This window comes from Oryx dammah, unplaced genomic scaffold, assembly GCF_014754425.2.
Source record: "Oryx dammah isolate SB20612 unplaced genomic scaffold, SCBI_Odam_1.1 HiC_scaffold_28, whole genome shotgun sequence".
Taxonomy (NCBI): domain Eukaryota; kingdom Metazoa; phylum Chordata; class Mammalia; order Artiodactyla; family Bovidae; genus Oryx; species Oryx dammah.
The window spans coordinates 18,078,384-18,204,444 of NW_024070212.1; the positions used below are offsets into that span (position 1 = coordinate 18,078,384).

Here is a 126,061-nt window from a genome sequence, read left to right on the forward strand (position 1 = left end):
AACGTAGATGGTGCAAGCTCCTTGTCTGGAACTTTATTGGCTTTCCATGTAAACCAAGTTATTCAGCCTCTTTTCTCCACTTAATTTTCCTACTACACTATTTCTTCCTAATCTAATCTTATATTTCTAATTAAATAAATAAGTTTTTCCTTGCCCACGCCATCCCCGCTTTGAATTACCCTGGATCCACCAGGGCTGGACCCCAGCACCAAAGCACCCCCTGCCCCCAAGGCCTGTCAGTAGTTCGTCCTGGGGACTAAAAAGGACTTGCCCTCATGGCACTCACCCCACCCTCACTCCTTCATGACTGAGCAGCTGGAGCGATACCCACCAGGGCCAAAGGACAGGATTCCATAACCATCTGATTATTCTGTGTGGACACACTCCAACCTAAGGATGCCCGTGGCCCTGAGGACAGGAGGCCTGGCACCTAGCAGCTGTTGGTGACGCCACCATCGCCTATACTCTGAGGGCCCATGAAACTGGCCCCTGGGTCAGTTCAACAGTTAGTGAAACCCTGTTTCAGAGTTTTCAGGGGAGAAAGGGCTCAGGTATCCCAGGAATGGGTGTTAGACATTTAACATACTTTTTAAAAGGAATGTGATCTTACTTTGTGCCCGAAGCTGGGAAAGCAGATGTGACTGTCCATTGGTTTTGAAAGAACCACCACTCAAGAAACTGTCTGGGTTTGGGAAAGAGGGGATTCCAGGTGCTGGCCTGGCCATGCCTCTGAGCCCACCCTGAGCATGAGCACACGCATGCACACACACGCCTGCAGGATTTGTCACTTTCTGAGCTTAGCGGTCCTGCCTCTCTCTGCCTCTTTGCATTTCGCAGCCCCAGCTGAGCAGCAAGGGGGAGCACTCACATTTCTGGGAGGAGTTTAGGTTCCCCTCCACTGGCCTAGTTCCCTGACCCTATACTCTTCCAGGACCCCCTCTTTCAGCCCAGGGACCATACCAGGCAGCAGCATTCGGAGCAAGGGCCTGCCGATCAGCTCACCTGGACACCAGGTCCCCAGCCACGGCCCTGCCTTACCTGTGTTATTCTTCTACCAGGAGGACATCCCACCAGCCCACCACCCTAGTTCCCTCTGGACAGAGGACTTAGCAACCACTGCTTTTACCTCCACCCAGGGCCCCAGGCTTGGGGAAAACAGGCTTTTCTCCTGTCTTGGCCAGTCTGAAGCTGACCTTCCCTGTAACACTTCGCACCCAGAGCAAAAACCAAGAACCTTAGAAACTGGATAAAGCAAAATCCTGAAGCAGCATAGAGCCAAATGACTCATCAGTTTCAATATGTAACAGTTATTTTCCTCTCCAAAGGGCCCACTGGGGGCACCAAGAGTATAAAATGAATCTCAGGAAGGCCCCTCTGAGAGGAAGCCAGGAAAAGATGGCTGACCTAGGAATACTCAGAGAGAAGAAAGCTGGAGCAGGCAAACAAGAAGCTTCTGGAAAAGCAAGGTAAGAAAGGCTCAGGAGTGAGCTTAGAATCAGATGGCATGATCAGCAGCCTGCAGGCCAAGATCCGATCAGAGATGTCAAGTTTGGCTCATGCAAATTTTTTTAAGATTTATTTATTTTTAATTGAAGGATAATTTGCTTTACAATATTGTGTTGGTTTCTGCCATACATCAATATGAATCAGCCATAGGTGAACATATGTCCCCTCCCTCTTGAACCTCCCTCCCACCTCCCACCCCATCCCACCCCTATAGATTGTCACAGTGGCTCCTGAAAAATTTTTATACATTCAGTTCAGTTCAGTCGCTCAGTCGTATCCAACTCTTTGTGACCCCATGAATCACAGCACACCAGGCCTCCCTGTCCATCACCACCTCCCGGAGTTCACTCAGACCCACGTCCGTCGAGTCAGAGATGCCATCCAGCCATCTCATCCTGGGTCGTCCCCTTCTCCTCCTGCCCCCAATCCCTCCCAGCATCAGAATCTTTTCTAATGAGTCAACTCTTTGCATGAGGTGGCCAAAGTACTGGAGTTTCAGCTTTAGCATCATTCCTTCCAAAGAAATCCCAGGGCTGATCTCCTTCAGAATGAACTGCTTGGATCTCCTTGCAGTCCAAGGGACTCTCAAGAGTCGTCTCCAACACCACAGTTCAAAAGCATCAATTCGTCGGCACTCAGCCTTTTATACATTAGTTGCAATATTCTAAGGTTTAATATAATAAAAGTCTGGATTTGCAGAATTTCCTGGTGGCACAACAGGCAAGAATTCGCCTGCCAATGCAGGGGATACAGGTTTGATCCCTGGTCTGGGAAGACTCCTCATGCTGCAGAGCAACTAAGCCCATGTGCCACAGCTACTGAGCCAACGTCCTAGAGCCCGAGAGCCACAACAGCTGAGACTGCGTGCCAGAACTCCTGCACCTGTGTGCTGCAACTCCTGAAGCCCACGCACCTACAGCCTGTGCTCAGCAGCAAGAGAAGCCACCGCAATGAGACGTCTGTGCACCACAACCAAGAGTAGCCCCCATTCGCCACAACTAGAGAAAGCCTGAGCAAAGCAACGAAGACCCAGGGCAGCCAAAACTAAATTAGTTTTCTAAAAGCTACTTAACAGGTCTGGATTTGTGCTGGCTTTTTGGGAAAATGTGAAAAGCTGGCAACTGGGCCTGGGTTCTATTATGCTGCTACTGATGCTAAGTTGCTTCAGTCATGTCCGACTCTGCGCGACTCCATAGATGGCAGCCCACCAGGCTCCCCCATCCCTGGGATTCTCCAGGCAAGAACACTGGAGTGGGTTGCCATTTCCTTCTCCAGTTCAGGAAAGTGAAGCGTTCTATTATGGCAACCCTTGAATGGAACATGGCCAGGGCAGCCCCCTCTAGGGTCTCTTGAGTTTGCCCATCACTTTTTGCTGTGCACAATGGTTCCTGCCCAGCCTGCCCCCTGAGGCTTAACTCATGAGAAGGTCAAGAAACCAACATCTCTGAGAGTTGGGCCAGCCTGGGAAGGAGTCTGGAGATTAACCATGAACTGATAGGGAGATGTGCAGCCCTCCAGGAGGTGCCCTGTGTGAGCCTACAGGGCCAAGTCTTCAGGAAGGATTTGAGTTCGCAGTGGACGAAATAGCAGTGGCATCTAGAAAGGCTGTTAGGGAAGTTCTTTCCTCATCTAGAAGGGCCAACAGAGGGTTATCTCAGACAGAACCCTTCCAAAGTGCTGGAAATCCCCCATCCTGGCAGGGAGCCCTGCGGGCTATCAGATGTCCACAGCCTGTCCCAAATGATCTGAGAAGGCTTCCAGTGCCCCTCAAGATGAGGCAGACTTTGTAAGACCTCTAGAAATGTTACAATTTTCCTCTTAAATATCTTGAAACAACACAAAAATCTTTAACAAACAAACAAATGAAAAAACATGTCCTATGAACTCGCTTGCCAGGCAGCAAGGAAGGCAGGCAGGCTGGGGAAATGAAGTACTACTGGTCTTTTGAGGGAAGGGAACTGGAAAAGAAGCCAGTGGTTGCAGATTTACATTTGGGAGGACCCAGGGCCAAGAAAGGATCTAATCAACCTACCTCAGACTTGGTTACCTGTGTTGCTTTACCTCAAGCCAAAGAAATTTCTGGTTCAGTGGTGTACTGGAGCCAGTGCTTACCAGCTTCTGAGAACCGACTGAGCACACCTTTTCCCAACTTCATAGTCAGGGTCAGTGGCCTCATGTTGGTAGCTTGCGATCAGCCACCATAGGAATATTTACACGTGACACGGCCCCTGAAGCATAGCCTGGGCCTGACCTGACACGGGGTGCACAGAAGAACCAACTGTGGTGTGCCAGTAAGCGGAAAGGGATCAACAACTCCCAGCAGAGAGTGTGTGAAAGTGTTAGTTGCTCAGTCACGTCTGACTCTTAGCAACCCCATGGACTGTAGCCCACCAGGCTCCTCTGTCCATGGGATTCTCCAGGCAAGAACACTGGAGTAGGTAGCCATTCCCTTCTCCATGGGATCTTTCCAACCCAGGGATTGAACCTGGGTCTCCTGCACTGCAGGCGGATTCTTTACCATCTGAGCCACCAGGGAAGCCCCCTAGCAGGGAGTTCAGTTCAGTCACTCAGTCGTGTCTGACTCTTTGCGACCCCATGGACTGCAGCACACCAGGCTTCCCTGTCCATCACCAACTCCTGGAGCCTGCTCAAATTCATGTCCATCAAGTCGGTGACGCCATCCAACCATCTCATCCTCTGTTGTCCCCTTCTCCTCCCACCTTCAATCTTTCCCAGCATCAGGGTCTTTTCCAGTGAGTCAGCTCTTCACATCAGGTGGCCAAAGTATTGGACCTTCAGCTTCAGCATCAGTCGTTCCAATGAATATTCAGGACTGATTTCTTTTAGAATGGACTGGTTAGATCTCCTTGCAGTCCAAGGGACTCTCAAGAGTCTTCTCCAACACCACAGTTCAGAAGCATCAATTCTTTGGCCCTCAGCTTTCATTATGGTTCAACTCTCATATCTATACATGATTACTGGAAAAACCATAGCCTTGACTAGATGACCCTTTGCTGGCAAAGTAATGTCTTTGCTTTTTAATATGCTATCTAGGTTCGTCATAGCTTTTGTTCCAAGGAGCAAGCGTCTTTTAATTTCATGGCTGCAATCACCATCTGCAGTGATTTTGGAGCCCCAAAAAAGAAAGTCTCCCACTGTTTCCATTGTCTCCCCCATCTATTTCCCATGAAGTGATAGGACCAGATGCCATGATCTTAGTTTTTTGAATGTTAAGGTTTAAGCCAGCTTTTTCACTCTCCTCTTTCACTTTCATCAAGAGGCTCTTCAGTTCCTCTTTGCTTACTGCCGTAAGAGTGGTGTCATCTGCATATCTGAGGTTACTGATATTGTGAGATGAATGCAATTGTGTGGTAGTTTGAACATTTTGGGGCATTGCCTTTCTTTGGGATTGGAGTGAAAACTGACCTTTTCCAGGCCTGTGGCCACTGCTGAGTTTTCCAAATGGGAGGGAGACTCTAATTGGTAGTATTTGCCAGTTTCATTTATACAAAGAAGCTGCTGCTAAGTCGCTTCAGTAATGTCCAACTCTGTGCCACCTCAGAGACAGCAACCCACCAGGCTCCCCCGTCCCTAGGATTCTCCAGGCAAGAACACTGGAATGGGTTGCCATTTCCTTCTCCAATGCATGAAAGTGAAAAGTGAAAGGGAAGTCGCTCAGTCGTTTCCAACTCTTAGCGACCCCACGGACTGCAGCCTACCAGGCTCCTCCATCCATGGGATTTTCCAGGCAAGAGTACTGGAGTGAGGTGCCATTGCCTTCTCCACAACAGAAACTAGCAATTCTAATTATAGTTCTCCTCTCTGCTATACTGTTCTTAGTCACTCAGTCATGTCCGACTTTTTACAACCCCATTGACTGTAGCCTGCTAGGCTCCTTTGTCCATGGGATTCTCCAGGCAAGAATACTGGAGTAGGTAGCCATTCCCTTCTCCAGGGGATCTTCACAACCCAGGGATCGAACCCAGGTCTCCCACATTGCAGGCAGATTCTGTACTGGCTGAGCCACCAGGGAAGCCCAAGAATACTGGAGTGGATAGCCATCCCCTTCTCCAGAGGAACTTTGAAACCCAGGGATCAAACTGGGGTCTCCTGTATTGCAGGCAGATTCTTTATCAGCTGAGCTACCCAGCAAGCCCCTCTCCTCCTTGCTGCTGCTGCTGGAAGAAAGGGGCTTGCTGGGTAGCTCAGCTGATAAAGAATCTGCCTGCAATACAGGAGACCCCAGTTTGATCCCTGGGTTTTGAAGTTCTTCTAAGAGGTGTTAATGCCTTACCACTTACTAGCACACCACAGCTGGTTCTTCTGTGCACAGGTCAGGCCTCCTCTATGCTTCTGGGGACATGTCATATCTCAGTCAGAAAAGCCCCCAAACTCAACATTCCCCTACAAGATCCCAACCAGGAAATGCAGGAGGCAGACAGCAAGCCAAATATGAATCCAACAGGAGTTCTGAATTATGCTGAACCTTCACTGACTTCCCTCTCTTTTCTAATTGCGTATCCTGATACTCCAGGTCTGGAGAAAAGCTTTTTCTCTGCACTGAGTGTCCTTTGTTCTCTGAGCCGAGTTCACACAAAAGGAGAAGGGCTGTGGCCAGACCCCACGTTCAAGGCACTAGTCAAGCACCTTTCCACCTCACTGGATAGCTGAATTCCCAGCCCACGTGTGGGAAGTGCTCTGCATAGCAGAAAGAATCCACAAGATGTATGAAATAGTGGGAAAGGAGTTCAAAGGGAGGAGAAGAGTGCTTTCTCCACAATCTTAATTTTTCTCTTCCTAGATGGCCTTGGACAACAACATCCTCCATCCTACACGAGCCATCAGAATTCAACACCCCATGTACAATTTTGCCATCACCATAGACATTCTCCTCAGATATCTTTCTTTCTAGTTACTCTCCCTCTGTCATACCCTTGATCTCATTATATCTTCTCTTAAATATCATAGCCATTGCCAGATCTTCATTTTTTAAAAAAATTTTCTCTCTCCTCCCTCTCAGCTGGGAAATGAAAGCTAAGCATCTCAACCACTGTCCTTCAAATTCCCTGTATTCCCCTGGACCACATTGTCTAGTTGAAACTTGGAAATTATCAATTCACAGAAAATAAAACTTATACAAGAAATAAAATGAAACTATAGCATATGGCAAGGCTGAGAACAAAATTTACATAATCATAGTGATGTCAGGTTTTGAAAGTTAATTTAATCAAAAGCTGCAAAACAACTAAAGTAGGAGGGTGCTTATAGGAAAATTTTCCTGTGTTTTCCCTTTGCTCTCACACATACTCCCCTTGCTCTCACACACACACTCTAATGTCCAATGTGTGGGGTTTTCCTCCTCACCAAGCAATTCTCTATGACACCAGATGGATGCTCCATAATTTAATTCTGACACTAACCAAAGTTAGCACAGACCCCATGGGTTAAAGGCTCAGTCCCACAAGACTGTGCCCCACCTCAAATGCCGGTCACCACATTACTCACAACTTCTGTCAGACTTGGCTACAAATCAGATCTTCCCATGACTGCTCCTCTCCTTAGGCTAGAACAGTTGATCAAATTCAGAAACAGTTTTACATTTATTTATTAAAAGGTATTATGAAAGATATACATGAACAGTCAGATGAAGAGATATGTAGAGCAAGATTTGGAAAGATCCTGCAAAGAGTCAGACACGGCTGAGCAACTGAACTGAACGGATCATAGAAGTTGGAGTGTGCCAACCTGGAAGCTCTCCAAACCCTACACTTCTGGGATTTTTATGGAGGCCTCTCAACTGGTAAAGAATACACCTGCAATGAGGGAGACCTGGGTTCGATCCCTGGGTTGGGAAGATCCCATGGAGAAGGGAAAAGCTACCCACTCTGGTATTGTGGCCTGGAGAATTCCATGGGCTGTATAGTCTATGGGGCCACAAAGAGTCTGACGCGACTGAGCAACTTTCACTTTCATGACGTAAGGATGATGAATCATTAAGTCACTCTCCAACCTCCTCCCCTTCCTGAAAGATGGGAGGTGAGACTGAAAATTCCAAGCTTCTAACCAAGGCTTGGTCTTTCCGGTAACCAGCCCCCATCTTGAGGCTCTCTGGAGCCCACTCAGAGTCACTCATCAAAACAAAAGATTCTCCTATCACCCAAGAAATTTCAAAGGATTTAGGAGCTCTGTGTCAGGAACCAGACAGTGAACCCAAGCAATGAAACAAGGATTTCCTTTCCCAGATTCAGCTACTGATGCTTCTTGGGACGACAGCCCCTGCCTTCTTCTCCCAGGGCAACCTTCCTGGGCTCAGCTCCCAGCCTCCAACACTGTCCCCCCCATGAATCCTTCTCCTCCTCGCTCCCTTTTCCTCTGCCTCCTCTTCAGTCTGTCTATGTTTGTTTTGTTTTGTTTTAAGTATTTATTTGGTTCCTCCAGGTCTTAGTTGCAGCATGTGGGATCTGGTTCCCTAACCAGGGATTGAACCCAGTCCCCCTGCATCAGGAGCAGAGTCCTAGCCATGGGGCACCAGGGAAGCCCCCCATCTACCCTTTCTAAGATTCCTCTTTTCTCTCCTGTCTCCTGCTCAAGTCTCATCTTCCAAATCAAGTATTGCACATACTTGCAAAGCTGCTGGCAGCTTTGATGGACCTTTGTTGGCAAAGTAATGTCTCTGCTTTTCAATATGCTGTCTAGGTTGGTCATTTTTCCTGTAGTCATGTATGGATGTGAGAGTTGGACCATAAAGAAAGCTGAGTGCAGAAGAATTGATGTTTTTGAACTGCGGTTTTGGAGAGGACTCTTGAGAGTCCCTTGAACTGCAGAGAGATAAAACCAGGCAATCTTGAAGGAAATCAACCTGAATATTCCTTGGAAGGACTGATGATGAAGCTGAAATTCCAATATTTTGACCACCTGATGCAAAGAACTGACTCATTGGAAAAGACCCAGATGCTGGGAAAGATTGAAGGCGGGAGGAGAAGGGGATGACAGAGGATAAAATGGTTGGATGGAATCATCGACTCAATGAACATGAGTTTGAGTAAGCTTTGGGAATTGGTGATGGACAGGGAAGCTTGGCATGCTGCAGTCCATGGGGGTCTCAAAGAGTCAGACACAGCTGAGTGACTGAACTGAACTGAACTGAACATAGAGACTGGCAGACAGAGTGAAGGAATGTTCAGGATCACCGAGGCCTGGGGCAAGCCAAAGGGCACACAGGAATGAAGATGCCCTGTTGCCATATCTTTCCACTTATCTGGAGGTCTGAGGCCTTCTGCTCCCTATGAAACTCCTTGTTTTTAAATATTGCCAACTAGTTCAAATATTTATGGTTAGACCCAGAAACTGAATCAGTCAAAAAACTGAGTTCCCCCAGTTCTTGAAGAAGTTTCATTTCAAACATTGACACGAGTGAGGAAAATACTTATATTCTAGTCTTCTAGGGCAGCTAACTACAGAAGGTGGGATAAAATCTTTAAATTTCCATGTTTATTCTGGTGAATTAAATTCTGGGACTTTTAGTTGAAAACTGGCACTTTTAATTCAGTAGAAGAAATACCACCACCAAAAAGAGTTCACACCCTAGCAGACTGAGCGTTTCTTCCCCACCCCCGCCCCCACCCAAAGCTGGCTCTTGCCTAGACTGGTCTTTGACAAAACTTCTGCTGCCCTCCTCCGCTTCTCACTCCCAAAACTGTCTGCTGCCAAAACTCCACCAACATACACAGATTTTCCATCAATAACCTCCAATCAAGGATCAGACCTCCCTTTCCTTTCTGGGATTATTATTGGGTTCTTCCCAGAAAAGCTCCAGGGCAACTCTCTGAAGTTTCATATACACTATACTATTTTCATTAAGTATTCTTTTGCTCCTTTAACAAATATTTCTGAACTGAGGCTAGTCCTGCTCTGCATTCATGCCCAGGCAGCACCTGCCTCTCCCCAAGGGCTGGATGGGGCTCTGCACCAGCTAGAAGCCCCAAGCACCTGTGGGTGTTGCATCAAATGAGCCCAGCCTTGCCTCGTCACCCGTGGTGGGAGCTTGCTAATAAAAGCCTGAGACAGGAGAGAGGCTCGTCTGAGAGGCAGTTGCACCAACAGCTCCAAGAAGCAGCTGGAAGGCTTTCACTGGCTTCGCTGGTACAGCCCTGCAGCTCAGCATTCAGCCATGCTACAGAGAGGCTTCCAGGTGGCAGTGACACTTGGCCACCATGGAACTCTTCCTGGTGCCACCCACCTCCTGCCCAGATTCAACCCTGTCTCAGCCTTCGGATCCTCCACGGAGTCCCTGGTGAGTGAGTTCTCAGTTCAACCAAATGCACAGCCCTTCTGGAGCCCAAGGATATATTTGTTGTTGTTGTTGTTGTTCTGTCGCTAAGTTGTGATTCTTTGTAACCCCATGGACTGTAGCCCACCAGGCTCCTCTGTCTATGGGACTCTTCAGGCAAGAAAACTGGAGCAAGCTGCCATTTCCTTCTCCAAGGATCTTCCCAACCCAAGGATCGAACCCAAGTCTTCTTCATTGCAGGTGGACTCTTGACCATGTGAGCCACTATGCGGGCCAACCCAAACCTCCTCTTCCTAGATCATGGCCAGGGCAGGTGAGCAGCTTGCTGGGAGCTATTTGATTTGGCAAAGGAAACCAAGTAGCTCAGATCCCAAACTAAGACCACCAGGTTACTTTCCTCCTGATCTGAATCTTGTGTGGCCACCAATCACTTTCCTCCTATGGGGCTCAGACTGTTGGGACATCCCCAGATGAAGGATGCTTTGTGTAGCCTTAGCAAACAGCTGGTGTGTTGCCCATGATTGCAGTTGGTGCTTGAGTATCTGGTGCCACAGAGGACTCCTCTTCATCCCATAGAAAGTACTGCACCACTGCAGGTGCCCAAAACATGTTTCAAAAGAGCCCCCACTCCCCACTTCCCCATTGTTACTCACTTCAGGGTGAGGACAGCTGTGGACAGAGCTGAAGTAGCCCCTGAGGTGAGTAACGATGGTCCTCACCTGTGGTCCCACTCCCGCCCCCACCCCTGAGGTAGACAGTTGTTCAGAATGAGCTCTGAGCTTCCCAGGTGGCATTAGTGGTGAAGAATCCACCCGCCATGCAGGAGACAAAAAAGACACAGGTTCGATCCCTGGGTTGGGAAGATCCCCTGGAGGACGGCACAGCAACCCACCCCAGTATTCTTGCCTGGAGAATTCCATGGACAGAGCAGCCTGGCGGGCTGTGGGCCATGGGGTCGCAAGAGCAGCCCTGGACACAACTGCAGCAACTTAGCACACACAGAAAGAGCTCTAGTCCAACCATCAGCTCACATGCTCATAAGTTTGACAACCTTAGCCATATTTCCTCAGTTTTCCCAGTGGGACTAATCCTAGCCATTCTCAGCCTCAAAGAACAGCTCCAGGTGGTTTCGGTTTTGTTCTTGTTTGGCTGCATTGGGTGTTAGTTGTGGCACATGGGATCCTCTTTGCGACATGCAGGATCTTTCATTCTGGCACTCCGACTCTCTAGTTGTGGCGCAGGCTCAGTACTGCGGCACACAGGCTTAGTTGCTCCTCAGCATGTGGGATTTTAGTTCCCTGACCAGGGATTCTCCATTGCAAGGTGGATTCTTAATCACTGGACCAGCAGGGAAGTCCCTTCTCAGGTTTTAAAACAGGGCAATTATACTGCACCATCACAGAGCTGCTGCCTCTAATTGTCAGCCCCGATGCCTTTCCTTCCCTTCCTTTGCACATTAGTGTCCCCTAGCCTGATAGCTCAGTTGGTAAAGAATCCACCTGCAATGCAGGAGACCCAGGTTCAATTCCTAGGTCGGGAAGATCCACTGGAGAAGGGATAGGCTACCCACTCCAGTATTCGTGGGCTTCCCTTGTGACTCAGCCAGTAAAGAATCCGCCTGCTATGTGGGAGACCTGAGTTTGATCCCTGAGTTGGGAAGATCCCCTGGAGAAAGGAAAGGTTACCCACTCCAGTATTCTGGCCTGGAGAATTCCATGGACATGGGGTCGCAAAGAGTCAGACATGACTGAGTGATTTTCACTTTTCCCTTTGACTGGTCACTCTGAGGAGTCCCCAAGGGCCATTTTCCTCAACACTGATAGAAGGGATTGAGAAACCCAAGAACCCAGGAGCTGGGTTACATTAGGTACAGGTCCTGCAGCCCAAACCACAGCCCACCTTCTAGAAAGCCATCTAGTCTCCCCAATCTTTCCTGCCCAGGTCTCAAGATTCTGTCAGGAGATGACAAAGAGTAAGAATTACGCCCTCCCCAATGCCAGCTGGAGTCCAGACATGCTGAGCCTGTATCATGAATTTCTGGAGAAGACCAAGACTGATGGCTGGGTCAGAATGCCTTCCTTCAGGTCCAACAGAGACCACATCCAGGGGTTCAAGCTCCCACTAGAGTTATCAGCTAACTCAGGTAAGGCCTGGCCTGAGAGCAGCCCTTGGCACACACTTGCCCCAGCCCACAGGTATCAGTTCAGCCAGCCCCTTTTCCTGTGGCCAGAGAGTTTTGGGGAGGAAATTAACAAGCTCTCTGCCAGTTCTCAGCCAGAAGTTCTTTCTGACAAGTCCACCCCTCACGATGCAGCCCTAGGCACATGGATGAGGAAAGCCTCCTCTCAGCCCCCACCCCCTACTCCCCTCCTTCTGGGGATGAGAGCACGCCCTACCAACCGCCTCTGCTCCCAGCCCAGAGTGCACCCACTGGAGAACCGCTGACTCAGCCCTCCACCCATCTGCCTTCTCACCAAGGATGCTTGCCTTACTGTCAAGCCTTATCCCAAGTCCTCCTCCCCACCCCACAAAGGTCTAAGGATTCCCCCTTGCCTACTGCAGACCTTCCACACCATCCCTGTTCTGCTAGGCTCAGAGACTCCTGAAATACCCACAGGTCAGAGCAATAGAGCTTTCCGCTTTGATCTCTCTGCGTGTGCATGGACTTGGACGGGTTAACATGTCTCTCTCACCAACATAAGTGTTCTTCCAACCAAGTGCCAACTGGATGGTCCATTCAGTTTATGGAAAAAACAAAGTTGCATCAGAAATTTTTGAAGACTTTGGTTTTCATCCAAGAAGGATATGGTTCTTATAGTTGCCTTGAGGGAAAAAAAAGTCAGAACTTTGGGGGATTCATATCCACTTATTTTTCTGTTCTGTATTTTTATTTTGAACTACATGTGAATTAAATGCCTTACATTTTAATTTTCAACGTTTAAGGTCTCTGACTTGTCTCTGACCCTACATCTACTCTCAGCCAGGGAACTATATGAGTGTTTCTTCCTCAAGATTCAGGGCTCCCAGAGGACAGAGCTGTGTCCCCTCAGACCGAAGACCTTGAGGACAGGTCGGTGCCTCATTCTCCAGTTGCAGAGTCGCCAAGAGCAGAGCCCACGTGTCCTCTGGTTCTCTCCTCAATGGTGTGCCAGAGGCCAGCTCCATCTCTGCTGCTGAATGACCGACCCTGCCTCCTGACTGGCCCCCCTGCCCTTACACACTCCCTCCGTCAGCTGTGTCACTGCTCATCTCTCCCCAGACAAGAGTGACTGGCGCCTCTTCACCAGGTGTATTGAAAGGGAGGGACAAGGCTACGAATATGTCATCTTTTTCCAACCATCTGAGAAGAAGTCCGTCTGTCTTTTCCAACCAGGCCCCTACTTGGAGGGGGTCCCAGGGTAAGATGACGGGCTAACCCAGGGAGGGACATCTTTGGCTGCTTCCTGGGCTTGGCCAAGGGGTGCATTAGGCTAGGCCAGCCTCTGGGCTCTATACCTCTCTCTAAGGAGTTGGGTGGAAAGTAGGAGGCGCTGGGCTTCAGTCTCGCAGTGTCAGATGTGGAAGGATATTCTGTCATCTGGTTCAGTCCCCACTGGGCAGATGAGAGACAGTCTCCTTATTCCAGGCCTGGGAATTTTTCAGTAAGAAGGGGCCTTAGAAGCCACTCTGAGAAGGGTGTAGTAGACTTAGAAGATGACAAGATCTGGAGTTAAGGGCCAGGCTTCCACTCCTGCTCTGCCACTGCTTGTATGAAAACCCCAAGCAAGCAATTTAACCTCTGTCTCCCAGAAAAGGCAATGGCAGCCCACTCCAGTACTCTTGCCTGGAAAATCCCATGGACAGAAGAGCCTGGTGGGCTACAGTCCATGGGATCACAAAGAGTTGGACACGACTGAAATGACTTAGCATGCATGCACTTCAGTCTCCTTACCTAAATCTTGGGGCAGTAATATCTACCTCCCAGAACAGCTAAGAGATAAGAAGGGCCTGTGTGTATGTACTCATAAACCATAAAGGACAATACAGCTATCAAGCTATCTCTTCAAACTTCATCTTTGCCCAGTGGGCAAACTGAGGCGCACAGAGGTAATTGATCTTGCCCAAGGTAGCACAGGCAGTTAAAGTCAGATCCAGGACTCTAACCCAGGAGGCGGGACTCCAAATCCATTGCTTCTTCTGTACTCCGCTGCCTACAAACTGGGAAAAGACCCAGGAAAGAACTCACACTGGACGTAAATACATTCATACTGGACATAAAAACACATTCAGACGGGCCCTGAGCCTCTTGCTTAAGGACACTGGGTCACCAGGTCCACGTTTGTCTGCCTTCTTGACCCCTGTTCCTGCTTTAGACAGTCACTGAAGGCTAACTGTGGAGTCAGAATTCTTGCAAGGGAGAGGAGAGAGGGGAGGGAAGGAGAAACGTAAGGGTCCCAAGACCTGAGAGAGACTGAGTTGCAGTTAAACAGAATTCAAAGAGATTATTAGATGTCAGCACCTCTGCAGGCCACAGATTCCGACTGCAGCCCTTTCGTCACCTTGGCCATCCTGAAGGTATCTTCAGGGGACTTCCACACGAGTGCATCCAGACACTGGGGGACTAGGTCAGAGCTCTACCCAGACCACGGGTCCCCTCCCTTATGAAGATGAAAACCCCCCAAAGAGGCAGGGATAGGGTGGAACGTGGGCCTTTTATTTAGGGGCTCGTGGAGGTGGGGCTGGAAAGGCAGAAGAGGACAACTCAACACTGAGGCTAGAAGATTGAGGGGATCCAAGAAGGGGTCAGCACTGAATTGGAAATACCCAGGTCAGTCTATCTCCTGCGTAAGGAAAAATCTTGTACTTCCTGCTGTCTTTCTTTCCTGTGAGCCTCCTTCACTTTCACACAAAACACTTCACTTCTGACACTTCAGTCACCAAGTGGCTGGAAGCTCCCCCAACACCAGGCAATTCTCTGTGACACCACTTGGGGAGGGAGGAGGTCCTACATTAGAACTCCATTCTGACACTGTCTACCTGGAGATAGTGTCAGGCCCCACAGGTTAAAGGCTCAGTCCCACGAGACTGCTTCCACACTTCTTTAGATGCCAATTGCAAGCGTGGGTGCACAGGTTACCCACAATATCTGACCTGGCAGTAACTGGTGGTTCCCAGTACCCTTTCCTCTGGTTGGATGAATTTACTAGAACCATTCACAGAACTCAAAGAAACACTTACTTATGTTTTCCAGTTTATTAAAGATATGGTAAAGGATGAACAGTCTTCCCTAGTAGCTCAGTCAGTAAAGAATCTGCCTGCAGTACAGGAGACCCAGCTTCAATCCCTGCGTAGGGAAGATCCCCTAGAGAAGGAAATGGCAATCCACGCCAGGATACTTGCCTGGAAAATCCTGTGGACAGAGGAGCCTGGCGGGCTACAGTCCATGGGGTCACAAAGAGTCAGACACAACTGAGCAACTAAACCACCACCAAAGGATGAACATCCAGATGGAAGAATTCTATAAGAGAAGGTCTGGGAACACATCCTGAGTGCAAGAGCTTCTGTCCTTGTGGACACCCTCCTAGTGTCGATGTGTTCACCTATCCATACTAACTGGAATTCTTATGGAGGCTTCAACATATAGGTATGATCCGTCATTAACTTCATTTTCAGCCCTTCTCCTTTCTCAACAGAACTAGAGGTTGTGGGGGCAGGACTGAAAATTCCAAGCTTCTAATCATGGCTTGGTCTTTCTGGTAAACAGCCCTCAACCAGGAGCCCACCCAGAGTCACCTTGTTAGAATAAGAGACGTTCCTATAACACAGGAAATTATGAGGGTTTCGGGAGCTCTGTGCCAGGACCCAGGGACAGAGACCAAGATCCCCTGGAGAAGGCATAGGCTACCCACTCCAGTATTCCTGGGCTTCCCTTAAAAGAATCTGCCTGCAAAGCAGTAGACCTGGGTTCAATCCTTGGGTTGGGAAGATCCCCTGGAGGAGGGCACAGCAACTCACTCCAGTATTCTTGCCTGGAGAATCCTCATGAACAGAGGAGCCTGGTGGGTTACAGTGCAAGGGGTCGCAAAGAGTCTGGCATGACTAAGCACAGCACAGCACAGCATACATACATATTATATTATCTTACAAGTACCCGTCTAGCCCCAAGGCAATGAGGCAGGGTAGAATAACTGACCCAGAGCTACCCTGAAGCATCCTCACACTTGCCACTGGGTCCTGGGCCCTGAACAAAGAGGGAAGAGCAGGCTTACTGTTCTTTGGCTACACCTCTTCCCCTATTTCAAGCCATGTGGGAAGCGAAGTGGCTAGAGGTGTATGTAAAGTTTTATAAACATTACCTCATTTGATTTGATGGGACACAAATTATTTTTATTCACAGTGAGAAAACTAAGACTCAGAAAGGTTTAGCAACTTGCACAAGATCAAACAGGTAGTGAAGGTGGAGCAAGGAGTCAAGCCAGGCGGGTGTGGTTGCATGGCCCCCAGTACTTTCCACCAAAGGGAGCAGAAGCAGGGGTGTGGGAAGCCCGCTGGTGGCAGGCACAGCAGGGTGACCCATGATAGCACAGCAGGGAAGCTGACCTGGTCTGTGGAGAATCGGGGTCACACTGTTGAAAGTCAGAAACTGGAATCTCTTTCGAGTTATCCGCTTTCTAAAACTCGTTTGCTTCTCTATTTCCCCCAACTTAACCAGCAATGGAGTTTTGGCATGAAGAAAGTCAGGTTACACAAGTGAGAACGAGAATTTGCACCCTTTAAATAAAGCAAGTGTTTGTAGCATCTGCTGAAGCTGGCTCTCAGCTTTCCACAGCAGCGCCGCTCAGGAGTCCATCTTGTCGTCACTGAATAGGTCCTAGGTCAAGTTTCATGTTACCGGTCTTGAAAATGTGGGCTCAACACTGGCCATAGTGACTAGTGAGGTGAGAGCTGCCCAAGGTCACAGTTTAGAGACTAAAGCCCAAAAGTTCAGGGATTTTTCCATCCCCTGAAGGAGTACACCTTTCCAAACTACAGTAATAGCTACCAGCAATTAGGTGATGAAAAAAAAAGCTTCTTCCATTCATTCTATCAGAAAAAAAATTTTTTCCCGGTGAAATACAATAATGGTATCAGTGGTTGCTAACACAGTCTGTAGTAACATGGAAGAAAAACCAGCTGATTTTGACTGGTTTGATCAGACAGGATCCAGATCTGTTTCCTTTCCTTTCCTGGGGAAAGCTGGAATGCGGGGAGCGGGGGGCGGGCAGGGTTTCTGTCCCTGGCCTTACTCCTTGCTTTCTCCCCCAGGTTTGCCCACGGAGGGTCCCTGGCAGCCTTGATAGATGAGACCTTTTCTAAAACTGCTTACCTGTCTGGAGAGGGGCTATTAACAGTAAATTTCAACATCAGGTTCAAAAAGTAAGTATGGGGTACTTCCCTGGCAATCCAGTGGTTAATACACCTCACTTCCAATGCAGAGGATGTGGGTTCAACCCCTGGTCAGAGAACTAAGACCCCACGTGCTACATGGTGTGGCCAAAAAATTAAACAAACAAAAAATCAGATTATTTTTTTTAAGTAAGTACAGATCTTTGGGGTGTTGGCCATTGAGGGGACAGTTGGGGTACAGAAGACCTGTCATGTTCCTTCCCAGCCACACAGTCCCCTGGTCCCCTGGCCAGGTCAGAATCTCTGCCATGCAACTCTGGTTGCTGGCAGATGGGCCCTGAGCCGGGAGCCACTCAAGTCCTTGGACAAGGTAAGATGAAGAGAAGTACGGGGGAGGACAGAGAGTTGAGGGGCAGGGCCCAGGGGCTTACATGAGCGGGGCTAAGCCACCTCCTCTCCCAGCTTGATTCCCCTGGGCTCTCTGGCTGTGCTGAACGTCAATGTGGAAAAGATCGAGGACCAGAAGATGTACCTGTCCTGTGTCACCCAGAGCAGAGATCAGCAGACAGTTTATGCTAAAGCCTCAGGTAAAGAGGACCTCAGCCCCAACCCCTGGCCCTGTCCTGCTGGCGCTATGCCCAGAACAAACAGAAGGGGGAATGCTAAGGATCCAATCACAAGGTGGGCTCCAGCTTTTTAGAGTGGGATTGGGACCTGCTGTACACACAGGCAAAGTGAGGAAAAACTGAATTAGGACTTTTTTATTTTCGGTATATGAGTGGCCCATCATGTCTCACAAAGACAAGACCCAGGTACTGAGTAACTGGGTACCAAAGCTTTGAGCACCCCATCAGCTCCTGCCATCCATGCTCTGGCCCCTGCCATTTGGCTCACCCTTCTCTTGCAGGCACTTTCCTTCAGATGCAGCTGGAAGAGGATTCATCTCAACAATAGACACAGTACCTTCAGGAGAGCCTACCAACCACCACCTTGCCTACCGGGGACCCACCGTGGAGCAGGGAGGGGTGCCCAAGAAGTAGCGGGTGAAGTGAGGGAGAGGGTGCTTTCCTCGCATAAATAAAGTCTCACAGCCCTGGTCTCAGTCCAAGACACTCCTATTGTTGAAACTCAAGATTCTCCCAGGGCCTCCCACATACCCACTTTCCCATTCAGCACCAAGAGAAGGGGTGTACTGAGGCCTGCCAGGCACTGGGTGAGGCGCCAGGTGCACAGTGATGAAAGACAAGGCCCTTGGTCTCAGCATGCACGGCGCAGGGCGGGGAGCAGAGCACCCCATCCACTCCTCCCACCCCGAGGCCCCAGTTATGACACAAAGGGAGGGGGGATTGCTCTAGGAAAGCAATCAGAGGTTTTCTAGAGGAAGCTGTGCTTGAACTGAGTCTCAAAAGTTAAGTGGTGTCCACCAGGCAGGCAGGGAATAGGAGGATATTCTGAACAGGTGGCTAGTCCGGGCAAAGGCACGGTGACTTTGGAGAACAGCAAGGTTGAGTGGGCAGGAGTTTAGGGAAAGAGAAAGGGGGCAGGGCAGGTGCAGGCCATGGAAGGTGCCTTAAACTGTGCAGTGGAACTTGAACTTTGTCTTGTAGGCAACAGGGATCCTTTAAAGGGTTTGGGCTGGGGCATGGCATAAAGTTTTATTTTTTGGAAAGATGACTCTGGTGCCAATAAGAGGTCAGCAAGACTGAAGGTGGGAGCACTGGTTAGGAGATCCCTATGCGGCTCCAAATAAGAGATAGTAAGGACCTAACATGGTTCAAAGCAATGAAGATGAGAAATATGAAAATGTTGCAAAGAGTACAATTTCTGGCTTGATGGTTCCAGGTGGCATCACTGGGCATACAGGGGAGCAGGCATGAGGTGGAGGGAGATACTGAGGTCAACTTCACACGAATTGAGCTTGAAGTACCCATGGAAACTCACCCATAGGGAGAGCGGCAGCAGGGGCCCTGGATATTATCATTTGGAACTCAAATGATTACATACTGACTCAATCAGTAAGTCATCAATATAAACTGACGTGGAATCCCACGCAGTGGATTATGCAGAATGAGAGTGAGGAGGAGCCAGAGAGCATGAGTGACAAGATGAGAGAGGAAGGAAGGACAGGGAAAAGGGTCAGTGACAGAACATGTGGCCACACTGAGGCTTAACGTGGGGACAGAGAATCAAACACCCACTAAGGAGGCCAAAAATAGGACAGGGGGGACCGTCGTTAGATCAGCAGTATCAAATGCTATAGAAAAAGCAGATAAGAATTAAAAAGAGGCCTTTGGACTTGGCAGTAAGGAAGGTGGTGGGCTTTTTTGCCAGGAGGTAGGAGCAAAATCTAGATTGTGGTAGATGAAAAAATGAATGGGAATGACAAAGTGAATCGAGATGAGTCTTTCTAGGAATGTTGTTGTTGTTATTATTTTATTTAAAGAAAGAGATTTAAGTGTATTGAGGAGAGAGGTGTCATCTCGCAGAATAGCCATCTGGTCTTAGAGCTAGATCAAGAGCACAAATGGTGGACTTCCTTGGAGGTCCAAGGGATTCTTAACCGAGAATCCACCTGCCAATGCAGGGGACATGGATTTAATCCCTGGTCCTGGAAGATCCCACATGCTGAGGGGCAACTGAGCCTGTGGGCCACAACTACTAAAACTGAAGTCCACAAGTGGACACAAGTGGAGGCAGAAGAACATCACCGTGACTCTGAGACCAAAAGGAAGGAGTTGGAGGGTGGTACAGAGAGGGACTAGAAGTTGACAGGAGCACCTCGATTTCCTCAGTGAGATAGGAGGCAAGGTCACCAGTGGAGAAAGAGGTCTGGAGGAAGGGCAATGATTTGCATAAGCCACAGTGAGGATCAGGAAAACACATGGACCAATACATGGGGGCTAAGGCATGCTGAAGGCCCAGCTACTGGTGAAAGGCAGGCCTCTGGAGTGGCACCAACCTGGAGTGAAAGGAAGGTGTGAAGCAGCCGGCAAAACCAAGGGGCCATGGCAGACACATCAGATGAGAACAATGGTAAAGGAGGAAAAAGACTGATATGGCTGGTGCACATTTCCAGGGAGGAAAGGTTTGATGTGAGAACAGCTATGTCATTGTTCAGTCGCTCATTGGTGTCCAACTCTTTGTGACCCCATGGACTGCAGCACGCCAGGCCTCCCTGTCCATCACCAACTCCCAGAGTTTGCTCAAACTCATGTCCATTGAGTTGGTGATGCCATCCAACTATCTCACTTTCTGTCATCCCCTTCTCCTCCTGCCTCCAATCTTTCCCAGCATCAGGGTCTTTTCCAATGAGTCAGCTCTTCGCATCAGGTGGCCAAAATATTGGAGCTTCAGCATCAGTTCTTCCAATGAATATCAGGGTTGATTTCCTTTAGGATGGACTGGTTGGATCTCCTTGCAGTCCAAAGGAATCTCAAGAGTCTTCTCCAACACCACAGTTCAAAAGCATCAATTCCTTGGCACTCAACTTTCTTTATAGTCCAACTCTCACATCCATACATGACTCCTGGAAAAACCACAGCTTTGACTATATGGACCTTTGTCGACAAAGTAATGTCTCGGCTTTTAAATATGCTGTCTAGTTTTGTCATTGCTTTTCTTTCAAGGAGCAAGTGTCTTTTAATTTTTTGGCTGTAGTCACTGTCCACAGTGACTTGGGACCCAAGAAAATAAAGTTGGTCATTGTTTCCATTGTTTCCCCATCTGTTTGCCACAAAGTGATGGGACTGGATGCCATGATCTTAGTTTTTTGAATGCTGAGTTTTAAGTCAGCTTTTTCACTCTCCTCTTTCACCTTCATCAAGAAGCCCTTTAATTCCTCTTTGCTTTCTGCCATAAGAGCGGTGTCATTTGCCTATTTGAGGTTATTGATATTTGTCCAATTAGTCATGTCCCACTCTTTGCAACCCCATGGACTATAGCCCACAAGGCTTCTCTGTGCATGGGATTTCCCAGGCAAGAATACTACAGTGGGTTGCCGTTTCCTTCTCCAGGGGCTCTTTCTGATCCAGGGATCAAAACCCGGTCTCCTGCATTGGCAGGCAGATCCTTACCACTGAGCCACCTGGGACACCCTTTATTAGGTATGGTGATGCCAAATGCTGAAACAGATAAAGCTTTGCACTCCATAGTCTAACCCTTTTTGTAAATAGACTAGTTTTCATTCAGGTTAGGTCTAGTGTTTGGTTTTTAGCAGTCATTCAGTAACCTGACTGACAAAAGCTCTGTCATCTTCAACATGCAATTTCCAAAGTCATCCTGGGTTGACGCCTAGTTGCCAAATGAAAGAAGAGAGAATCACAGGGAGGTTTTCAGAACCAAGCCTCAATGTGTTTCCTCAGTCACAAGACTCCGCCAAACTGAAAGGAAGGTTGGCTGGAAAATATGGTCTAACTCCATGTTGTGGAAGAAAGGGAAATGGGGTTGGTAAGTAGCTAGCCACCACTGCCTCAGTTTGAAAGGAGAATCAGCAGAGGAGGGTGAGTCTGTGTCCAAACTCTCATCCTGCCAAGTAAAGAATTCAAATTCAGGGGGTTCAGAGAAAATGAGGTTTTTGTGGCATGGAACAGGGCCAGAGAGTTGGACACAAATTCAGCAGTGGTGGGTGGATCAGACTCTCTTTCTAGTAACTAGACCACATACTTCCTAAGCCATCAGTCTTGAATGACAAGCAAAAGATCAGTTGACATGGATTTGAAGGGACTTGATCCAGTGCCTTCCAAAAACTGGAGATTTACTAGAAGCCACAGCCAGAAACCTTGTGGCAGCTATTCCTTCCCCCACATACTCACATAAAAATCCTTTCTCAAGGACTTCCTTAGCGGTCCGGGGTTAGGACTCTGCACTTCCAATGCAGGGGGCATGGATTTGATCCCCAGTCTGGGAACTGATATCCCACATGCTGCATGACACAGCAACAAACAAAACAAAAACACCTTTCTCTTGTGCTTTCACAGTTGCCTTTGAAAACCAATTAAACCCAGAGTCTAAATCAGTGTACACACAAAACCTATTGTCCTTTATCATGGTCAGTTGAGTTCAGTTCATTTCAATCGCTCAGTCATGTCTGACTTTTTGAGACCCCATGGACTGCAACATGCCAGGCCTTCCTGTCCATCACCAACTCCCGGAGTTTACCCAAACTCATGTCTATTGAGTCAGTGATGCCATCCAACCATCTAGGGCTAATCATTTATTTATTTAAATATAAATTTATTTATTTTAATTAGAGGCTAATTACTTTACAATATTGTATTGGTTTTGCCATACATCAACATAAATCTGCCACGGGTGTACACGTGTTCCCCATCCTGAACCCCCCTCCCACCTCCCTCCCCATACCATCCCTCTGGGTCATCCCAGTGCACCAGCCCCGAGCATCCTGTATGATGCATTGAACCTGGACTGGCGATTCGTTTCACATATGATAATATACATGTTTCAATACCATTCTCCCAAGTCATCCCACCCTCTCCCTCTCCCACAGAGTGTAAAAGACTATTCTATACATCTGTGTCTCTTTTGCTGTCTTGCATACAGGGTTATCGTTACCATCTTTCTAAATTCCATATATATGTGTTAGTATACTGTATTGGTGTTTTTTCTTTCTGGCTTACTTCACTCTGTATAATAGGCTCCAGTTTCATCCACCTCATTAGAACTGATTCAAATGTATTCTTTTTAATGGCTGAGTAATACTCCATTGTGTATTTGTTCCACAGCTTTCTTATCCATTCATCTGCTGATGGACATCTAGGTTGCTTCCATGTCCTGGCTATTATAAACAGTGCTGCGATGAACATTGGGGCACACATGTCTCTTTCAATTCTGGTTTCCTTGGTGTGTATGCCCAGCAGTGGGACTGCTGGGTTGTGTGGCAATTCTATTTCCAGTTTTTTAAGGACTCTCCACACTGTTCTCCATAGTGGCTGTACTAGTTTGCATTCCCACCAAGAGTATAAGAGGGTTCCCTTTTCTCCACACCCTCTCCAGCATTTATTGCTTGTAGACTTTTGGATCGTAGCCGTTCTGACTGGCATGAAACGGTACCTCATTGTGGTTTTGATTTGCATTTCTCTGATAATGAGTGATGTTGAGCATCTTTTCATGTGTTTGTTAGCCATCTGTATGTCTTTTCTGGAGAAATGTCTGTTTAGTTCTTTGGCCCATTTTTTGGTTGGGTCGTTTATTATTCTGGAATTGAGCTGCAGGAGTTACTTGTATATTTTTTGAGATTAATCCTTTGTCAGTTACTTCATTTGCTATTATTTTCTCTCATTCTGAGGGCTATCTTTTCACCTTGCTTATAGTTTCCTTTGTTGTGCAGAAGCTTTTAATCTTAATTAGGTCCCATTTGTTTATTTTTGCTTTTATTTCCAATATTCTGGGAGGTGGGTCATAGAGGATCCTGCTGTGATTTATGCCGGAGAGTGTTTTGCCTGTGTTCTCTTCTAGGAGTTTTATAGTTTCTGGTCTTATGTTTAGATCTTTAATCCATTTTGAGTTTGTGTATGGTATTAGAAAGTGTTCTAGTTTCATTCTTTTACAAGTGATTGACCAGTTTTCCCAGCACAACTTGTTGAAGAGATTGTCTTTTCTCCATTGTATATTCTTGCCTCCTTTGTCAAAGATAAGGTGTCCATAGGTGTGTGGATTTATCTCTGGACTTTCTATTTTGTTCCATTGTTCTGTCTTTGTGTCATTTAAACATTTCCAAGAGAAGAAGGAAAATATATTCCATCTTTCCCATACAGTCAAGAAAAAGAAGAAAACCAAAACAGTTGTATTTGGAAACTCAAATACAACTTGCTTCTTTCTTTTCTCACTTGGCAACTAGATGTCAACACTCAGGATGACTTTGGAAGCCAAGTGCTGAGGATGGCAGAGGTTCGATATACCCTGTCACTTCTCCACTGGGGCCAGTTTCTAGCAGAAAACAAGCATAAGCTGAAAAACATACAGAAGTAGGAGGGTCTCAGGCAAGACCCACAGCCAGGCTGGGAGTGACAGCCTTGATTGGAAAAGGCCTAGGGGGCAGGAAGGGATCTCCAGAATGGAAATAAGATCGCCAGCTGCTGGAATGCTTCTCTAGCATTAAGAGTGCTGACAGATGCCTCTTTTCTCACAGAGGGCCAAGTATTGCAGCTTTCTAGGCAGAAACAACAGGAGGTGTTACCTCCACACTTTAAAAGCCAATTCCATATGTAGTGCATTCATCTGGAATGCAACTACTACTCAGGTAGATTGGGTGGAATCCAACAGGCCATCCAGGCAAATATGATAGCTTATTTTGCTTGAAGCAAAGGATATGTGTTCTCCAAATATCTGAATCAAGGGCCAAGAGAAGCCAAAGAGTGAATAAAGCAATTATAAGACTAACCAGTTCAGAAAGCAAGGGCTATCAATAGTTCATATCAACTCCCCCTAAGGTCTTCCTGAAACTAAGATCAGAGAGTTAGGTCATTCATCAAGGGTCCTGGGTGAGGAGCTAGAGCTGCAAGACATAATATATCACCAATCCTATCACCTGCCAGTACCTGCAGTGGGCGCCGGTGGCCAAGTTATGCTGCCTGAGGCCACTGCTCAAGGACAACGGACAATTGAGCCCAAAAGCCCAGGGAGTCTAGTAGTTGTCTGCTGACCCGGAGGAAAAGTCTTTCCCCTCTGTGTCTCTTCTTCTGGCTTGAACCCAGGAAAGCACTCTGTCCTGCCCAGTCCTCTAAGTGTCCTTCTACAGCGGCACTGGAAGAAAAAGAAGGTCAAGGCCCCAGGTCACCTATAAAGTTCTTGAGTGGCAGCAATGGTGCTGGAAGTGGGGGGAAGCCACACTGTGGGTCCTCATTCAACGAAGAAGCTCTGCTTAATAATGAAGACCCCTGGAGTACAAGAAAGAACAGAGGTTCTTTAAGATAGAAGATCTGGGTTCTAGTCTCAACTCTGCTACTCTTTGGCACACCATTTCTTTTGAGGTCTGTTTCCTGCTCTATAAAAATGAAAGAGTAGATGAGGTGACCTCCAAGTTCCAGGTCTGATGTCTTATTGTTCTAATTAAGTCAGCTTGCAGCTCCCTGGTGTGCCGGTCATTTGAGTGATTGCTCTCAGATCCCCACCTTGTCCTACTCTGCCTCGGACTGCAGAGGCCCAGTGCCTGCAATCTACATTTCCCAGTCTCCTCTGTCATCAGCTTTGAAAGGCTCTGGTGGCAGACTGGAAAGTGGGAAGTCGGGAGATGTAAGGGTATTTCTCGCCCTTTTCTGTTTTGAGAGGCAACTCAAGTAGTGGCGCAGATCGTATGAGTAGTTTTGTAGATCCATGATTACAGATCCTACTAGACAGCCCTCACCTTCCTATTTTGCCATTTTTGTTCTTCCACCACCTTGGTGACAGGTTCCCTGTGATAAATGCCCTCTGTTGAACCACCTAACAACTGCTTGCAACCCCATGGACTGTAGCCTGCTGGGCTCCTCTGACCATGGGATTCTCCAGGCAAGAGTTCTGGAGTGTGTAGCCATTTCCTTCTCCAGGGGATCTTCCCAACCTAGGGACTGAACCCAGGTCTCCTGCATTGCAGGCAGATTCTTTACCATATGAGCCACAGGGATATAAAGTGGGCTCATAACACTGTCCAGCAATCACCCTGCAGTTTTGTAGGTCATTCACTCTCCTTACTCCATGGATTGCAGCATGCCAGGCTTCCCTGTCCTTCACCATTGCCCAGAGTTTGCTCAAACTCATGTCAGTGATGCCATCCAACCATCTCATCCTCTGTCATCCCCTTCTCCTCCCACCTTCAATCTTTCCCAGCACCAGGGTCTTTTCTAATGAGTCAGCTCTTCGCATCAGGTGGCCACAGTATTGAAGCTTCAGCTTCAGATCTAAAATTAAGCTCCTCATATTTTCCCCCTCAACGAATGGCAAACTCCATTCTTCCAACTGTTAGAGCCAAAAATCTTGGATAATTCTTTCTCTTTAGATAAGGATGGATCCATCATGAAATCCTGTTGATTCTGTCTTCAGAATACAACCAGAAACCGACTACTACAATGCTGATCCACGCCCCAATCAACTTGTACAAAGATGATCTCAATATCCTTTTATCTGTTTTCCCTACTTATGGCCTTATCCCTCTCATTCTACTCTCAGCACAGCCGCCAGCGCAACCCTTTTAATGCATAAGTCAAGTGGTATCACTCCTTAGCTCACCACAAGGAAAAGCTAAAATTGTTACAGTGGCTTCAAGCCCCATAAGATTCTGGCCTTACTGTCTCTCTAAGGTCATCTTCTCATCATTCGTTCTGTTCCAGCTACACTGGACTCTGCCTCCTTAAACACTCCAGGCATGTTTCTGCTTCAGGGACTTTGCATTTCAATTCCTTCTGCTTAGAATGCTTTCCTTTCTCCTTCCTTCATATCATTACTGAAATGTTACATTCTCAAGATGGCCATCCTTGACCCCACTATTTAAAACTGTATGCTCTCCTGACACCCTCTGTGATCCTCCCCTACTTTAATTTTCTCCCCAACACTGATTTTCATCTGACAAGCTGTATTTCTTACTAATTTATTTTTGTCTATGATCTTTCTTCTCCCACGAAAGTATAGATTCCATTTGGCCAGAAGATTTCTCTGTTTTCTCACTTCTATATCCTCAGAGTCTAGTACACAGTACCTGGCATGTGGTGGGTAGTCAATAACTATGGATGGTTGAATGAATGAAACTAAAGAATCAAACTTCCCTGAATCCTACCCTTCCTCTGGACTTCTAATCACAGAAGACAAAAATGTCCTTATTGTCAAGTAAGACTGAATTGGGGTTTCTGTTTTTGTGTACTTGTAGCAGAAGTCAGTCTAACTGATATGCAAGTGTGATCTTTTTCACTCTTTTGGTTGTTTTCTTTAATTTCTGGGTAATTCCCTGGGTCTTCGTTGCTATGCATGCACTTTCTCTAGTTGCAGCACATGGGGGCCCCTCGTCGCACTGTGCAGGCTTCTCGTTGCAGAGCACAGGCTTAGCTGCAACACAAGGGTTTGGCAGTTGTGGCACATGGGCTTAGCTGCCCCTATGCGTGTGGGCTCTTCCCGGACCAGGGATGGAACCCATGTCCCCTGCATCGGCCAGTGGATTCTTAACCACTGGACCACCAGGGAAACCTCTATGTATGATCTTAATCTTCATGCTAACTCTGCAGTTCAGATAGTTTCTCTCCATTTTTCAGATGGGAAAGCAGAACTCCCGAGAGATTAAGTTACATGCCAGAGGTCATGCAGTTAGGAAATCCCAGGGCTCAAATCCCCAGCCTGACGGATGCCACAGCTGTGAGTTCTTGGCTACAGCACTCCACACAGACCACTGTCCCCAGAAATGACACCAAGGCTGAGCTAAGTCAGAAGCCTTTGGATTGGAGGGTCTGGGTGCTGCCAGTCATCTCCATAAAGGAAACATTTGCTCCCTGAAGACTCTTAAGTATCAGATGTCAAAATAATAATCTTGTTCATTTCCTGAATTTCACAGTTTGCCTTGTTGCTGTCATTATTGTCTGTCTGCTTCCCCCTTCTATGTATCCCCAGCATTTAACACAATGAAGGATAAACGAACTAATTCAGATACAGTTCTGCTTGAAGTGAAAATGTTACTCAGTCTTGACTGATTCTTTGACCCCATGGACTGTAGCTCACCAGGCTCCTTGTCCATGGAATTCTCCAGGCAAGAATACTGAGATGGGGGACTTCCTTGGTGGTCCAGTGGTTAAGACTTCACCTTCCGATGCAAGGGGTGCAGGTTCAATCCCTGGCCAGGGAGCTAGGATCCCATATGCCTTGTGGCTGGAAAACCAAAAACATAAAAACAGAGAGAATATTCTAACAAATTCAATAAAGACTTTAAAAATGGTCCACATCAAAAAAAAAAAAAAAAATACTGGGATGGGTAGCCTTTCCCTTCTCCAGAGAATCTTCCCAACCCAGGGGTGGAACCCCGGTCTCCTGCATTGCAGGCAGAATCTTTACTGGCTGAGCCACCTGCTAAATATCATTCATTCATTCACAATCCTGATTAAGCATATGACTTGTTCTAAGCACTGTCTTTGTGATGCTTACAGCCTACTAAGAGAAGAGGATATTAAACAGTCACAGAAACAAATCACACACATACAAAAAGAAACTGTGAACAGGGCCATAAGGGAGAAGTATGGGGTACTATGAAATCAGACAACAGAACATCTTAATTTCAATGGGAAAATGTCAGTGAGGACCTCCAGATCTGAAGGGTGAAGGGGAAGTGGTCCTCGAAGACGAATGTCCTAAGGAGGGAATGAAGGATGGTGAGTGTTCCAGAAGTACAGCTGATGGTCTCATCTTGCTAGTGGTGGCCTGTGTTTCCTAGAATCTGCCTTCAAGGACAGGAAGGAAGGGGGAGACACTATATTTACAGTTTTAACACACATCTGGCAAGCCTGACCTCTACTCACTGATGGAAACAGCTGTGTCCTCAGTGTCTCTATGTCCAGATATATCCAGCTTGGTCACCTTTCCCTGGTCCAGTGTAATTCAAAGAACCAGTCACTGCAGTCACTGTGTTTGGGAGCAACTGGGATGTCTCCAGAACTAAACAATGGGGGTCAAGGCAGGATTCCAGCAGGGAGGGCTTTGCAGAAGTTACTGTTTGTGTGGTCAGGGCTGTGGAGGGTTGGGTGGGGCCCGGGTAGCATTAAGGGATGGAGGCCACTGCAAACGAATGGCTGTCTCCCTTTTCACAGCAGCCCTCCCCAACTCCCAGCAGAGAAGGCCCCAGGGCACAGGGCTGGCTTGCTGCTAGAAACCTGAAGGAAAGAGTTAAGAAGGCCGGGCTGATGGACTTAAAGACAGAGCTGTGTTTATCCAGGAAAAGAGGTCGTACGTAGGCAACGGGAGGCCCCTGCCAGCTCCTCCCAGGACTGGGCTGGGGGAGCAAGCTGGAGAGGAAGTTGTTCCCCTCCCGGCTTCGAACGGCTCCTGGCCCGAGGCCAGGACCCAGAGGCGGCCCACAGGTGAGGCCTGAACTCTGGACGCCAGGCCGAGCCCACTGCCTTGGAGCTCAGACTCCCAGACAGAAAGTCGGAACATCGCGCTCCCTGGGAGTGCGGCGAGCCGGTGCAGTTAGCGCGCTGCGGAGGGCCTCCCGGAATCAGGTCAGAAGGTGACGGAGAATCAATGCTGTCTTTGTGCTCAGCGGTTTCCTAGGGGAAAAAGGAGTGGAGAGTGGGAGGGGCGGCCCAACTACTCGGTCCGCTGCAGACTCGGGATGCGGTAGGACTGGGAGGTAGGGAGCCGGACAGCCAGGGCTTAAGTGGGGGGTGGCATTCTGTGCCCCCGAGAGGTGCTCTTCTTGAGCAGGCCGTGGGTGCTCTCGGGGCAGCAGTCAAATGTGCAGGCAGTTCGTTTCTGGCCTGGAACGGCCCCGGAAGGCGTGGGAGGAGCAAGAGGATACGAGTGGGGCGAGGGACGAAGGATGGCTCAGCCTGCAGAAACTTGCGCAGCCGCAGGGGACGGGAGCCAAGGGGTGGGGGTGGGGAGGGGAGTGGCGGGAGTCCCAAGCGGCGCCAGATCAGACCCTGGAGGAGCGCCCCAGTGTTCCGGAATGGGCATGGGAGAAGGGGGTGACCCCCCCTCCACCCCCCTCCCCGCCCCCCCACCCCCCGTCCCCTAGGGCCGCGGTGTCTCTTGAGGAGGAGAGTGAATATAAGGGCGTTTCAGCTCTGGGTCAGTGTTTTGACTACAGACCTTTTGATAATGCGGTGTTACTCGATTCTTCTAATAGGAGTCTAGGGTTCCAGTGGGTGTGTTAGGCCTTCTCACTCTGAAGTGGGTGTGAAAGCAGTGGGAGACTGTGTACTCGTATGTCCGAGGCCTGACTGCCAGCCCTGGACTCCATTTCTGTCCGGACCCTCAGACTTTGCCGCCCTTTGTTTTTGCCGCTCAAAAAGGGCCTGGTGCGCCGGTTGGGCCCCCAAAGAAGGGAGCGGCGGCAGGTCACCCGGTGTACGTTTGCAGCATCATTCATCTTGGGCTCCCCTTCTGCCCTTGCCCAGGCCTCCACGCTGGACTTGGATCCTCTCGGCCTCTGGAATTCGGACTTTCAGCACCCGCCCCCCACCGCCGCCGCCGCCGCCGCCGCCTCATGTGGCTCTTGGAGAAAGCTGGCTACCGGGTAGGGGCCGCGGAGCCCAGGGCCCGGTGGGCGCCCTCCAGTTTGTTTCCTAAGCGCCGCACCCCGTCTCGCCCCTGCCCCAACGTCCTCACCCCGGATCGCATCCCGCAGTTCTTCATCCCGCCTCGGCTCCGGGACCCAGGTGGCGCGCTGCCCCACAGCGGCGGGCGCGGCCTCCCCGCGACCTGTTCGCTGCCACACCTGGCGGGCCGCGAAGGCTGGGCCTTCCTGCCCGAGAGCCCGCACACGCGCCGGCGCGAGTCCCTGTTCCACTGGCCACCGCCCACCCCCGCCGGCGGGCTGCCCCCCGCGCCGTCCCGCCTGCACGTCTCCGCCCCGGACCTGCGCCTCTGCCGGGCCCCCGACAGCGACACGGCCTCGTCGCCGGATTCGTCGCCCTTCGGCTCGCCGCGGCCAGGCCCCGACCGGCCCCGGCCTCCCCGGCCGAGCTCGCTGTCCCGGGTGCAGGCGAGCTCGGCGGCCACCAGCCCGCACGCCTCGCGCAGCGCGGGACCGCCCACGCCGCCCCTCTTCCACCTCGACTTCTTGTGCTGCCAACTGCGGCCGACCCAGGAGAGCGTGCTGCACCTCGAGCCCCGGGGAGGGCAGCTGCGGCTCTCCGCCGAGTACCCGGTCGGGCCCGGGCGGCTGCGGCTGCGCCTGGTGAGCGCCGAGGGCCTGCCGCGGCCGCGGGCTGGCCCCGGGAGCGGCGGCGGTGGCTGCTGCGTGGTGCTGAGGCTGCGGCCGCGCTCCCGGCCGCGGGGCCAGCGGAGCCGAGTGGTCAAATGCAGCACCAACCCCATCTTCAATGAGGACTTTTTCTTCGATGGGCTCGGCCCGCCGGACCTGGCCGCCCACAGTCTGAGGGCCAAGGTGCTGGACAGGGGCGCAGGATTCCGCAGGGACGTGTTGCTGGGGGAGTGTGAGACGCCCCTAATTGCCCTGCTGCCGCCCTTGGGTGGTGGGCTATGTCCCGGGGCCTCCCTGGTGCCTGCCCATCTCAGCCTGTAGCCTGAGAGAAGGTCTCTTCCTCAGGAGAGCTCCACCGGGTCTACAGTCTCCATTCTTTCCATCTGCCCAGCATGTATTTATTTTTGCAAATAAAATATCTGTCTCCCCTTGTTTGCACATTGCGCTCTCAGATCTGCAGCCTGCCCTCCTCCCTCTGCCCTGGCCCTACAAGGGATGGAGGAAGCTCATTCAGGTTTTCTGATTTGGAGCAGACTTTAAGAAGTGGTTCTCAAACTTGAATTGAGTATCACAATTACCAGACATCAGAAATGCTGGATGAGCTCATTAAACATAGGGGAAGAATCCTGAGCTCTGTTCCTAAGAGACTCAGACACTAGTTCACTAGGTCTAAGCTGAGTGGGTCCGAAGTTCCCTGCTCAACACAGCGCCTATCCCTTCAGGGGGCCCTCCAATCACTGAAAAGCTCTGTGACTGAAGCCAGCATAACTCACCTTCCCCTGGGGGTTCCTGGGGGCTGCACAGGGGAAATCAACACTGCCCACCCATCTAGCACCCCACTCACACCCACATCTGATCTGAAGAAGTGAAGTGAATTCCTTCAGTCGTGTCCAACTCTTTGCGACCCCATGGACTTGTAGCCTACCAGGCTCCTCTGTCTATGGGATTTTCCAGGCAAGAGTACTGGAGTGGGTTGCCATTTCCTTCTCCAGGGGATCTTCCGGACCCAGGGATCGAACCTGGGTCTCTCTCATTGTAGGCAGATCTTTACCATCTGAGCCACCAGGGAAGTCCAACCTTCTGATCTGAAGAGAGAGATGAAATTTCTGGGTCTTGGGAATGAGTCAGAGGATGTCAGACTAGCACACTATGCCTTTAGGGATCCTCTCTCCTGCCTGTTCCTGCCATACCTAGGCCTCCCTGGGGAGTAAAGCAGCACTTGAGTGCTGAAAGACCAAGATATAAGGTCACAGGGATTGAGGTCCTAGGGGCAGAGGGGGTCCCACTGGACTGTGAGAGCTATTCTCATGGTTTTGCTCAGAAAAGGCTACCCAGGTGAGTAGGGGCAGAATGTGGAAGATGGATACATGTAGGTCACAGTGTATTTACCTCCTACCTGAATGTCCCTGACGTCAGCAGTGACCTTCTTCTCTCTCACCCCTCCTTCTCTGAAGCTGGTTCCTCTTGGCTCAGGGCAGGCTTGGAAGAGGAAAACAGGGAGGAGGAGAGGGAGGGAGGGAGGGAGGGAGGGAGACACTGTGCCAACCCAGCTTCTTTTTCCCACCCCCTTGGGCCATTTCTCATTTTGCCAAGTGGCCGTAACCAGGGCCAAGCCTTCGTTACCTAGATAAACCTCAGCATATATAATGCTAGCATTACACACACACACACACACACACACACACACCATGCTCCTCCATTCCTTCACACACACACACACCATGCTCCTCCATTCTTTCACACACACACACACACACCCATGCTCCTCCATTCCTTCTCCCTCCCCTGATTAGGTCCCTCTCCAATCCCCCAGGCCAGGGAAAATCTTGCTCCAGATGTCCACCAGGTGGTAGCATTGATCAACTAATATTAAGCACTAACAGCTACAAAAAATACGATCGCCATGAAATGGCAACCCACTCCAGTATTCTTGCCTGGAGAATCCTGTGGACAGAGGAGCCTGGTGGGCTGCCGTCTATGGGGTCGCACAGAGTCCGACACAACTGAAGCGACAGCAGCAGCAGCAGCAGCATGCAAGGAATCTTATCCAACAACTTGTCAGCAACTCCCATGAGAGTTAAGTACTATTGTTAATATTGTTATCCAGTGTGACCTCAAGTTTTACTAATCCAGTGAGGGATAGAACTAGGATTTAAACCACAGTCTGGTCTTAGAGTCTGAGCTCTCAGTCACCTCACTATAGTGGTGCTGGAGAAGACTCTTGAGAGTCCCTTGGACAGCAAGATCAAACCAGTCAATCCTACAGGAAATCAACCTTTAATATTCATTGCAGATGACACCATCTTATGGCAGAAAGCGAAGAGGAAATAGCCTCTTGGTGTAAGTTAAAGAGGAGAGTGATAAAGCTGGCTTAAAACTCAACATTCAAAAAAAGAAGATCATGGCATCTGGTCCATTGAGTTCAGTCACTCAGTCGTGTCCAACTCTTTTTGACCCCAAGGACTGCAGCACGCCAGGTTTCCCTGTCCATCAAAAACTCTGGAGCCTGCTCAAACTCATGTCCATCGAGCTGGTGATACCATCTGACCATCTCATCCTCTGTTGTCCACTTCTCCTCCTGCCTTCAATCTTTCCCAGCATCAGGGTCTTTTCCAATGAGTCATTTCTTCCCATCATGTGGCCAAAGTATTGGAGCTTCAGCCTCAGCATCAGTCCTTCCAATGAATATTCATGACTATTCAGGATTTCCTTTAGGATTGACTGATTTAATCTCCTTGCAGTCCAAGGGACTCTCAAGAGTCTTCTCCAACACTACAGTTCAAAAGTATCAGTTCTTCAGTGCTCAGCCTTCATTATGGTCCAACTCTCACATCCATACGTGACTACTGGCAAGTCCAGAGTTTAGTTTTGACTAGACCTTTGTTGGCAAAGTAATGTCTCTGCTTTTTAATATGCTGTCTAGGTTGGTCATAGCTTTTCTTCCAAGGAGCAAGTGTCTTTTAATTTCATGGTTACAGTCACCATCTGCAGTGATTTTGGAGCCCAAGAAAATAAAGTCTGTCACTGTTTCCATTGTTTCCCCACCTATTTGCTATGAAGTGATGGGAGGAAAAGGGGACAATAGAGGATGAGATGGTTGGATGGCATCACCGATGCGATGGACATGAATTTGAGTAGGCTCTGGGAGTGGGTGATGGACAGGGAAGCCTGGCTTGCTGCAGTCCATGGGGTCGCAAAGAGTCAGACACGACTAAGTGAACTGACTGACTGATGGGACCGGATGCCATGATTTTAGTTTTTTGACCAGTCCCATCACCTCATGGCAAATAGATGGGGAAACAATGGAAAGACTGATAGACTTTATTTTCTTGGGCTCCAAAACCACTGTAGATGATGACTGCAGCCATGAAATTAAAAGAGGCTTGCTCCTTTCATGACAAACCTAGACAGCATATTAAAAAGCAGAGACATTACTTTGCCAACAAAGGTCTAGTCCAAACTAAACTATGGGTTTTCCAGTAGTCACCTATGGACGTGAGAGTTGGACCATAAAGAAGGGTGAGTGCCAAAGAACTGATGCTTTTGAACTGTAGTGTTGGAGAAGACTCTTGAAAGTCCCTTGGACTGCAAGGAGATTCAACCAGTTAATCCTAAAAGAAATCAGTCCTGAATATTCATTGGAAAGACTGATGCTGAAGTTCCAACACTTTGGCCACCTGATGGGAAGGGCTGACTCATTAGAAAACACCCTGATGCTGGGAAAGATTGAAGGTAGGAGAAGGGGATGACAGAGGATGAGATAGTTGGATGGCATCACCGACTCGATGGACATGAGTTTGAGCAAGCTCCAGGAGTTGGTAATGGACAGGGAAGCCTGGAGTGCTGCAGTCCATGGGGTCGCAAAGAGTCAGACACCACTTGGTAACTGAACAACAACAACCAGCTGCCACCTCCCAATCAGGTCACTTCCTTCCCTAAGATGATAGCTCTCCAATCTTTTCAGCCTGTGAAGTCCACCCATAGGTCCAGTTCTATCCCTAGTACTGTCCTATTTCAACCCGAAATCCTCCCCTAACAACGTTTGGTGAACAGCTGTATTTGATGCCTCTTTCAAAGGAGAAAGAAAAGAAGAAGCCAGTCACCTTTCATTCCTGCAGTCCTTCAACAGACACTTAGGGAGGGCCAGCACGGGCTGCCCTGGTGGCTCAGTCAGTACAGAATCCGCCTGCAATGCAGGAGACCTGGGTTTGATTCCTGGGTCGGGAAGATCCCCTGGAGAAGGGCATGGCAACCCACTCCAGTATTCTTGCCTGGAGAATCCCATGGACAGAGGAGCCTGGCAGGCTGCAGTCCATGGGGTCGCGCAGAGTCAGACACGACTGAGTGACTTAGCACATACACACACGGCAGGTGCTGGGCTTTGGATACAGCAGTGATCAGAACAGAAACGGGAGCCTGTTACACAGAATGGAGTCAGTGCAAAAGAGAAAGATAAATATCGATATCAACACATATATATGGAATCCGGAAAAACGGTGGCAATGGACTTATTTGCAGGGCAGCAATAGAGACTCGGGGCTTCCCAGGTGGAGCTAGTGGTAAAGAACCCTAAAGAATCCCTTGGACAGAGGAGCCTTAGGGGCTACAGTCCATAGCATCATGAAGAGTCTAATGCAATTGAAGTGACTTAGCATGCAGGTGCGGAGAAGGCAATGGCACCCTGCTCCAGTACTCTTGCCTGGAAAATCCCATGGACGGAGGAGCCTGGTGGGCTGCAGTCCATGGGGGTCGCGAAGAGTCGGGCACGACTGAGCGACTTCACTTTCACTTTTCACTTTCCTGCATTGGAAAAGGAAATGGCAACCCACTCCAGCGTTCTTGCCTGGAGAATCCTAGGGACGGGGGAGCCTGGTGGGCTGCCATCTATGGGGCCGCACAGAGTCGGACACGGCTGAAGTGACTCAGCAGTAGCAGTAGCAGCATGCAGGTGGGGTCGAACAGAGTCAGACACGACTGAAGCGACTTAGCAGCCGCAGCAGCATGCAGGCACAATAGAAACACAGCATAAAGGACAAGCTTGTGGACGCAGGGAAGGAAAGGAGAGGGTGCGGTGAATTGAGAGGGTAGCATTGAAACATACACATTACCACATGTAAAATAGCTAGCTAATGGGTAGTTGCTATATGACACAGAGGGCTGAACCTGCGCTCTGTGACAACCTAGAGGGGTGGGAGGGAGGTTTAAGAGGGAGGGGACATATGTATACCTATGGCTGATTCATGTTGATGTATAGCAGAAACCAACCCAATATTGAAAGCAATTATGCTCCAATTAATAAATAAACACTGAAAAAAAACACACAGAAATGGGAATCAGACAAGTTATGAAATGAATAAGCAAAATGTAAAAATGTTACTCGGTAATCTGTTTTAGAGAAAATTGAAGCAGGAAAGGGGCAAAGGAAGGAAGTCAGACAGAGAGAGAAGAAGGGAGGAATGGAAAGAGAGAGAGAGAGAGAGAGAGACTGAAACATTTCTTTTTAACCGCAGTACTTTGTACCCGTAGGTCCTGTGTTTTACTCATGATGCCAGTTAATCATTGCAACCACTCAGCAAGGTGGGTTCTGTCCCCATTTGACCCAGCCGATAGATCGGAGAGGTTAAGTAAGCCTGCCTGAGGAGCCGCCCTGGCTGCAGGGAAACGTCAGGACTGTGCCTTCCTCCACACCTCCTACTGCTGCTCAGAGGTGGCTGAGAGGGGAGAATTCAAGTCCACTCCAGTCAGCAGCAGTTCACTCAGTGTCCACAGCTGCGACCTTCCCCTCCCCACACCATGGGGACCACAGTGTCTCAGGAGGAACTTCCTGGCGAGCTAAAGCCACAAAAGCATGCCCTGGGGCTGATAAGGTCAGAAGAATCCCTCCAGTGTGCAGACTGCTCTGGCCTCAAAGTATGTTCAGACACAAGTCTGGACTGATATTATTGTCCCTCTTTTATTTTCTTTAATTAATTTATTTTAATTGGAGGCTAATTACTTTATAATATTGCAGCGGTTTTTGCCATACATTGACATGAATCAGCCATGGGTGACCATGTGTCCTCCATCCTGAACCTATTGTCCCCCTTTTAATGATGTGGTAATTGAGGCCTGACAATAGTAGGCTGCATTTTTATCTGTCTTTTGGCTCCAAAAATCAGAGCTCCTGCTTTTCAACGCTCCTTGCTGCATCCAAGCCTGCTGCGGCTGCTGCTAAGTCGCTTCAGTCGTGTCTGACTCTGTGCGACCCCATAGACAGCAGCCCACCAGGCTCCCCTGTCCCTGGGATTCTCCAGGCAAGAACACTGGAGTGGGTTGCCATTTCCTACTCCAATGCAGGAAAGTGAAAAGTGAAAGTGAAGTCGCTCAGTCGTGTCTGACTCTTAGCGACCCCATGGATTGCAGCCTACCAGGCTCCTCCGTCCATGGGATTTTCCAGGCAAGAGTACTGGAGTGGGGTGCCATTGCCTTCTCCCCATCCAAGCTTAAATGACCACAAATGTTAACTGACAGACAGGGGGACATGGAATGTTCAGGGCCAGGAACTAGGGTCAAATTTCTACTGTCCCTCCACCCACAGTGGCCTTTGTGACAGGAAAGGGGAGAGCTGGTGACTGAGGTGTTTATAGAAGTGGGATGTCTTTTCTTTCATGGTTGAGGGGCCTGGGCCCCCTTCCCGAGTCACTCCAGTGGGTTGAGGTCTCCCCAGGCATGGACCTCTTAGGGAGGACCTAAAGGAAAGTGTTCCTAATCTCTGGGTCAGGCTTCCCAGAGCGGATGGGCCTCGAAGAATGGAGCTGAGGTAGTATGTGGCATGCAGGCTGCCCAGGTCCCCGTACTTTCCACCTTTCCACCCCAGGCCTCCCCAGGAGGGCAGGCCTGCCCTGAGCTTTAAGTGGTTTCTGTGGTTTAGGGGTGGGGAAGAAGGGAAAGAGAAGTTGGTGACTGTTCCCCAGTTCCAAGCCACCACCACCACCCTCCACCCCCTCTAGGCTGCTTGCCCCTCACTTTCAGATTCCCCTGATAAGGGAACTTGGGCACGTGGGGGGTGAAATGATTCTCTGATCCCTATCAGCCTCTTCCTTGCATAAAAATGTGAGGAGGAAATAACCAATGCCCTGCTCTGAAAGGACTGATTCCTCCAGAAAGGGGGCTATGGTTGGAGCAGAAGAGAGGAAGAGTAGGCAGGAGGGGACTTCCCAAAAGGATGAGTTACCTTCTTGCCCCAGGGAGAACACCAGCCATCCATGCTTAGGGCAAGGAAGGGGTAGAAATGTCCAGGAAGTGTGTAACTGGCTTAGGTCTAGGAGGACCCTGTCTTCCCAACCACCAGTCACTTCCTCCCCCACCTTACACAGTGACCCGAAGTGGCGGGGCTGAGAGAGGCAACCAGACCTGTGGTATCTGGGGCAGGCAGGGCTGCCTGGCACCATGCTGGGGCCAAGTGTCCATTGCCAGGCGCTCTGCATGGCCTCTGCTCTGTGCCCAGGCTTGGGAGGTCAGGAAGGATCCTGAGAGACCCAGAGTCACAGAGGAAGGGAGGGTTAAAGAGAAGAAAAGAAAGAGATGAGGCACAAAAAACAGAAGAGCCAAAGGCATGGGGGGTTGGCAGGGGGAAACACAGAGACAGGGTCCTGAGTGGAAGCAAAGCCAACTGTGGGAGAGGGGCTAGCAGAGCAGCACTCCCGGTGGCCCTGCCCCCCTGCCTCTCACTGGCTCTATTGATCTGCCTGGGGGTTCTTCAGAGAGCTTTGCTTACTGAAGCCTGCCCAAGGGGCTGCACCCCAAAACAGACCAACATCCTGTTCTGTGCAGAGAAGTGTACATAGATGCGTGGGCCATGCATTTACCAAAAGGACACGGGGATAATCAGAGTCTCAGAGACACAGACACACGCCCTCAGACTCTCGGTACGAGAAGGTCCCCAAAAGTTTCCACTTCACTCTTCCTCACTCCCTACCCCCTTGTCAACCATCCTGGGAGCTGGAAAGTCCTTCTCTACTTCTAACCTCTGTCCTGTAAGCTGCAGCCCTAGGAGACTCTGGGAGCCACCTGGGAATGGAGGTGCCGCTGGGAGCTGAGTGTGAAGCTCCAGGGTGGGGCACGAGTGGAGGATGGCAAGATGGGAGGGCAGGCCCGGGAGGGGACAGCTACCCGCCTCTCCACGCCAGGTGCCACGTGCACCACGTTGGGGGGAGTGGGCTGAAGTCACGAGGCTGAGGCGTGTCTGGCTCCTGCTCTGCTGTTTACCAGCTGGGAGTGAGAGCAGGAGGAGGTGCCAGGGAGCCTCCCCACTGCAGCCTGGCTCCTGGCCAGCCGGCCTGTTGGGTAACCAGGAGAGCCAGGCCCAGCTAATCAAACTCTGGGCCGAGGCTGTGCAGGAGATCAGTGGCACCCAGGATCCTCAGAAGCTGTATCCTGTGGCCTCCCCAGAGCCCTTCCTCCGTGGGAGCTGCCAGACTGGGGCGGGGGAGGGGGGTCTCCTTCCTGTGACTACTGCATGAAGCATGTCTCCTCTACACTCCTCTCCCGTTGCTCCTCTGCCTCACCACACACCTCCAGGCCTGCCCCCAGCACCCAGCAGACCAGGAGGCTGTGAAGGCATCAGGGAGCCGGGGAGTTCTAGGGAAGGTCAGCAAAGTGCAGAGGCTAAGTAGGCAGAGGCCTCAAGGAAACCAAGAACTGCTGGGATGAACCCGACCTCACCCTGTAGAGGAGGCACCATCCCCCAAATATGCCATCCCATCTTCGTCTCTCTCCTCCTCACCTCCCCTTCATCGGTTACCTGTCTTGGTGGCTCAGTGGTAAAGAATCTGCCTGCTAATGCAGGAGACACAGGTTGGATCCCTGGGTTAGGAAGTTCCCCTGGAGGAGGAAATGGCAATCCACTCCAGTCTTCTTCCCAAGAAAAGCCCAGTGACAGTGGAGTCTGACAGGCTGCGGTCTGTGGGGCTGCAAAAAGTCAGACACGACTGAGTGAGCACACATGTCTTGGTCAAATAGAAAGCACATGATTCTAGAGTCACAAAGACCTGGGTTCAAATCGCAGCTCAACCACTTACTGTCCTTGTACAATCCCTGGGCAAGTTGTGACTATCTTCGAGCATCATCTAGCTTTGAGCACCACACAGGTATCTGAAGCAACTATGCTTGCTCCATGGTGGACATTGGGAGGATTGGAGAAAATCACGGATTTACAGAAAGTGACTGGCAAAGGACCCAGCACACAGTAGGTGATGCAGAAAGGCCAGTGCCCTTCCCGTCACCTATCCTGTCTCTCCTCAAGGCCCCAGACTCTGTTCCTCCCATCTCTCCCTGTGTCCCCTCCTGATGCCGGGACGCTCTGCCAGCCACTCCTTTCCCCTGCCTGCTGTCGGGCCAGGTGCTCCCTCCTCCTCCCTCTTCCCTCCCCTGGGCCCTGCTCCCTGCCCTCCTGGGCAGCCAGGGCAGCAAGGACGGCACCAAGGGAGTTGCCCCATGGACAGGGCCCCACAGAGACACCACCGAGCCTCGCAGGGTAAGAGGCCCTGCAGCCTTACAGGCAGGTGGAAGGGGCTCCCAGGAGGTGCAGAGGAGAGATGGGAAGGGGCTGGTCGGGACGTGAGAGGGTTTGGGCAAGAGAAGAGAGAAGGAGAGAAAGATGAGTTGGCAGGGGAGGGTAGGCCGGTGACACAGAACAGGTCTTAATAGAGACTGAAGGAGACATGGGAGGAAGGGCTGGGGGCCAGACAGAGGAGAGAAAGAGGAGGAGGGAGAAGCAGGAAGCACATGGAGGGGAAAGAAGGGGAGCCGTGAAGAAGGAAGAGACAGGTGGGCTCGGGGAGGAGAGGAGAGCAGAAGAGAGTCAGGGAAGCTGGAGGGAGGAAGGGCCAGCATGTGGGCAGGGTCTGGCTTCAAGTGAGAGCGCCCCCTGGGCGGAGGGGCGGACACTGCTCATCCGGCTGGGACCCCAGGCAGCAGTAAGAGGCCGACCACTCCACCTTCTGTTCATTCAGCGACGGAGGAAGCCGTCCTGCCTCTAGAGATGACAAAGGTCAGGGGAGCAAGCAATAGAACCCTGTCCGCTGCCCACGCCCACCCCCAGCACTTTGCTCCCCACTGGCTCAGGGTTGGGGGTGGAGGATGCGGTTTCATTTCTGCAGAAAATGTGGGACGCTCGGCCAGGGGTAGCGGGGCGGGGGTGCCGGGGGCTGTGGAGAGTCAGGTAGTCCTTGGCCCCACGGAGGGTCTAACACAGACCGCTCAGCGGGATCCCATGGCCACATGCTCGGTCAGGTGTGAGCCCTGAGGCAAAAAGTGGTGGGGCCACCTGGTGGAGGAAGAACTCCACTGCCGGGGCAAGCAAGGGGAGCTCCCCCACCCCAGGCCTGCTGTGAGGTTCAAGGCTAGAGGCTAGAGAGAGGGTGCCACGTCAGGGAGGAAGCTGGGTGGGGCCAGGCAGGACTGGCGGCCGGAGGGAGGGGCCGGATGGAGCCACTCCCTCTCTGCGCAGCCCTCCCCCCACCCACCTCACCCCACCCCACTCCACTCCACCCCAGCTGAGCCCAGACCTTCAAGTCCATCACTCCCACCCAGTCCAGTGTGTGAGCCGGGAGGGTGGGCAGAAGGGAAAGATCCTGAGCATTGGACAAGTGCTGTGCTTAGTCGCTCGCTGGTGTCCAACTCTTTGCGACCCCATAAACTGTAGCCCGCCAGGCTCCTCTTCCATGGGGATTCTCCAGGCAAGAATACTAGAGGGGGTAGCCGTTCCCTCCTCCAGGGGATCTTCCCAACCCAGGGATCCAACCCAGGACTCTGGCATTGCAGGTCTCCCGGATTCTTTCCCATCTGAGTCACCAGGGAAGCCCACTGGGCAAGTAGAAGGAAAAAGTAACAGGAGAGCCGAGTCAGAGGTCAGGGGAAATACAGGGGGCTTAAGGCAGGCCTGCAGTGTTTACTGAAATGAAAGACTGTCCTTGCGCTCTGTGAGGAGTTGCTGTGTGGATGTACAAAATGCCGTAAGGTCTGGCAGGGAAAGCTTCTTCGCAGGGACTCCTTTGATAGGTGTTTAATAAAAGTTAACCATATGAATGAATGACATGCTCTTCCCTGCTCCAACCAGGCTCTAGCTAAAGGCTTCCCCCTCAGCAGCTGCCCCTCTGGAGGTCTCTGCCTCCCTGCCTCCCTCCCACATCAACCCATCTGTGCTCCCTACAGCCTTCTCTTCACCTGGACCAGCCACACACAGCACGAGACATTCCTTCTTCTGCAGGCTGGGGGAGCCAATGGAGCCAGAGCCTGCAGGAGGCAGTGTGTGTGGTGGGGGTGTCTTTGCTTGTAGCTCTCCCTTCTTCTTCCTTCTAACATCTTCACTACCCTACCCTCAACCCCTACACCTCAAAATTCCCAGATGCTTGCGGGCACAAACAAGCAACCAAGAGTTTTAACTCTGGCCGCTTGGCTCAGAAGTAAAGAATTCTCCTGACGATGCAGGAGACACAGGTTTGATCCCTGAGTCAGGAAGATTCCCCTGGAGGAAGAAGTGACAACGCACTCCAATATTCTTGCCAGGAAAATCCCATGGACAGAGGAGCCTGGCAGGCTACAGTAGTAGAGTTGCAGAGTTGAACAGGACTGAGCATGCTTGTGCAGCCAGCAGAATATTTATCATGTATCTCTAAGGGCCAGGCACTACAAAATAACAATATGAACAAGGCAGACACAGTCCCTGCCTCCATAGGGCTTACTGTCTAGCAGGAAAGCTCCCTGTTCTTAGATCATGAACAGTTATAGCAGTGAGATGATGTGATGGGTGCCAGGAAATCAACCGCTGGTGCTGAGTGTGTCAGCACAAGGGCAGGAGGGCTTCTCTCAGGAAAAGACCTGCTTGGGAACTTGGGGGCTGGAAAGTTGTCTAGATTGAGGAGGGGCCAGGGAAGGGCCTTCCAGGCAGAAAGAATAATGCGGGGAAGTCCCAGAGTGGTGAGGAGCCTGGCACGTTTCAGGATTTGAAGAGGCTTCGCGTGACTGTAGGGCAGAGTGAAGAGAGCAGTGCAGTGGACGTGGTCCCACCTTCTCCTCAGACCCCGGGTTCTTCCAGGAAGGACTGGGGTGGGGGTGAGGGCCTGAGCATTGGGGAGGATCTCTTGATCCTCCATGGTCCTCAACTTTTGGCCCTGACCCCCTCTCTTCTCCTTACAGAGCTGCTGGCTGCAAAGAAGACCCACACCTGTGAGTAGAGGATTGGGGCAGGAACTGGTGCTGGGGTGTGGAGAGATGGCAAAGAATTCAGCAAGGGCGCCAGGAGGTCCATGTACGGAGCTGGAGCAACCGGGCAGAGGTGGCCAGGTCTGAAAGGAGGTGGAGCTGAAAAACCAGGGAGATGGGGAGATGAGGAGGAGTGATGAAACCTCAAGACTGGGGGGGCAAATAGGGGGCAAAGGGAGGAGATAAGGGAGAAGCCTGAAAAGTGCGAGGGAATGTCGCAAAGAAGTAAGGAGAGGACAGTGAAAGGGAGCCACAGGAAGGAGAAGGAGCGGCTGGACAGAGGCACGGAGATGCTGGGTGGGGCGGTGGGGGGCGGGCGTGGGCAGTGGCGGAGATCGCTAGGTCAGGCAGGGAGATGCTGAGGCAGGGTGGCCTCAGGGACTCAGCGAGCCTGCACCAGGCTTTGTGGCGGCAGTCAGGTTTGCTGTGCATCTCTGTGGTTAACACATCCCAAGGCATCAACAAGCCTGGGGCCAGCCTGTGCAGAGCAGGAGAACAGGAAAGCCTTCATCTTGGTAGGAAACACATGGAGAAAAACACTCTGGGTCCTGGGGACATTGAAAGACTGAGGCTGCAACATGTGAGGAAGGGATTAGAGCTCAGGAAGGACTTACCAATGGATACTTGCAAGGAATACCTTCTCTTGGGAACTCTCAACTCATCAGATCTATCCTCCTAGTTCATAAGAGAGGCTACACCCCCAGAAAATGCACCCATTGCACCTTGGTCTCAAAGTTCATGTCCCATCAGCGTGCCCTTCCAGCCCCAGGATGCCTTCTCAGAATCCTTGAACTGAGCAGGACCACTCCAGGGCATAAGAGGTCACCCACCTTTCTCCATGGCCCTCCCTTGGACTGCCTACCAGTTCCTCCTGAGAGCTCACTGCAGTTCTTTCTGCTGCCATCATTGCCTAGAGCTCCCTGTTCCAAGCAGAGACTCTCAGAGGGCCCAAGCATCACCCTCCTCCCTGAGCTGGTCAGACAGGGGCTGGGGGGCCACCAGGAGGCTACATCCTTCTGAGTAGGGGGTTGCTTTGCTCAGCACAATCCTGATCAGTGCCTTGCCTGCCCCTAGCCACAGGGCCCCACGGAAATGCTGAGCAGGGCCCTGGGAGGAAAGCGGGTCAAGGAGTGACGCGGGTGAGCTGGGGGAGGTGGGGGCCAGGGGCCATATGTGGGTGGGGGGGAGAAGGGGGACTTTCGGAGCATCTGGAACTGGAAGCGGCTAAACGCCATTCCTACCCTCAACCCCTTACCACAGAAACCTCGGCCAGGACCACACCCCCTCATCCCCTTCCAACCCGCTGGCCCTGTGCAACCATACCTCCACCCCACCCCCTCCCGTGAGGGTCCTCAGGAGGACATGGGCTGACAGCCCCTCCCCCAACCCACTGCCAGCTCCTGAGTGCCCAAGGAAGGCCAGCGGGGAAAGGCCTGTGCCAGGCGCCATTGGAGTCCCGGCAAGATCAGAGGCCTCTTAGGAGGTTTGGCCCAGAGAATCCAGGAAAGATTAATGCCTCCCCCAGGCCCAGAGACTCTGAAAAGTGGGCTCTGGAGTGGAGACAGTCATAAAAGGGGGCTCCAAGACAACCCCAGAAAGGGAGAAGCCCAAGAGGGACTCCCAGACTGAGAGGGGCACCTGATTACCAAGTGGTCCTGAAGAGGGAACCCCGAGGCTGAGGTACCCACAGAGCAGATATGAGGCTGAGAGGGCCTCTGAGGTTGATGGACCCCAGAGAAGGACTCCAAGACCAAGAAACTCTACAGACTCACACAGCAGGAGACCCTCCTAAGCAGACCTGAAGCAGAGAAAGCTTCCCATTTCTCAAGTGTAATCTGGGGTCAAACACCCTGATTTTGAGTCCTGACTCCACCACTTTGCTAGCTGTGTGACCTCAGACAAGTTACTTAACCTCTCTCTGTGTCTCACTGTCCTCATCTTTGAAGTAGGAATAATGGTACCTACAACATAAAGCTTTCTGGGAGGATTAGATCATCCACATAAAGCCTTGAGAACCATTTCCAGCACATGGTTAAGCATTATTATTAGCATCATCTTCATTCCAAGTTCAGCAGTTTTGCTCCTGAGGAAATTTCTGACAGACTAATCCCTCCTACAGATCGTGGTGTTTGTCTGATGGTTATTACTGCTACTATAATCACTTATGCCCTAGCCCAGGGCATGCACCGTGTGCAGGGAGGGCATGAGCGTGGTGGGTGGTGGAGACGGCTGTTGGCAGTCCATAGTGTTGCAGGTGGCCCCAGGCAGACATTCTGTGACTTACCTCTAGAAATAGCCCCGTCCCTGGAGTCACCTGGCAAAGAGGGTCAGGCTCTCGGGGATCCTTGGGGGGAGGGGGAGTAAGGACCTGGCCCCAGGCTCGTGTGAGCTCCATTCCGGCTCCCCAGCCAGAACTACCCTGGCGGGTGGAAACAGCTTTTACGCGTGTGGCTGTCGCCTGTGGTTTTGGAATTTTCCAACGCCCCCTGCGATTGGCTGCCCCGCCCCTCACACTCTGCCCCAGGCCCAGATTGGCCACATGGGGCGCCTGTCATCCTACCCGCTGCACCCCAGGGGGGGTGGGGGGGTGGAGTTGGGGGGGGTTGTCACTCGGCCACCTGTGTGGTGCAGATCTTAAACCCCCCGGCCCAGAAGCATTGGGGGAGAGCTAGGTGCAGAGCTGCGGACTGAGGCTCTGCCAAGAGGGCCTGGCCCCCACCCCTGCTGTCAGCTGCGCCCCATCCCTGGACCACCCCGGCTGAGAAGGACAGGGAGCCCAGGCGGCAAAGCCCAGGACTCAGTCATGAGAAGTAAGTGAATGGGCCTCCTGGGAGTGGGGAAGCCTGGGGCCCATCATCATTCCCAGGCCTTCTGAAAAGGAGGGAACAGTGTGGGCAAAAGCCAAGTGCTCTTCCCTGGCAGGGTGTGTCCTGGTCAAGGCTAGGGTCTGTTGGGCGGAGTAGTCGTGGAGTCTCGTTCCTCAGGCGGTTCTCTTACAGCAGTCTCAGTAAAGGGACTGTTGAGGAACTCCTCTGTCATGGGCTCTGGCAAGGATCTCCCAGAGCAGGTGAGGTGCCCCGCGCCTTGTTTTACAAAAAGAAACTGAGACCCAGAGGGGCCCAGTGCTTCACCCCTAGATCACACAGCTGTAGTAGGTGGAGGCTGGCAATTAGCAGGCAGCCCAGACTCGCTGTCCCGGCACCCACTGCAGTGTTTCCCTCCACGCCTCCAAACTACCTGTGGGAGGGTGAGAAAGGAGGCCGGAGGAGCCGCTGTGCCCTGAGGCAGCGGGTTGGCGAGGGTAAAGAGAGGGCAGCTGGCGGAGGGGGTCAGAACCCCAGCATCCAGGCCTCTGAGCCATCATACTCCCTGCCCACTGCAGGATCATGAGGACCAAGTGGAATCCAGCCAGGGTGCCGTGTGTGTGTGTGTGTGTGTGTGTGTGCGCGCACACGTGTGTATGAGAAAGAGACCCCTCATCCCAGGTTCAGATGCCCGTTTGATGAGTAGGATCAGGCAGTAGAGATGAGAGCAAAAAGCCTTCAACTTTACTGGCTTCCTGGCCCAAAGCCATGGGCCAACAGCTGGTGGGCAGATGTCTGGGGTCCCTGTGCCTTCCAGCAGAGCAGGGGTGGGCACATTGCCCTCATGTAGGGAGCCAGAGAACCTCCCAGAGCATAGGGTGAAGGACGAAAAGGGAAGCCCTGGACCCCTGTGGCATGAGGCAGGAGGCACCCCCAGCCTCAACTGGGGGTCTTCCCACAACCCACAAAAGAGAGTCCATATTGTGTACTGGAAAAACCCACTGGCTGAGTCTAAATACCAGGTTCTGAGCCACCTCTGTCCCTCACTAGCCTGTCCTTAGGCAAGTCTTTGCACCCGTCTCTTGTTTAAAAAAAAAAAAATTTAAAAAACAAAACTAACTTTGGAGAAGCTCCCGTTCTGAGCAAGCAGAGAGCAATGGTCTCCAAGTAAAGCATCCCCCAGGGTAGTGGAAGAAACTCAGAGGAGACACGGAGAGGTGGCCAAGGGAAGGAAAGAGCCTCACCTCCACACTTGGGGTGGAGACTCCCGTGCAGGCGTCCGAGCGGCGGCGGCCAGGAGGGGTGAGGAGACCCAAACTTCAGTTTCCCTTCTAGCTTCTTCCCAGTAGCAGCAAAGGTTAGCAGGAAAGGTTAGCAAAGGTTAGTCTTCCCAGAAATGGTCTCAAATCAGCCAGTCCACCTTGGGAAGAAGCAATGGTCGGATGTGCTTTAGAGCCTGGCAGGAGGGCAGGAGAGCCTGGGACTGAACGGGGAGACACTGAACAGAGCAGCTCTACGTGACAAACCCACCCTCCACCAAGCTGGTAGGCTGGAGAGGGTCTCTTCCCATCCAGGGTTGGTGCCGCTGGTCCTTCTCACTTGGACGTCTCTGGGCACCGCATAGCCCCTCGTGAGTTCCCGATACCTCCCTGTCCTCTGACCTTCTCTGGGGCGGGCAGAGCACTGGGGGCTTGGAACTGTGACCCACACAAAGACCAAGGTCCAGACACACCGGGAGCAGAAAACGGACCAGTGGCACTTCCCTGGTGGTCCAGGGGCTAGGACTCCATGCTCCCAATGCAGGGGGCCCAGGTTTGATCCCTGGTAGGGGAACTAGATCCCACGTGTTGAAAATAAAAGATTCTGCATGCTGCAACTAAGACCCGGTGCAGCCAAATAAATTTTTTTAAAAAAGAAGAAAGAAACCAGACCAAGAAATAAAGAGAGATGCAGAGGCCAAACTCAAATGACAGAAGATCTATGAAATACATGGGGAGAGAGTGATGTCTAGATAGAGCTACAACTGGAGAAATGCCCGGAGAGCCAGAACATGACAACGTGTAGCCTGAGACAGGACTGAAGTGCCGAAGATGGAAAGGCACACAGACCCGGGGGTGGCAGAGAGAAGAGAAGGTGGGCAGGAGAGGGGAGACACTGGAGTATAGGTCAGATGTAGGAAGGCAGAAGTGGAAGGGAGGGAATTTATAGAAGTTCCGAAAGAATGACGGGGACTCTGCCATCAGGACCTGCTGCCGAGTGGAGAGGAAACATCCTTTAGCCAGAAGAACTCCCCAGCCAGACAGCGGGAGGGTGGCCCCGTCAGCTCACTCCGGGGCCTGGCTGGAGTGGAGCCGATGGACATAAGGCCCTGGCGTTAGGCCTGGATGGGGAGGTGGGAGGGCACGGGCTATGAGGTTGCACTCTCGTTTTTGTTGTGCCCTGATCTTCCTCAAGTCTGGTCATGATGAGGAGGACCCGTGAACCAGAAAGAAGTCCAAGTCCCAGGGAGTCACAGACCTCACCCAGAGAGCTCAGGGCCATACAAAGGGCCCCCTCCTTCCTCGAATCGCTCTTGTACCTTTGGCTTTTTCTCTCTGCCCATTCCTAACAGGACTCCCAAACACCTCCAGCTCAGGGCTCTAGAAGGTGGGAGCACCCCAGCCTGTCCCATCACCATGAAACATGGGTATTGGTGTGGCTGCCCCTCCCAGGGGCTCCCTCCCCCTCCCCTGCCTCTGTCCCCTGATTCAGACGGGAACAGGGACTTTCCCATGCTGAGAGCTCTCCTAGAGAGGCAGCTCTGGGGTGTCCTCCAATGACTAGTCCTTTCTGAGGTCTCATCTCTACTCCTCCAGCTGCCCCCTCCATGGGACTCCAGGCTCAGAAAGGATGGAGATATCCATCTAGGAGGAGGGACAGCAACATGGCAGGGGCGCGGGGCCAGAGCCTGGGTCTTTCTGGGGGCCCTGGCCTTCCCACAGCAGCAGAGGCCCTCTGGAAAGGAGACTCGAGCCTCGGGAAGGCCGCTGGTGGTGCGCTGGTGGTGCGTCTGGGCTCCTGCTCCTTACTGCTTCCTCCCGGTGATTCATCCCCTCCCCCCATCCCCTGGTTGTTTTCACTCAATTCTTTTGTTTCCCCTTCTTTCTCCTGTCCCAGACTGCGGGGGCGGCGGGGGCACCAGGAGGGGGTTTCAGGTGGCTGGCTGTCTTTCGTAGCTTTTCAAAACCCCAGACTCTCCCTCGCCCACCTGAATTTTAGCTTCACTACTTTCTCAGCCCTGGGACCTGGGTGTATCAGCAGAAAATTTTCACCAAGGGCAGGCAGGAGCATTCGCCAGGTACAGCGGCTTCTGTTCTGACCCCCACCCTGCCCTCCCCTTCCTGCTCTTTGCGGCGGGGAGCCCACCACCAGCCGTGGTTTCCAGCTTTGCAGAAGCTGCGGGAACTGAGAGCTGAGAAAGGAGGGAGGCTGGTGATCGGCTGGGGTACACAGGGATCCCCTGGCCAGAGGTGTGGTCTCTGTGGGGAGAGGGACTGAGTTGGAGCTGGGGGGTGAGGGCCCCTGAGCTAAGAAAAGAGATACAGTCCTTTCTCACTCACTCACTCACTGGTTTCTGCAAAGAGGCCTACTAGCATGCCTGACCTGAAAGCCAGACCACACGCCAGAGGAGCTGTGGGCCTGCGAGGAGTCCTAAGTCAGGAGGGGGCTGACACCACGGGGGAAGGTATGGGACAGAGGGAATAACGACTCTCTGCATCTTTAGCCTAGACATGAGGCCCGGCTTCAGTGCCATGGGTGTCCTCCCTGAATTCTGGTCCTAGCCCACCCTGCTCACTTTGCACTTCCGCTGCAGCCGGTAAACATGCCCCCACCCACAATCTGCCTAGTGCATTTGGGTGTCTCATCCTTCTAGAGTGAAAGGCTCAATGGTTGGGGACACTGGCTATCAGGTTACAGAGACCTGGGCTTACATACCAGATCTCCCACTTCTGGTGAGGACCAGCAAGCTTGTGCAACCTTAGTCAAGCCACTTACTCTCCCCTGGACTCAGTTTTCTCATTCTTAAAATGGGGACGATACAAAGAGTACCTACTCCACGGGATTATTGTGGTCATTAAACGAAAAATGCATGTAAAGCCTGGCACAGAGTAAGAATTCAGCCAACGCTTATGTCTATCATGCTTGTGTGTGCTCAGCCGCTCAGTCATGTCTGACTCTTTGCGACCCCATGAACTGTTGCCTGCTGGGCTCCACTGTCCATGGAATTTCCCAGGCAAGAATACTGGGCTGGGTAGCCTCCAGGCCTCTCTGTCCATGGGATCAAAAATACTAGCGTAGGTTGCCATTTCCTTCTCCAGGGGATCTTCCTGACCCAGGGATCGAGCCCATGTCTCTTGTGTCTCCTGAATTGGCAGGTGGATTCTTGACCACTCTGCCACGGGGGAAGATGCCACCTGTCATCATCATCCTTAATCAATGTCCTTTGGAGAAAAAGAGAGAGAAAGAGGAGAGAGGAAAAGCCTAGCCTTGGGCAGATAGAGCACCGGGGGAAGATGAGGACCTCAGGGTGCCTCTGCCTGTGTCTTTCTCTGCCAGAGCTGGGGTGGTTCTGGGGTTTGAGGGGAAAGATCCCCCTGGGTTGCAGCCCCTCCTTTGCTCCTACCACTTCCTCTCTGTGGCATAGGGCACCTGGACAGGGCCCAGGGCTGGCTTTCTAAGGTGGCACAGGGCCAAGCTCGGGATGCATTCAAAGAGCGCTATCAATGAATCTTGCAGCTGTGAGAAGGGTGAGATTAGAGGAGGCTGGAGGGAGGGGGACAGCCTACTTTGTCTCTACCGTATTTCCCCACATAGGAGGTGCTCAGAGGAGGCTCCCTGGGGATCCTTCAATCCCCAAAGCACTCCAGAAGAGATTCATTTTCTTTTCCTAGTACTGTGTCGGAATGAAATTTTAGAAGTCACACCGGTTGGCAGATAAAAGCAGATAACAGAATGAGCTGGGGAGGAGACCACCAGCCCCTCCCTTATGCCCCAGGAAGAGGCAGAAGCAGGAAGAGGGACTACATTCTTGCTACTCAGAAATGTAGGGTGAGGACCAGCAAGCTTGGGCACCAACCAAGAGCTTGTTCAAATGCAGAACCTGGGGCCCTCCAACTTCCTGAGTAGGGACCTGCATCTTAACTAGCTCCCCAGGGGATCTTGTTGGCGACTCAGAGGTCTAGGGTCATGCAATCTCTAGGTGGTTTCAGGTGTCATGTGTACGTGGGCACGTCGCTCCCTCCTTGGAATTGATGGGCCCTGGGTGAGAACCGCAGCGTGCTGCACCGATCTTCCTGAAGCAGCAGGCGAGGGCGGATAGAGTGAGGGCTGTTGTGCGAGCCACGCTGCAAGGGTTGACCTCGAGGCTCCTGACCTCTGCTTAGTTCTAGTTCCTGGCACTGTTAGGCCCTTAGGTGGTAAGTTCCTGGCAGGCCAGGCTCCTGGGAAACAGCTTGAGTAATCCTGTGATTACTCAGCTCCCCTCCCCAACCTGGGTTCCCACCAGCTGCTGCTTCAGGGACAGGGCTCCTGGGGGGAGGTTGCAAAGGTGAGGTGTTCAAGGTGTTTTTCAGCTCCGGCTCACCCCACCGCCACCTCTGCCGGTCCTCTTCCCGTCCTCTCCCCGCCCCTCCTCCACAAGTCACAGTCGTGTGCACCGGTACTTTCTCTTTGAGGTTTTGGGTAGATGGCATGGCCGGGGTACAGGTGGCAGGGCCAGGAGGGAGGAGCAGGATAAGAGGGCCTGACCGTGCTGAGAGGGCCAGGCCTTGGGCAGGGGCCAGGACATGAGTGTGGGTTTTTTCTGTGTTTCCGGGGCTCTCTCTCCGTCTCTGCATCTGTCTCTGTTGTCTCCTGGTCCCGAACCTCTTGGTCTCTCTAGGTGAGAGGCTGGAGGGTCTAGCCCCAAACCCCTGACCTTGTGTGCCTGTCTCATGCTGTACCTCTGTCTCGGACTGTGGCTGGGGAGTGTGGGACTATGGTTGGCTGGCCCAGTGGCTGGGGTCCAAACTCTGGTCTCCCCCAATCACAGGTATTTGTGAATCTGGTCTGTGGCTGGCCACATCGTCCTACGTAAAGGGCAAGGTCTCGGTGACACTGTTGTGAGGTTCCTGGGGCTGGGACCAGCAGTGGGTCAGGCGGTGGGGCCGAGAGACGTGTCTGGGTCAGCCGTGTGGTCAGCACACACACGCACACGGATGTGGCTCTTGGAGAAGGGAAGAGGCAGGGAGGCCTGTGGTTGAGCGCTGGGCTGGAGCCCAAGTTCCTACTGTGGCTTGGCCTAGTCTCCCTCCCGCTTACTTTTTGGGTGACCCACGATGGTTTCGGCCCTCTCTGGGCTTAGGGCCACTGAGGAGTGAGATCCCACAGTGCTGGAGGGGAACTTGTAGGGGAGAGGCAAGAGCTGACTCCACAGGAGATAAGTACTTCTCTTAGGCCTCATACGCCTTTAGGGTTCTGTTCCCACCGCTGTGCTCAATGGCAGCCAGCACCCAGTGTTTCCAGCTGCAAGGCACTTTGCGCGGGTGATTCCATGCACCCCCTATGCTAATACCCGTCACCCCCTGCACTGGCAAGGAAGGCTGTGCTTACCCTGATTTTACTGACAAGGGTGCTGAGACCTAGAGAATCCAGTGGCTAAGATGTGCACGTGTCCCTGCATTCTCTGCCCCTTTTCCAGGTATCCAGTCCTCCCTTGTTCTGTCTTCCCTCCATTCATTCCCCTCTGCTCTTAATTTACTGGAAAGAATCTGAAAGCTGTCTTGCCTTCTGTCCTAGATGATCAGGACAGCCTATTGGGTGGGTGCTGGGCAGGCTAGTGGGACTGCCTGAGAACTCGAGTTAGGAGAGACTCGAGTTCTAATGGAGGGATTTCAGACACCCTGTCCCCCATGAGAGGCAGCTGCTTACTCTGACTCAGGTCTAGGCTAGCCTGAGGGGATGATGGTTTAAGGGTAACGAAAACAATATTTGGGGGAGTAGTGGGCAAGCCGTGGTCACCCTCCCCACCTCACACCAGCAGGCCCTACACCACAACCAGAGTCCAGGCCGAGGCCGGAAGAGAGTCCATAGCACTGCGGCTTTGCCCCCAGGCGGCTGCTGCTTCCTCTGACCCTTGGAATCAGAGATGAGGAGGGGCTGCGGTCCTAGACCACTTTTACATCCTGCTCCATCCCAGGCAGGAGAAGGCGATGGCACCCACTCCAGTACTCTTGCCTGGAAAAGCCCATCTGGTGGGCTGCAGTCCATGGGGTCGCTAAGAGTCGGACACGACTGAGCGACTTCACTTTCAATTTTCACTTTCCTGCATTGGAGAATGAAATGGCAACCCACTCCAGTATTCTTGCCTGGAGAATCCCAGGGACGTTGGAGCCTGGTGGGCTGCCATCTACGGGGTCACACAGAGTCGGACAGGACTGAAGTGACTTAGCAGCAGCAGCAGCCATCCTGGGCATTCTCCCTCAGAGGGGAGGCAGCAGGTCAGCATGTCAGCAACGGCAGAGGAGGGACGCGCATGCCCTTAGGAGTGATGAAAAGACCTGAAAGGGAACCCCTCCCTGCCCAGTCCCTCCAAAAATTGGCTGGTGGGGGCGGGGGGGGCGGCGGCTCATCCCTGAAACTTAGCAGGGAGCTGTGGACATTGACAAGGATGGGCCAAAGTAGAAATGAACCTGGGGCCAGTAACCAACCACAGTGAAGGCACCAGGGAGGTAGGTTACAATGAGCTTAGTGGGAGAGGGGGAGGGTCCTGGCAGCCAGTGAACAAACACTAGCACACAAATATGCACAGTGTACACACTGGCTCAAGCAGCTATGCCTGTTGCCTCATGAATCACATATACCTTTCATGTACACACACACACACACGCACACACGCACACACGAGAACCCCTTCAAGCAGGCAATATGCCCACTGATGTGTGTGCCCCTGAAATCACAGACATGGATCAGCAGAATGGAAAGCTATGGGGAACTGGGATAGAGACCCAGCTCCTGAGTAAGCTAGCTGTGTGAAGCCGGCCCAGCCATCTGATCTCATCTGGCCTATTCCTTCCTTGGTAAAGGGGAAAAAAAGAGGTCTGAATGATCCGATGGTCTCTAGTCCCAGCCAGTGTTAACATTCATAATTTGGGCTCACACAGCTGGAGGCAGAGGCCCATGTACACACGGGTAAGCATTCATACACAGCCACCCTCTGCTCTGGGCCAGGAACCTTGGAGCTCTGTTTGATCCACTCCCTGGCTCTCAGACATCCAGAAGAGCTGGCTTGCTGCCCCCACTTTCCTGGGCTCCATCTGGCTTCTCTCTACCTCTCTGGCCCCCACCCTGTGACCCTGCCCTCTTTGCCCCCCAGCCTCTGCACAGCCCCTCCCTGAGCCTTCACAGCCCGGCTGAAGATGGCAGGCAGCTCTACCTGGCCCCCAGGTGCCTCCCGCCTGGTGCACCACATCTTCCCACCAGGCCCCACACTCTGCCCTGGGGGCCAAGCCCCAGTGGGGGGAGGGCAGCTCAGAGGAAGCCCCCTGGGCGGGAAGCAGGTGTTGTGAAGTAGTGAGGACTCCTAGGTCCCCAGGCGGGAGGGAGGCAACTAGAGCTTTTCATCTTGACGGGCTGAGCAGGTGGCCTCTCTGCAGCTGCTTTCTCTGCCCCTATAGAACTGATACAACCCCAGCCGCTCCACAAAACTAAAACAGCCTCCACAGATCCTCTGCTGAGTGGCATTTGCACTCACTCCTTCTTCCATCTTATTGTTGTTGTTCAGTCGCTAAGTCCTGTCCCACTCTTTGCGACCTCATGGACTGTATGTGGCCCGCCAGGCTCCTCTGTCCATGGGATTCTCCAGGTAAGAATACCAGAGTGAGCTGCCATTTTCATCTCCAGGGGATCTTCCCAACCCAGGGATTGAACCCACGTCTCCTGCTTGGCAGGTGGGTTCTTTACCACTGAGCCACCAGGGAAGCCTGGTCTTCCATCTTACAAGAGAGATAAAGCGAGTTGGATTGGGGTAGGGCAGCAGAGGATACACCACGTCCCTGTATCTGCCTCCCAGGTGCTGGGGTAGGATGCACCGAAGGCTCCCAGGCTGACCTCTGCTCTTTCCTTCTTCCAGCACAAATTGAAGTGATTCCGTGCAAAATCTGTGGGGACAAGTCATCTGGGATCCACTACGGGGTTATCACCTGTGAGGGGTGCAAGGTGAGTGCTCGCTCATACACAGTCTCTTCAGAGGATAGGAGAGGGGGCTCGGCGGGCTTTGTACCGCCGGCAGGGCTGGTCTCCTGAGACAGCTCGGGAGCTGCCCACTGGCGCCTTGCCTGGAGAGCCCTGTGCATGGAGGGCCTTGTCTTCCACTAGGGAAGTGACTGCAGGACAGATTATAATGGAGGAGAGAAAACTGAGGGGTCCTGTGATCCGGAGGCCTTCAGACTGACGTGGGCCTGGCCAGGGTCAGCAGCCATGGTCTTCGCCCGCCTTCCCCAGGGCTTCTTCCGCCGGAGCCAGCAGTGCAACGCGGCCTACTCCTGCACCCGTCAGCAGAACTGCCCCATTGACCGCACGAGCCGCAACCGATGCCAGCACTGCCGCCTGCAGAAGTGCCTGGCCCTGGGCATGTCCCGAGATGGTGAGGCCAAGTGGGCAGCTCCCCAGGGCTTCAGTCGCCAGAGCGGCGGCCTGACCAGCGGCACCAGACAGGGGTTCGACAGCCTTCCGGGTCTCCGCCCTCCGTCCTTCCCTCTGGCAGGCCCTGGTCTCTTCCACTGTCCAATGTTGGGGTGGGCAGGCTGCCCTCATCAAAGGTCTTCACAGTCCCCAGCTTCAGGCTCTGCAACAAAAACCCTTGTTTCCTCAAACTCCTAGACCCTTTTCCCCTTCCTCGGGAGGGGCTCTCCTCACCCGACTCACCTCCAGCCCAGATCCCACCCCCATCCACAGTCCACATCTTTCCCCAGCTGCCCCTTGCTCCAGCTCCACCTGGCTCCCCGTACCCCTACCCACAGCTTGGGACAAAGGGCCGCGACTATGAATGGGACCACAGTCACCCCGAGAACAGCCCGGAAGGCTGAGGTTGGCCAGGGCGGCTGTTCCTGGTGCCTTTCTCCATCTTTCTCAGCCACTGCCCCCTTGCAGCCCCCAAACTGCTCCCCCCTCCAACACCACAGAAGGAGCCCAGGGTGGGGCTGGGGGAGGCATGAGGTGATGGGGAGCCAGAAGGAGCCTGTCAGCACTTTTTAGCGCCCAAAATAACAAAGTGAAAGGAAACACGAAGGGTTGCAAAGGGGCAGGCGGGGTGAGGGGCTGTGCCCCCACACCTGGGAGGGGCGGTGGGGTGAGTGAAAAGGCAGGAAAGAGAGAGCAGAAGAGGATGTTCAGAAACAAGCCGCGGAGCCTGGGTTGGGCTGTGGTGAGTATCTAGGTCACCAGGGAGCCTGTAGGCCTGACCACAGGGAGACCTGTGTTCTCGGCTCTCCTCTTCCTCTGACCCTCCTAGATGGGCGAGGTGACCCCGATACAGCTTGAGGCTCCCCCCTCAGCCATCCCCAGCCCCATAGCAGGAGGCCGGGCTCCTCAGCCCAGACTCATTGCTCAAATTCTGCCACTTAGTCGAAGCTGGTTTCAAGCAGGGAGAGTTTGCTCAGAAGACTGATACGTCTGCTGATACATCTGGGCTGGACAGAGCCCAGAAGCAGACAGGAGTTGGGGGGAGTGGGTCTTGAACAGAAATGCCTGGAAGGCAGGCTCTCAGGCCAGACTGGAGAAGGTCTGCTCGGAGTGAGCTCTTCAAGGAGCAGCAAGTTAATCCTGTAATGGTCACAGTGCCTATTGACTCTGCCCTGTGCCGTGTCTTCCCGCCTCCAAAACTCCTGAGCCCCCGACCTCTTTCAGCTGTCAAGTTTGGCCGCATGTCCAAGAAGCAAAGGGACAGCCTGCATGCAGAGGTGCAGAAACAGCTGCAGCAGCGGCAACAGCAGCAACGGGAACAAGCGGCCAAAACCCCTCCCATGGGAGCCCAAGGAGCAGAACACCTCGCCTGCACCTTGGGGCTCCCAGATGGGCAGCTACCCCTGGGCTCCTCGCCTGACCTGCCAGAGGCCTCAGCCTGTCCCCCCAGTCTCCTGAGAGCTCCAGGCTGCGGGCCCTCCTACTCCAACAGCCTGGCCAAGGCCGGGCTTAACGGGGCCTCATACCACCTGGAATACAGCCCTGAGCGGGGCAAGGCTGAGAGCAGGGAGAACTTCTATGGCACAGGCAGCCAGCTGGCCCCGGACAGGGGTGGACTTCACTCTGAGGACCCCAGGCGTCCTGGGCTTGGGGATCCAGGACGGGGCCTGGACAGCTACTTCACTCCCAGTTTCCGCAGCACCCCAGAGGTGCCTTATGCTTCCCTGACGGAGACTGGTAAGCAGCTGGGGAGGCGGAGAGCATAGAAAGATGAGGGAGGATCTTCCAAGAAAGGGGCCCTGTGGGACTTCCCTGGTGATCCAGTGGTTAAGAGTCCACGTTTCCACTGCAGGGACATGGGTTCTATCCCTGCTCAGGGAACTAAGATCCCACATACTGTGCAGTGCAGCAAAAAAAAAAATGGGGTGGGGGGCCCTAGTCAGCATCCCATGTAAACCAAGCATACACAAGGGTCTTGGGGGAGGCAGAGCAGGGCTAGGCCAGGCAGAGGAGTGCCCTTGGTATGCGAAAGGTAGGAGCTGGCTGAGATGGAACCTCTGCCTTCCTCCCCTGGCCCCAGAGCACCTGGTGCAGAACGTTTGCAAGTCCTACCGGGAGACATGTCAGCTGCGGCTGGAGGACCTGCTCCGTCAGCGCTCCAACATCTTCTCGCGAGAGGAGGTGGCTGGCTACCAGAGGAAGGTGAGGCCAGGACACCGCACCAGGGAGGAAAGACTCCTGCCACTACCCAGGGAGCCCAGAGACGGCAACCTGCACACGAGTGGGCTTGGGGCGAGGCAGGGTATCCCAGAGAGACACAATGTGCACCCGCTTTTAAATATGCACCCTAGCAGATGGGTGAGAGCTTCTCCTTAGCTCCTGCCTATGGTTGTTTTACCTGGTCTTCATTGGTAAAGAATTTGCCTGCAATGTAGGAGACCTGGGTTCGATCCCTGGGTCAGAAAGATCCCCTGGAGAAGGCATTAGCAACCTACTCCAGTATTTTCGATCCCATGGACAGAAGAGCCTGGAGGGCTGTAGTCCATAGGGTCGCAAAGAGTCGACCACCACTGAGTGACTAACACAAACACACACACACACCCTCTATGTCCTTCACCACCCAGACCTAGAAGTACAGACCTTAGCATACTCTCCTTCCTCCTCCTCTATCAACAATAGTCAGACTCCTCATTAGCATCTGTTTCACCACTCTTTCTCTGCCAGGCACTGTGCTGAACACTTTACATAAATTATCCTTGACCCTTACAACAACCACCCTATGAGGTTGCCATTCCTGTTTTTCACAGACTGAGAAAATGAGCACAGAGGAGTTCGTAGACATACTCCACGGCACAAGGTAGTGGAGCCAAAGGCAAATTTAGATCCATTGGGCCCCAAAGCGCATTGTGCTAAGAATAGGCTAAAAACACAAGTGCTGAGAATGTGGGGGGGTACTTGCAGTTTTGTCTGGGCTCCCAGGGCCTCAGTGGGGTCCCGGGGGTCCTAAAAGACAGCTCCAGTGGGACCTCCCTTCTCCTTTGCAGTCGATGTGGGAGATGTGGGGACGCTGTGCCCACCGACTCACCGAGGCCATTCAGTATGTGGTGGAGTTTGCTAAGAGGCTCCCGGGCTTTATGGAGCTCTGCCAGAATGACCAGATCGTGCTGCTCAAAGCAGGTGCCGGGGGAGAGGGGGGGGGCCGGGGGGGGGGGGGGACCAGTGTGGAATGGGCAGGGCTGCGTGGAGGGAGGTGCCTCAAGGGGCCCAGGACCCTGAAGGGGGACAGAGACAGATCCCTGGCTCTGTGTGACAACGCGCCTGCATGTCTCCCCACTCCCCAGGAGCCATGGAAGTGGTCCTGGTCAGGATGTGCCGGGCCTACAACGCTGACAACGACACGGTCTTTTTTGAAGGCAAATACGGTGGCGTGGAGCTGTTCCGAGCCTTGGGTGAGGGGCAGGGGGAGAAGAGCAAGAGGAGTCCGATGCCAACCCCACCCGAGGCTTCCAGACCCGGGGCGCCCTCTTTTCAGGACAGACTGCCCTCCCTGCTCCAGACACCAAGGGGGCGGGTGTCCTCGGGCACCGTGGCCTCAGCCGCCTTGCTCACTATTTCGTTTCCACCCTCCCAGGCTGCAGTGAACTCATCAGCTCCATCTTTGACTTCTCCCGCTCCCTGAGTGCCTTGCGCTTTTCAGAGGACGAGATTGCCCTCTACACAGCCCTCGTCCTCATCAATGCCAGTGAGTGTCACTGGGCTTGGGCAAAGGACAGTCAGGCGGTGGGGGCACGAAAGGTATTGAAGAGTCTGGACCTGTGTGCTGTGCTCAAGCAGCCTTCGCAGGTGGCGCTAGTGGAAAAGAACCCGCCCGCCCGTGCAGGCGACATAAGACATGTGGGTTTCCATCCCTGGGTCGGAAAGATCCCCTGGACGAAGAAATTGCAACCCACAAGCAGGCGGTGGGGGCATGACAGATACTGAAGGGTGCGGACCTTCGCTGTGGTTAAATCTGGGAAGGTGCTTTATAAAGCAGAATAAGCCCCCCCAATGTTGCTATAAAATAAGATGAGTCAAAATAAAGATCCAGAGGAGCCTGAGAGAGGGAAGAGAGAAGCGCAGGTGGGGCTGGAGAAGTGGGGAGACATGAGGAAGAGAGGAAGTGAGCCGCTTCCCTGAGAGCAATTAGGCTGCATGTGAGCCCCTGCCAGGGACTCCACTGTGGCTCCACTCTGGAATCACCTGTGGAGCTTTAAAAAATGAGTGCTGTGACTCTGACGTCATGGATCTCAGGTGCAGCCGAACACCAGAATTTTTCACAGCCTCTTGTAGGTTATTGTAACATGCTACCAAGCTTGAGAATCACTGCTCTGTGTGAACTCATTTTAAGGCAACACGCCATCGGGAATTCTCTGGCGGCCCAGTGGTTAGGACTCCACGCTTTCACTGCTTAGGGTGCGGGTTCAGCCCCTGGTGGGCAAACTAAGATCCCACGAGTCCTGGGACAGAGCCAAAAATAAAAACAAAAGGCTACCTGCCATCAGGGCAGGACTCTGGGTGTCCACTCCAGAGAATGGAGTGGGTGAGCCCAGCCAAATGCCAAGGATTCCGAGAACCTGGGCAAGTGGATTGTGCTACTAACCTGAGTTTGTAGACCAAGTTACCAGTCCACTGGCTCTGCCAATGAGTAGAGCCCGAAACATGCCCCTTGACCTGGAAATAAAGACTGAAAAGATGACTTCTGGTTATTTTATGGAGTCAGGACAAAAGGTGGTTTGTCTCTTGAAGTTAGCCACAGTGTGCTGCAGAAGGCCCAGTGCTGACCTAGGTGGCTACACAAGGCCCATCTCCTCTCTGGGGCCATCTTTGCCAAGTCAGGGTGAAGGGGGAGATCTTTTCTTCCCCACAGCAGAGTTTTAGTGGAGAGCACTGAATTAGCTATGTGAAATATCAGGTACCAGGGAGAAGGCAGCCTGGAACTGGGAGATCAGAATGTCTCATCTCTTTCATCTCTCCCCAGTTTTCCTTATAGAGAGCTACCCAAGGCCCCACAGCTCACTAACTCCAAAACAACACACACCCACACCCCCTACACTGTCTCTCACTCAGCTAAGAAGATCTCCGTTCAGCACAGATGTCCAGAATGACACACCTTTTGGGGGAAGTTAACGTCCATGTTCTTTCTTGTTTTTGCTGTGGCCCCATCCCCTCCTTCAGACCGGCCAGGGCTCCAAGAGAAAAGGAAAGTAGAACAGCTGCAGTGCAATCTGGAGCTGGCCTTTCATCATCATCTCTGCAAGACTCATCGCCAAGGCATCCTGGCAAAGGTAGGAGCAGTCCCTGGGACACAGGAGGTCAGGCCCGGCGCCAGATCTGTGACCTCAGGGTTTGCGAGGACCAGGGTCTGAGGGTCCAGAGGAGGAAGTGCCTGAGCGCTAAGTTGTATGAGAGAGCTTGCAACAGCACAGGACACGGGGACTGAGCAGTGACTTCTGTGTTGGGTAGAGATGAAAAGTTAGGGAGCCTGAAATTGGGAGGGACCCCCAGGGAACAATTCAGTTTAACAGAGCCACCGCTTACCACCACCTGCTTGTACTGTGAGTGGAAAGATACAGAGATGCCGTCCTTACCCCCACCAAGAGTTTTTAACCTGCTGTGAAGAAGAGATTTGTATACCAATGACTCTAAAGCAGAATAGGATGTGATACGGGATAAAATAATAATGTGATTAACAATGTGCTTTCCCAGATATACTCATCTTTGTGACAACCCAGTCAGTAAGAGAGATGTTAAAATCTCCCTGTAGTGATAAGGAGACCTGAATGACTTGTTCAAGTGGGTGATAAATGCAAGTCCTGGGGCTCTTTCTACCACATCTCTGTGCCCCTGATATATTACTAATATTGGGGAAATGTGACAGCATGGACTAGGGGTTAAAAATAACTTGAGGGCAAAAGGAGAGGCTCATAAATGCTTCCCAGTGAAGGTGGCATTTAAACTAGGCCATGAAATATTTATTTTAACACGCATTGAGGGGTGGGATAGGCATTCCAGGCTTAGGGAACCATATGAGCAAAAATAAGGAGGAAAAATAATGTGTATATGGAGAAGAGTTGGTGGAACATTTTGACTACATGTTAAGATTGGAAGCTGGGATAGATTGATGGGGGCAGGAAAGTAGCAGAAGACAACCTTAAAAATTAGGTCAGGGAGCAAATCAGAGAGGACCTTCAATGCCATATTAAAGAATTAAGACTTTATTTCCAGGCAATGGAGAGGACCAAAGGCTAGAGGAATGATATCATCAGAGCTATTTTTTAGGCAATTTAATTTGGAACCAATGTAAGGGGACCATTTATGGAATGGTTCAAGCAATGGACCCTTGCTGCGTGCCAGGCACTGTGCTGGGTGCTGAGAATACAGGAATGACTTAAATGACAGTCTCTGCCCTACATAAACCTCAAGTCTGGTAGAATAGTTCAGGAGGAGCCGCACCTGGGAGGGCAGTTGGAAAGCAAATCTGGTGGAATCCATCTTCGGAATACATCACCTCCCCACCGTCACCCTCTTGCTGTCAGCGCTCACTTGGACCATTAGAGAGGCCTCCGGCTGGACCCCTGCTCCACATGTCTGTCCTACTGCAGCAACACAGCACTCCTCAGTGCTCCTGTAGCTGCCATCATGCTGAGAATCAAATCCAGAGTCTCTGTCGTGGCCAACTGGCCTCACGGCATGACCCCCGACTTCTTTGCTCACCTCCTCTCCTTCCACTGCCCTCTCAGTCGCCCATTCCAGCAGCACTGGCCTCCTTGCTATTCCTTGAACACATCAAGTTGCTTCTCAGGGCTTTTGCACCTGCTGTTCCAGGGGCCTGGATGCTTCTTCCCCTAGTTTTCCAAACAACCTGCTCCATCCCTTTATTCTGGAGAGGTTTTCCCAGACCATCCCATCCAAAAAGCTTTCTACCCATCAGCTTGCTTTATTGTTTTTTTGAAGAAGTTTTCTAATATTTATTTTCTGGCTCCCTCACTAGAATATACATTTAATAAAGGTAGAGATTTTATTTTATTCACCGATGCATCACCACAGCCCATCACAGTGCCTAGCCAGAAGGTTCTCAACACATATAATGAGAATGAATAAAAGAATGAATGGATGAAGCTATTGCAATAGCCCCAACAAATGCAAGATAAAGCAGGAGGAATGAAAAGAGGAGGAATTCAAGAGGTATCAAGGGATCCCATGCTGCCTGCTCTTCCCTGACTGTCCCTTTCCTAGATAACTAACCTGGGGAGAGAGGGATGGTGGCTGGTGAGAGGTGCTTTTAAACCTCACTTGGTGATACAGGAAACTGCAGAAGATAAATGGTTTTCTCAGTCTTTCTCCGGTGAGGTCTCTCTGCCTCTGTCTCCTCATGGATCTCTGGGCCTTTTTCATTCCCCTCCACTGGCTGAGTGCCGGCAATGTTGGTTTACAATTTGCAGTGTTGGGTATCTGTGGAAATTGCTTAGTCCAAAGAAACAGTTATTGAGCATTTGCCGTGCGCAAGCAGTATGATGGGTACAGAGGATACAGAGAGAGTGGGGGAGGAGAGGGAGGGAGAGAGACTCAAGGAGCTTAAATCTAGGCTGGAGAGAGAGAGAAATTGGATCATTTCCCTAAAATGGGATTTAAGTGCTACACAGAGGGAAGCCCAAAGGAAGGGACCTTTAATCCAGGGAAATAGTCCTAGAGGAGGTAACACTGAAGGTGAGTAAGAATTAGCCAAGAAGGTGAGTAAGAATTAGCCAAGCACAGAAGAATTGAAAAGGCATTCCAGGTAAAGGGAACAGCATCAACGAAGGCAAACAGGTGCCTAACAGTGTGTAAAAGGGTCACAGACTTTCACTATTATAAAAGCATGGGTTTTATAATCGCTGGCGGTCCAGCGATTAAGACTTCATGCTTCCAGTGCAGAGGACATGGGTTCGATCCCTGGTCAGGGAATTAAGAGCCCACATGCCACGTGGCATGGCAAAAAGATGTTTTCAAAAAGCATCAGAGAGTGAGAGAGTCTTGAACAGGGCTCATTTAAGGAGTAGGAGGAACACCATTTGGGGGTTCAGCCAGAAAACATGTTCCTGTCCCACTGCAGTTCTCACGCGCCTCCAGTTCCTTGAATACAGACCTACCCCTACCAAAGGGATCTGGCTGACCCACAAGTGCTGAGTGTGCAGGGAGAGAGTACAGAGGGTTGTTGCAGCCCAAGGAAGGATGGGAGGACTTCTCTGACCTGGGGACAGAGCTGCAGTACTCACCCTCCTTCCCCATGAACCCACCTCCAGCTGCCACCCAAGGGGAAGCTGCGGAGCCTGTGTAGCCAGCACGTGGAAAAGCTGCAAACCTTCCAGCATCTCCACCCTATCGTGGTCCAAGCTGCTTTCCCTCCACTCTACAAGGAACTCTTCAGCACTGAAATCGAGTCACCCGAGGGACTGTCCAAGTGACCTGGAGGAGGGACTCCGTTCCCTTTCCTAGAGCCTGCTGGCTCACCTTTCCCTTGGTCTTTTCCTTTCCTGTGGCCCCTGGAGGGTGGTCTCTGACTGTTTGGGGGGATGGGTGAACAAACGCTGAGACTTGGTTTCAGCCCACCTGCCTGCCTGGCAGCAGGCCAAGAGCCAGAGGGTTGGGATGGAGGGACTCCATCCCCAGCCTCAGCTTTGTCCGGGCTCCTTTCCCATGCCCTGTCACCCCCAGCTTCTGTGAGGCCTGGGCTGGGATATAAGGACCTCTCAGAGGACCTAGGTATCCTCAGGACAATAGGGGGTTCCAGGACACCCTGGATGAATGGAACTCAACTCTGGACTCAGATGCTAAGAATAGGACTTTGAAATACCTCATTGCATTTCCCTGGGGCTTTGGCTGGGGTGGTGCAACCAGCTTGGAGACTGGCGGCCGGAGCCCAGAAGGACCTGCGTATAACATGACTCTGTATCACTAGGTTTTCTGCCTGCCCCCTTCCTTCCAGCTCAGCAAGGAGATGGTTAGGCACTCTGGGGTCTTAAAAAACAACAACTGGATATGTGAAGGGTAAGGATGGGATGGGAGTAAGGGAGCGGCTGGGGACGATAATTTTATGGGATTTGCATATAGGGATAGGGTATGATGAAGACCAAGAACATCACAGACAGACAGTTAGAACTCAGACTTCTTATGTGCACTTTAAAAATAGACTTTAGGGGTTAGCCAAATCTGATTATCAGAGACACACATCCACAGACAGGTGAAACATACTCACACACTCAACCTGCAGTCATGCGGCTCTATAGACACATTTAATCTGACACAATCTGTCTTGAAGTCACAGCTCAAAGGAATTTAGCGGCCCCAGGGCAGAGTCCCAATCCTGAGGGAGCCCAGAACATTTCACCTGGTGCCCTAGTTCACCAGTCTTAGGCCAGGGGTGGCCCAAACTCTACGCCAGTCCCAGCTGTCTTTGGTTGCAAGAAATCCTAAACGAAGAGGTAGCTGGACACTGATCAGTCACAGGGCCAAGAACAGACCCTTGGAGTACTAGTTTTCTGGTCCCCACCCTGCAGCCCTGCTCTTGTGATGAGAAAGGAAGCAGATGCAATTCCAGCACTCTCTCCGTGGATACCGCTGGGTCCAGCAAGGTGGAGAAGACCGTGATCTTGCCCGAGAACTTCTCTTGGTTTTATAAATAGCTGTGTGCCCTGCTTGGAGGGAAACAGCAGGTGGTCAGGAGGTTTGGTTTTTCTTTTTTTTTTTTTTCCTCTCAAGGGAGTGTAAACATAAACTCCAACCTGTGCCATTCTTTATAAAATGATTTCAAAGGCAAGAGGTGTGTGTGTCAGGTGGGAGGAGCCTTAATGAAGGTTATCCTAGTGCTGCTCTGAAATCTCATTTCTGCATCAGGACCCAGGTTCCTAGCCCAGGCAGCCATCAACACTGTAAGGATGCTAGCCCCCTACCCTGAGCCATCCCCCATAGAGGTGAGGGAGCTATCAGGAATGCCCCCTCTTCCCACTGAAGCAATCTCAGACTAAGCACCACAGTGGGTGTTCGGGAATGAGAACTTTCTCCACAAATGATACCCACAGGGGACATTTAGAATGAGAGGTGGCACAGAATCTCCCGGCATTTGGGAGACTGAAAGACAACCCTATGGAGAATGCCTGGCCGGCCCCAGAGCTCCCCAGGGGGAGTCAGGATGTCCAAGAGACTCTGTGGAGCTGCCAACCCTCCCACCCCTGGGGCTCCAAGCCTCTCCCTGCGCTCCCTCCCCTCCACTGCCAGCCTGTAGTGGCGACTGCTGCAGCCCTCCCTGGTTGCTTTATTTATTTATTTTGCACCAACAGGGTTGCTGCAGACTCATTCTCGCCCGGTTTAAAAGAGAGAGAGGAAAAAAAAAAGGAGAAATGCTCTCTGGCTCTTCTCTCTACCTCAGTCTTGGCAGCAAGCGGCCGCAGCAATAGCAGCAGCGCCCGGCAGGCGGGCAGGCGGGCAGGCGGGGAGTGAAGCACACGGGGAGGTGCGGGCCGAGGGGCAGCTTGAATGGGACGGGCCCCCAGCCCTGGACAGATGCGGTGCCCAACTTGATGCCACCCTCCGGCTTCTCCGGTAAGTGCCCCCACCTCCTGTCCTGGAGCTGCAGCTGCCCTTCTCCATAACATGCTCAGAGACAAGGCCAGACCCAAGAGGGCTAGAGGGTTTGTGCCCACTCTGCCCCCAGCCCACCATTGATCTTGGCCCTTTAGGACTTTGATGGGAAAAGTAAGATGTCCCAGGTGCCCCTGGGCAAAAGGACTCCAAGGAGCTCTCCCTCCATTTCCCAGGCGCTCTACTTCTGGGAAGGATTATTTTGCAATCAGTGTGGATATTCCAGAGATCTTTCCTCCAGGAGCCCCCCTGCCCCTGATGTAGTTCCCCATGCTTCACTCAGGTCTGCTTTAAAGAGGCTGTCCAGTATCAAATGTGTCCCTGGACTGGCACACAGAGACAAGAAGAAGAAAGACCCCTACTTCTTGAGGGTGATGCCCCTGGACCCCAGCCCACATGAGGAGAGAAAGAAGTGGTTCTGACACCTATCTCTTCCTGCAAAGTGGCCGGGAGCCAGTCCCCTACCCACGGAGCTTAGCAAAGGAAGCTTGTGATCACATTAGCCACCTTTAAAGAGAAGGGGGCCAGACCTGCCAGCCCCTGGTCTGGCAGGCTCTGGAGACTAAGAAGAGGCTCACAAGAGTGGGAGGGGGGAAAGCTGGGTTACACGCTTCACTGCACTTCTGCTGAGTGCAGGAAAGAAGGGAGAGCAGCAACTGCAGCAGCAGTGATAAAGAGCTAGCTGTCAGGTGGACTGCCCAGGACAGGCTCTCGGGGAGGGAGGCCAGGGACAAGGGAAGCTGGGACACTGCTCCCTGGAGAACTCCTAGCATGCCATCCATGCCTGCTAGTTTGGGATAGGGAACAGAGGAGCCTGCTCAGTAGCCCCAGCTGGGCCATTCTGCCTCATGCCCAAGCCTCAGAACAGTGTGCCACGTCCCTTGCTCTTTCGGCCTCTTTCTTCTTTCCTGAACTACTGTGGTCCTCTGAAATAGCTGTAGGGTAGCCAGCTGAATGATCCTTGTGGGAGGGGGTATAGTGTGGGAAATAAAGGGGGAAAAAATCACACTAACTCTTAAACTGTCTTTCCTAAGTTCCACCTGGGAGAAAATGGCCCATGTGGGAGAAAGCTGACCTCATAGGGCCCAGAAAGTCAGAAGTCTAAAAGGTCAAAGGTGACTGGGATCTGCATCTAGAAAGAAACTGAGGCATCCTGCCTCCCAGGGAGCATTAATTCACTCTCGTCCTGTCTCTGCAGCCATCCCTTACCAATTCCAGTACTTCCCCTCTCTTGGGGTCCCGGTGGTCATTGAACAGGGTGGGTCCATGGCATCTTTTCTCCTCTGTCACCTCATTCAGCCTCCAATGGTCATCACAGTCACCATCTTCCTAATTTTTCCCAGGCACCTGGCACCCAGAAACTTACTTTAAGTTGACAGACTGGGCACACAGCCTGTGCTGAGATCTCCTATGCCAGCCAAGGGCCTGCTTACTCCCACCACAGTATCTGGTCAGACACTGTCCCTCCTCACTCGTCTGGGCCTCCCTGGCTCCCAATGTGTCTCCTGTGCCTTTCTCAGGCAGCAGAGGCCAAAGGCAACAAGAGCTCTCTCTCAGACTCCCACACGGGGTTTGAATCAAAACACCACAGAGGGGCATGAGAGAAGCCTAAGTCTGAGGACCAAGCGAACAATGCTCGGCCTCTCTTGGGTCCCTTACACCCCAATGTCATCTACAGAGGAGGTGGGCTGCCCTTGGGGCTCTGGTGAGGGATTCACGTGTGCCCTGCATCCTCTGCCACATTTAATGTGTAGCTTGGCTGTCATCCATAAGGCGTTCTGGGTAGATTGCCTCGTGTTAGTCTGGGGCCTCGGGCCATTGGCCAGGCTGGAGGAAGGCAGAGAGGCAGTGAGTGGAGCCTGGGGGGCCGAATTGAGGCCCACATGCTTCCCAGGCTTGGATGACTTAGTCAAGGTGAGGCCTCTCTCTGATCAGGATCCAAGGGTATGACCCCCGTAAGCCTTAGACAAAGCTGTGGGCAGATAAATGAGAGAAGGGTGGGCAGAGAGGGACAGGGCAGAGACTAGGAGAGCAGCTGTCGGGAGAAGGGACCTGGGTATTTCTGGATCTCTGAGACAGAGGGAAACTCAAAAGTTACTTCCCTGTGTCTTCCTGTCCTGTTCCCATAAAACCTTCCCCACTGGCTAGGGTTCCAAGAGCTAGTAAGCACTCAGCCTGTTACCCAGGGGTGGTGGAGGGGAGCAGAGAGTCCCCAAAGAGGAGGCTCCAGGGAGTGTACTGCACACTACCCGGCCACACTGGGACAGGTAGCTCAATCCCTCTCCTCTACGGAGGCTCAGGGAAATCCATAGTACCCATCATCTGAGCCACTTTCCAAAAAGGGCCATGTCATCCTCTGTTCCAGGAGCAAAGAGGGCATGGCTGTGGCCACAGCTCTAAAGCAAGCCCGGCCCCCATGGCCCCCCGTCTTTCTCCTGCTCCTCCTGCCGGCAATGGGGAGCAGTGGCAACTGCCCTGCTGTGTGTGACTGCACCTCTCAACCCCAGGCAGTGCTTTGTGCCCACCGGCGACTGGAGGCTGTCCCAGGGGGACTCCCGCCAGACACCGAGCTCCTGGACCTGAGTGGGAACCGCCTGTGGGGGCTTCAGCAGGGAATGCTCTCCCGACTGGGCCAGCTCCGGGAACTGGACCTGAGCTACAACCAGCTGTCCACCCTGGAGCCAGGGGCCTTCCACGGCCTGCGCAGCCTACTCACCCTGAGGCTGCAGGGCAACCGGCTGCGAATCATGGGGCCCGGGGTCTTCGCGGGTCTGTCTGCCCTCACACTGCTGGACCTTCGCCTCAACCAGATCGTCCTCTTCCTTGACGGCGCTTTCAGGGAGCTAGGCGGCCTCCAGCAGCTGGAGGTTGGGGACAACCACCTGGTGTTTGTGGCTCCGGGAGCCTTTGCTGGGCTGGCCAAACTGAGCACCCTCACCCTGGAGCGCTGCAACCTCAGCACTGTGCCTGGCCCGGCCCTGGCCCGCCTCCCAGCACTGGGGGCCCTAAGGCTCCGCGAACTAGACATCGGGAGGCTGCCAGCGGGGGCGCTGCGGGGGCTGGGGCAGCTAAGGGAGCTGGAGATCCGCCACTGGCCAGCTCTGGAGGCTCTGGAGCCAGGGAGCCTGAGCGGGCTCAATCTCAGCACCCTGGCCATAACCCACTGCAACCTGAGCTCGGTGCCCTTCCAAGCACTGCACCACCTGAGCTTCCTCAGGGCCTTGGATCTTTCTCGGAACCCTATCTCGGCCATCCCAGCCCGCAGGCTCAGTTCCCTGGTGCGGCTCCAGGAGCTCCGACTGTCGGGTGCCTGCCTCACCTCCATCGCGGCCCACGCCTTCCATGGCTTGACAGCCTTCCACCTCCTGGATGTGGCAGACAACGCCCTTCAGACACTGGAGGAAACAGCCTTCCCTTCTCCAGACAAACTGGTCACCCTGAGGCTGTCAGGTAACCCCCTGACCTGCGACTGCCGCCTCCTCTGGCTGCTCCGGCTCCGCCGCCGCCTGGACTTTGGCTCGACCCCACCTGCCTGTGCTGGCCCCCAGCACGTCCAGGGGAAGAGCTTGAGGGAGTTTTCAGACATCCTACCTCCAGGGCACTTCACCTGCCGACCAGCCCTGATCCGAAAATCCGGGCCGCGCTGGGTCATGGCCGAGGAGGGGGGCCATGCCGTTTTCTCCTGCTCTGGAGATGGGGACCCAGCCCCCACTGTCTCCTGGATGAGGCCTCAGGGGGTTCGGCTGGGGAAGGCTGGGAGAGTGAGGGTCCTACAGGATGGGACGCTGGAGATCCGCTCGGTGCAACTCCGGGATAGAGGGGCCTATGTCTGTGTGGTCAGCAACGTGGCGGGGAATGACTCCCTGAGGACCTGGCTGGAAGTGATCCAAGTTGAACCACCGAATGGCACTCTCTCTGACCCCAACATCACCTCGCCAGGGATCCCAGGGCCTTTCTTCTTGGACAGCAGAGGTATAGCTATGGTGCTGGCGGTTGGCTTCCTCCCCTTCCTCACCTCGGTGACCCTCTGTTTTGGCCTCATCGCCCTCTGGAGCAAAGGCAAAGGCCGGGTCAAACATCACGTGACCTTCGACTTTGTGGCACCTCGGACCTCTGGGGATAAGAACTCTGGAGGTAACCGGGTCACTGCCAAGCTCTTCTGACCTTTCCTTCCACAGTGGGGCCTCATCTAGGCCAGCTTCAGATACCACAGTGGGAGAGAACCAAGGCTGCTTGGACTGGACATTCATCCCAAACGGCTCAGATTTTCCCCACTTTCTGCCCACACCATGCCAGCAGCAGATGCTGCCTCCTCATAGCCTGTCTCCTCAGGCTTTTGCAGTTTAAGGATAGCATTGCCATCTCTTCCCCGAGAGTCCCAGGAAACGGGAGGTGTAGATCCTGCAGTCAGCCCAGCCCTCCCCGCACAACCACATACAAAGCAGGAACTATAACCCTCCAGTCTGCCAGTCTAAACTCCACACACACTTACACATACCCTGAATAACCAATACCAATTGCCAACCACAGTGATAAGGCTACTTCAGGGGAGGGGCTGGAAAGTGCAACTGCTTCTTGGAGTCTGCTCCTTACCCAGGTGGTGTCCCTCTCTCCCTCTTGCTGCTCTATCCCCTCTCTAGGCACAAGGAACTAGGGCCAATGACCTCAAGCTAAAGAGAAGAGGATGTGACGGGGGACTGGGGGCTGGGGGGGGCACAGACTACACACTGGCACTGGGTCTGCATGAGCCCCCCACCCCCGTCATATCATTAAAGCTGCTGTCACATCATTAAAGCTGCTATCTAAAGGCCAAGACAGTGGCAGCCACAACTAAATGTGATCGCTCGAGTTTTCTTTACTTCAGTCTTTTCTACCCCCTCTTTCTGTCAGAATCCCGCTTCCTACCCTTCCGCCTGCCTATTAAGCCTGTAACAATGACCTTGCCTGAATCTAACGAGCCTGACAGCCAAAGGTTTATGCAAAACGTTGCCCGCCATGCCTGAAAAGATCAGCACCCCCAGCCCATTTCCTCTGTGTGCTCCATTTCCAGAGTTGGAGGAGAGAGTCTCTGCCTTCCAAAGGATCCCTCTGCAAAAATTCCAACCCAGGACACCCAGCTCCTCCCCTTTCTTTCTCATTCTGGTTGGAATCTCCCGACCGTTCCTGTTGTGCAGATCCCTAGTGCCCTTGGTGAAAAGCAAGAGAACCTCCACAAAATGAGAATCTGCAGCTGTCAAAGGAGAGAGACCCAGAACACAACAGGACTAGGTTTGGAGGACCAAGGTGGGAGGGGCACTGCGAGCTCTAGTAAAAAGAGTGGAGGGAGGAAGGAGCAGCAGGAACTAGACGCCTTTCCGCTGTCCTTATGGAGACCCCAGATGCTGAGGTGGAGTGGGAGGAGAAGATGCTGACTGCCTCTGAGTGTGCTTCAAAGAGAGGGCAAAGCAGTGTCAGAAAAAGTAGAGATGCTGAGAGCTCAAGAGCAGGAGAAGCAGTCTCAGCATCATAGGAAGGGGAGGAGTGAAAGGAGAGGAAAGGAGCTGGGAGGGAGGGACTGAGAAGTGGAGAGTCACGAGGTCCCGGGGAGCCTCTCTTTCTCCCTCCCTCCCTCTCTCTCTGCAGCAGCATCTGCACAGCATCCTCAGTTCCCCTCCATCTTCTGGGCCCCCACCCATCCCTCACCCAACAATCCGCAAGCATCATCAGGTTCCAAGCCATTCCTGAAGTCACAGTCCTCGCTCTGGGGAGACTCTACTCATTAGAAGACTCCCAGCCCAAACTATCCCTAACAGGTGAGAGAAGCTGGCGCCATATGGAGGCAGCCAGACTTCACCAGTAGGCAAACTCTTCAGCAGGGCGGAGGTGGGAATGTGGGGGTGGAGTGGAGAGGACGCAGAGGTGACTGTGAAACCCAGCAGTTTGGAGAGTGAGGCTGGGGAATCAGGCAATCTTGAGTACCCTGGAGCCTCCAACCCTGCCCCCCACCATGCACAGACAGCTCTCTTAGCCTTGCAGCAACCTCTCCTCTCCAGGTTGTAAGACACCAGAAAGGTTCCCCTGGGGCACGCCCCTCTTCCCCCATCTCCAAAATCTTCCACCAGCTGCTTGTTAGACTGGGACTTGGGGGGCAGGTGCCAGAAGTTCTCGTTTCAACTGTGCAAAGGGCAGAAGCAGCACTGCAGCTCTGAGAAGTCTCCTCTGGGAAGCACCCCCTCCCTGAGGCAGTGGGGAACAGACGCCGTGTGTCTAGGTCAGGAGCTGCTGCTGCCTGCGCCCCACGGCCTCCAGAGCAGCCCAGGAGAGACAGACTGTGAGCCACTTGTGCGGTGCTGTGCTTAGTCGCTCAGTCATGTCCAGCTCTTTTCAACCCCAGGGACTGTAGCCCCCCAGGCTGCTATGTCCATGGGGATTCTCCAGACAAGAATACTGGAGTGGGTTGCCATGCCCTCCTCCAGGGGATCTTCCCAACCCAGGGATCGAACCCAGGTCTCCTGCATGGCAGGTGGATTCTTTACCAGTTGAGCTACCAGGGAAATCCCGTGAGTCACTTAGGTGATTTCAAATTTTCTGGTATCACATTGAAAAAAAAAAAGCAACAGATACAATTAATTTTAAGACTATAGTTTATTTAACCCAGTGTACCCAAACTATGATCATTTCAACATGTTATCAATATAAAAAATAAGTGATGAAATATTTCACATTATTTTTCCATACTAGGCCTTTGAAACTTAGTATATCCTTTACACTTACGGCACATTCCAATTTGGTAACTAAATTTTCTCCAGAAATACCTTATCTGTATTTAGCTTTCATAAAATTCACTGTTGAAAAAAATCAACTCATACATCCAAGTTGTTCCAACTATATTAAAAGTCTTCTAGGGACTTCCCTGGTAGTCCAGTGGTTAAGACTCCGTGCTTCCACTGTAGGGGTGCATGGTTCCAATCCCTGGTTAGGGAACTAAGATCCCACATGTAGCTCGGTGTAGCCAAAAAAAGTTTTCCATAACTAAATATTGGTTTTAACACTTAAATTAACTGAAATGAAACAAATTTTAAATTCCGCTCCTCAGTCACACCAGCTATCTTTCGAGTGTTCGAGAGCTACATGTAGCCAGTGGCTACTGTATTAGACAACACAGCTCCAGATGTTATAACTCTAGGTGTAGACTAGGGCCTCCCCAGCACAGGTAAGAAAAGTATCCCCCCCAAAAACACATTCAACCTAGAGGAAATGCCTGTGGGGCACCCCCACCCCCACTACCACCCCTTGCTCTCCTGATACAGCCTTTCCAGAACACCTTCAATGAGCGACACTAATTACTGTAACAAGGTTACTGGGATGAGCACTTGTACCACAGCTTATACCATCATCAGTAAGCCAACTGCTTACCTCACCTGTCTGGAAAGGCTGCTTTAGCTGGGCGGTGGCGGGAGTGGGGGGGTGCAGTGGTATGTGTCTGTGTGGACAAGTGTGTGACGACAACCAAAGACCTGGGCAAGTGGTATGTGTGTATGTGCAGGAATGTTATGGTCCACATCATAGGCAATCCAATGCCAGCTCTCCCCTGGGGCGACAGCCGTGGAGATAGAAAAGAAATAACACTTATTTTATGTCAGTGGTTATATGTAGGATTTCTAATTTAATCCTCACATCAACCCTATAAGATAGGGAATCTTGGCTGATGGAACTAAAGGTCAGGTAGATTAAGTAATATGAGTACACAGAGCTAATTAGTAAGAGAGCTGCTTCTGAACTTAGGGCTGTCTGACTCAAAAGCCAAGTGCTTTCCACGACATTGTCATACAGCTCCAGTCACTGTCTGCTCTCATTACCCGCTTCCCCAGCGTCTCTCGGCTGCAGGAACTGACCTGTGAGAAAGGTAAAATCCAGGGGACATCTTCCGCCCCACCTACTCTGACCAACTATTAAGGAAAACTGAGGTCAGTTGTTGATCCTCACCTTCTCTCAGTAACTCTAATGCACCTGATTCAGGAAGCAGAGGATCAGTTGTTGGTTTTTAATCTTTTTTCCTCAGTCTCCTCTCCCAATGCCCTTGCCTCTGCCCCAGGAACCAGCAGAAAGAAGCAGAAATTCCAGAAATCAGATGAAATGCCTGGATGCCAGCAACATAGCCTCTTGTGATTAAAAATGGAGGCTTCAGATTTCATAGGTGCTTTTCAGAGTTCTAACCTTAACAACCTCTTAGGTTATAGAGTGCCAGCTCAGGAATTTCCAGTATGGTGGGATGATTGGTGAACTGCTTTACTCTCGAGAAGAATTCCGCTCTATTCACCTGCCTACTCCTGCTTTAGAGAACCTTCCTGAGATCATCCTGCCCAATCCTCTCTCTACCCCTCCTCTCTTTCATTTCAGACACGATCTCATCTAAGCTGAGAGAAATCTGGACCCACAGACATTCTGGCAGCACTTCCACACTCCCTATTTTGGTTCCTGAGATACTCTAATTTCCCTAAGTCCTTTGCTGGGCTGTTTGCCTGATTCAAAAGAAGAGCATGCTGCAAGGCAATGATCCTTAACTTTGAGAGTCACAGACCCCTGTGAGAATACCCAGTGCACGCAATGGACAAAAATGCTTATAGAACCTCTGCTGGGAGAAGCCTCAGGTGGCAGGGAGAAAGGTGAAGGCTTAGGCTGCCTGTGCTGTCCAGGTCCATTAGAGGCAAAGAGAAAAGGCTAGGAAGGGCTATGGTGTGAAGTAGCTAATTGCATAAGTAAGAGCAAGTGATAGGACAGATCCTATAAGAAAACATACTGTTGCCTCCAGCTGCTCTGCTGCCCTCCCTGCCACCATTCTCGCTGCAGCATCCATCTCTCAGTGAGATGCAGGAGGCTTTGGGTAGGACTTTGCTCTAAGAAGTCAGTGTGGTGGTGATGCAGGCTGGAGAGTGTGTGAGATAAGAACTCCTGAATCCTCTTCCTCCAAACTGCTTTGTAAAGGGGGATTAAGGAGGAAGACTTCGAGCTGGATGGCGGTGGCCAAAGAGGCTGAGGAGAGTGTCTCTCTCCTAGGACGCCTGCCACAACTCATTAATCTGACCTAAAGACAGAAGAGTAGCACCAGCATAATTTCTGATACTAAGACCCACGCTCCCAGTTGCTGGTTTCTGGTGAAGACCCTTGAGTGATGGGGCGAATCCTACAATGGGCAGAGCCACTGTGTTGTTTTCCAAAACCTCAGATAGAGGATCATTTGAATGGTTTGCATGTTGTCCAAGAAGGAAACTCTGTAAGCAGCAGGCTCTGGAATTACTGTATTGAGAATCCCTCCCTGTCCAGCCCTCTAGCTACAGTCTACTTCCCTGCTTTGCCTTGTGGAGTAGAAACAGCTGCCCACTGAATTCTGAGCCACCCACATTTTAACTAGTTTCACCTGCTGCCACCTACACCTTGTTCAGAATACTCTTCAAGGAAATAAAGTGGACTCTTTAGAATTGGAGACAAGAATAAAGAAATCACAATTCACCCAATCCCAATTTGTCCCACGTCATCTTTTTTTTATTGTGACTTGTTTTTGTTATGCAAGTATTTTTTATTTTTATGGAGCTGAATTTGTCAGCATTTTCTTTGATAACTTCTAGGTTTCACATCATATTTAGAAAAGCCTCCTACTATCTAAGCTTATTTTAAAATTACCCTAAGTTTTCTTTAAATACTTTTAAAATGTCCTTTTTTTACATGTAAGTATTTAGTTCACCCGGAATTTATTTCGGTGTTAAGGTGTGAAATAGAGATCCAATTCTGTTTTGTGTGCTAAGTCACCTCAGTTGTGTCCAACTCGCTACGGCCCTGTGGACTGTAGCACACCCAGGTTCCTCTGTCCATGGAATTCTCCAGGCAACAATACTGGAGTGGGTAGCCATTCTGTTCTCCGGGGGATCAGGGGGTCTTCCTGAACCCAGAGATCAACTCACACCTCTTACCTGTCCTACACTGGCAGAGGGGTTCTTTACCACTAGTGCCACCTGGGAAGCTTGTATCCTACCCTTATCAGATATCCAGAGTATATGAACAGACAATTTACAGAAAAATATAATTGTCACTTAAACATACTAAGAGATGCTCAACCTTATAAGAGAAATGAAAATTAAAATTGCAGTGAGATGCCATTTACACTATCAGATTGTCAAAAATCCAAAAGTTTTATAACAGGCTGCTAAGCTTGCTGGTGGCAGAGAAAACTGGTAAAACTTCTGTGGAAGGCAATTTGGCAATACAGTACTTACCAAAATCCTTTTCAAATGTTGTTGGTGGAACGCAAATGAGAAAAATCTTTGTGGAAGAAAGAGAATTTGTGAAATTGTATATAGCCAAATTAAAAAAAAAAAAAACAATACACACACTGGTCAGACTTAAATGTTTGCAGCCCTAAATGTTTACTGTACAGATATACAAGAGACAAACAAAATATACTTGGGTGTCAATATAATGTTAAAGGACTGATTGAATAAACCTTAATACATGCCTCAAGCTTACTGTGAAACTTAACTATTAGGCAGATACATGTGTACTGCTACAGAAAGATTTCTGGACCATGCAAAAAGAAATTGCAAAATAGTCATATATAACACGTTACCAACTAGATAATATATATAAATTTAATGTATGCATATTATAGAAATCTTGTGGAAAATCCACAAGAATCTGGTAAAACCGATTGCTTCTTTAAGGATGAGAAATCTGTTCATTCCTTGGTAGAATGTACATGTATTACTTATTCAAAACACATATATTTTTTAAATTAATACAAAACGGAAAACTGAGGCTCAATGGCATCTCCTTAGTTGACTAAACATATAATCTTGCATTTATTTTACAAACATTTATGCATGCTTATCATGTGCCAGGCATTGTGACAGAAGCTGGTGCGCACGATTCCCACATTACAGGGAGCGCTCAACCCCTGCCCGCAGGGTGAGCCCCTAGTGCGGGGCGGGGACTGGAGGCGGGGAAGGATCGGGGCCATCTCGCGAGGCTCTCCGCCGCTCTGAGTGGGTAGCAGGGCCCAACCGTCCATAACGGTCCAAGTACCCAGACCGCGACTGGAATACACTCTTCCAAACCAAACCGCCGTCTGCATCCCCTTCCTCGCCCCCACAGAAACGGCCCCGCTACCCGCAGCTTGTGCCTTCGAGCCGGTCTCCCTTTAATCCCCAGGGAAGGGTGGGCCCCTGATGCCCGAACTACCCACAGCTCCCTTACCACGGGTTGCTCCGAACTTGGGTCCTTCATTTCTCCTGCTGTGTGGTGTCAGTCCTCCTCGTCTGTTCACTCCTCGACAGAGAAATAGAGAAACAGAACTCCTCACGCTCTGCGGCGCAATTCCTTCCGCTTGGCTTTTTCTCCATCTCTACAAAGCCTTTTTAATGTTTTCCCGCGGGATGAGGCGGGGGGACGTTTTTCATGTCTCCTGAGTCTCTGTCATAGTATGCGAAACGATCGAGGCAAAGGATCGCCCGTCAGGAGGGCTTCCCCAATGGTCACTGGGTTGTAGAGTGGCACTGGCTTTGTACAAAGGCACTAATTTTGTGCGAACAGTGATGCGGTTGAGTGATTCCACCCCCCTGCACCTCTGGAGCGCTGATTTACAACCCCACCCCCACCTCAGTGGAAGCCTCCTAGGTAATTGGCCTGGAGCTGGGCTGGGCGTACTCCTTGAGCCTCTAATTGGCTGTTTAATACTCAGCAGGTGCAATCTCAACCTCGTCGGCTTTCCCTGGAGTCTATTGGCTGACCTGGTGGGCCGGGCTTTGATTTCCATCCGGGTAATTGGGTACCAGCCCGCCGCACAGCGCCGTCGCTCAGGGGCAGCTCCCGCGAGGATTGGTTTTGAGGAGGAGGTTGATTGGTCGGGCTTGCAAGCCGGGCATTGATTGGTGCGGGCGGGCTGAGGGGGCGGGGAAGTGGCGGCTGAAGCGAGGCTGGCGGGCCTCGGGGTGGTGCAGCTGCTGAGAGGCGGCTACGGCTGAGGTGCGAGGCCAAGCGCGCGACGGCTGACTCCAGGAGCGGTAAAGGCAGGGACCAGGAGCGGAGGTTTGGGGAGTGGGGGAGGTTGAGCCAGGGACACCACTAGCAACAAGAAGGCGGGGAATGTGGGGCCGAGAGAAGAAAGGTGCCCCCGGGCGAGACGAGGGTGTGGGGCCCGGGAGCTAGCTTCTGAGCCTGGGGTGGTGAGGCGCTATGTGGGGGCAGCTTTCCCCCACCCCGGCTAGTAACTGTTTCCAGAGCAAGTGCGCTCGTCCCAAGGTAGTCATCAGCGGGCCCTTGCACCGTGCGAGAGGGTTTGCCCCAAGCCAGTGATTATCAGTTTGCCTCTTATTTCCCAAAGCTTTTTCTTTAATGGTCTTCAGTATTTGTTTTTCCAATTTCCCTCTTTAGTTTTTAATGCAGATAGAATCGTGGGTTTTGGCTTAAGACTCCTGTGTCACAGCTACTCTTTCCTCAGCTGAGAGAAATGGGTGGAGGCTTTTTTCACTCACTGGTTTAAAAATAAATGTAGCAAGATGAGAACATTGAATGAGCTGCTTCAGTTCGACAAACCGATCACCGTGTTTTAGGTACCTTGTAGGTTCTGGTTGTTAGGAGATACTGGGGTGATACATCAGATCCTGGCTCCCATGGAGTTCACTTTGTGTTTTGAAATGCATATCAGATAGTTGTTAGCAACTGTTTTAATACAAATATCAGGAAATGTCAGTTAGCTTTTACTGAAAAGCGTTGCCTACCTATATTTCTCAACCTTGAGATGACCCATATGTCTTATGTGTAGCTCAGATGGTAAAGCATCTGCCTACAATGCTGGAGACTTGGTGTTCGATCCCTGGGTCAGGAAGATCCCCTGGAGAAGGAAATGGCAACCCACTGCAGTATTCTTGCCTGGAAAATCCCATGGACTGAGGAGCCTGACCCGACTTCACTTTCTTTTTTTCACTGTAGAATTATTTTCATTTCCATCATACTTTCCACTTTTAATTTTTAAGAGAAACTTAGCTGATATTTTAGCACAAACCTCATTCATAGTATCTGAAGAGATGTTAGTAAAATTTAGGTTTTGTTTCAAATGGAAGTCACCCAGTAAATTCATCCATGTCACAGACATTCATTCCCCACCCCTCCGACCCCCTCACCCCCCGCAACAACAGATCATCAATATTCTATCTCAGACACTACCATCTACCAGGTGCTCAAATGAGAAGCGTGATAGCCAGCTCCTTGGCTCACCCTCTGACTTTTCCATAAATCAGTTGCTGGGTCTTGTGTATTCTTCTGTTGAAAGCCCTCTGAACCATCTGTCTGCTTCTCTCCATCTCCATCAGTGACACCTGGACTAGCCTCTGAATTTGTCTCCCTACACCGGCTGTTGCTGCCTTCACATTCTCACTACAGACATAGCCATTAATCAATGATTATAAGCAATGCAAGGGCTATGAAGGAATGTTTGGAGTACTATGGAAACCCATAGCAATAAAACCCAGCTTAGTACAGAGTCATACTAGGGTCATTCTGTCCTCTCTGAGACAGAAAAAAAACATTTTGAGGTGTTCTAGAGACCCTTTGGAAAACCTCAGAGTTAATTAGAGGTAAAATGAACTTTATTTAGAATTTGAACTTTGGGAAGTTTGTCAAAAATATCAAAAAGTTTTGAGACTTCCCTGTCAGTGATTAAGACTGAGCTTCCAACGCAGGGAGTACCAGTTCCATCCCTGGTCTGGGAACTAGGATCCCATATGCCATGTGTGGCCAAAAATTTAAAAAAATAAAAATTTAAACATATCAAAAAGCTTTAAAACGCTTGGTCAAATAGGATTATATGTGGAACAATTCTTAGTCACCAAACCAAAGTGACAATAAAAGATCTCAAAGGCAAATATAGAAATGTATTTCTGTTCCTCATATCTTTTTTCTGAAAACATTTTTCTTTCCTTGTATACTGCAATGTTTCCCTTATTCTAGTAGCTTAAATTGCATATATTTAGAATTCTCAGTTCTTAAAACTCTAATTTTTAATGAAAACTAACAAGTAAGCAATTATTAACTGTTTTACATTAGCATTCTGTAGATTGGCAAGCTTATATATACTATGTAATATTTATATACTATTTATGCTTATAAATAGTACATAAATGCTATTTATGGTTTCTAGAAAACATGTGCTTTTTAATAGAAAATGTCTTAGCATGGAACCAAACCTATTAAATAGTTCCAAATATCTTTAGTTTCTTTGTAAAAAGAAACCTATATTCACTAATGCTACAGTATCTCACTTTATTTGGTAATTATCTATTCAGTAGACTTTCAGCATTTAACTTAATTTAGCAAAATGCTAAAATTTCAGGTTACCAAAATATGGAGAGGATTTTGGATAGACATTCCCAAAACATAATTAGTCTGAAAGAGTTTACCTAAAGGCCCTCATTTCATTTACCTCTATTAAAAGTTTCATCATATCAAGTTATTTTCTTGCCAGCAAATTTTGCAACAGATTTAAGGTCTTGTTTGATTTCTAGTAAATCTAGGTACAATAAAAATATCATCCATTGTGTCGATGATTCTAAAGAGATACATATTATTAATTCAGCAAACTTAAGCTAACTTTAATACCAGATATTGATTCAGTATTAAGTATTTCCCAGATGTTACCAGACAATTGGCTTCACCTCTTGATGGGTGTCAAGCCATAAAACCAAGTCAAAGACTGGGAGAAAAAAGGATTCATTACTTGCAGCAAGTAAGGAGAACACTGAGGATCTTTCCCAAAACAGTGTCTCCTCAAATAGCAAAACTGGTGGGTCTGTGTAAGGGCCCATGCATGTTCATGAAGGGTCTTGGGTGATTGAGAGTCCTCTCTTTAGTTAGTTGAAGTCAGGAGAGTCAGGAGAAGACAGCATCATCCCTTAGGTGTCAGTTGATCTAGTGGGTCAGTGCTTCAAGCTAATCTTTAAGACTGAAATAGAACCTGGAGTTCTGTTAACAACCAATAATAATATCTTGGCTGTTGTTACTTCTCTTGCCTGATAAGCCATTGTTTTCTGGATTCTTTGTTCCCTTAAAATCGTTACTTACTGTCATGAGACCTGTTCAAGGACAAGCATTGTGGCCAGGCTTAGATCACAAAATGACTTAGGCTAAAAATGGCTTCTCTACTGTCAAGAAAATAGTGTCCAGGGACCTCTTATCCTATCTGCTTACAAGATCATGTGAAATTTCTGAGTATTTATATAGATGTTTTATTTCCTTTAAGCCAATATATAGAGTTCTTTTACAAATTAATTTTGGCAATACAGCACATCTACCGGAGAAGGCAATGGCAACCCACTCCAGTACTCTTGCCTAGAAAATCCCAGGGACGGGGGAACCTGGTAGGCTGCCGTCTGTGGGGCCACACAGAGTCGGACATGACTGAGGCGGCTTAGCAGCAGCAGCACAGCTACAACACAGATACATAACAGACACCCTATAGTTTTCATTCCAAAATTTCAGCCATGAATCAGGGACAGTAATATTAAATCCATCAGTTACAAGCAAATTCAAATTGGGTTTCTGGCAGATGGAACAAATCAGTCACCTTTTTAGATGGCTAAACCGTTTCTACTAATACTTAATGGAGAAGATAGTTAAGATTTTGTCATTAACAAGTTCCAAATTACCTACACGCTTCCTGAAATTTGCATTTTATTTTTTAAATTGAAGTGTAATTGATTTACAATGTTAAGTTAGTTGCTGGTGTACAGCAAAGTGATTCTGCTATACATATATACACGTATTATTTTTCATATTTTCCATTATGGTTTATTACAGGATATTGAATATAGTTCCCTGTGCTATACAGTAGGATGTTGTTTATCTACTTTATATACAGTAGTTTGTATCTGCTAATCCCAAACTCCTAATTTATCCCTTCTCCATTCCCTTTCCCCTTAGGTAACCATGGGTTTGTTTTCCAGGTCTGTGAGTCTGTTTCTGTTTCGTAAATAAGTTCATTTGTGTCATATTTTAGATTCTGCATGTAAGTGATATCATATGGTATTTGTCTTTCTGACTTATTTAGTATGATGATCTCTAAATCCATACGTGTTCCTGCAAATTATAGGCTTGTTTATGGCTGAGTAATATTTGTGGTAGAGTAATACTTGTACCACGTCTTCTTTCACTACTCCTCTGACACGTAAGTTGTTTCCATGTCTTAGCTAATGTGAATAGTGCTTCCATGAACATAGAGGTGCATGTATCTTTTTTAATATGGTTTTCTCAAATATATGCCCAGGAATGGGATTGCTGAATCATATCGTAGTTACACTTTTAGTTTTTTAAGGAACCGCCATTCTGTTCTCCATAGTGCCTGTATCAATTTACATTCCCACCAACAGTGTAGGCAGGTTCCGTTTTCTCTACACCTTCTCTAGCATTTATTGTTTGTAGACTTTTTGGTAATGGCCATTCTAACCATTGTGAGATAATAACTCATATTAGTTTTGATTTGCATTTCTTTATGATTAACAGTGTGTTGAGCATATTTTCATGTGTTTTTTGACCATCTGTCTTCCTTAGAGAAATGTCTATTTAGATCTTTTCTCCAGTTTTTGATAGGGTTGTTTTGTTTCTTTAATTGAGTTGCATGAGCTATTTGTGGTATAATCTGAAGTCAGGGAGCCTGATTCCTCCAGGCTCCTGATTCCTCCTGATTTCCTCTTTTCTTTCTTAGAATTGCTTTGCCTATTCAGGGTCTTTTGTGTTTCCATAAAAATTTAAAAAAATTTTGCTGTTAATTCTGTGAAAAATGTCATTAGTAAGTTAATAGGGGTTGTATTGAATCTGTAGATTTCTTTGGGTAGTATACTCATTTTGACGATATTGATTTTTCCAATCCAAGAACACGGTATATCTTTTCATCTGTTTGTCATCTTTGATTTCTTTCATCAGCATTTTATAGTTTTCAGAATACAGGTCTTTTGCCTCCATGGATAGATTTATTTCTAAGTATTGATATTTTATTCTTCTTGATGATAAATGGGATTGTCTCTTTAATTTCTCTTTCTAATCTTTCATGCTTCAGTCATGTCCAACTCTTTGTGATCCCATGGACTGTAGCCCACCAGTCTTCTCTGTCCATGAAGTTCTCCAGGCAAGAATGCTCGAGTGGGTTGCCCTGCCCTCCTCCAGGGGATCTTCCTGACCCAGGGAGGAGCTCTTACATCTCCTGCCTTGGCAGGAGGGTTCTTTACCACTAGCGCCACCTGGGAAGCCCCATAGAATGCAAGAGTTATGAATTTTGTATCTTGCAAGTTTACCAGATTCATTGAGCTCTAGTAGTTTTCTGGTAGTATCTTTAGGATTTTCTGTGTATAATGTCATGTCATCTGCAAACAGTGACAGTTCTTTTCTTTTCCAATTTGAATTCCTTTTATTTATTCTCTGATTGCCATGGCTAGGACTTCCAGAACTATGTTGAATAAAATTGGCAAGAGCAGACATCCCTTGTCTTGTTCCTGATCTCAGAGGAGACGCTTTCAGCTTTTCACCATTGAGTATGATGTTACCTGTGAGTTTGTCATATATAGCCTTTATTATGTTGACATAGTTTCCCTCTATGCCCCATTTCTGGAGAGTTTTTTTAAATCATAAATTGGTATTGAATTTTTATCAAAAGCTTTTTCTGCATCTATTGAGGTGATCATATGATTTTTATTCTTCTATTTGTTAATGTGTATCACACAGATATTGAAACATCCTTGCATCTCTGGAATGAATCCCACTTGATCACGGTGTATGTTTTTTTAATGTAGGATTCGCATGGTTAGTATTTGAGAATTTTTGCATCTACGTTCATTAGTGATATTCACCTGTAATTTTCTTTTTTGGTGGTATCTTTGTCTGGCTTTGGCATCAGGATGATGGTGGTGTCACAGAATGAGTTTGGTGTTCCTTCCTCTGCAGTGGTTTGGAACAGTTTCAAAAGGATAGGTGTTTACTCTAAATGTTTGATAGAATTTACTTGTGAAGCCATCTGGTCCTGGACTTTTGTTTGTTAAAAGTTTTTAAATCACAGTTTCGATTTCAGTACTTGTGATTGGTCTGTTCATATTTTCTATTTTCTTCCTGGTTTTCTTTCCTTTCTTCCGAGAAAGGAGACTGTACCTTTCTAAGAATTTTTCCATTTCTTCTAGGTTGTCCGTTTTATTGGTGTATAGTTGCTTGTAGTAGTCTCTTATGATCCTTTGATTTCTGTGGTATCAGTTTTTCATTTCTAATTTTATTGATTTGTGCCCTCTTTTTTCCTTGATGAGTCTGGCTAAAGATTTATCAATTTTATCTTTTCAAAGAACCAGCTTTTAGTTTCATTGATCTTTTTTGTTTTCTTCATCTCTATTTCATTTATTTCTGCTCTGACCATTATGATTTCTTCTACTAACTTTGGATTTTGTTTTTCTTTCTCTAGTTGCTTTAGTTGTAAGGTTAGGTTGTTTGAGATTTTTCCTGTCTCTTGAAGTAAGATTGTATTGCTATAAACTTCTCTCAGAACTGCGGCTGTGTCCCATGGGTTTTGGATCACTGTTTTCATTTTCATTTGTCTCTAGGTATTTTTTTTATTTCGTCTTTGATTTCTTCAGTAATCCATTGGTTTAGTAACATTGTTTAGCTTCCATGTTGTTTGTTTCTTACCTTTTTTTTTTTTCTTGTAGTTGACTTCTGATCTCATAGTGTTATGATTGTTGTGGTTGGAAAAGATGCTTGATATAATTTGTTTGCTATCATTACTCTCTTTTATCTAACTTTCTGTTTGTAGCCTCTGTTCCTCGGCCTGCAGGATTGTAGCTTCTTGCTTCTGCTCTCTGTCCCCTTGTAGGTGAGGTTGGTCCAGGGGCTTCTGCAGGCCTCCTGGAAGGAGAGACTGGTGCCTGCTCACTGGTGGGTAGAGCTGGGTCTTGTCCCTCTGGTAAGCAGGAGTGTGTTTAGAGGTGGCTGTGGGACAACTTTGAGCAGTCTGTCTCCTGATGGGTGGGGCTCTTTCCCGCCTTGGTAGTTTCGTCGTTGTTGTTGCACCGGGTCTTCATTGCTGGCTCTTCTGTTGCTGCACACGGGCTACTCTTCATTGCAGCACACGAGCTTCTCATTGCAGCGGCTCGGCTTGTCGCAGAGCATAGGCTCCAGTGGTTGCAGCTTGTCAGCTCAATAGTTGTGGCACGTGGGCTTCCGTTGCTCCACGGCATATGGAATCTTCTCGGACCAGGGATCCGCCCATGTCCCCTGCATTAGCAGGTGGATTCCTATCCACTCTACCACCAGGGAGTCCCTGTTGGGTGTTTGACCTGAGGCATCTCAGCACTGGAACCTGTAAGCTTTTGAGCAGGGCCAGGTCTCAATGCCAAAATGGTGACCTCCTGGAGAGCTCACACTGAATATTCACTGGGTCCCCTGCCACCTGTCCTTGCCCCCACTGTCAGCCACAGCCAACCTCTGTCTCCCCAGGAGAACCTTCAAGACCTCCAAGTAGGTCTGGCCCAGGCTTCTGTGGAGCCACTGCCCTGGGCCCCAATACACGTAAAAGCTTGTATGTGCTTTCTAAGAGTAGAGTCTGTTTCCCCCAGTCCTGTGGCGCTCCTGCACTCAAGCCCCACTGGCCTCAAAGCAGAATGCTTCGGGAACTCCTGCTTCTGATGCCAAATCCCCAGGTTGAAGAGCCTGACTTGGGGCTCAGAACTCTCACTCCTGTGGGAGAACCTCTGCAATATAATTATTTTCCAGTTTGTCAATTGCCTACCCAATGGGTATGGGATTTGATGAAATCGTGAAAGAGCCCCTCTGTCTTGTTGTGGTTTCTTCTTTGTCTTTGGATGTAGAATACCTTTTTTTATCGGTTTAAGTCTTTTTTGTCAATGATTGTTCAGCAGTTAGTTGTGATTTTGGTGTTTTCGTGACAGGAGGTAAGCTTAAGTCTCTCTACTCCACCATCTTATCCCTTCAGTATCTGGTAGACTTTTTCATGATGGCCATTTTGCACAGTGTGAGGTAGTACATCGTTGTAGTTTTGATTTGCATGAAATTTGTGTTTTAAAAAAATAGTCCAGGGAATTTCCTGGTGGTCTGCACTCCCAGTGCAGGGGGCCCAGGTTCATCCCTGGGGACCATAGATTCCACAAGCCACACAGTGCAGCAAAAAAAAAGATGGTCCAGATAAGAGCTCCTGGAAAAGACCAAATAGAATATTTGCGTCTCAAAGGCATAGGAAGAAAAACACAAGTTCCTCCTTGGATACTTTGTTCCTTAAGGGCTAGATTTTTGTTCTTCAGTACTAGCAAGCCTCTTAATAAGCGAGGTTTTGTTGTTGTTTAGTCACTAAGTCATGTCCGACTCCTTGTGAGCCTGTGGACTGTAGCCTGCCAGGCTCCTCTGTCCATGGGATTTCCCAGGCAAGAATGTGGGAGTGGTTGCCATTTCCTTCTCCAGGGGATCTTCCCAACCCCTGGAAGGGAACTCTTATCTCTTGAGTCTCTGGCATTGGCAGGCAGGTTCTTTACCATTGGCGCTACCTGTGAGTTTTGTATTATTTCTGGAGGCCACACCTCTGGTCCTATAAAGACTAGATTTTTAAAACAAGTGTTAGGGGAAGCACACTGACTGAAAACCGCCCACCCTGGCCAGGCACCATAGTAACTATTTGCATGAGTTACTTTATGACAGGAGGTCCAGGTAAGGAACACGGAACTCATAAGCCACCACTAACTGGAAGAGTTCGGGAAAGAACAAAAGGAGACACCATGTGTCCAGTCACCTTCCATAATCCCTCCCGTTGGCATCCCATCTTGGCTGAGCGATGCATGTGCCACCAGGAAGGACTCTGAGTCAGGATGATTGGCCAGAGACAACCTGGAAGCTAATCCCATTACCATAAAACCTGAGACTGTGAGCCATATGTCAGAGCTGTTTTCCTGGGTTCCCTTACCCTACAACTCTCTGCCCAGGAGCCCTTTTCAGTAATATTTCTTGCTTGGTTAGCACATGTGTCTGCTCGAACAGTTCATTTCTGAGTGTTAGAGAGGAACCCATTTTTGGGCCCTGGAAGGGGTCCCCCTTCCTGCAACACAAGGACAGTGGTTTTTAATTCCTCATAAAACTGAGTAGCCACCTCAGTGCAAGGACTGACATATACATTCACCAATGCTGGAATTTTATGTTCCCTCATTTAGCTTGGTGGACAGAGACCCCACCTCCCTCCAATAAAATTCCTCTCAGGTTCTAAATATCAGCTATGATCAGTTTAGTCAGGCCAGTGATCACCCATCTTGGCAATCCATTTACAAACACTTTTAAGGATTCTTCCTGGGCGTAAGAAATTATTTAGCTGTGGTCTACAGCCTCAGGTGTCCCATTTCTTTTATTTTTTAATTGAAGCATAGTTGATTTACAATACTGTGCCAGTCTCTGCTTTACAGCAGAGTGACTCAGTTTTATGCAATATATATTTTTTAAAATATTCTTTTCCATTATGGTTTCCTGTGCTATGTATAGTAGGACCTTGTTTATCCATTCTAAATGTTTGCATCTACCAGCAAATTCCCAGCTGGCCCCTCCTCTCCCTCCCGCTTGGCAGCCACAAGTCTGATCTCTATGTCCGTGAGTCTATTTCTGTTTGTATAGGTTCATTTGCGCTGTGTTTTAGTTTCTACATATAAGTATGGATCTGTCTTTCTCTTTCTGACTTCACTTGGTATGATAATCTCTAGTTGCATCCATGTTGCTGCAAATGACATTATTTTGTTGCTAAGTAGTAGTCCATTGTATATATATATGTCTCATCTTCTTTGTCCATTCGTCTGTCGGTGGACGTCTAGGTTATTTCCATGTCTTGGCTTTTGTGAATAGTGCTGCTGTGAACATAAGGGGGCATGTATCTTTTTGAATTATAGTTTTGTCTGGGTGTATGCCCAGGAGTGTGGGATTGCTGGATCATATGATACCTCTGGTTTTCTGAGGAACCTTCATACTGTTTTCCATAGTGGCTGTACCAACTTGCATTCCTCAGGTGGTCCCATTTCTAAAGGTAACCATTTAATAGTATCTCCAGAGTGGAAAGGCGAGTCAGAGAGAGGATTATTAGAATGAGTATTCAAAGATAGGGGGGCCAGTTTTTAGGTACCTATCATTAATCTTTCATTAGCCTTCTACAACAAATCTTTCAATGAGGCTATTTTGAAATTTTGAAGTGTTTTGAGGCTTCTGCATATCAGTTAAAATAGGTACAGTAGTTTAAGATGAGAGCTGTCTAAAATTTTAACTTGGAAGTTTTTCAATTCACAGAATCCAAAGCTTTAAAAAGCTAGCCCTGTACAAATATTTCTCCCTGCTAAGCTAATTTTTAAAAGAGAAAAATTCTTTCCACTATTTCTAGTAGACCCTGCAGGCAGAGTTTCAGGAGACTGCCAGCTTTTAACTGCATTCAGAAAATCAGTTTTGGAATGCCAAAAAGAGAACCCAGTCTTGGCCATTTCAGGGTGGGGTTTCCTCTAATTTTTAGTTAAATATTTGCAAGCATATATAAACCCAGCTGGTATTCCGTAGGTGGCTGTCTGTCTGCACAAGAGTTTGGCCTTCGAGGCACAATTTCCCATTATTTACTTGGCAGCCTAATTCAGATATGAGATACATACAGTCTGAGCAACATTATAAGGGCAGTATAGTGGATCGAATGTGGCTGCTTCTGAGTCCAGCTCCCCAAGAATGTTATGCTTTATGGTTCAAGCAGGCTTCTGGCCTTGGGTCGGTTTGGTCGATGCATGGTGCATGCAGATACACAGTGGAGAGGAGAGAGAAGGCCAAAGGGCAGGGGAAATTTTTTTAATTTTTAAATTATCCTCGACTTGCCTTAGAATGTGAATTTTTATTTCATCACACATAATTTGTTAAAAAGCAGAATGGTTGTAAGTGTATTGATGGGCTAAGGAGTAAGACTGTGAAGACAGAAGTGACATGTGACAGAGCAAGGATACTTAAGAAAGCACATCCTGTTCCCCTAGTAGCAGTGTTAGAATATAAGGCTGTGGAGATGATGGGCAGAGATTAGGTTATAAAGAACCTTTCAAACCACTGAGCTTACCTGTAGGCAAGAGAGTTGCTGAAGAATAAGAGGAAGTGTGTTCAGTCAAAGATTATTATTGACCAGATACCTATTAAGTGGCTACTATGTGCTAAGTACTGAGGAACAAAAAAATTCCTGCCTCTGGGGAGTTAACTTTCCAATGGGGAAACAATCAAAATGAACACCTTGCAGGTCATTATAATGACTGTGGCTTTTAATCACAGTGAAATGGAAAACCGCGGAAGGATTTGAGCAGATGAATATCACTTTTCACTTATTCCAGCTGTTATATGGGTTGTAAATTGGACGATGATAAAAAGCAGGGAGGTAATTAAGCTTTTTAATAATCTAGACAAGAGATAATGGTGGTTTTGAGCAGATGTTGGTCATAACAATAGAGAGGTTAAAAAGTGGTCAGATTCTGGATAATCAATGTAAAACAAAAAGGATTTGCTTCCAGGATAGATGTGCTGTTTGAGGGGAAGAAGAGTAAGATTTTTAGCCTGAGGAACTGAAAAGAATGGAGTTGCCACTAACTGATAGGGCAAAGAAGAAAGGAGTGAGATCTGGAGTACTTAGCAAACTTGCATTTGCTAAGTTTGAGATACCTATTAAACATCAAATGGAGATATTTCATAAGCAGTTGGATGTACAAACCTGGAGTTCAGAACAGTCCTCACTAGATCTATGAATCTGGGAGTTAAACATCAGCAAATAGATGGGGCTTAAAGCCAAGACGGAATGATTCTTGAATAAAGAGGGCAAAGGACAGAGCCCTGGGTCACTCCAGTGTTCAGAGGTTAAAAAAATGGAGCAAGAACCAACAAAGGAGACTGATGGAGCAGCCAGAAAGGGAGAAGGAAAACCAGGAAACAGTACTGTGAAGCCAAGTGAAGAAAGTGTCAGAGAAGAGGGAGTCACCAGCTGTGCCAGACTCTGGTGGTGGGCGAGGTAAAGGGAGGACTGAGACTTGATCATTGGATTTAGCAAATCCAAGTCACCGGTGACCTTCACTAGAGCAGCAAGGGTGAATTCAAGAAGAGAAATCTAGCGCAGAAGCATTGACACTGAGTTTTCTTGTAAAAGGAAGGAAAGAAATGAGTAGTATTTGGAGGAATAAGTGGAATTGAGAAAGAATTTTCTTTAAGAAAGAAATAATGGCGTGTTTGTCTGCTCGTGGAAAGATTTGGTAGAGAGGAAAACATTAATGATGCAGGATAAAGGAGGAGAGCAACACTTATATGAAAGACTCAGTGCTAGAGCCAAGATAGTTCATCCATGACCACAGGAAGGAAGATAAAATACTAGGAGGCGGAGGTGGATGGATCAGTTTGGAAGTTAGTTAATATTTTCTCCAAATGCTTTACTTTCTCAGTGAAATAGGAAGCAGACATCAGTTGAGAGGGAGAATGAAGAAGGAAGCACTAGAGGTTTGAGAAGAGATGGTATAAAATAATTGGGAAGGTGAGCAAGTATTGATACATGACATAAAGAAATAGAGTGAGGGGCATATTAAGATATGCTTGGTAAGAAAATGAAGATACAGTGTCAGAGAGAGAGACTAATAGCAAGAAGACCATTACAGTGGTCTAAATTAGATTTGATGAGCAGTCAGTTCAGGTACAGTGTTGGGGTCATTAGCATATAGATAGTAGTTCAGGCTTCAAGTATGGATAAAATTGTCCAAAGAGAGCAGAGTGACAATAGCAATGGATAGAGGCCACTGGAACACCAGCTCAAAACTCAGAAGACTCCTCCAGATAAATAGAAACTGTGAGAAAGAGGGAAGAGAGGTGAGATTAGATAAGGCTTATAAATGCCACCTGGGCCATCTAGGTTAATTACCTGGAAAGTTTTAGTTTTGATGAGGACCAGGAGAAAATCCCCATTCGCTGTTAGTTGAGGAGTAAGTAGAAATAAGGAGTACAGAGAATAAATAGACCACACTTGCAAGAAAGAGAAGTAGAAGTAGCGAAACCTAAACCTGGGCCTGGAGAGCCATTCCTTTCAGAGACAACAGCATCTGGAAAGGCCAGAAGGCATAGAAGTGCACATGTAAGGAATTTAAATAGTTTGATATGAAATGTAAATTTTTAAAAATATTTGATTCAGTTAATTCCTTGTTCCTTTGTCTTTTAAGACTTCCCTGGTGGCTCAGATGGTAAAGCGTCTGTCTACAGTGCGGCAGACCTGGGTTCAATCCCTGGGTTGGGAAGATCCTCTGGAGAAGGAAATGGCAACCCCCTCCAGTATTCTTGCCTGGATAATTCCATGGACAGAGGAGCCTGGTGGGCTACAGTCCATGGGGTCGCAAAGAGTCGGACACGACTGAGCGACTTCACTTCACTTGTCTTTTAAAGCTGATCAGTATACAGCCCTCTTTGCAGGGGCTGAGCAGGGAGTAGTACTCCTCTATTTAGTCATATGTGTGTGTGTCCCTTAGCTAACTTTCAGAAAAAATACCCTGTGACCTTTCACATGAAGCACACCTTGAGACTGCTCAAGCTCTTGAAATGGGAAATTAGGCTGTAGTATTCTTTGTAATATTGTAATGTGTTCCATTCTCTCTGGCGTTAAAGTTGTATGAAAGCTCCTTTCTCTTCATTTGCTTATTTCAGGAGGCGGCCGAAAATGTCCACTGAACGGACTTCTTGGACAAGTTTGTCCACTATTCAAAAAATAGCACTGGGCCTTGGGATCCCTGCCAGTGCAACAGTTGCCTATATCCTATACCGCAGATATAGGGAAAGCAGAGGTATGTGAATCCATGGCTGTACATACCAAAATGGTTAGACTATGTTCTGGCATTGTTAACTTGAAACTTCTTTCAAGTTATCATTTGTTGGGATGTAATTGGCTCTCTGTGAGGGATCTTTGAAACAGAGTTTTTCTTTTCTGTGTTAATGTGAAGCTAGTCTGTGAAATAAAGAGCTCATTTTATAATTCTGTTGATTTGTTCCCTTCAGCAACACCAGCACTGTAAGGGATTCTGCTAACTGTTGGGTCCAGTTTCCCCACAGGCTGGACCTAGAGAGTAGGACTTAGAAAAATGATCTGTGTATAAACAAGGGAAGTTCTGAGCCTAATGGACTCCTCAGGCAACTTCTGGCCTTCATTCTTCTCCAGGAGTCATGTCTTGGGAGAAGTAGTTTGCCCAGAAGCCAATGGCTTTTCCCATTTTAACATTTGAAAACGGTATCCCAGAGAGAATGCCCATCTTCTGGTCTTTCAGGACCTTTTAGTTCCCACTCAGATGCTGCTTCTCCTTCTCTTTATGATTGAAATCCTCAGTTTATCTTTTACATCAATGTCTCTTTGACAGCTTTGATTCAGGGGAGGGGAAGTAATAGCTTTGGGTATTGTCTAAATCTGATCTGATGATCTGTGCAGAAGAACGGCTGACATTTGTTGGGGAAGATGACATCGAGATAGAGATGCGAGTCCCCCAGGAGGCTGTAAAGCTCATCATTGGCCGGCAAGGAGCCAATATTAAACAAGTAAGTGTGTGAGCAGGCAACAGCTTTCCCGGGATTGATTTCTGCTGCCATCCTCTGCCCCCATTCTGTAAAACCCACTTACACTATGTATATTTTAAACAAAACAAAAATAGGAAGTTTCTAGCTGCTATTTTCCTGTCAGAGATGAGTACTTCTACTCCTTATAGAATGGGTGACTTAGCTTGAAATGGGGATTTTTAATTGGATGGTTCTTATCTTGGTATAGTTTGAATCATTCCTTTCTGCTATGGAATTATGAACTCGTATTAATTGGCAGTAATAAATTAATTGCTCTCTAATTCTTTTTACCATCTTCCATTATTCAGTTGGAATGTCAAGAAAACTAAATAATTGATTCTATAATCCAAATCTGGGGAAAGACCAGTCTAAGCACAGAGAAACTGTTTTGGGTTAACTGCTGTTTAGGGTTGCCTTTGTCTCTCCTTCCATAAGTACATGTAATTGAGGACTGCTTATAACACCCGATTTCACTGATTACTGTGTCCAGTTCCATCCACCTCCAGGGTTAGGTTTAGAGTATCCTCAGCTGACCCAGGTGAGAGCTCTTCCAGAACACACTGCCACGTATCCTTTTCTCTGCAGCTAAGAAAGAAGACAGGTGCTCGGATCGATGTGGACACAGAGGATATAGGAGATGAGCGGGTGCTGCTTATCAGTGGTTTTCCTGTTCAGGTGTGCAAGGCCAAAGCAGCGATTCATCAGATCCTGACAGAGAATACGCCAGTGTCTGAGCAGCTCTCAGTCCCCCAGAGATCTGTGGGCAGAATCATAGGTACCACCGGACAACTTTCTCTGCTGTTTCCTTTTTTGTTCCCTTTGCCTTCCTTTCTTTCACACCTTCCGGAGGGCTTTTCCTGGCCTACTTCCCCTTCACCTTGCTGAGGGAAATTGAGAGCAGAGCTTTACTTTTTTATAGAGCCAGTGGTAAAGCAAAACTCATTACCTCAAGAAGTTGTAAGAGAACTTCCCTGGTGGTTCGGTGGTTAAGAATTTGCCTTCCAATGCAGGGAACATGGGTTCCATCCCTGGTCGAGGAACTAAGATCCCACAAGCCTCAGGGAAGCTAAGCCTGTGTGCCACACTGGAGAGATGCCTGCATGCTACAGCTAAGACCCAACACAGACAAAAATAAATAATAAAAAAATTTTTAAGTATGATCTGAACCTTACAAGTAGGTTCCACACAGGTTCAGGTAAATGTATTTACCTCATATTAAGACTTTTAAAGGGCAGCTAAGGATGCTCATTTTATCCTAAATCTCTCAAGACTGTGCTCTAGAAAGCACTTTATGACTTCTCCTAGAGCATTCCTCATGCTGCTGTGAGAGGCAGAGAAACGTCCTGTCCTTGGTCCAGTGGTTTCATGTAGGATATCTTCTAATGAAGTGAGGCTGTGAAGTCTGCTCAGTGGCCAGAAGATGAAAGTAACATGACCACATTAACTTAGCCAGTGTGTAGAGTTTAAATAAAACGGATAGAGCAAATAATCTAGTACCCCTTATTATAGTAAAGATTTCAGTAGCTCCTGTTTTCCATTCGCTATCCTACATTCTGTTTAGTTTGAAAATGAGCCCTGACTCTCACCTCATAGTGTATACAAGATAGTGGCATCACGAGTTGTAGTAGAGGAAAGGACAGGGTTTTCTGTATTATTCAATACAGGGAGAGGCGGCGAGACAATTCGTTCTATCTGTAAGGCCTCAGGAGCCAAAATAACCTGTGATAAAGAATCAGAAGGAACATTGCTACTGTCAAGACTTATAAAAATCTCAGGAACGCAGAAGGAAGTGGCAGCAGCTAAGGCAAGTAGCTAACCTGAATTGTATCTGAGAGTAAGAAGAACGCTTTACTCCATCCTGGGTCAGTATCTGACCATGTAGATATCATCCCTTCTCTTATTTTCCACAGCATTTGATACTGGAGAAAGTTTCAGAAGATGAAGAACTTAGGAAGAGAATTGCTCATTCTGCAGAAACCAGAGTTCCACGGAAGCAGCCAATCAGCGTAAGAAGAGAGGAAGTGACAGAGCCAGGTGGAGCCAGAGAGCCAGCTTTATGGAGAAACACTGGCACTAGCTTAAAACAGGCTGCACCTCTGGCAGTTCCTCCCCACAAAGGAGATGGTGACGTGGCTGTTGTAGGACCAGAAGAGGGTTCCTGGGAGAAACCCACTGATGACAGCTTTCAGAGGTCTGGTGTCCAGACCAGTCCAGAGATGTCCATGTTTGAAAGTATGTAACAAAGGGGACCCCCTTAGCCATATGGAAGATAGACATACTCGCTATGTGTGTATGCTGAGTTGTGTCTGACTGTTTGCAACCCCGTGGACTGTTGCCTGCCAGTCTTCTCTGTTCATGAGATTTCCCAGGAAGAATACTCTAGCAAGTTGCCATTTCCTTCTCCAGGGTATCCTCCCAACCGAGGGATCGAGCCCTCTGCCAATTCTGCATTGGCAGGTGGGTTCTTTACTACTGCTACCTGGAAAGCCAGAAATACTGGCTTAGATAACCCAGAATAAGGAAACAATAAAAAAATAATTTCTATTTTCTTGACTACATTTACAGTTCTTTAATTACAGATGGGACTTTCTGGTAATATTTGCCTTGGGTTAATACTGAACACAAATTTTTTTTCTGAATACAAACCAGCTAATAATTAGAGAACAATATAGAAATATGCTCGTTCATAGGAAACTGGTCTGCGAGTAATACATCAAATAATTGAATTACATGGTATTCTTTCTTCAAACATATACAAATAAGTAAAATACTTTTGAGTCCAATATTTTTTCCTGTCTCATTACTGTTCTTAAAAATCTTCACTATTCAAGAAGAATGAAAAGGCTGTGGGCTTTTTCTTCTTTGCATAGGTGCTGGGATGGGCAGGGAAGACCAGAGTCCTTAAGAGGTTCATAGACGTGTCCAAGGTCTGTAATGAATCGGTGATGGAATACAATCTGGAGCAGGCCCACATCTGTTCACATATCTTCTCCCTGGTCCTGCTGCAGCTAGCATATGGGGATTTCCCTTCATTATAATTGGTGCTGATTTGAATACATGGCAGATGACAAAGAATGTGAATGAACTCTAATGACTCAATTACATAGAAAGAACAGAACATAGCTTATAGTACCTTTCCTTCAGGATGTTCTTGTATGATTCATCCACTTGTCCCTCCAGCCATTTTTAAATGTTATTAGCCACTTCATACTTGTACCTCTCACCCCACTGATGCAGTCTTCCCATTTCAACCAGAGATGATTCTGATAATGGTCATCATATTAGATAATAATAATTCTGTAGCTTAACTTGCTTATGCCTGTGGTTAGTTCCCAGTCCGGACTTCAGTTTCCATGCTGATGAATTCCTAGAAGTGTATGTCTCTGCCTCTGAACATCCTAACCACTTCTGGATCCAAATCATTGGCTCCCGCAGCCTGCAACTGGATAAGCTTGTCAGTGAGATGACCCAGCACTATGAAAATAGTCTGGTGAGTTGCTGTAGGGACAGGGCTGGGGTTTGATGAAAGGGGGACATACCTTTTTCATTGTGATATATTCTCTTCGCTTTCCTGTGGAGCTACGGCTTCTTCTTCCTTCTGGTATTCAGTTTTTTAGCTCATCCCTTCCTAACTCTGCCTTCTCCTGACTCCTCATTTCTTGTGTAGCCTGAAGACTTGACTGTACATGTAGGAGACATTGTTGCAGCACCTTTACCTACAAATGGTTCCTGGTATCGAGCCCGGGTCCTTGGTACCTTGGAGAATGGGAACCTGGACCTTTACTTTGTTGACTTTGGAGATAATGGAGATTGCCCACTGAGGGATCTCAGGGTGCTCAGGTCAGTGTGGAGTCAGGCTGGAGTCCCATCTGTTGACTCAGTCCTGGCCATAAGGTGGTGAGCTGTTGGCACTTCTCACTGGGGAGGAGGCAGGAGGGAGGGTTGGAAGAGAACCTCTTTACAGAGATCAGTTAATTATCTTCTGCTGCTGGGTTAACTGGTGCTGTCTAGAAGCAACGAATATAAGAAGGCCCTCCTAGCACTAGGATTCTAATTTCAGTTTCTTTCACTTTAGGAGTGACTTCCTAAGCCTTCCATTTCAAGCAATAGAGTGTAGTCTGGCACGGATTGCCCCTTCAGGTAAATTGGTCCTATTACCTATTGACTGTGCATCCAAATAAAATAACTTTCATAGGGCATGTGGTGGGGATTCTCACATTCCCAGGCTTTTTGAGTTCTGGGGCTCAGGCGCCTTTTCATCACCAGTGCCAGACAGCAATAGCCAGAAACCTGCCTGGCAGTCAGACATAGCTACCTTCTGAAGTAGACAGAAGTAGTTCCAGCTTCCCTCCAGGGCATAATCCCACCCCTGTCAGCACTGACCCCTTCTTAGGCTCTGTCTACAATTTTTTTTAACCAGGTGAACAATGGGAAGAGGAAGCTTTGGATGAGTTTGACAGACTCACTCACTGTGCTGACTGGAAGCCCCTGGTGGCCAAGATCTCTAGCTACGTCCAGTCTGGGCTCTCAACTTGGCCCAAGATCTATTTATATGATACTAGCGACGGGAAGGTAAGATTGAGGTTCACTTGTTGCTCACTGTCTCTTCAGTATATTTCCAGGCTCATCATCTTTTCCTTTCCCAGAAATCCTTATTTGATGATAGTCCTGCTTCATAAGCTCCTGCTTAAATGAACCACCAGAGGAATTTTTTAAAGTATCAATCCCAGCTCTTCTGCCCTTCCTTTGATTTGCCCTTCTTTGAACACCAAGAAGCCTTTTCATTTCTTTTCTCAGAAACTTGATATTGGGCTAGAATTAGTTCGTAAAGGATACGCAATTGAGATTGCAGAAGACACGGAAAAAAACAGAGCTGTCCCACTAATGTTGGATGACCTAGTAAGTGAGCCATTATCGTCATTTGGGGTGCTGCTTTGGGACAAACCTTGTGCCTCAAGACAGGAGGGCTTCTAATCACGCATGCAATCTGTAGAACACCCTTAAGGACTCTGAGTTGCTCCACTAGTTGATCAAAGGAAGCACTGTGTCCCTCAGCAGCCACACCAGACTCTGTGAGCAAACTGATGGGGTCGCTTCTCCTTTCCCACCAGCCAAACACGTTCTTCCTTTTTCTCCTGTTTATGCCCTCAGGCCACAGAAATAGATGTCTCCCTGAGCATGCTCACTGAGACCAAGAAGAGCCCTGGAGAGATAGCAAACACCCTGTCCTGCCTCAGTTTATCAGGTACAAACAGCATTTGCTCCCTCGAGCATCTCTGGAAGTTACCAATTCTTAGTCAGCCTCTCCAAACTAGGAAAGTTGTGTCAAGATTTATCTCCTAACCAGAGTGGTTGCTGGACGCCAAAAAGCCTGTTTTTCCCTCTGACCCTCAGTGGCAGTGCCTGCTACAGTAGGGCAGCATCTAACTTTACCCTCATGTCTGAATAGAAGCTGCCTCTATGTCTGGTGATGATAACCTTGAAGACGACTACTTACTCTGAAGTCCCCTCCAGTTGCCTCAGCCATCTGCTTTGCTGTGAGTAGAACTGTCCTCTCTCAGTAGCAGCCAGAGAGTAATGAGGGTGACCACAGGGCCTTGCCTCTTCCCTGTAGCCCATCTTATCACTACTTCTCTGCAGCTGCCTTTCTGCAGCTTTACTTTCAGTTTGAGCCCTTTCAAGCTTTTTGTGTCTCTGTGTGTGTGTCTTTGGCAGGTTTGGCATAAGACTTGGTGCCTGGAGAGAAGAGCCTATAATAGAGATCTATGCAGTTCTTCCTTCGTTACGTACATGACCTGGCTTGCTGTGAACCAAATGCATTTTCTTCTTCCACTGGACTACCTGAGAGCATGTGTGTTGGAGGGGGACAGACACATGCCCCTAACTCCACCACCACCCACTGTGCCCTGTGCAGTGTGAGTACTGCCACACGACTTTCAGGCTGCTTAGTATCCAGCTTGTTCCCCTCTGCCAGTCATAATGCACAGTACTGCTAGGCAGTGTCCTCTTTGAGGCTGGGAAACAGCCAGGGTTTGGTTATTGGAAATGATGATTCTGCAGACTGACTCACCGCATCAGGTGACTCTGGTTAAGGGGAAATCTTTTGAGTGGTAAACTCAAAGATAGCAGTTAAGTCAGACAGCAAAGGCAAAAATCAGCATAATTATATTAAAAGCCTCAGGAAGTGAGAAGAGAATACTGCCTCCCAGCCTCAACTGCTGATGTATTATTGGAGACAAGATTTTTAACAGTGCTCCAGCTATTTCCCAGTAAACTTTGGTTAAAATACAAGTAGACAAGGAGAAAGGTAACTCAGGAAATATTGCTATATTGCTGGTATAGTATCTATCTCAATATATGTATACACACAGAGCCATAGAGAACTTGTAGAGCTGTTTAGATCATTTGGGGTGTTCTTTGCTGAATAAAGTTCTTAAGAAAGTTATCTAAAACTAAATGCTGGTTGAATCACAAGGTGGAAACAAGCCTATGGGTTATCTTCTGTACTGAAACCTGGTAAGATTGCCTAACACCTCACACCACTATGAAACAGCTATCCCTCTAATGTGCAGATCATATTCTTTCCTTAAAGCGACTTCAGAATTAATCATTCACTAAAACCTCACCTAAAAGAGGTAGATTAGAATTACAGAAACCTGGGTTCTAGGAATAGATCTTTGCTGTAAACTTATGGAGCCTGTTTCCTTACGTAGCATCTCTCCATTTCTGACAGTATTGTGAGGATCCAGTGAGACCTGTGAAGGTGTTTGAAAGTGGGTGGGAAAATAACAGTAAATTAACCTTTTTTTTTTTTTTTTTTTTTTAAAGATCAGCAAGGTAAAGTAGAAGACTTAAAACTAGTATAGAAGACTCTGATATGCAGGACTTTTTACTCTAGGAATTAATGAAGTCTACCCATATACTACATAGCAACTGTATTTTCCCAGAAACACAATTTTCAGATTTTATTGTCTTAGAAAAACCTCGGGACCAATTAGCAGAAAGACTTCAGTAAAGGAGCATCTCTGGGTAGCTTGGGTAGTCCCACAGGAATCAGTGAAAGCATGCCGTTGATTTGATATTTCAGACCTTGGCTGCACTTGCTCACTGAGCAGGCTCGGCCCTGGAATTGGAGCTACTCTGTGACAGGATCATGGGGCCAGTTAGTCCCCAGTTTCCTCAGCCTTTACTGTTTTTTTAAAATTTTATGTAATGGAAGTATAGTTGATTTACAGTGTTGTGACAATCAACACTGCCAAGTACAGCAAAGTGACTCAGTTATACATATATAGACATTCTTTTATTTTTGTATTCTTTTTCATTATGGTTTATCCCAGGATATTGAGGATAATTCCCTGTGCCATACAGTAGGACCTTGTTTATCAGCCTTTACTCTAAAAAGAAGTCTCCTGATATAAATTGTTCACAGGACTTCTCTGAAAGATGAGTGGTATCTCATTCTTAGCTACAGTTTGTTACTGTGTATGAAAGCCTTTTCCTTTAACATGGCTTTTAAGACCTTTTAACCCATTCTGATGGGTTCCCTATTCTTAGCAATACTACTTTTGCAGCCACCTGGAATGTTCCTGCCCTTAAACTAGTGGCACAGGAACCATGTACCTTCTCTGATTTCCTTCACTTGTCTCCAGTTTGAACCGAAGTATATGGATAAAAATATCCCAGTAAAGCTTAAGTCTTTCTGAATTCCCTGGTGCTTGGTTCCTGCTCCTGGCAGGTGCTCAGATGGTTAAAATAAGTAAGGGAAGAGTTTCGGGACAGGGGCAAGGCAAAAACTTAAAATCCTTGGGTCCTTTCCCTGTCTTGCTCAGACCCCTTTGAGCTTTTCAGTCATCAAATGTCTGTCTATCCAAAGTGAATTCAGCTCTGTAAGGCTCATTTTTCACTCCAGCCAACCCTCTCCCCCACTCCCCCCTGCAAAGAAAAGGCAAACACATGAGGATTGCACTACCCTTTACTCCTAGACGGAAGGTGTTTCGTCACATCCTGGAAGCTTGGTTCTCACTTAACAAGGCTCCCAGCCCCTCACAGAGTAGGAATAAGCATGTTCAGGGAGGTTCACTGGGCAGGTGGCCAACATCCCTTTCAAGGGGATACACCATAAAGATGACATTGTCCCAGGGAGGAAGGGCTGGGTGGTCTGGTCTGACCACCTCAAAGCCCATATAGCTGAAGGCGTGTAGCAGAGCACCTGTGAAAAGAGAACAAAATTAGAATACTCTGAGACTCCATGCAACCATTCCCCTAGATTTGGCTTCTGCCACTGGGGAATGAATGGGCAGCGAGCAGTGTGGTGCAGGCACAGGGATGATGTGCTTTGGAGTCAAACAGAGCTGGACTCTAACCTGGCTTCAGTGCTCTACATGTTTGTCAAATGAGGATCACACAATTTAAATGAGATGTTTACAAAGTGCCTAACACAATGATGGTATAATAAACTCTTGCTTGTCTCATATCCAATAGAGTGTAAGCTCCCCCAGGGAGCAAGGGTTTCTGTAATGTGCACCTCACATCTGGCCTTATACCTGACCCTCTCACACTATGGGTGCTTAATACATTTGAGACTCTTTCTGTCCTACCAGCCACATCCCTTGAATGGCTTCTGTGTAATTTCACCAGTGCTTCTTCAGTCTAGCTTCTGAAATTTGTGTGCAGGGCTTTCCTGACAGTTCAGTTATGACTTCAATGAACAGAATACTAGGTCCCTTAATTTCCTTGGTGGGGAGAAGGGGATGGGTGTTGAATCCCTGAACTGCCTGAACATGCCCTTTAGAATGAGGGGAGGAAGATCTCCTATAAAGGGGAAATCACTGTCAGCTGCTTCAGCACAAAGGGCCAGGAAGGATAGAGCAATTCCCCACCTCTGTCATTCCGGTTGTTTTGGAAGTTTACAAACACGGAATCCACATTGGTCTTCTCCTCCACATACTCCAGTGCTGCGGTCAAACTAGGGACCAGAAGGGAAATGGTTAATGGCATGTTTCGCAAACTCAAAATCGAGAAAGGTGCCTATTTGCAACAGAAGGTATTTTATTGCTCAGTGTTTCCTGACCCAAGGAAGTGAAAGTTCCAAACTAGTTGTGATGGATTTTTCTCTGAAGCTAAGCGTTTATACACTATGGCCTGATACCCCTGCCATGGAAGGGGCTTGGGGAAAAAGGGCCACTCTATAAAGACAAACAGCTGGAGATCACTTCCTTTCAACTATTTATGGATTCCACCTTGTGATTCTGAATCAGTTTAGCAACCTCCTATGGACTGTTATCTCTTGAATCCAGATCCTGGCTCAGCTCACTGGTGGGTTCAGTGATTTGAATGTATGCAGCTCCTGAATAAGCCCTCACTGGCTAGCATGCCCATTACTTGAGTGTGACATCAGAGTGAAACCCCTACCTCTTCCCTTCACCTCCCCCTCCCCCCATCCAGACTCAATCACCTTTCCCGGTTGCCTTGATCCAAGGCCCGATACGGGATGTCCAGGAAGAGCCTATGGTCACATAGAAGGCCGTGCCAGTGGGCGGAGGTCTGGGGGGTGAGGCGAAAGTGGAAGTCTAACTGCACCGGGCCCTTGTGAAGCAGGGGGTCAGTAGACAGCACCGTCAGGTTCCCAGCCTAGAAAAGAAGTAACACATGAGAGTAACAGTCTCCTGTTTCTGTGCTCACCTAACCCTCAAATCAGATCTCAGACCTGTTTAGGTGTGTCTGTGGAAGCAAGGAGGGGGCTGATGGAGAGCCTAGGTGAAGTGGAGCCAGGCCGTACTCAATATCTCTTAGTCCTAAGACCTAACTCTTTCCCTATCATGGTGTTTTCCTTGATAAAAATTTGGAATCGAGTCAATACTACCTGCTGACTCCACTGAGGGGTGCACTAATGGTTCAGAAACTTGTATTTACATCAAACAGCTTATTCTTTAAACAAAGCTGTGTCATCTGTTTACTGTCTCACTAATAACACTCTTGTACTTTTTTCCATCATATATGTTTTCTCTAAATTCTGCCACTTCTTATCTAAAAATGCATAGCTCATACCTAGGCATGATGATACAAAGGCAAGTACAGGAGTTCGGGATTCTAGATCCAAAACTTAGCATCTAAACAGCTTTATGTCCCAGAATACAGCTTTATGTCTTAATATAGTCTGTCTTTGTTTTCAATTCCTCCTTTCCCATCCTGCTTTTCAACACCAGCCCTAGGACCCTGCCTTAAGTTCTCTGGACCAGAATCCTTGTCTGTAAAGCAAGTCAGTTTTACACAGGAGCTTGCATGAGCTAGCTTTCTATGATTTATTTTCTAACTAGTCCATGTCCCTTTGTAAGATATCATATTACAGCAAGCAGCACCAGCTCCCAGTCCACTTACTGAATATAATTCTTTAAGCTGGTCTTGATCACCCTGCTCGGTGCCTCTGCCCCCCTGAAGACCTGCTAGGGACTCAGGAGCACTGAAGACAGCAACGGGGCCGAAGTGTCAAGTCCTCCTCTTCCTTATAAGTGGTGATGCTGATGAGGAAAAAGAGGCCCCAGTTAGTTGATCTCTGAGTCTGAGATGAGGAGAGACTTACCTTCCAGGTACACTGGGCCAGGCTCTGGCACTGTCTTCTGTATCTTATGTGAACCAGCCTATCTATTTCCATTTCCCCAGGCCAGCCAGATAGAAAGGTTTACAAAGTTCCATGCCAGCCTTCCACCCTATTTTGCCATTCTCTTTTGCCACTTAGGGAGTCCTTTCAAATTCTTTTATTTTTCTTTACAGTTTATATGAACAACTACAGGTAGAGATTAAAACAAGTACCTTTTACAGCAAGGCAGCATCTTCTCCCGGAGGGTGATCCGGTACTTGTAACAGTAAAGGTAATAGGCGTATGGTGACCAGAACGGGTAGAGGTAGTTCCGTGTTTTTCCCCTCTTGATATAAGAAAGGGAGTAGAAAGAGGGGCGTGACCTGTAACAAGGCAGTTTCTTAGTTCAGTGCCTCCCCGCGGCAAAGTGAGGTTCAGGGGCTGGTGGCAGGGGTTCAGGCCCCTGGTGCCATTGTGACACGGTGAGCACTGTGACATGGCAAAGGGCCAGCCCTTCAGTCACTTCAGGGTTCCTCTCTGTGCTCCCTACCTGACCCTACCCCCTTAGGTAGCCCCCAAAGTGCTTGTTCAACTAGTATGGACTTCACGGCTGTACCAGAAATTAAAATATTTTTGTTTCTGTATGGTTGGTAAACAGCCCTGGCTGACCACTTGTGCTCCCGGAACGTGGGCTCCCATCTGGCGTGTGCATGTGGCAAACACACACTTCAGTAACAGATTGGGATCTGACACTGCAGGAGGCTTCTAAGGCCCTGATCCAGTATCTGACTTGATTGGTTGGTTCCCTGTTCCTATCAGTTCAATGTTTTTATTATCCCTACCTTTAATAACCCAATGATTCTACATGTTGTTGAACTTTCTCAGTGCCTTATGGGGTAGGAACTGCAAACTCAATGCCTCCAGGGACCTGGACAGCTAGGGGAAATTAGTGGAGCTGCTGGGTGGGAGTATAGCAAAATGAAAAGCTCACACACTCTTAAAAAAAGGGTGGGGGTGGGGGGAGACGCAGCTCAGCTCCAAGTTTCCATGCAGGAATGCAGACCACATCATACAGTTTTCAACAGAAACTGGAAAGAGATTTTTGTGGTAAGTTTCTCAAAAAGATTTTTTTTAATCTTCAGAAATTTTACTACTAACAAAAAAAAATTATTGATTAAAAAAATCAACATTGTGTGCAAAATTTGGAGCTGGCGCCACCAGTCTGAGACGTCTGCACGTTCTTCATTCATCCATTTACAAATACTTATTGGGGGCCTACTGTGAGCTTGGGATACACCAGTAAACAAACCAAATATCCCTGCCCCATGGAGCGTCTAACACTGAAAGAACAAACCTAAACACAAGAGAACTATTTCACGTGTTAGAAGATGATAGAGTAGAAAGAAGGATCAGGAGTGTGAAGGGGGTGGGACAGTGGCAGTAATAAATAGGGTGATCTAAGGAGGTCTAGGAGAAGGCAGTGGCAACCCACTCCAGCACTCTTGCCTGGAAAATCCCATGGACGGAGGAGCCTGGTAGGCTGCAGGCCATGGGGTCGCGCAGAGTCGGACACGACTGAAGTGACTTAGCAGCAAGGAGGTCTACTTGAAGGGGTTGAGGGAGTTAGGCCAAGCCAACGTCTGAGGGAAACAGCTTCTGTGTGAAAGCAACAGCTAGTGCAAATCCCTAAGGAGAATGGGTCAAATTTTTTCAAGAAACAGGAGTCCACTGTGGGTTGACTACAAGCTACGTGCTAAGTTGCTTCGGTCATGTCTGACCCTTAGCCTGACAGCCTCCTGTCCATGGGATTCTCCAGGCAAGAATACCGGGGGTTGCTGTTTCCTCTTCCAGGGGATTTTCCCAACCCAGGGATTGAACCCGCATCTCTTATGTCTCCTGCACCGGCAGGCAGGTTCTTCACCACTACTGCTGCATGGTAAGCCCTGTAAGCTATAGGGGGAGTAGAAGAAGAGAGCTAATGGGACCAGGTCATACAGGGCCTTGTAGACCATTGTATGGCCTTTTTCTTTGACTAAAGGGGGAAGTCTTTGCAAGTTTTGGACAGATGAGATATGATCTGACATGTTTTTCAAAAGATTCTGACTGGTGTATTGCAAATAAACTAGAGCTTTAAAGGATTATTTGTTAGGAGACTATTGCAGTTATCTTGGAGAAAGAGAGTATCTTATACCATGGTGGAGAACTGGAGTGATGGGATATGGTTGTTGTGGATTTCCTGAAGTAGGAGAGGTGAGTCCAAGAACTGAAAGAAGGGAGTTACCATTGACAGAGAAGAAAGGCTGCAAGTGAGGCAGAATGGGGCAGAGGATAGAGATGGGTTTAGTTTGGCGCATGTTAACTTTGAATTGTCCACAGTTGTATAAGGGGAAATGAAGTAAGCAGCTGGATAGTCATGTATGGAGTTTAGAAGTCTAGGGTGAAGACAGAAATTTGAAGTCATTGGCATACGAGTCAAGATTGGCATTGAGAAGAGTAAAGACCCAAAGACTGAGCCCTGGGGGCACTCTAAGAGATGAAGAATAAAGGAGAAATCAGCCAAGGAGACTGAAGAAAATGAGTGATGCTCCCCGCTTGTTTCTGGGAGCATGTTGAGACCAGAAGGAGAAAAGTAAATCGGTGTCCTGGAAGCTACCTAAAGAAAGTGTAATTACAAGGGACTACGGGCCAAAGGCTGTTTATAGGTCGAATAACATGATGCTCAGAGCATCTTTCCATAAACCTCATGCCAAACAGGCCCTATTCATTCCATTGTATATGGTTTACTCACCAGTACTGAGACCCTCCACAGAGGGAACTGTCTGTCTCGTGATTTACATTTACTTAAATATTTATTAAGAGACTAGTGCAGTAATTGGAGAAGGAAATGGCAACCCACTCCAGTATTCTTGCCTGGAGAATCCCAGAGACAGAGGAGCCTAGTGGGCTACTGTCTATGTGGTCGCACAGAGTCGGACACGACTGAAGTGACTTAGCAGCAGCAGCAGCAGTGCAGTAATCCTGAAGGGAGATAGTATCTTATTCCAGGATAGGAGGACTAAACACTGTAGTGTAACGATTAAGAGACGATCCTGAGGTTGGCAGTTTTCCAGAGGATTCCATCCTTCCGCCACTTTTAGATAGATTTGAAGTAAGGAAAAGCATCCAGCTATCACAGAACGTCAGAACTGGAAGCGACCTCAGCGACTGGAGCTAAATAAAAAGCCCCAGTAATAAAGACTAATAAAGACAAGTGAAGCCAAGGGAGGGAGCGGGTGTCTCCCGGTGTCAGTGCACCTAACAGTCATTCCACTATCACTCAGTGGCTATGGATGTCCCTCCCCCGAGAAGAAATTGGGGAAAGGGAGTGGCGGAAATGCTGAATCGTGGAGCACCCATCTCAGCCAGATCCCTGGTCTCCAGACACCCACGTCGCAGCTCAACCCGCGTCAGGCTTTCCGGGAAGCTCAGCCCGCACAGAGCCGAGCCGGTTCAGGCGCGCCGCGGGCAGCCCGTGGGGGCCTTTCCTGCCGCCTGCGCCTTGCGGACCTTCCTCTGCGCCCAAGAACATGGCGGCAGCCGGTTTCGCGGTCCCGCGGGGAATTCAGCTGCGGGTGTTCACTGAGCGGCTGCTGCGAGGAGGGGTCCGGGAGCTCCTCCGGCCGCGACTTTCGGGGAGCACCGCCGGCTCGGAGCGCGACTTCAGCCTGTCTCACAGTCGGGTGAGGGCCGGGTCCGAGTCCTGGGGCTCCTTGCCTCTGGTGGAGCTAGTTACGGCCGAGGCTTGTTTTGAGAAGCGCGCTGAGACCGGCTGGGCCCCAAATCGAGGGTGGTGGGGTCTCCTTGAGGTGCCGGCGGCCAGTGGAGGGGGCTTCTCCTTGAATACCCGCTCACCCTCGCTCCCCCGGCCGCCAGGGCACGGTCATTGTAGAGCGCTGGTGGAAGGTGCCGCTAGCGGGAGAAGGCCGGAAACCGCGCCTGCACCGGCGACACCGCGTCTACAAGCTCGTGGAAGATACGAAACACCGGCCCAAAGACAACCTGGAGCTCATCCTCACCCAGTCGGTGGACGGTAGGGCCCGGGGAGAGGCACTTCTCTCAGGCTGATTCTGTTCGGCATCAACTTTTTTCTGCCCGTTCACTACTTTGGGTGAATGATTAGCTGTCTGTTTGAGAAGAAGAAGCGGTAAAAAGTACTGTGATTGTGACATTGATTTCCTACATAGAAAATTAGAATATGAATGCACCATCATCTAATTTTATGTTCCAGAGTCTTGGAAGGCCTCATTTTGACTGTTTGCCTTTGCATGGGCTTCCCAGGTGGCGCTAGTGGTAAGGAACCCTCCTGCCAATGCTGGAGACTTAAGAGACGCTGGTTTGATCCCTGGATCCGGAAGATCCCCTGGGATCTTTGCAACCCGCTCCAGTATTCTTGCCTGAGAATACTCCAGTATTCTCCCCATGGAGAGAGGAGCTGGCGGGCTACAGTTCACATGGTCGCGAAGAGTTGGACAGGGCTGAAGCCACTTAGCACAGCATCTTTAACAGTGTGTGGGGAGACAGGCCTGACAGTAGGCACCACATACTGAAATCTCTGTGATGGGACAATGCTTCACTTTGTACATGGGATATTGAGTTTCTCAATCAGGCCCTAAAGAAATGAATTAGGAATCGTGTTGTTCCTAGTGAATGCTAATATTTCTTCTGGGAGGAATAAGCACTGAGAGAATAAGAGGTCTCTTTTTCTTTGGTCATCTCCTCTTTAGGGACTGCTAGATAACTCTGATCCTCTGCCTCTGTTCTCTGTTGGCAGAACTTGGAGTCCGAGGTGACCTGGTCTCAGTGAAAAAATCTGTGGGCCGTAATCGACTGCTTCCTGAAGGACTGGCTGTGTATGCATCTCCTGAAAACAAGAAGCTGTTTGAAGAGGAGAAATTGGTGAGCCCAAAAATGAAAGCAGAGGGACTCAAGAGATATTAAAACCTGAACATTACTTCTAACAACTTCTTTCCCTTTGATATTTAATTTGAAAATGAGGTAGGGACTAGAAGAACAGGAATTCAGAAGCCCAGACTATGCCCAGCATAGTAAGAATTTGTTGTTAGCTACTATGGATTCTCTTCTCTTTTTTCAATCTGTAACTTTCTTTTCTAGCTGAGACAAGAAGGAAAACTAGACAAGATCCAGACCAAGGCAGGTGAGGCGGTAAGTAGAAACCTAGAAAATCTTTATTTATTGGTCACCTACCTCTCCCTAAATCACCAACCTCTCCCTAAAAGGCTTCTTGATTTCCTTGAAGTCTCCTGATTTCAGGCACAAGAAAGGGGCAAGGGGAAGTATTGTGGCTACTGTAACTGATACTAATATTAAGACCTCCTAGGAGATCCTGACATGTTGGGTTAAGTGCTCTGGCTTATTGAGGGAGGCCCCATCCTGGGCACCAGCGGACCCATGGAAGAATGTGAGATGAGGACTCTGCCTTCAGGGGTGTTGACAGACAAGGTGGAGAGAACACAGACACAAGAGAAAGTGATACATAAACTCAAGACCATAAATTATGGGTGACATGGACTAGAATGGATCAGGGTGATTGAGGAGGGATTTTTTTCAGATGGGATTGAATTAGGCCTTGTGGATTAATAGGCTTTGGATAGACCAGGAAGGTAGGAAAGGTATTAAGGGAAACAAAGTCTCAGTAGATAATTAAGGCATGTTTTAAGGTTACACTTCATTTATAGTTATTACAAAATGTTGGCTATAGTCCCCAGGCTGTACAGTATATCCTTGTAACCTATCTTACACTCTGTATCTGTCTCATTATATTCACTGATTTGTATTTTTTAGATTCCACATATATAAGTGATATACAGTATTTTTCTTTCTCTGGCTTATTTCACCTAGCGTAATGCCCTCCAAGTCCATCCTTGTTGCCACAAATGGCAAAATTTCATTCTTTTAAATGGCTGCATAGTATTCCACTGTGTCTGTGTGTATTTGCTTATACCATATCTTTATCCATTCATAATAGACACTTAGGTTGCGTCCATAACATGGCTATTAACATTGGGGTGCATATATCTTTTTGAATTAGTGTTTTGGGGGGCGTTGGATATATATACCCAGGAGTGGAATTTCTGGATAATATGGTAGTTCTAATATTTTTAGTTTTTTGAGAAACTGCTATACTGTTTTCCACAGTGGCTGCACAAATTTAAATTCCCACCAACAGTGGGAATTTTTCTCCACATCCTTGCCAGCATTTGTTACTTGTATTCTTTTGATGATCGCCATTATGTCAAGTGTGAAGTGATAGCTCAGTTAAAGCATGTTTTAAAATAGAAAGTAGACCAGTCTAGTTAAAGCAGAAGACTTGAATAGTATATTAGGAAATATATGACTGGAAAGTGGGGTGGGCATGATTTATAAAACATCTTTAACCCTCAGCTAATGAATTTATACTTCATTCTGTAAGCAAGGAGGAATCATTAATGGTGTAGTGGTAGGATTGAAGGGCCAGAATATTGGGTTAAAACAGTCTATGAAAGTCTTTCCTGAGATGAACAGTCTATGAGCCCAGCTTTGACATGGCCTGTGTCTCCTTGCTTAGGGATAGCCAAGTATAGGCAGCATTCCCCTCCCAAGCATTGCTAAAACATCTTTCCATAATGTCAGTCTTGAGACAATAGGGATTTTTATCTTTCCTATTCATCATCTCACCTCTCTTGGCTAGGAGGCAGGAATTGTGCTTTTCCTAAACTCTCGGACTTTATGCCTCTTGGCCTCTTGCTAACATGTTTCCTCTCCTTGATTCCAACTCTAACCTATCCTCTGTTTATAATTCCTCTCAGACAGTGAAATTTCTGAAGAGTTGCCACCTGGAGGTAGGAATGAAGAACAATGTCAAATGGGAGCTAAACCCTGAAATAGTTGCCCGCCACTTTCTCAGAAATGTGAGTACTCCCAAACACCACTATAGCCCTAAGATGGAAGCTACCCCTGGGAAGAAGCAGCTACTCCAGGATTGATCCCTCTGTTAGGAAAGGGTGTGATCATCCAGTTGAAGTTAGGGAAGGCTTTTTTATTTTAATTATAGTTGATTTAAAACATATTAATTTCTACTATGCCACAAGATGATTGTTTTATATATATGTATCCTTTTTCATATTCTATTATGGTTTGTCACAGGATATTGAATATAGTTCCCTGTTGTATACAGTAGGACCTTGCTGTTTATCCATCCTATATAGTCGAAATATATAGTCTGCTAATCCCAGACTCTGAATCCATCCCTCCCCAGTCTGGCAACCACAAGTCATTTCCCTCCCACAGCTGTGCAAGCCAGTCAGGTATGCTTTCCCTAAGTTGGACAGCCATATGTAAATCAATGCACCCTCCTCCTCGGCAGTCAGAAGTCTGTTCTCTACGTTTGTGAATCTGTTTCTGTTTCATAGATCATTTGGGTCATGTTTTAGATTCCACATATAAGTGACAGCATATGGTCTTTGTCTTTCTTCGTTCACTTAGTATGGTCCTCTCTGGGTCCATCCCTGTTGCTGCAGACGGCATGGTTTCATTCTTTTTTATGGCGGAGTAGTGTTCCGTTGTATATATGGACCGCAATTTCTTCACCCATTCATGTGCTGATGGACATTTAGGCTGTCTCCATGTCTTGACTGCGATGGGTCTTTGCTGCTTCACGCAGGCTTTCTCTAGTTGCAGCGAGCATAGGCTACTGTCTGTTGTGGTGTGCAGGCTTCTCATTGGGGTGGCTTCTCTTGTTGCATAGCGTGGGCTCTAGGTGTGAGGGCTTCAGTAGCTGTGGCACAGGGGCTTAGTTGCTCTGCAACATGTAGGAGCTTCCCGGACCAGGGATCAAACCCATGCCCCCGCATTGGCAGGTGGATTCTTAACCACTGGACCACCAGGGAGGTCCCACGTGTATCTTTTAATTATAGTTTTGTCCAGATACAAACCCAGGAATGGGCTTCCCTGGTATCTCAGATGGTAAAGAATTCGCCTGCCATGCAGGAGACCTGGGTTCGACCCCTGGGTTGGGAAGATGCCCTGGAGGAGGGCATGGCAACCCACTCCAGTATTCTTGCCTGGAGAGTCTCATGGACAGAGGAGCCTGGTGGGCTGCAGTTTCTGGGGTTGCAGAGTCCAGCACAACTGAACGACTAGGTTCATACCTAGGAATGGTATTGCTGGATCATATGGCAACTCTAGCTTTATTTCTTTGAGGAAGCTCCATGTTGTTTTCTGCACTGGCTGCACCAGTTTACATTCTTACCAGTAGTGTGAGAGGATCCCTTTTCTCCACCCCTCTTCAGCATTATCTGTAGACTTCTGTTTCTCTTTTGGATGCACTGGCCTTCCTTGCTTCATGTGGGCTTTTTCAGTTGTGGTGAGTTGGGGCTACTTTATACTTGCAGTACAGGGGCTTCTCATTGCAGTGACTTCTCTTACTGCGGAGCGTGGGCTTCAGTGGTTGTGGTGTGTGGCCTCTGTGGGTGCAGGTTGCAAGCCTAGTTGCCCCTCGGCATGTGAGATCTTCTCAGACCAGGGCATTGAACCCATGTCCCCTGCGTTGGCAGGTGAATTCTTTACCACTGGACTACTTTGGAGGTCCATGTGGCCTTTTTAATGATGGCTGTTCTGACCGGTGTGAGATGGTACCTCATTTCCTTTGGATTTGCATTTCTCTAATTGTTAGCAGTGATGAGCATCTTTTCCGTGTCTGTTGGCTACTGTATATCTTCTTTGGAGAAATGTCTGTTTAGGTCATCTGCCCATTTTTTGATGGGGTTGGCTTCTTTCCTTTCAATTTTTCTTTTATTTTTAGCTGCCCTTGGTCTTCATCGCTGTGCACAGGAGCTGCTCTCTAGTTGCAGTGCACAGGCTTCTCACTGTGGTGGCCACTCGTCTCAGGGCACGGGCTCCAGGATGCCTGGGCTTGGTTGCCCCACAGCATGTGAAATCTTCAGGGATTCAACCCATGCCCCCTGCATTGGCAGACAAGATTCTTAACCACTGGACCACCAGGGAAGTCCAATTGGGTTTATTTTTTTGTTATTGAGTTGTATATGAGTTGTTAGTATATTTTGGAATTTTAAGCCCTTGTCAGTGGCATCATTTGCACATATTTTCTCCCAGTCTGCAGGTTGTCTTTTTATTTTATGTCCTGTGCAAAAGCTTGTAAGGTTAGTTAGGTCTCATTGTTTACTTTTGCTTTTATTTCTGTTGCCTTGGGAGACTAACCTAGGAAATCATTGGTACAGTGTATGTCAGAATGTTTTGCTGTGTTCTCTTCTAGTTTTGTGGTGTTACGTCTTGTGTTTAAGTCTTTACGCCATTTTGAGTTTAATTTTGTGTATGGTGTGAGGGTGTGTTCTAGCTTCATTAATTTACATGTGGCTGTCCATCTTGGGCAAAGTGTTCTTGATTGGTTTGCAGAAGTGTAGAAGGGAAATGACTAAGGATGGTCACAAAGAAATTGAAAACTGACAGGAGAAGATGGGAACATTGATTTTCTCTAGATAGGAAAAGCTGGGGAATTGTGACACTGGAGAATTTTTACTTATGTGGATGAAGTGATTTTGATCTCAAACCCTGTCTCTCTTTGTGAAACCACCTCCCTGAGAAATCAGGACTGAGTTTCTCTGCCACTCTTTACGGAGGTTTGTGCCTTTCCATGGGACCAGCCAGGGTAAACTCCCCGGTTTTACTCATCCCTGTACAGGGAAGTCGAGAATTCTCTTGAGATTGCCCAGAGTAGCAACCATGTAAACAGAGCTCCTTTTGGCTGTGATTTTCCTGCAGCTCGGCGTTGTGGTTGCCCCACATGCATTAAAGTTGCCCGAAGAGCCCATCACCCAGAGGGGTGAGTACTGGTGCGAGGTGACGGTGAGTGTCTCACATGCGCTCCCCTTTTTCGGACTGGGTAGAAAGCTGGGATTGGGTGGTGGTAGCCTTATTTACCCACCTGACCTAAGCATTCCTGTTGTTCTGTGGGCAGGTAAATGGACTTGACACTGTGAGGGTACCTATGTCCGTGGTGAACTTTGAGAGGCCCAAAACCAAAAGATATAAGTATTGGTTAGCCCAGCAAGCTGCCAAGGGAGTGGCCTCCACCAGCTTCCAGAAGATCTGAACCTGTTCTCCCTCGAAAGCAGCGAAGCAGAATCAGAGGAACGGTGGAGCAAAGATGGACCAGCACTGTGATAACCGCTCCTAGCTCTAACCAAATAGGGAATTTGAGAGAGCGTATGGAGGCAGCAACAGCAGACTGGACTGCCTGTATGTGTTGAATCGTCCATATTTGCCATCTTCAACAGTTACCACGTTTGGCCTTATTGGGGAGGCCTGCTCCAGAAGTACAGGCTGTGGATTTGATAAGCTAAATATTAATAGACCAAAACAGTCTAGATCCTATTTAGCCTCTTCCTTCATTGGAATTCACTGGAATAAATGGTAGCGCTAGCTAGCTTGTTCTCATCATCCAAACTGAACGTTGTATCTCAGAAAAAATAAAAAGGTTGTGTTCTTTTTAGGTGTTGTTTACTGACTTGAGTAGACTGGGGACAGGACTTCCAAGTGGAATGTCCTCTTGGAAAGCCCCTGGGGTTTGCTGCTAAAAGGGGAAAAAGAGAAAACATTTTTTGGGCTACAGTGCACAGTTGCTATAGACAAATTACTCAACAAGCTGATATGCCTTATGGTCTTAAAACTTATTAAGTATACTAATAAAGTCCTCAATACAAACAAGCACAATGGATTCTACTTTTCTGAAATCTGAATAAGGTCTAAGGACAGTTGTTGGAGAAAATAAAGCTGGGATGAAAGAAGTTTAAAAAGGGAACTCTTGAAATTTTGAAAAAGAATTTGTCTGGTTTCCAGACAAAGGTTAAGATGTGAGGCTAGTTCATAGGTAATTATGGATTGGGAGATGAGGCAAGTAGATAGTTCTGCATAAGTTCAAGGTTCATTCCTGGAAGAAAGACCAACTCTCGTTAAGTGGATTGTGCCGGAGTCACTCAAATGTGAGATTTTTAGGAAGGATAAAGATGAGACCATTGACTCTTTGCTACCCTTACCAGCAGCTCAGAAAAATTGATTTATCCTGTTTGAGCTCACCTGCCTGGAGAAAGCAATGGCACTCACTCCAGTACTTTTGCCTGGAAAATCCCATGGACGGAGGAGGAGCCTGGTAGGCTGCAGTCCATGAGGTCACTAAGAGTCGGACACGACTGAGCAACTTCACTTTTCACTTTCATGCACTGGAGAAGGAAATGGCAACCCACTCCAGTGTTCTTGCCTGGAGAATCCCAGGGATGGGGGAGCCTGGTGGGCTGCCGTCTGTGGGGTCGCACAGAGTCGGACACAACTGAAGCGACTTTGCAGCAGCAGCAGCTCACCTGCCTTGCCAAGCCAGTTAACTACTTTCATCCACATGTAGCCATCCTTGAAAATGAGAGTTCGTTCATCAGTGGTTGCAGCACTTTGATCTGTATCCAACGTCACACTTTCCAGAATTCCGTAACTCAGGTTGAGCACTAGTATTCTTTGAAATTTGCTGTTCCACTGTCTAATTTGCCATCAATCCCTGCTGTCCTTGAAATGGAAATGTCATTTAACACCGCATCATTCCACACCACCACCATCACCGCATTGAAGCTCTCTGAAATTGGACAACAGACAACATTCCACACAGCTAATCTCAAAAAGTGTTTAAATACTTGTCATAAGGTGAGTTCTTGGCAAAACCGTGATGTGGTGAGGTTTACTGCAGGGGGAGTCCTCTAGATTAACACCTGTTGGGGAATGAAGGAAGAAAGATGAGGTAGAGACAGAAGTTGAGCTGATGCAGTGTCAGCCAAGGCCTTAGTCCCACAGGAGGCTGAAGCTAGGGATGGCTCTACAGAGACGTGTATCACGTTGAGGCAAGTGGCCAGACCTATAGAACCCAACACTGACCAGGAGAGGGTCTTGGGTGTGGTGACTGATTTCAGGCACAGGCAGTTCCCAGAGGGAACAGAGATGAGAGCGGTATGCATTCTCAGCAGCCTGGGAAGTGAGTGCCTCAGTGCTGAAGCCAGGAGTCCGGGCAGCACGCCATAGTGTCCACTACAGTCCACTTATTATGCTCTTCAGACTCATTTGCTTCAAGTCCCAAAATGATCCTTCAGGTTCTGGGAAAACAAGAGGAAGACCTGGGACAGACGACAGCCCCTGCTGCTGTAGCACAACTGGCACCTATTTCCTCTTGGACTACCCATTCTAGATTCTCCCCCATATCCCCTCAGTTTATACTTCTGTTGGCCTAAATGGGTTACCTTCTCAGGCCATGACTACACTCGTCCATTTATAATAAAAATTAGGCAAGAGAGGAGCAAGAGTGGATGACTTAGGTGCCAAATACACGCTCCCTTGTCCCCACTGTGTAATAGCAGCCCTACCTCCTGATGGTTAAGAGTCAGTTACTCCTGCCAGGTTAATGATTCCTTCCCTTAACCTCACTGTCTTTTGGTAGTGATCTGAAGTAAATCTGGTGACAGCCCTAACTTAAAATGTAATGAGATTTTTAGTGTGTCCACTAGTAAAAATATTCCCCTTCTGTGAAGCAGGACTTCTAAATATTCAGAGCCCTTAGCTGGAGGCACGATTTCCTCCAGGTGGGTCACTGAGAGTAAAGGGGGGCTGCTTCTACACCCAACCGCCATTTCCCAGACCCGTATGTTTTAGTTAGGGACAGGACTCTAGGCTGTCTTGATCCAGGGTGTAAACTGTATCCTGGAGGATGGTATCTCATCTTTACAGGTGTCGTCTCCAAGCTGGTGTCTTCAAGATGTTCCATTGTGTTGCTTCTGGATAGTATGGTATGTGATCAGACCATGGATCCTGTGGTCATGTACCCAGTGCTGTACCTCCTTGCTATAATAGGGGTCTCAGGGTTGATGGAAGATAAACTGACTAGAAATTGAGAAACAGAACACTGAAGATGAGGGAGTGACCAGTTTTGAAGATCTGCAGAGCAGTCCCCTCAAACTTTGGTCTGAATACTGATCTGTGGATGTGTGGGGTGAAACCATGAGGCTGGGGGGTGGGCCAAACAGTTCTCCGAGCTCCCCCACACAATACTGGGAATGTTCTGTTTGTATTCCTGACAGTGTGAGTAGATCTTACAATACATAGAGCACTGGGTAGAGTCTTCCAAAGGGCATTAGGATAAAGGCTACCCTGGACCCACCATGCAAAGCTTGAAAGCAAGCCTTGAGAGGATCAAACTGATAACCATGCATGCCAGAACCCAGACCAACACTCATGGAAGAAATGCAGCAAACAACACTAAACAAAGTTCCCAATGTCTGATGCCCAATCAGTATGCATGCATGCTCAGTCACGTGACTCTGCGACGCGCCCCCCACCACCACCACCATGGACTAGCCCGCTAGGCTTCTCTTCTCTGCCCATGGAACTTTCTAGACAAGAATTCCGGAGTGGGTTGCCATTTTCTACTCGAGGGGATATTCCCAACACGGATCAAACTCACATCTCTTGCACCTCCTGGACTGGCAGGTGGATTCTTTACCATAGAGCCAGCCAGTCAAAATTACCATAAAAAAAGAGTCAGGAAAATATCCCAACCAAGAGGAATTTTCCTAGAAATGACAGTGATGGTGGAATTAAAACAGCTGTAAATATGCTTCAGACATTTACGGCTGTAAAGGCAAACAAAACTATAATGAGAGAGAATATAAGACCCAAATGGAACTTCTAAAAATGAAGAACACAATACCTGACATGAAAAATACATTGATGGAACATCTTTCTATTGGGGCTTCCCTGACAGCTGGTAAAGAAACTGCCTGCAATGCAGGAGACCCCAGCTCAATTCCTGGCTCGGGAAGGTCCCCTGGAGAAGGGAACGGCTACCCACTCCAGTATTCTGGCCTGGAGAATTCCATGGACTGTATAGTCCATGGGGTCGCAAAGAGTTGGACACAACGGAATGACTTTGACTTTCAGAGATGAAGAATACAATACCTAATGTGAAAAATACACTGGTGGAACTTCTACTTCAGGGGAAGGTAGAATAGAGACACTTTCACCATTCCTGGTACAACTATAAATCCTAAAAATTATACGTGAAACAAAGACGGCTGAGAAGTGGAAAGAAGCAAGCATACTGCCTAGGAATGGTGGGGCCCAAGGAACAACACTGCAGTGAATCCCTTGGATTTTCTTTTTGCCTCATCTATCCAAGATTTAAAGAACCAGCAACCTGGAAAGGCCAAATTGGGGTACAAATAAAAGTACAAATAATAAGCCTCAGTAAAAGCCTGCTCCTAGTCAAAGCAAAGGAGCAGCCTTAGCAAAAAATCTTTTAGACAATTAACTGCGCTACTCTAGCCAAACACCACAGCCAGCACTGTAGCCCTACCACCACCATGCCGAGGCTGAGAGGGGAATCTAGCCTTCCATTCTCTATAAAGGTGATAACATCTGGGCCAGCACCCCTGCCAGGGTGGTGCCAGAGAAGGCCAAATAAGAAACTACAAGTTGCCCCTCCACCAGCCAGTAATGAGTCCTATCCCTCCCTGGTGTCAGCAGGGAACCTGGAATTCACTCCCACCTGACAAAAAAGAGGCATGCTTCTGCCTTCCTACAGGGTTGAGTCAAGAGGAGGCCTAGTGGAGAGTTTGCACTTTCACCACTGCCCAGCAGTAACGAGGCCTCATTCACCATAGTATCAGTGGAGACCATGTAGGAAGCTGGAACTCACATCCCCACCTAACAGGAAAGAGAAGCTCCACGTGCCTTGGTGTGAGTGGAGGTAAGGGGTAAAATCTGAAACTATACTTGGCAGTAATGACCTGTTTCCCCTTTCTGTGCCAGAGCAGTATAGAGAAAGTCAGTTAAAACAGAAGTAAGCTTTAAATTAAGATTCAGAGTCTCATAATACAAAAATGTTCAGATTCCAATTTTTAAAAATCTGTCCTCATACCATGAACCAAAATGATTTCAATCAATGAAACAAGAAAATTGATGCCAGTACTAAGATGACAGAGATATTAGAATTGCCTGGCATGTTTTAAAGCAGCCATGAGAAAGATGCTTCAACAAACAATTATGAATATGCTTTAAACAAACGGGATTAAAATAGCTTTTAGAGAAATAGATGATACCAAGAAGAATTAAGTGGAAATATTAAAACTATAAAATGTAATACTGGAAATGAAAAGTTCAGTGGATGGACTCAGCAGCAGAATGAAGAGATCAGAGGAAAGGGCTGAAAAAGAACAACAGAAACTCCCCACTATGAACAACACAGAGAAAAGAGAACTGGGCAGTGGGGGTGGGTGAGAACGGAGCCTCAGAGGCTTGTGAGACTATAACAAAAGACCTAATATTTCTGTCACTGGAGTCCCAGAAGGAGAGAAGAAAGAAAGCAGGGTATATACACACACACACACACACACACACACACACAACAGAGTAATGGCTGAAAACCTCCCAAATTTGTTAAGAGACATAAATATATTGATTCAAGAAACTAAGCAAACCCCAAACAAGATAAACTCAAAGAAATCCATGCCAAGACATATCAGGACTAAACTTCTGAAATCTAAAGACAAAAAGTCTTTAAAACAGCTAGGAAAAAATGACACTGCTGCTAAGGGAAAAACAACCCAATTCAAATGACAGCAGGCTTCTCATCAGAAACCATGGAAGCAGGAAGGAGTTGATACTGTATTTTTCAAATGTTGGACTGTTGACCCAGAATTCTATACCTAGAAAAAAAAAATATTCTTCAGGAATGACAGGGAAATTAAGACACTCTAAGACAAAGGAAAACTAAAAGTTTGTCACCAGTAAACTGACTCTAAAAGAATGACTAACTATGGAGAACAGTGTGGAAATTCCTTTAAAAAAGTGGAAATAGAACTGCCATATGACCCAGCAATCCCACTGCTGGGCATACACACTGAGGAAACCAGAAGTGAAAGAGACATGTGTACCCCAATGTTCATCGCAGCACTGTTTACAACAGCCAGGACATGGAAACAACCTAGATGTCCATCAGCAGATGAATGGATAAGAAAGCTGTGGTACTTATACACAATGGAGTATTACTCAGCTATTAAAAAGAATGCATTTGAATCAGTTCTAATGAGGTGGATGAAACTAGAGCCTATTATACAGAGTGAAGTAAATCAGAAAGAAAAAACACCAATACAGACATGAGTTTGAGTGAACTCCGGGGGTTGGTGATGGACAGGGAGGCCTGGCGTGCTGCAATTTGTGGGGTTGCAAAGAGTCAGACATGACTGAGCAACTGAACTGAAACTGAACTGATGGAATTTAGAAAGATGATAATGATGACCCTATATGCGAGACAGCAAAAGAGACACAGATGTAAAGAACAGACTTTAGGACTCTGGGAGAAGGCGAGGGTGGGATGATGTGACAGAATAGCATTGAAACATGTATAATCATATGTGAAACAGATCACCAGTCCAGGTTCAATGCATGAGACAGGGTGCTCAGGGCTGGTGGACTGGGATGACCCTGAGGGATGGGATGGGGAGGGAGGTGGGAGGGGGGTTCAGGATGGGGGACACATGTACACCCATGGCTGATCCATGTCAATGTATGGCACAAACCACTACAATACTGTAATGAGCCTCCAATTAAAATAGATAAATGAATTTTTTTAAAAAAATCATGCATGTGTGCTAAGTCGCTTCAGTCGTGTCCGACTCTTTGTGATGCTATGGACTGTAGCCTGCCAGGTTCCTCTGTCCATGGGGATTCTCATGGGGAATCAAAACAACAACAAAAAAGAATGCCTAAAGGAAATTCTCTAAACAGAAAGGAAACAATAAAGAAAAAAACAACTTGGAATATCAGGAAGAAACAGCAGGGTTAGTGAAAATATGGGTAAAGTCAATAGATCTCTTGAGTTTTATAAATTATGTCTGACAGTTGATGAAAAAATTATAACATCGTCCGATCTGGTTCTATCAATATGTGTGTGTGTATGTTAGTCACTCACTAGTGTTTGACTCTTTGTGACCCCATGGACTGTAGCCCGCCAAGCTACTCTGTCCATGGAATTCTCCAGGAAAGAATACTGGAGTGGGTTGCCATGCCCTTCTCCAAGGAAATCTTCCTGATCCACAGATCAAACCCAGGTCTCCTGCATTAGCAGGCAGATTCTTTACCATCTGAGCCACCAGGGAAGCTCCTAATGATATGTAGAGGAAATATTTTAAAGAATTATAAACGAGAGAGAATAGGGTATTATACAGATGTAGGGTTTCCATACTTCACTCAAACTGGTAAAGGATAACATCAGTAGGCTATGATAAATTATGTATATATAATACCAGCAGCAGTCAATTTTTTAAAAAGCTATACAAAGAGATAACACTCAAAAACAAAATGGAATTCTAAAAAATGTCCAAGTAATCCTCAGGAAGGCAGGAAAAAGAATACAGAAACAGAATAAAAACAAAAAATAAAATGGCAACCTTAAGCTCTAAAGTGAAAGTGAAAGCGAAGTCGCTCAGTGGTGCCCAACTCTTAGTGATCCCATGGACTGCAGCCTACCAGGCTCCTCCATCCATGGGATTTTCCAGGCAAGAGTACTGGAGTGGGTTGCCATTGCCTTCTCCATAAGCTCTAAACATACCAATAAATATATTAAATGCAACAGTCTAAATACATCAATTAAAGACAGGAATCAACAGTGTTGGTGAAAAAAAAAAAAAAAAGACCCAAATAGATACTGTCTACTGAAAACTCACTGGAAATATAATGATACAATGAGCAGAAGAGGAACTGGAAGAAAATAGTCAAAAGGTACAAACTTCCAGTTATAAATAAGTACTAGGGATGTAATGCACATGATAAACATAATTAACACTGCTGTACGTTATAAATAAAAGAGCAAATTCTAAGAGTTCTTATCACAAGGAAAAATGTATCTATTACTTTAATTTTGTATACGAGATAATGGATTGTCACTAAATTTATTGTTATAATCACTTCATGATGTATGTAAGTCAAATCTCTGTGCTGTACACCTTACACTTATACAGTGCTGTATGTCAATTATATCTCAATAAAACCAGAAGATATATATTTATGTGTGTATATATATGAAAGTAAAAGTGTTAACTGGTTAATTTCTCAGTTGTGTCCAACTCTGTGCCTATGGACTGAAGCCTGCCAGGTTCCTCTGTCCATGGGATTCTCCAGGCAAGAATACTGAAATGGGTTGCCATTCCCTTCTCCAGGGGATCTTCCCGACCCAGGGATCAAACCTGGGTCTTCTGTATTGCAGGCAGATTCTTTACTGTGTCGCTCAGTCGTGTCCGACTCTTTGTGATCCCGTGAACTGTAGCCCACCAGGCTTCTCCGTCCATGGGATTCTCCAGGCAAGAATACTGGAGTGGGGTATAATGATATAGTCAAGTTAAAAGTAAAAGTATAGGAAAAGTTATACCATGCAAATATTAAACAATAGGAAGTGGGAATGTTGTATTAATATCAGAAAGAGTAAACTTCAGAACAAAGACTTACCAGAGACCAAGAAGATCACTATATAACAACACAAAGACCAGTCCACCAAGAAAAACATGGCAATCCAAAATGTACATGCCCCAAACAAATGGGTGAAAAACAAGCAAAAATGAACTGAACTAAAAAGTAGACAAATCCAGAATTATATCTGGAGACTTCAGTAACTCAGTAACTGATAGAACAACCAGAAAGTCAGCAAAGATACAGAAAAATTCAACACCACCATCAACCAACAGGACTTTATCAACATTTATAGAACACTCTACCCAACAAAAGCAGAATACATATTTTTTAATTCTCCCAACATAGGCCATATAAAGCCAGTCTCAATCAGTTAGAGACTATAAAACCAGTCTCAATCAGTTAAAAAGAACTGAAATCAAACTAGAAATCAATAATAGAAGGATAAGAAGAAAATCTCCAAATACTTGGAAACTGACTTATGACTTAATGAAGTCTCAAGGAAAAAAAATTTCTAATACATCAAACTAAATAAAAATGAAAATGCAACATATTAAAATTTGTGGCAGGATGCTTGGGGCTGTTGCACTGGGATGACCCAGAGAGATGGTATGGGGAGGGAGGTGAGAGGGGGGTTCAGGATTGGGAACTCATGTACACCCATGGCGGATTCATGTTGATGTATGGCAAAACCAATACAGTATTGTAAAGTAAAATAAAAAAAAAATTTTGTGGCACACAGCTAAGCAGTACTGAGGGGAAATTATAGCTCTAAACACATACATTAGAAAAGAAAGGTCTAAAATCAGTCATCTAAACTCTCACCACAAGAACCTAGAAAAAGATCAAACTAAACCCTTAACAAGAATGAACAAGGAAATAAAAAAAGATAAGGCAACAGAAGAGAAATCAATGAAACTTATAAAAGAAAGATAATAGAGAATATTAATGAAACAAAGAGCTGGTTCTCTGAGAGAAAAAAAATCAATAAGATTGACAAACCCCTAGGAAGAGTGACAAGAAGAAGACAAAATTACAAACATAGGAATGAAACATGGCATATCTCTAAAAACCCCACAAATACTAAAAAGATAAGGGAATACTATGAACTCTGTACACATAAAATTGAGAACTTGGACAAAACAGATTAAATCCTTGGGAAAAAACCCTTACAAACAACCCAATATGAAATATATCATTTGAACAAACCTATAACAATTAAGGAGAAAAGGAAGGATATACCCACATGAATGCAGAGTTCCAAAGAATAGCAAGGAGAGACAAGAAAGCCTTCTTCAATGATCAGTGCAAAGAAATAGAGGAAAATAGAATGGGAAAGACTAGAGATCTCTTCAGGAAAATTAGAGATATCAAGGAAATATTTCATGCAAAGATAGGCTCAATAAAGGACAGAAATGGTATGGACCTAACGGAAGCAGAAGATATAAGAAGAGGTGGCAAGAATACACAGAAGAACTGTACTAAAAAGATTTTCATGATCCAAATAATCACGAGAGTGTGATCACTCACCTAGAGCCAGACATCCTGGAATGTGAAGTCAAGCGGGCCTTAGGAAGCATCACTAAGAACACAAAGCTAGTGGGGGTGATGGAATTCCAGTTGAGCCATTTCAAATCCTAAAAGATGATGCTGTGAAAGTGTTGCACTCAATATGCTAGCAAATTTGGAAAACTCAGCAGGACTGGAAAAAGTCAGTTTTCATTCCAATCACAAAGAAGGACAATGCCAAAGAATGCTCAACCTACTGCACAATTGCACTCATCTCACACGCTAGTAAAGTAATGCTCAAAATTCTCCAAGCCAGGCTCCAGCAATACATGATATGTGAACTCCCTGATGTTCAAGCTGGTTTTAGAAAAGGCAGAGGAACCAGAGATCAAATTGCCAACATCCGCTGGATCATGGAAAAAGCAAGAGAGTTCCAGGAAAACATCTACTTCTGCTTTATTGACTATGCCAAAGCCTTTGACTGTGTGGATCACAATCAACTGTGGAAAATTCTGAAAGTGGTGGGAATACCAGACCACCTGACCTGCCTCTTGAGAACTCTGTATGCAGGTCAGGAAGCAACAGTTAGAACTGGACACAAACAACAGACTGGTTCCAAATAGGAAAAGGAGTACATCAAGGCTGTATATTATCACTGTGTTTGGATGAAGCACAAGCTGGAATCAAGATTGCTGGAAGAAATATCAATAACCTCAGATATGCAGATGACACCACCCTTATGGCAGAACGTGAAGAAAAGAGCCTCTTGATGAAAGTGAAAGAAGAGAGTGAAAAAGTTGGCTTAAAGCTCAACATTCAGAAAACTAAGATTATGGCATCCGGTCCCATCACTCCATGGCAAATAGATGGCAAAACAATGGAAACGGTGACAGACTTTATTTGGGGGGCTCCAAAATCATTGCAGATGGTGACTGCAGGCATGAAATTAAAAGATGCTTACTCCTTGGAAGGAAAGTTATGACCAACCTAGATAGCATATTCAAAAGCAGAGACATTACTTTCCCAACAAAGGTCCATCTAGTCAAGGCTATGGTTTTTCCAGTGGTCATGTATGGATGTGAGAGTTGGACTATAAAGAAAGCTGAGCACCAAGAATTGATGCTTTTCAACTGTGGTGTTGAAGAAGACTCTTGAGAGTCCCTTGGACTGCAAGGAGATCCAACAAGTCCATCCTAAAGGCAGTCAGTCCTGAATGTGCATTGGAAGGACTGATGTTGAGGCTGAAACCCCAATACTTTGGCCACCTGATGCGAAGAGCTGACTCATTTGAAAAGACCCTGATGCTGGGAATGATTGAAGGCAGGAGGAGAAGGGGATGACAGAGGATGAGATGGTTAGATGGCATCACCGACCCAATGGACATGAGTTTGAGTATACTCCAGGTGACGGACATGGAGGCCTGCAGTCTATGGGGTCGCAAAGAGTCGGACATGACTGAGGGGCTGAACTGAACTGAAAACAATAGACGTCTGACAGAGCGTGGTCCACTGGAGAAGGGAATGGCAAGCCACTTCAGTATTCTTGCCTTGAGAACCCCATGAACAGTATGAAAAGGCAAAATGATAGGATACCAAAAGAGGAACTCCCCAGGTCACTAGGTGCTCAATATGCTACTGGAGATCAGAGGAGAAATAACTCCAGAAAGAATGAAGGGATGGAGCCAAAGCAAAAACAATACCCAGTTGTGGATGTGACTGGTGACAGAAGCAAGATCCAATGCTGTAAAGAGCAATATTGCATAGGAACCTGGAATGTCAGGACCATGAATCAAGGCAAATTGGAAGCGGTCAAACAAGAGATGGCAAGGGTGAACGTCAACATTCTAGGAACCAGCAAACTAAAATGGACTGGAATGGGTGAATTTAACTCAGATGACCATTATATCTACTACTGTGGGCAGGAATCCCTCAGAAGAAATGGAGTAGCCATCATGGTCAACAAAAGAGTCCGAAATGCAGTACTTGGATTCAATCTCAAAAACGACAGAATGATCTCTGTTCGTCTCCAAGGCAAACCATTCAATATCACAGTTATCCAAGTCTATGCCCCAACCAGTAATGCTGAAGAAGCTGAAGTTGAACAATTTTATGAAGACCTACAAGACTTTTTAGAACTAACACCCAAAAAAGATGTCCTTTTCATTATAGGGGACTGGAATGCAAAAGTAGGAAGTCAAGAAACACCTGGAGTAACAGGCAAATTTGGCCTTGGAATGCGGAATGAAGCAGGGCAAAGACTAATAGACTTTTGCCAAGAAAATGCACTGGTCATAGCAAACACCCTCTTCCAACAACACAAGAGAAGACTCTACACATGGACATCACCAGATGGTCAACACC

At 48.5% G+C, this 126,061-nt stretch overlaps 7 protein-coding genes across 19 annotated transcripts; 6 read left to right on the forward strand and 1 right to left on the reverse strand.

Annotated features, from left to right (window-relative positions):
- The first annotated feature begins 9,426 nt into the window (after positions 1-9,426).
- On the forward strand, positions 9,427-18,257 carry THEM5 (thioesterase superfamily member 5). 2 transcript variants are annotated; one of them, XM_040230657.1, is made up of 6 exons: positions 9,479-9,799; positions 11,738-11,939; positions 13,056-13,194; positions 17,081-17,191; positions 17,624-17,748; positions 18,069-18,257. In XM_040230657.1, exons 1-6 carry the CDS (start codon positions 9,677-9,679, stop codon positions 18,113-18,115), a joined length of 747 nt encoding a protein of 248 aa, XP_040086591.1. In that variant the 5' UTR covers positions 9,479-9,676; the 3' UTR covers positions 18,116-18,257. The 2 variants fall into 2 exon arrangements, with proteins under 2 accessions (XP_040086592.1, XP_040086591.1); XM_040230658.1 differs by lacking the exon at positions 17,624-17,748 and having other exon boundaries at positions 9,427-9,799.
- Positions 18,258-29,943: 11,686 nt separating this feature from the next.
- Positions 29,944-31,483, forward strand: C2CD4D (C2 calcium dependent domain containing 4D). The gene has a single exon (XM_040230656.1). It carries the CDS (start codon positions 30,336-30,338, stop codon positions 31,374-31,376), a length of 1,041 nt encoding a protein of 346 aa, XP_040086590.1. The 5' UTR covers positions 29,944-30,335; the 3' UTR covers positions 31,377-31,483.
- Positions 31,484-40,451: 8,968 nt separating this feature from the next.
- RORC (RAR related orphan receptor C) lies at positions 40,452-65,636 on the forward strand. Of its 10 annotated transcripts, none has more exons than XM_040230652.1 (12): positions 40,478-41,085; positions 43,233-43,379; positions 45,930-46,108; positions 55,251-55,336; positions 55,622-55,763; positions 57,026-57,538; positions 57,882-58,003; positions 58,846-58,978; positions 59,143-59,250; positions 59,433-59,543; positions 61,016-61,125; positions 64,123-65,636. In XM_040230652.1, the coding sequence occupies exons 3-12, from the start codon at positions 46,102-46,104 to the stop codon at positions 64,282-64,284; spliced, it is 1,494 nt and encodes a 497-aa protein (XP_040086586.1). In that variant the 5' UTR covers positions 40,478-41,085; positions 43,233-43,379; positions 45,930-46,101; the 3' UTR covers positions 64,285-65,636. The 10 variants fall into 10 exon arrangements, with proteins under 10 accessions (XP_040086584.1, XP_040086580.1, XP_040086586.1 ...); XM_040230653.1 differs by having other exon boundaries at positions 40,480-40,569; positions 43,233-43,262; XM_040230650.1 differs by lacking the exon at positions 45,930-46,108 and having other exon boundaries at positions 40,452-40,569.
- A 3,126-nt stretch (positions 65,637-68,762) lies between these two features.
- On the forward strand, positions 68,763-70,691 carry LINGO4 (leucine rich repeat and Ig domain containing 4). Its single transcript, XM_040230644.1, has one exon. It carries the CDS (start codon positions 68,836-68,838, stop codon positions 70,618-70,620), a length of 1,785 nt encoding a protein of 594 aa, XP_040086578.1. The 5' UTR covers positions 68,763-68,835; the 3' UTR covers positions 70,621-70,691.
- A 7,692-nt stretch (positions 70,692-78,383) lies between these two features.
- Positions 78,384-99,522, forward strand: TDRKH (tudor and KH domain containing). 2 transcript variants are annotated; one of them, XM_040230662.1, is made up of 14 exons: positions 78,384-78,489; positions 92,174-92,310; positions 92,946-93,052; positions 93,656-93,845; positions 94,735-94,874; positions 94,981-95,302; positions 96,400-96,560; positions 96,738-96,910; positions 97,146-97,210; positions 97,491-97,642; positions 97,868-97,969; positions 98,222-98,315; positions 98,520-98,607; positions 98,786-99,522. In XM_040230662.1, the coding sequence occupies exons 2-13, from the start codon at positions 92,187-92,189 to the stop codon at positions 98,570-98,572; spliced, it is 1,683 nt and encodes a 560-aa protein (XP_040086596.1). In that variant the 5' UTR covers positions 78,384-78,489; positions 92,174-92,186; the 3' UTR covers positions 98,573-98,607; positions 98,786-99,522. The 2 variants fall into 2 exon arrangements, with proteins under 2 accessions (XP_040086596.1, XP_040086597.1); XM_040230663.1 differs by lacking the exon at positions 78,384-78,489 and adding an exon at positions 79,980-80,061.
- Positions 99,523-101,136: 1,614 nt separating this feature from the next.
- OAZ3 (ornithine decarboxylase antizyme 3) lies at positions 101,137-107,214 on the reverse strand. Its single transcript, XM_040229921.1, is given in 7 exon segments — positions 101,137-101,279; positions 101,950-102,035; positions 102,525-102,700; positions 103,448-103,522; positions 103,524-103,587; positions 103,880-104,046; positions 107,092-107,214. Coding segments are annotated over 7 exon segments (834 nt in total).
- MRPL9 (mitochondrial ribosomal protein L9) lies at positions 106,523-114,404 on the forward strand. Of its 2 annotated transcripts, none has more exons than XM_040230664.1 (7): positions 106,523-107,365; positions 107,559-107,715; positions 108,457-108,581; positions 108,798-108,848; positions 110,492-110,593; positions 113,463-113,546; positions 113,659-114,404. In XM_040230664.1, exons 1-7 carry the CDS (start codon positions 107,213-107,215, stop codon positions 113,791-113,793), a joined length of 807 nt encoding a protein of 268 aa, XP_040086598.1. In that variant the 5' UTR covers positions 106,523-107,212; the 3' UTR covers positions 113,794-114,404. The 2 variants fall into 2 exon arrangements, with proteins under 2 accessions (XP_040086598.1, XP_040086599.1); XM_040230665.1 differs by having other exon boundaries at positions 107,113-107,365; positions 113,463-113,523.
- Positions 114,405-126,061: the final 11,657 nt, after the last annotated feature.

What these genes read in the sequence shown, in the direction of transcription:
- TDRKH (XM_040230662.1), top strand. Translation starts at nt 92,187, where the DNA reads ATGTCCACTGAACGGACTTCTTGGACAAGTTTGTCCACTATTCAAAAA. An exon ending in ATCTGTGGGCAGAATCATAG is followed by an intron (nt 93,846 to 94,734) that starts GTACCACCGGAC and finishes TATTCAATACAG; the next exon opens with GGAGAGGCGGCGAGACAATT. An exon ending in CACTAATGTTGGATGACCTA is followed by an intron (nt 97,970 to 98,221) that starts GTAAGTGAGCCA and finishes TTATGCCCTCAG; the next exon opens with GCCACAGAAATAGATGTCTC.
- THEM5 (XM_040230657.1), top strand. Translation starts at nt 9,677, where the DNA reads ATGCTACAGAGAGGCTTCCAGGTGGCAGTGACACTTGGCCACCATGGA. An exon ending in GATCCTCCACGGAGTCCCTG is followed by an intron (nt 9,800 to 11,737) that starts GTGAGTGAGTTC and finishes TTTCCTGCCCAG; the next exon opens with GTCTCAAGATTCTGTCAGGA. An exon ending in AGAGTTATCAGCTAACTCAG is followed by an intron (nt 11,940 to 13,055) that starts GTAAGGCCTGGC and finishes ATCTCTCCCCAG; the next exon opens with ACAAGAGTGACTGGCGCCTC.
- LINGO4 (XM_040230644.1), top strand. Translation starts at nt 68,836, where the DNA reads ATGGCTGTGGCCACAGCTCTAAAGCAAGCCCGGCCCCCATGGCCCCCC.
- RORC (XM_040230645.1), top strand. Translation starts at nt 40,530, where the DNA reads ATGGACAGGGCCCCACAGAGACACCACCGAGCCTCGCAGGGTAAGAGG. An exon ending in TGGCTGGCTACCAGAGGAAG is followed by an intron (nt 58,004 to 58,845) that starts GTGAGGCCAGGA and finishes TCTCCTTTGCAG; the next exon opens with TCGATGTGGGAGATGTGGGG. An exon ending in GCCAAGGCATCCTGGCAAAG is followed by an intron (nt 61,126 to 64,122) that starts GTAGGAGCAGTC and finishes ACCCACCTCCAG; the next exon opens with CTGCCACCCAAGGGGAAGCT.
- C2CD4D (XM_040230656.1), top strand. Translation starts at nt 30,336, where the DNA reads ATGTGGCTCTTGGAGAAAGCTGGCTACCGGGTAGGGGCCGCGGAGCCC.
- MRPL9 (XM_040230664.1), top strand. Translation starts at nt 107,213, where the DNA reads ATGGCGGCAGCCGGTTTCGCGGTCCCGCGGGGAATTCAGCTGCGGGTG. An exon ending in TGTTTGAAGAGGAGAAATTG is followed by an intron (nt 108,582 to 108,797) that starts GTGAGCCCAAAA and finishes TTTCTTTTCTAG; the next exon opens with CTGAGACAAGAAGGAAAACT. An exon ending in AGTACTGGTGCGAGGTGACG is followed by an intron (nt 113,547 to 113,658) that starts GTGAGTGTCTCA and finishes TTCTGTGGGCAG; the next exon opens with GTAAATGGACTTGACACTGT.